Source organism: Zosterops lateralis (assembly GCF_965231275.1).
Source record: "Zosterops lateralis genome assembly, chromosome: 34".
Taxonomy (NCBI): Eukaryota; Metazoa; Chordata; class Aves; order Passeriformes; family Zosteropidae; genus Zosterops; species Zosterops lateralis.
The window spans coordinates 1,672,206-1,816,384 of NC_139794.1; the positions used below are offsets into that span (position 1 = coordinate 1,672,206).

General features: G+C 48.9%; 1 protein-coding gene across 1 annotated transcript; it reads right to left on the reverse strand.

The window, feature by feature from the left end:
- Positions 1 to 3,272: 3,272 nt before the first annotated feature.
- LOC310921430 (low affinity immunoglobulin gamma Fc region receptor III-like) lies at positions 3,273 to 72,133 on the reverse strand (the record flags this gene model as incomplete). Its single annotated transcript, XM_083881559.1, is given in 7 exon segments — positions 3,273 to 3,382; positions 3,469 to 3,548; positions 3,637 to 3,658; positions 4,040 to 4,123; positions 71,328 to 71,591; positions 71,828 to 72,098; positions 72,101 to 72,133. Coding segments are annotated over 7 exon segments (864 nt in total).
- Positions 72,134 to 144,179: the final 72,046 nt, after the last annotated feature.

A 144,179-nucleotide genomic window follows, 5' to 3' on the forward strand; every position in this document is an offset into this window, starting at 1 on the left:
CCCCCTCCCCACCGGTCTCTGCCTCACCAGAGCCCATCCCTGGGGTGTCAGGCCCGTGCCTGGGGCACTCACTCCACAGGAGCAGCGCCACCATCCCGGCCATCCTCGTGTCCCCAGGCGTGTGGACTGGCTGTCCCTTGCTGCTGTGGCCACCGGGCCCCTGTGTGGCAGCTCTTCTGTGGAATGGGAAGGAAGCGAGGTCAGGTCTCTCCCTCCTGTGTCAGTGGCACCTGGTGGGGGCAGGCAGGACACAAGCTGGGGACAGGCTTTGGGCAGGTTGGGGACAGGCTGGGGACAGGCTGTGGGCAGGCTGGGGACAGGCTTTGGACAGGCTTTGGGCAGGCTGGGGACAGGCTGGGGGCAAGGCTGGGTGGCACACGGTGGGACGGGGGGTTCTCAGGAGTGGGACCTCAGGGGGTTTGGGGAGCCAGGGGTGGGTGCCCAGGGGAAGAGGGGGGTCCCAGGGATGGGGTCTCTGGGGAATGGAGGTTCTGAGGAGGGGGAGTCACTGGATATGGGGGTGCAATGGGAATGGGAGTCCCAGAGCTCAGGGGACTCATGGATGACAGTCCCAGAGGAACGGTGGCTCCAGGGATTTGGGTGATGGGATGGGTGTGGCAGGGATGATGGGGCCTGGGAGAGTGAAGGCCCTGAGGGAAAGGGGCTTGTAGGGATGGAATGAATGGGAGAGGGTTCCTTGGAAATGGGTTCCTGGGCCAGGGAGATCAAGGAGAATGGCAGTCCCAGGACGAGGGGACAGGGAGGGGGAGCATAAGGAATGGGAGTACCATGGGAGGTCAGTGGCTGGTCTGGCCCATGGGTCACAGCTCCTTCCCTGGGTGCCTCAGATTTTCGGGTGACACAGAGCCCAGCGCTGCCCCTCTAAGTGCTGGTGGCCTGATGATCACCCCAGGTGGATTCTGAGGGCCTCTGGCTCTGTGTTCCCCCACTGCCAAGGAGCTTTTTCCTCTTCATTTCCATTTCCCTCCTTTTTCCTCTCAATTTCATAACCCTCAAGTTTGTGCCTTGATAATCCTGGGTAGCACCTGAGCAGGGAACGGATTGGGAGAACCCCAGGGTGGGGGAAGCAGGGCTGAGGCATCTGCAGAGGGGGGTGGGAGGCTGTGGGGGATGGGAGTGTCTGGCTATGCCCCCCCAACACTTTCACTTTCTCTCTCCTGCAGCAGAAAGAAGAGGCTGTTTGTGCTGAGTGCCACACAGGGGAGCAGGTTCTATCCTGGGGGGCAGCTGGCCACCTGCTCCAGCCGCTCCCACCTCGGCCGCTGCTCCAGCTCTGCCTTCCTGGCCGGCCAGCATGAGGCACCAGCCACATGGCACAGGCACTGAATCGTGTCCAGCACCAGCAAAAACCAACAGAAAACCTTCCCAGAAGGCAAAATAGCTCCATATGGGCAGAGGTGGGAGCACCTCTCTCCAAAAATGTGTCTAGTGTTGCCATTATCCCAAAATTCCTGGGGGAAGGAGGAGCTGTAAAAGCCTTGAGGCTGTGGCTCTGCTCCTCTCCTCCTCTCCCTCTCCCTGCGGCTGCTGTGTTGGGACCAGGAGCGGCCCAGGAAGAGCAGGAACTCCAAATGTGGGCTGGAGCCCCCTGAGGGGCCCTGGCAGTGGCAGCACCAATCACCTGCTTTCCTCACCATCCCAGGGGAATTCAACATTCCCAAAGCTGCTATGCCAGGGCTGAGGGAGAAAAAGCAAGGGAAAGGCTGAGGGTTTCAAGAACTGTACCATAAACCAGGAGTGGTGCTGTTGTGGCTCAAGGATTAGCTGGGAATTTGGTGCTGTCATCCCTCCCTTTGGGATCAGGGAGAACAGTGGCATGTGTTGTGCAGGGCATGTGCCTGGCCCCAGAACGCTGCTGTGCTGCCACTCAGCACTACAGCACTACAGCACTACAACCTGCTGCCCTTGGCCACTTCTGCCCACTGCTGGTGGTGGTGCCAGGACTGGTTGGTGCCCGTGAGTTTGCAAAAGGAGTGATTTCCCCTCCTCCCTCCCGGCCTAGGCTGCCATTGCCCCTGAGGGGTTTGAGCTGGCACCGGGGCGCCCCCTGCTGGACGGGCGTGCTTCCTCCAGCGCCCCCTGCTGGCCGGGCGTGCTTCCTCCAGCGCCCCCTGCTGGCTGGGAGTGCTTCCTCCAGCGCCCCCTGCTGGCCGGGCGTGCTCCCTGCAGCGCCCCCTGCTGGCTGTGATTGCTTCCTCCAGCGCCCCCTGGTGGACCTGGTCATAACTGCACCAAAGACGAAGAAACAGCCCTGAGCAGGTGGGAAAGTTCTGGTTTTGTCTTGTTGTTTGTTCTGTTTCCTTTGCAAACCCCTTTAGTAAAGAGCTGTTATTACACTTTCCTACAATATTTCCCAGGAAATCCCTTAATTTTTGAAATTATGTAAAAATTTTTAGGCATGGCTCTTCTTTCCATTCCGGGAAGGTTCCTGCTTTCCTTGGCAGCTGTTTCTCTTCAAAACCAAGACAGTTGCCAAACCATGGCTTCCAGTGTAGATGGGCCAGACACTCCAGGAGAAGACAGGGTCAGACACAGGGCCACCTCATGCTCTACCTTTTAAGCCCTTGGACTACGAAGGGCCCTTCCCCTAAGTTGGACTTCTGGTCACTTGGTCACTCAGGAGCTGGGTTTGGCAGAGTGTCTCACTGTCCCCTGTGTGCCATGCCTGACAGACTGATTGACAGACAGGGCCCTGTCTCACCAAAAGCAAGGCCTGACTCACCCCAGCCACACACCGGTGTTCCAAAATGTCTCAAGACATCGAAATTTTTCTCTCTCTGACACCCCATCCTGTGCCTTGGCCTGATCCCAACTGCGCTGCGAAACGGGGAGGTGTCACAACCCCCACAGGTCCCTCGTGAAATCATCATGTGGGGAACACAACACAGGAGGGGTTTGAGACAGGGGAGAAGAGAATCCAGAGCCTCCTGAAGGCCGCTTTGGTCATCAGAGCAATGAAGGTCCAGGGTCCTGCCAGGTTCCTCTGGTGACGGAAATGTGCCAGGGGAAAGGTCCAGGGGCTTTCCCTGGAAATTGTTCCTTTTGTGACCCTTTGGATTTTGAACTTTGTTGCTGTTGCTGTTGGTTTTGTTCTCTCGTTGCTATTTGCAGGAAATTGTTCTTGTCTCAGCCCTTTGGAATCTTTGCCTTTTGTGCCACCACTGGCAGGGGAAGAGGCAGTTTTTAGAGGCAGCTCACACATGTGGGGGTGCCCATGGGTGAGGGCCCCTGTGCCCTCCAGCCCCCCAGTGTCACAGCAAATTGTCATAGATGTCACTGGGCTCCTGTGGGTGCCCATGGGGTCTTGGCAGCTCTGTGTAGGCTGCCTGGGGTTCCTGTGTGATGGTGACACAGGGAGGACCTGCAGGAGACACCAGTTGGGGGCTCCAAGGTGGAGAGTGACACCGGTGGGTGACGTGTCACTGTCCCCCCCACCACTGTACTCACACTGTGCCTGTTTGGCTCTGACGACGTGGGCATACAGAACCTCCCCCTCATCCAAGGGGGCTGGGGGCTCTGGGGGGGCCCTGTGGGGATAAAAGGGATGTGTGGCAGGGAATGGAGAGTTGTGGGATGGGGGTAAAAGGGAGGCCACAGCTGGAGACCTCCACTCACCTTTTCTGGTGCTTCCTGGAGGCTGCAGAGGAAAGAGGGGAGAGGTGATGGTGGGGTTTCCCTGGGGCCCTGACACCTCTCAGAATTCCTGAACTCCCATGGGACCCTCAATTCCCATGAGGGACCCCCAAGCATCCCTGAGGCCCCCAGAATTTATGAGCCTCCCAGGTGCCCCCAGCCAACTCAGCCTCAAGAACCCAAACCTCAGCAGGGAGAGAGAATGCCCAAATGCCCCCAGGACCCGTGAAAGAATCCCCAAAATCCCTGCAGGGCTCTCCAGCACCTCCGCAAACCCTACAGGACCCTCAGACAAGGTCACAGTTCTGGAGCTTTGGGTGCCGCCCTATGGTTCCAAAACTCTAGGGGGCTTCCCTGCAACCACTGTCCCCTCATTGTCACCCACCCAGGCGGTGCCACCAGTGCCAGCCCACAATGACAGCCACAAGGAGGACCAGGACCAAAAGGGACCCACCAACCCCTGCAGCCACTGCAAGAAACAGAGAGGGAAACATCAGGATCACCCATCACCACAGAAATCCTGTACTCCCTGGTGACCCTGAGTGACCCCACCTCTGTTCCAGTGTCCCTGCGGTGTCACCTCCAGGGCCAGCTTGGGGCTGAGTGCCTGGAACACGCGGTGCCCATCCTGTCCCAGCTGATTGGTGGCCACGCACTGGTAGGTGCCTGAATGTCCCACATCGACGTCCCTAAGCTCCAGGAGGGGACCCCAGGCCACCTCCTGCCCATTGTGCAGCCAGGTGAAGGTGACAGGGGCTGAGCCCACCTGCACTGAGCAGTGCAGGGTCACGGGGTCACCTGGGCACACCTGGTGTGACAGAGGACCAGGGGTGATGGTGGCATCGGCCACGGGCACTGCAGGGACAGAGACAGGGCTAAGGCCACAGGGAGGGGCTGGCACCCAAAAGAGGGAAATGAATGGGGGGATGAGGGTATCCTGGAGGATGCTGTGGGTGGGACCACCCCCACCCGGACAGTCCTGCTCACCCAGTGACATTCAGGGGGACACTCTTGACCACGCTGTCCCCATCGCTGACCTGGCAGTGATAGTGACCGCTGTCATTGTTCACAACGTGGCGCAGCTCCAGGCGGGGGCCAGTGCCCAACGGTGCCCCTGAGTCACCCCGGTGCCAGGTGAAGGACAGGGGACCTGTCCCTGCAGCCACCGTGCAGCTCAGCACTAGACGGTCACCCAGTGCCACCTGTCCCCCGGGGGGCTTTGCCACCAGGGACACCCCTGAGAGTGGAATCCCTGCAGGGGGACAGAGGTGGCATGGGGAAGCCAGGATTGTTGGGGGACATGGGAGGGAAAGGAGGGAGGATTGGAGGGGAGCACAGAGGACCCCAGTGAGCAGAAGTGGACCCTGGGAGGCGTGTTGGGACCTGGGACAAAGAAGAGACCCCATGGAAATATGGAGAGATCCAGGCAGGGATGAAGGACCACAAGAGAGACTGAGGAGACTCAGGGAATGATGTGGGGTTTAGAGAGGGCCCAGTGCACCCAGGGAGGGAAAGGGACCAGAGGGCACAGCAGGGACTTTGGAAGGGGTGCGGGATGCCAGCGTGGGATGGGGGGGATATAGAGAGGGATGAGGGATCTGGAGAGGGAACTGGGCAGTCATGGGGGAAGCCCACAGGGACATGGGAAATTTTGGGTGAGCCAGGGAGGGGTAAAGGGAGGGATGAAGGATGCAGGCAGTGGTGGGGAAACCCTTGGAGTATGTCAGGGTTCCCTGTCCCCATCCCTGCACTCACTGCGCACTGTCACTGTCACCAGCCCTGACTCCCTCCACTGTGGCGTTACAGCCCCCATCCAGCCTCTGCAGCGGTAGCGGCCACTGTGGTGCAGCTGCAGAGGGGACAGGGACAGCTCGGTCCCTTCCTGGGGCCCCCCCAGATCCTTCTCTTCATGGTAGAAGTGCACACTGGTGAGCGGTCTGTCCAGCCAGCTGCGGCAGCGCAGTGTCACCGTGTCCCCCTCCAGCAGTGCCCGTGCTGGCACCTGCAGCACCACCCAGTCTGGGGGACAGACAGGTCCTGTCACACCAGGGGCGTCTGGAGGGTTCTGATGGCACTGGGAGGTACCAGGGACCACCCATTAAAAGGAGGAGTCCCCTCACACTGGGATGCCCTGGGATGTCCCGGTGGCAGGGGTTGGGTTCTAGTCACACCCAGAGGTGACCCATGGAGCAGAGACCTCCCAGAGCCATCAGAGTCCCCACAGGTGGCAGGGTGGGGACACCCAAAACCCCCTCACCATTTAAGACTCTCACGGGGGGGCTGAGCCCGATGCCAGGTCTGTCACACCTGTAGGTGCCACTCTCGGTGACAACAAACTTATCCCGGAACTCATTCCCCCAGCGCCATCCATCCTTGTGCCAGATGGTGGCACCGGTGGTCCCCGAGCCCTGGCAGGTCAGTGTCACCCGGTCCCACTGCACCGCTGGTGTCCGGGGGGGCTCCACCAGGAGCTGGGTGGTCTGGGCACCTGTGGGTGACAGGGGACACCAGCCTGCCATGGCCACAGCGTGGGGCTGGGAACAGCAGGGCAGGGATATGACATCACCTGACGACTCATCAGCGAGGCCGAGGGTCTGGGCTGGAAGGGAGAAGGGACAGGGCTGGATGGGCGTGACACCGCAAGGACAGCAGCACCCAGGGCTCGGGCTGTGGCATTGTCCCCAAGCTTTCCCCGTGGGGACACTAAAATGGCACAGACCTCTCATGGCCTGGGACACCGTGGGTACCACAGGCTGAGGCTGGCCATGGGGACACTGTTGATTCCCCAGAAATGGGGGTGCCACGACCACCCCGTGCTGGCACAGGTCACCCCCACCAGCCCCATGGCCTCTGTCCCCATGGCCAACCTGCAGAGTGCTTGTCCCCTCGTCCCCTTGTCCCTGTATCCCAGTCCCCTTGTCCCTGTCACCATGGCTGCCCCAGCCCCATGATGCCTCCCCAAATCCCTGTTCCCATGTCATTGTCCATCCAGTAATAGGCCTCTCCTATCCCCAAAGCCACCCCATAACCTCGGTCACCTCTTGCACTGGCTCTACTGGCCTTGGGGACCTCAGGGGACCCCACAGCCTCCCTGTGCCCCCTCCCCACTGGTCTCTGCCGCACCAGGGCCCGTCCCTTGGGTGTCAGGCCCGTGCCCGGGGCACTCACCCCACAGGAGCAGCGCCACCTTCCTGGCCATCCCCGTGTCCCCAGCCATGTGGACTGGCTGTCACTCGCTGCTGTGGCCACCGGTCCCCTGGGTGGGGCTCTTTGGACAAAGAGGAAGGAAGCAAGGTCAGGTCTCGTCATCACATGTTGATGGCCCTTGGTGGGGGCAGGGTGGGGACAGGATGGGGGCAGGATGGGGACCTTGTGAGACACGGGGGTGATGGTGGGACAGAGTAGGGACCTGGTGTTGTCAGAATGTTGAGCTGAGGCAGTGCAGGGAGCCATGGATGGGAGTCCAGGGGAATTGAGGTGTCCAGGGGTATTTGGATTCTGAGGAGGAGGGGTCACTGGCATGGAGTCCCATGGAAATGTGGGTCCCAGGGGGTGGGAGTAGTCAGGGATGATTGTCCCAGAACAACGAGGCCTCCAGGGATTTGCGATCAAAGGATGGGGGCCAAGGGATAGGGATGCCAGGGGAAAGGGGGGCCCCATGAGAATGGGGATCCTGGGGGAATAATGGTTCCAGGGCAAAGCAGGTCCCAGGGGCTGGAATTACCAGGATGGGAATCTTTGGGAATGGAGATCTTGGGGAATGGCAGTCCTGGGATAGGGGCGCCAGGGAGCGGGACAGAAGGAATGGGAGTCCTATGATTGGGGCCCCACGGGAATGGGGATTCCAGGGATGGGCATGGGCTGGGTGAGACCATGGGTCACAGCTTCTTCCCTGGGTGCCTGGGAATTTGGGGTGACACAGAGCCCAGCGCTGCCCCCTGAGGTGCTGGTGGCCTGGTGATCACCTCAAGGGGATTCCAAGGGGCTCTGGATCTGTGTTCCACCACACCCAAGGAACTTCTTCCTCTCCTCATTTCCATTTCCTTCCTTTTTTCCCCTCCATTTCACAACCACCCAGTTCTTGCCTTGATTATCCTGGGGAGCACCTGAGCAGGGAACAGGTTGGGGGAACCCCAGGATGGGGTGAGGTGTCTGCAGGGGGGTTGGGAGGCTGTCGGGAATGGGGGTGTCTGGCTGTGCCCCCCCAACACTTTCACTTTCTCTCTCTTGCAACAGAAGGAAGAGGCTGTTTGTGCTGAGGGTCACATGTGGGGGTGAGTTCTGTCCTGGGGGGCACATCCAGGGGGGTTCTGTCCTGGAGGGATCCTGTCCCAGGGGAGACACACGCTGGCCAAGGGGGTCCTGTCCTGGGATATGGCATCTCTCTGGGAGGGCTCCAGACTACTCCATTCTTGCTGATCCCCTGCAGGATCTGAGCCAGCAAAAGCAGCTTGGGAATGGAGCTCCAGGGAGGAAGGAGCTCCCCAACTCCTCCTCCTTGAAGCCGGTGGCTATCCAAGTGTGGGGCCCAGCCATGGCCCAGGCCCACTGCACAGGGATGGGCATTGGCCAGCCCTGCTCTGGCCAGACCCAGCTGGCAGCCCGGACATGAGGGTCCCCCCAGACCCCCTTGGCTTTGATTCTGGCAGCTTTAGAGCTGCTGCAAAGGTGAGATTTCTGTGGTCGAAAAAGGCCTGGGTGTGGTTTGCTCAGCCCTGTGCAAGAAGCACAAAAGCCAATGGGAGCCAAGCAGTGGCTCTGTGAGGGCCTTTGATGGTTTTCAGAGCAGGGCTGGCTGGAAGCTCCCCCACCCTGCAGGGGCAGCTGTGAGGGAACCAGTCCGGAAATGCAGCAATTGATCATTTTGTCCCTGACAAAAGCAAGAGGCTGAGAGAGCCCCAGAAGTTCTGCAAATCCCACACCCATCTGCTCGACTACCTGACCTGGACCCTCCTCCTTGAACAAAACCTGCAGCCCTTTGGAACCTCCCGGAAAGAATATTTGGCTTCTGCATGTGGACACCAGAAGAGAGGGAAAAGTGTGGAATTATTGACCAGGGGCTCCACCCGTGGTTTTGGGGAAGTGGGGGGTCCCAGCAGGATCAGGGAGTGCCCAGGCAGAGGAATTCAGGGCAGGGGTGAGTGCATTTACCAGGGAAGCAGATCCTGGGGACACACGGCCATTTCCACGGATTCCTGTGCACTGTTCCAAGGATGGACAGAGAGCTTCTGGGAGCAGATGCCATGGGAAGTAAATCAAGTTTCAGAGTGGGAAGGAGAAAAGCCTATGGGCTGGGTTGCTGCCCAGCAGGCAGGGAACAATCCCATGGACCTGTTGGACACTAAAGGAGATTCCACACTCTGTGTTATCCACAACTACACGCTGCTGTGGGATCCACTAATGGGCTCCTAAAGGGAACCAAAAGGTCTCATTTCTCTGTGATTTTTTTGTGGTTTTATTGTGAATGTCTTGTTGGGAGCACAATGATTAAAAGGATTCCATCAACCAGACCATTTTATACATGGTTAATTTGATTTTTGCTGAGTTTTTTTTTTTTTTTTTTTTTTTTTTTTTCTTTCCTTGGGAAAAGAAATGGTTTGGGAAAAGATTTTTGCCTTTTTTTCATGGATGTATAGTATTTATCAACCAATTGGGCATCAGGGAATTCAACCAAATTTAGCCTGGCATTTACCATCATCAGGGCAAGGTTTTATCAGGAGCTCCCTTAAGTTTGGGCAGACCAGAGGTCAGAAGTCCCCATTGGGGACAGTGGGAATTCTCAGGGCCCCCCAGGACAGAGGTCCCCAGGATGTGCCACCTTTGGGACAGGAATCCCCAAAGATGTGGCACCCCCTGAACGAGGAACTCCCTGGGACAAGAGCCTGGGACAAGACTCAGGTGTCACCACAGCAGAGGAGCAATTTTCCCTCAGGGCAGGACCCCTCTGGATGTGCCCCCCAGGACAGAACCCAGTTCCTCACCTCAACATAAACAGCCTCTTCCTTCTGCTGCAGGAAAGAGAAAGTGAAAATCTTTCATTCCCCCACAGTCCCCCAACCACTGCCTGCAGCCCCCACCCCCCTTTTCCCCTTCCAGGGATCCCCCCACCGTTACCTGCTCAGGTGTTCCCTGGGATGGCTGAACCAGGAAATGGGGGGATGGGAAAACACCCAGGAGTGTGTGGGGCACAGACCCAGAGCCCCAACCCTGGGGTGCCCCCCTGGCCATGAGCAGCCTGTGGGGGCTGTGCTGGGCTCTGAGTCACCCCAAAGTCTGAGGCACCCAGGGAAGGATCTGTGACCCCTGGGCCCACCAAGCCACTGCTTATCCCTGGGACCTTCATTCCCCTGAGAACTCAACCATGGGACCCCCACTCCCTTGGTCTCTCCTCCCTGGGACCCCCATCCCAGACTCCCATTGCCCAGGACCACCATTGCCCTGATCCCATCCCATGGGCTGCTTCTTCCCCCAGAACCCCTCTTCTGAGGGGCAGAGTTAAGGCAGCACCCAGGGCCCCTGAGCTCGGGAAGTCCACAGTGACCTTGGCTGCGGGTCCTGGGGGTTGTGGGGAGAATTTGGAGGTCTTGGTTGGGCTCCAGGGGCATCCCTGGGTGGACTTTGAAAAACATTGGGGTGACCCTTGGAGCTCCAGGAGGGTTTGGGGAACCCTTGGAGGGCTGTGCAGGGATGTTGGTGTATCTTTCCAGGGTTCTGGGGGATTTTGGGTGCTGCCCCTCTGTGTTGGGCTTGGGCTTCTGGGGCTCAGAGGATCAGGGACACTGGGTGGAGTTGGGGGGACTGCAGAAGTTCTGGGGGGTTCAGGGTTTCCTGGAGTGTCCGGGGGGAATCAGTGGTCTGGTGGGGATTTTGGGCTCCTGGTGGGTTTTGGGGGTCATGTGGGTGGTTGGAGGTGCCAAGGTCTCAGGGAGGTTTAGGGGTTCCAGGGTCCCCATGGTCACCCCCTCCCCTTTTCCTTGCAGCCACCAGGAAGCCCCAGGACAGGTGAGTGGGCGGGCTTCAGATGGGACTCCCCTTTTCCCCTCCCCAGACACCCCTCAGATCCCCCTTATCCCTGCAGGACCCCCCTGGAGGAGGGGGCAGGGCTGGACCCTCACACTGCGGGCACTGAGTGGGCAGTGGGTGAGTGCAGGGGGGGACAGGGACACGTCACCCAGGGGTGTCACCCCCAAGCCAGGTCCCCACAACCGTTGTCATTCTCAGGGCCCCCCCTGGTTACCCTCTGGCCCTGCCCCACCTTGGGATCCTGTCAGGGTCCGCAAACATATGCGGGGAACCTGATGGTTCGTTTTGGAGATCTCAAAGCGCAAAAGACACAACAGGGGACAAACCAGTTTGCTTAAACAAAAAAAATGCACTTTTATTTAGTGCCCACAATGCGATAGTAGGGAGAGAAAATAGAGAATAGTGAGAAAGATAGAGAAAGAGGGGAAGGGGGATTATAGCTACCACGTGGAGAGTCGGAGGTCCTCAAGACGTAGAGATGCCCATAGACGCGATCTTCTCCAGTGGGGTGTACACAAAGGGTGCACGGGATCCGCAGAGTCTTTATAGGGTGGTCAGGAAAAGGACCAAGGCGAGTGGAATGGAGCCAAAGAGGGCACTGGGCCAGTGCAGGCACCTGCGTCAAAGTTGGGTGCTCAGGAACAAGCAGCAAGCTGTACCCTTCTAGCACGGTCAGTATAACCAGCTCAGTCCACTGTAATGAGCTGCTATTGTTCTTGCATTCCATTCTTGTGGAGATGCGTATCAGTCCTCGGCAGGTGCCCCACCTCAGCCAGGCCAGGGGCTCTCCCCAGTCTCTCCGGGGGTCTTGGTCTTCAACCATCGGAGACAGTTGTGAGGCATAACACATCCTCGGACAGACTCTGACACCACCCCGTGACTCACGACTGACGACGAAGGTGTTCTTCCATCAGCAGGTTCCGTAATCTCGTGAAGTCTTCAGGACTCATCCACATTGGCAGCATATCCCAGAAAAACAGAGACAATAGAGAGGGTGTAGAAGAGAGAGAGAGAGAGACAGAGACAGAGAGAGACAGAGACAGAGAGAAAGAAGGAAAAATACAGAAAGGGAATAGAAGCAAAAATGAAACAAAAATTAAAGAAATTGATTTAACAATTTTTAACAATTTTTTTCAAAATAATCAACATAAATCACCAAATAATTAATATAACAATTTTTCAAAATATTAACTCAAATTACTAAATAATTAATATAATACCATCAATTAAAATCAACAATTACAATTTTCAATCAAATACTTAATTTAAAACAATTTTCTTTCACAAAATTCTTTAAATTTTTAAAATGATAATAATTTCTAAACAAACAAAAACAAAAAAGAAAACAAAACAAAACAAACCTTAATTTTTAATTAACATGACTAAGACAAAGCAACATTAATCAAATCAAACTGCTGTTACAGGCTTAACTTTCGCTGTCTGGGTAGTGCATTTTACGTCAATAACTTTAGGAGTGTCTTTTGCAAAAGGGATGTTAACTAAAACAAGGCCAATCAAAACCAAAATCAAAAGGAGGACGTAGCTGGGACTTTATAAGAAAAGTCACATCCTGTAATTGTGGTAAAATCACAAACACAAAAATTTGAGTGATTTTTAGTATCTACTATTGCATTTTCTACAACTACAACATCTCAGACAGTCCTAAAGCATGCACACCCATTGCCTATATACACGAGCACTGTTCCAGGAGCTTCGTTAGGATGTACTTCAAAATGACAAATATTTTGCTCAGTGTCCAAACAAATGTCCTGAGCTATGATTGCATTACTTTCACAAATGAAACCTTGCTGCTCCCTAACAACACAAGATTCTAAATTGACAGTTTGCCATTTCTCACCAGTTTGACGGGCCCATTCTCTATGCTCGGAAGGATAGAGAATAGCTCCATCATGGTTTATACCTAATGCAAAGATAGGGAATATCAAATGTACTGAAGCATTACCTATTGTTAACACAAAGGCTGTAACTGTGTTAGTATTGGGGTTGTAGGTAAAGTTCACTAATTTCCACCAGGATTGGAATTCTCTTTGAAAAGAATTTGCATTGTCCCAAATTATTTTCCAAATTTCAGTAGGAAGAATTCCTTCTTCTTCTTGCCTTATAATTGAGGCAACAACCATCTGCATCCAAAGCTGTGCCTGGATGCAGCTTAAGGGCTAAAGAAACATGGTTTTGTGTAGCACCAGGTGTATCAATTACCAATTTGCTATCATTCACATTTATCTTTTCCCAATTTGGTAATATGTTTAATAGCAATCACTGAAGTGTCCTCAAAGCCAATAAGGACAATTATAATAATTGTTATAATTTGGTCAAATCTTTGATTGTGGCAACCAATTTGTTCATTAATATTTCTGAATCAATGCTATTTAAAATTTCTGTTTAAAATATTTATCATGGTTTATACAGCCTTCATGTCCCTCGGAGTTCTCCTGTGGAAAGTAAGCACAACAGAATCTGCCACGAGGAGGCAGGAGGTTAGAATGATGAAAATTGCCCATCCTGTATTTATTCGATGCTCTTTCCCTAGAGCATCAAAGGCTGCCCATGTATATTTATTCAGAGGGGTTTTCTGCACTAGTGGTACTTCCCCTACAGTAGGGAGGTCCACCAAAACAGACTGTCCAGGGTGACGTGCTGGATTGTTGGAATCACTTGGTCCCCATAGTGAGGGAATTATGCTTGAAGCTGTCAGGCAAAAGGCAGAAGGATCAGTAAACCAAGGATTTGCTGGCTGTTCGGGGGAAAAGGGAGGGGTAATGGCTGAGGCAGGTTTGTCTTGGATGCTATCCAAGTTTTCTGCTTCTTGTAGTGCTAGATTTTTCACAGCTCCTTCAGTTATTGAGAAGATGTTACAATAATGTTCAATCTGAGCAGACCACTGTCTTACTGAGGTCCTCTCAGCCACCCCGGCAGGTGGGGGGGTCCCAGTAGTGACTGACTTAACCTTGAAGGGGCCTCTCAAAACAATTGGTTGTTGTTGTGCAATTTTCTCCACTTCTATGAGAGCTAAGCTAACCACAAACAAGCCTTTTTCCCAGGTAGTGTACCTCTTTTCAGCATCTTTAAAGCCACAAGAGCAAGAGCTGACAGATCTGATTGGGCCTTCAGGACCCCTTTGCCATATATACAATGACAATCCTGAGGTGGCAAATCCCCATTCTATGTGAAAAGGATCTGTAGGATGAATAGGGCCAAGGGCTTGGTGAGCAGCTGCTTCAAAAAGCAGCAATTTTATTTTAACCAATTTATCATAAGGCAATTTGTCCATTACTTCTCGAGGTAGTCCCCTTTTCAGCCCTAGCAACCACAACTGCTGCTGGTTAGGGATTTGTCTTTCCTTTTCTGGTTTTTCATTAGGAGAAGCAATGTGCCTGACTTCTCTGGGTTTTTCGGGTTTGTCCTCTGAGTGCTTCACTGGTCCATATTTTCCACTGTTATGACTGCTGTTAGATTGTGTGCTAGGAGTAGCAAAAGGCGAGAAGTCAGTGGAGTCAGTGGAACCAGTTTGATCACTTGTGTGTCCAAGAAATCTTTCAAGCCTGTCTACCGGAGTGATAGACGCTATTGTTTTTTGAAGAAGAATTGCTGTTGGTTTAAGAGATTCTGGCAAACCTCGAATTAGAGGGGTCATTATTTCAGGTTTGACAGGTAGTTGCATGGGTGATTCATAGCCATAAATCAATTTTCTTTCATGTATCATTTGCAAGCATGCAGCTTTGTGTATGTTTTCCAGGAGTTGGTCCGGGGTGCTGACTATTGCCAGAGGGTCGCCCCTTTCAAGGGGGCTTAGTCCCCCTGCCCAGTAAGCTGCACGCTGTGTCAGGGACCATGGGGCACGTGTATTCCCTGTTGTTAAGAAAACTCCATGTCCCCAATAGCCACTTACTTCTTGTTCACTTAATTTAATTTGGTCACCACCAGTAAGTGAAACTCTAAAGACATATTTCGTCTCTGATTCGCTAGAAAGTCGGGAGTATTCTTTCTTTAATTTAGCTAATTCAGTGGCTGTGTTGGGTGTTTGTTTGGTGGTTATATGGGGGTCATGAACCTCTGCATTTATATAACTAAATTCTGTTTTGACAAGAGGTCTCAAATTGGAGCAACAGAGTTCCCCACAATTTTGCATGTGTACTAATTCTTTCTGAGGGTATATCTGTTTAATGCTGTATGTCTCCTTTCCTCCTGTTTCCTTTGGTGAATCTACAAGTTTTGAATTTTTGCTCCGCTCTTCTGCAAGGGAAATCTCCAGCAAATATTTCTGATTTCTTTCCTGTTCTAATTGTTTTTGCAAAGCTTCTACCAAATCTTGCAGGGATTCTATTACTTCTCCCTCTCGATTTCTTTCCTGTTCCAATTGTTTTTGCAGGGATTCTATTTCTGCTCTCTCTTCACTTACCCGTTTAAAATGGGTTTCTATGGCTGCCGAAAGGCAGGCCCCCAAAACTGAGCAAAGAATGGTTTTATTTCTGCCCAGTTTATACTTAGCATCATGTTGCAAAGAATATATTCTATCTACAATGTTTTCACACTTAAACCAATTATCTTGTGCCCACTCTTCTCCGGCTGGAGAAGGTCTAGCACCATGCTTTGTTAGCAAAGCAAAAAGAATATCCTTATCTTTTGTACTAGAATTTTCACTCATTTTTTGTGAAGGGACAAAAACCACTCTCAGGGAGGTATTCTTAAAGTTACAAACAATGGCACAGCTAATACTGTGTTTCCCTTTGCTTCCCTGGAATGGGAGAGGAGACCCAGCTGCTTGGGAGGCACTTCTTCACAAAAAACGCCTGTTGTCTCCTCAACTACACCAAGCAGCTTAAAACACAGAGTCCCATCTTTTGCACAGTGAGATCGTTTCTGAAATATCCTGATGACAGGGAGTGCTTATTCGCCTGGGTGTATACAGTTAGCGGGAATTTTCCCTCGCCCCCCTTGCTTTCTAACAGCGCTCACCGAAGTGGCGTGCTAGGTACGGCTGAGACGAGGGTCCTTCCCCTTCTACAAACTATATAAAACCCGCAACTCCACAGTCTATCAAGATCCTGTCCGTGACGCCAATTTAATGTCAGGGTCCGCAAACATATGCGGGGAACCTGATGGTTCGTTTTGGAGATCTCAAAGCGCAAAAGACACAACAGGGGACAAACCAGTTTGCTTAAACAAAAAAAATGCACTTTTATTTAGTGCCCACAATGCGATAGTAGGGAGAGAAAATAGAGAATAGTGAGAAAGATAGAGAAAGAGGGGAAGGGGGATTATAGCTACCACGTGGAGAGTCGGAGGTCCTCAAGACGTAGAGATGCCCATAGACGCGATCTTCTCCAGTGGGGTGTACACAAAGGGTGCACGGGATCCGCAGAGTCTTTATAGGGTGGTCAGGAAAAGGACCAAGGCGAGTGGAATGGAGCCAAAGAGGGCACTGGGCCAGTGCAGGCACCTGCGTCAAAGTTGGGTGCTCAGGAACAAGCAGCAAGCTGTGCCCTTCTAGCACGGTCAGTATAACCAGCTCAGTCCACTGTAATGAGCTGCTATTGTTCTTGCATTCCATTCTTGTGGAGATGCGTATCAGTCCTCGGCAGGTGCCCCACCTCAGCCAGGCCAGGGGCTCTCCCCAGTCTCTCCGGGGGTCTTGGTCTTCAACCATCGGAGACAGTTGTGAGGCATAACACATCCTCGGACAGACTCTGACAGATCCACAAGTGGATCACACGGAGCTGCTGGGACCCCATGAGGCACAGCAGGACTCTCATGACAGCTTTGAGAGTGTGCTGTGACACTGGGGGACACTGACAGCAGTGGGGGAATCGATTCCTCTCTGAGGTCCCTTCTTCATCTTCACAGCACCCCATGGGGCTTCTCATTCACTTTCTCAGTGCCTGGCAGGCACGCAAACCTTTTCCCTCTTGTACCCAAAATTCAGCTTTTTGATTAAACTGGAAAAAATGAAAAAATGCTTGGGTTTGTGTGTTTTTTTTTTTTTTTTTTTTTTTTTTTTTTTTTTTTTTTTTTTTTTTTTTTTTTTTTTGTTCAGCTCAGTCTGTTCATTTTGGGAAGAAGGAGGATCCTGGTCAGGTTGTTGAGCACAGGTTGTTGATGTGTATGGGATTTGTGATAGTTCTGGGACTATCTCAGTCCCTTGCTGAGAGGGACAAAATTATCAGTTGCTGTATTTTCAGACTGGTTCACACACAGGTGCTCCTGCAGGGGTGTTCCCACCCTGCTGTCGCAGCCCGGTGGTCGTCTGGGTGCCACGACCTTCCCTCAGTGAAGCATCTTTAGAGAGATATCCTTTTAGCTAAGGAGCATAGGAACACCAGCACGATCAGCTTACGTGTGAGCGTTGCCAAGGCAAGAGAGCTAAGTAGCTCCAGTGATCAACTCAACGGAGCAAGCTGCTAGGGCAGCCTAGCCAGGCAGCTCCCTTCAGGCAGCACAGGAAGAGAGAACAGGAGACAGTCTTCTGCTTTCCTAGAGCTTCCTTTATTCCCTGGAGCAGACGACTGAAAGACCCCTATGTTCTAGGGTATCAGGGTTTATAGGGAGTCAGGCAAGCAACGTTTGCTGCTCGGGCCAATAGGTGAAGGAATTAGGGAAACAGCCAATTTTAGGGAAAAGGATCCAATGGAGAAAAGGATCAAAAATCAACAAATGAGGAAACAGAAAAAGCAGGAACTAGAGTGCTCATTGGGACTGTGATATTTTTACTCACAATGAGCAGAGTGTGTCTCCCAGGGAGACCTCTGGGGAGAAGATCTGTTTCATCACACACTGCACTCTCTCCACTGGAGAGTAGACTTCCCTGTGGGGAAGTTTAGGGGCCACCACACCCAGCCCTGCTATGAAAACCATCCAAGGCCCTCACAGAGCCACTGCTTGGGCTGCCATTGGCTTTTGTGCTTCTTGCACAGGGCTGAGCAAACCACAGCCAGGCGTTTTTTTGCCCACAAATTTCTCACCTTTGCCCCAGCTCTAAAGCTGCCAGAATCAAAGCCAAGGGGGCAGGGGGGACTCTCATGTCCTGGCTGCCAGCTGGGTCTGGCCAGAGCAGGGCTGGCCAATGCCCATCCCTGTGCATGGGGCTGGGCCATGGCTGGGCCCCACACTTGGATGGCCACTGGCTTCAAGGAGGAGGAGTTGGGGAGCTCCTTCTGCCTGGGGCTCCATTCCCAAGCTGCTCTTTCCGGCTCAGATGCTGCAGGGGATGAGCAAGAATGGAGAAGTCTGAAACAAGTTTTCTCCCAAAATACCAGAAACCCAGTGTCCAATCCCTCAGGACAGAAACCCAATGGGGGATAATGGGGATTAGGAAAGAGCAGGAAAAAGCCCCCAACAGCTTCAGTCACTACAGATTTGGGGTGTCTCAGCCTCACAGCTGCAATTTGGAGCCGAATCAGCCTTTTTTCCAAAGGGAAAAATCTGTAGTTTTCCATTGCAGTGCTGGGGCAGAGGGGGCAGGACGGTCATTGGATGTTGTGGACAGAGCGGAGACGTCTGGGAGTGTCCTGAGCATTTCAGCTGGAGCGTCTTTTCTGTCCCCTGGTTCACAGCTCTGAGACCCTTCAAGGGATGGAGATTTGGGGTCGTTCTGGGAAGTTGTGGGGGTGTCTGAGCCCTCCCCAGCTGACACCAACCTCCTGTAACCCCCCCACTGTAAACCCTCGGGGGATCTCACCTGCAGCAGGGTCTTTTGGGGCTGTGTAATCCCAGGCCAGGGACTGAGCTGTGGAATTGCCTCTGTCTCCACAGCAGCTCTGCCAAAGCCCAGTGATGCCCTTTGGGCTCCCTGAAATCCCCGCTCTGAAATCCACCTGCAGCCCCTCGTGCCCCTCCTTCCTCCCTGTGCTCGCTGTCAGCAGGGTTGTTCCTCTCCCAGCCTCGGGCGCCTCTCAGCTGCTGCAATTCCAGCTCTGCCATCCCTTGGATTTGTCCTTTCCATGTTTGGGCTCTTCCAGCCCCTCTCTGCTGCCCAGGATATTCCAGGAGGGAGGGAGGGAAGGAGGGAAGGAGGGAAGGAGGGAAGGAGGGAAGGAGTGAGGGAGGGAAGGAGGGAAGGAGGGAAGGAGTGAGGGAGGGAAGGAGGGAAGGAGGGAAGGAGGGAAGGAGGGAAGGAGGGAAGGAGGGAAGGAGGGAAGGAGGGAAGGAAGGAAGGAAGGAAGGAAGGAAGGAAGGAAGGAAGGAAGGAAGGAAGGAAGGAAGGAAGGAAGGAAGGAAGGAAGGAAGGAAGGAAGGAAGGAAGGAAGGAAGGAAGGAAGGAAGGAAGGAAGGAAGGAAGGAAGGAAGGAAGGAAGGAAGGAAGGAAGGAAGGAAGGAAGGAAGGAAGGGGTTGTTCCTTCTGCAAGCTCAGGCAGGCAGTGGCTGATCTCAGCACTGCCAGCAGCACCTTCTTAGCAGAGACGTTCCTGTGGGTGATTTTCTTGTTCCCTTGGGTGGGAGGGAAGAGGGATGAGGACCCTCATTGTGGCTCTGCACACTGGGCTGGGCTGGTGCCAGCTAGGGGGACCACCAGGAATACTTGGAAGCTGAGGGAGGTGGATGCATTGGGAGGTGTGGGGTGTTGATGCATGGGTTTCATGGGACATGGGTGTGTGGGGGCGGTGGGACAGGGAGATGTGGGAGATGTGGGATATGGGTGCCTGAGAGTTACTGGACAGGGATACAGGACAGCTGGGGAGAGGAGGGCTGTGAAAGCCCCTCCCCTGAAGGCCCTTGTGGTGGCTGCTGTCCATGACCTCGAGCACCACTTGGGGCTGGTGGGGCTGTTCTCCTCATCCTGGTCCCGTCTGGTGCCTTTGTAGATCTGGAGGAAGGAGCCCTGGCCCAGGCTCCCCCTGGGGCTGAGACGGGAATGCTGCTGGGGGGTCCCTGTTCCCCTGTCCCACCCCATCCATGGCCCCAGCCCCTTGTCCCCGTGTCAGGCTGTGGGGATTGATCTTGTGGAACATCCTCTGAGGGAGGCTGTGGTGCTGGGGGACAGGAGGGACCCAGGGGGATAGGGGACACTGTTGTGCATGAGAGGGGAGCAGGGCAGAGTGACCAAACTGGTGACCTCAAAGCCCTCCTGTGATGTCACAGCCTGCTCTATGATGTAAGAGTCTCCTTATGATGTCACACTGCTACCCCGTGATGTCATAACCCACCTTATGAGGTCACACACCTACCCTATGATGTCACTGCTTGCTCTGTGATATCATACACAGCTGCCCTTTGATGTCACAAACCACTCTGCATATGATGTCACAATCTGCTTGGTAATGACATATGCTGCTCTGTGATGTCGTAACCTGTGCTGTGATGTCCCACCCTTCTCTGTGGTTTCAAAACCTACTCTGTGTTGGCACACATTTCCCTTCCATTCTATCAGTCTGCTGCAGGAATCCTTGGAACTGATAATCTCAGGAGAGGGGATTTCAGGGAGCCCAAAGGACATCACTGAGCTCTGGCAGAGCTGCTGTGGAGACAGAGGGAATTCCACAGCTCAGTCTGTGGCCTGGGGACTCCCAGGACCCTTCTGCTGTGAGGCTGCTCAGGGTGCAAGAACAACTTCTCTTGGGAAAGGCAGACATACCCTGAGATTTTGGCTTGGGGGTGAGGCCCTGGGCTCGGCTCTTCTCTCTCTCTTGCTCCTGGCACTGGAGGTGGGACAGTGCTGCTGTTGCTCTGGGGACAATTTGGTGCCACTGCAGAGTTCCACCCTTCGCTGCTTCTTCTACCACGAGTGAGGCTTTGCTCATAAGAGCAGCCCTTGAACTGGGACCTTTTCAACTCCTGATCTCACTGGAAAGGACCCTCACCATACACTCAGGTGCCTCAGGGGAGAACCTGGCACCCAGAGCCCCTCAGAGCCCTTCCCAGAGGGTGCATCTCCTGGATGCATGTAGCAGCTGTTTGCAGGAGCCTGGCTGTGGCTGCCCAGCTCTGCTGTTCTCTGCTGCTGCTTTGGGCTTTTTGCTACACTTGAACCTGGCACCCCTTGTCCCACCTAAGCTCCATAGCTCCTGCTAAAGCTTCAGAGTTTTGGCTACGCTCCCTTTGCCACCATGGGGTGTTCCTCCCCCCAACGTGCCAGCTGCCACTCGAAGGGTTCCTGCTGCAGCCCATTTTGCCATCCAGAGTGGCACCGTTCCCGCCTGCCCCCCAGCCCCGTCCGTGAGGGAAGGAAGCTTCTCTCTCTCTCCCGCCGGCTCAGTCTCCATTAACCATGGAGAGAGACAGCCGAGCTGGCGCCACAGCGCCCCCTGCAGTCGCAGGGGAATCATCGCACCCGCCCTGCCCGGCCGGGAGCCACCAGCGCCCCTGCTGGCTGTGCCTGGGACTGCACCGCAGGGGAAGTGCCTGCAGCCCAGAGAGAGCTGGGACTGGGTTTGTGTTTTCTTTGTGTTTGCTGGCGGTGTTGTTGTTTGTTTGTCTTGTTATATATATTCTAGTAAGGAACTGTTATTCCTGTTCCCATATCTTTGCCTTAATTAAGGCCCAGTAATTTCAAAGTCATAATATTTTGGAGGGAAGGTCATCATATTTCCCATGCCAAGGGAGGTTCCAGTCTTCCTTGGCAGACACCTTTGGAGCAGGATACCAACCCTTTGGCAGCAGAGAGCATGGCACAGTTTGCCTTTGTGATAAATAGGTGTGATTCCTGCTGATAAAAACTGAAACAGTAATCAATATTTTAAAAATAATAGTAGTTAAAATGTAAGTCTGAGGAGAGAGAAGGGGAAGGTCCCACCCTTGTCTCCAGATGTTCAGTGAACAGTAGGAAAACAGGAAGGAACTGAGATAAGAGTACCTAAAATTATCTGTGAGACAGGAAAACTTGGGGAAACTCCAGAAAAGTGTTAATAAAATGATATTTATTGCCTGGGAGACAGGAGAGTTCGGGGGGAATCCAGGAAAACTGCTAATTATATGAAATTTATGGCTTTAATGTACGAATTTGGTATTCACTGACGTATTATAAGCTTAATATGCATGTGTAAGCTAAAAGGTTACTCAAAGGACATGGAGGAAGATGATGAGCCTTACTCCCTACGATCCCCAAAGGTGGGGAGACCCCCTAAAAAGGGGATGGTGGAGCACGTGCAGTAAAGGAGGAAATGGGTGGTGATGTAGATCTTATGAATCAAAAATGGGAGGGAGTGGGGGTTGATACACATTATAAAAGGGATCAAACAGGTTATTTTGTTTTGTACGGGAGACAGGAGATCAAATCCTGCACCGTACCCTGTGGTCCATTTGCTCTTGTATTAGAACCAATATATTATTTACTATTAGCAAATTATTGTAACTTTTAAGCTGCACAAATTAAAATTGCTGATATATTTAATTTTGTTGGGAGTTTTTTTTGGATTGGAAAAATTAGGCAGCACATACATTTAGAACACCTTGACCTGGAGGGGTGTCCAAAACTCTGGAACTGACTGGAAACCCAGCCCCACACTGTGCCATGGATTCATTCCAAATACTCTGGAAACATGGAAGGCTCCACCAGAACACCCACAGGGCCTTGATGACATCATCATGTGGGGAACATGGCAGAGGAGAGGTTTGGGAAAGGGGAGAAGAGAATCCAGAGCCTCCTGAAGGCCACTTTGGCCAACAAAGAAATGAAGGTCCTGGGCCCTGCCAGGTCCCTCTGATAGAGGAAACATGCTGGGGGCAGGGTCCTGGGTTTGCTCATTTTCAGGGGCTTTCACCGGAAATTGTTCCTTTTGTGACCCTTTGGATTCTGAACCTTGTTGCAGTTGCTGTTGCTTTTGTTCTCTCATTGCTGTTTGCAGGAAATCATTCTCTCAGCTCTGTGGGATCTTTGCCTTTTGTGCCTCCCCAGGCAGGGGGAATGGCTGCGGCCCCTGATGTTTAGTGACAGCCCAGAATTGTAGTATACCATTCCTAAAGCCCAACAGAATGGAACAAAGAAACACCATTTCTGCCAGTTTAACAAAAAAAATCTGCATTTTGGTGCCAATAAGAGGGAAATGAATCCTGTGTTCCCCTGGCAGTGGTGGGAGAGATCAGGAGCCATGAGTGTACTCAGGGTGCTGAGAGGGGGATTGCAGAGCCACTGGGAGTACAGGGGTACTGAGAGACAGAATGGGAAGCACCTGGATCTACTGGGAGCAACAGAAGGGCACTGGACGGGGAAATAGGAACTCAGATGGGGGTTAGGGAGCCCCTCCAGGTACTGGGAAGAGGAAAGGGGAGCCCCTAGGGGTACTGGAAGAGGAAATAGGGAGCACAGGGTGCCCTGTGTAGCCTCCCGCTGACTCATGAGCAATTGCCATGGAAGGATGGGAAACCACTGGAGGCACGGAGGGAGCACCCCAAGTGTCACCCAGTGCCTCCCATTCCCCAGAGTGTCACAACTTTTGTTGTAGATTCTCATAGATGTCACTGGGTTCCCATGGTTGCCCGTGTGGCCCCAGCAGCTCTGAGCAGGTCACCTCAGGATCCTCCATGTTGGGTGCCAGGGGGTCTGGGAGGGCCCTGTAGGAATAAGGGAGTGTGTGTGGAAGGGGATAGGAGGTCCTGGGGGTTTGGGTAAAAGGGAGACTGTGGCTAGAACATGCACTCACCTTTGCTGGTGCTTTCTGACATCTGAAAGGAAAACTGGAGGGGTGACTTTGGAGTCCCAGGGGCCTCCATCCACTCGTGGGCATCCTGAACCACCACCAGGCCCTCAATTTCCCACAGGTCTCCCCAGTATCCCTGATGCGCCCCAGAAACCCTGAACCACCCCAGTGCTCTGGATCCCCTGAGTGCCCAGAAGCCCAAGCCTGGCACGTGGGAGTACCCTCCAAATTCCTGCAGGATCACTGAAAGAACCCTCAATATCCCTGCAAGACCCTCCAAAATCTCCCCAAATCCTTGAGGACACTGAGCAAAGGTCCTGAGCACTCAGCCCTGCCCAACTCAGGGGCTCTGGGTGTCACCCATTATCCTCACATACCAGGTGGCCTCCCACTCCCCCAGGGCCCCATTGCCCCCATTGTCACCCACCCAGGCGGTGCCACCAGTGCCAACCCACAATGACAGCCACAAGCAGGACCAGGACCAAAAGGGACCCACCAACCCCTGCAGCTACTGCAAGAAACAGAGAGGGAAACATCAGGATCACCCATCACCACAGAAATCCTGTACTCCCTGGTGACCCTGAGTGACCCCACCTCTGTTCCAGTGTCCCTGCGGTGTCACCTCCAGGGCCAGCTTGGGGCTGAGTGCCTGGAACATGCGGTGCCCGTCCTGTCCCAGCTGGTTGGTGGCCACACACTGGTAGGTGCCCGAATGTCCCACATCGACGTCCCCAAGCTCCAGGAGGGGACCCCGGGCCACCTCCTGCCCATTGTGCAGCCAGGTGAAGGTGACAGGGGCTGAGCCCACCTGCACTGAGCAGCGCAGGGTCACGGGATCACCTGTGTGCACCTGGTGTGACAGAGGACCAGGGGTGATGGTGGCATTGGCCACGGGCACTGTGGAGACAGAGACAGGGCTGGGGATGGGGGGAGGGCCTGGCACCCAGTGTGGAGGCCAGGGAATGAGGGAGTCTGTGTGGTGGCACCTGGAGACAGAGGGTCTCCTTCAGCCAGGACAGTGACCCTGTGGGGGTGGGGGCCATCATGTGCTGTGGGATGAGGGCATGTGATGGATGAGGGGTGAGGGATGAGGATGGCAGGAGGGTGAACGGAGGGCTGCTGTGTCCAAGGGTGGTGATGGCCCTCACCTAGTGGAGGGCATGGAATGGCATGAGTGGGATGTGATGGGTCTGATGAGGCATGTCAAGGGGTCAGCACACCAATCCCAAGGGTCTCACTCCCCTGGCAGGGTCACACTCAGGACGGTGACACTCAATGTGGGGTTCTTGGCCATGCTGTCCCCATCCCTGGCCTGCACTGATTTGGGTGCTGTCCTTGACCCCAACATGCCGCAGCTCCACGTGGGGGCCAGTGCCAAGCGATGTCCCCAGGTCCCTTAATATGCCAGGAGAAGGACAGTTGACCTATCCCTGCAGCCACCTCACATTGTCGCACCAGACAGTCACCCAGTGCCACCTGTCCCCCAGGGGGTTGCACCCACTAGGACGCCCCTGACAGTGGGACCCTGCAGGGGGACACAAGAGGGATTGGGGCCATGGGAGGAGTGGGAGACACCAGGGAACCGAGAAGGACTCAGGGAGGGGAAGAATCAGAGGGGGGTGGGGTGATCCCAGTGAGGAAGAAGGGTCCCAGAGATAGGAGAGAGGCTTGGAAAGGGGTGGAAGGGACCCCAGGGAAACATGTGAAATTCAGCCAGGGGATATATGGAGAGGGCTGAAGGGAACCACAGGGAAGGTTTGGGGGACCCAGACAGGGATGGTGGGACCTGTGGACAATGGAGGGAGCTCAGTGAGGGAGAGGTGCACCCAGGGAAGGGTGAGGGGACCTGGTGAGGGATGCAGGCACCAAGGAAGGTGATGAGAGGACTCGGGGAGAGACCTGGGAAGGCAGGGTGGCACGCAGAGGGTTGAGCAAGGATGGGAGACTTGGGAGGACTGTGGCGGCTCCCCATGCTCATCCCCGCACTAACTGCGCACCGTGACGAGGAGCCAGGCACTGCTCTTCCACACAGCCCTCCCCTTGGAGCACACCTGGCAGCTGTATTTCCCCGAGTGGGAGACCCCCACGGCAGGCACCAGGAGCTGTGGGGACCCCTGCGGGCCCCCCACCAGCTGCCCGTCCCGGTAGAAGAGGTGCAGGAGGTGGGCTGGGGGCTGCAGGGGCTGGAGGTGCTGAGGCAGCTAAGAATGAGGGGGGACCCCTCGGTGGGTGCAGGGGGACCCTCCAACACGGGGACGGTGAAGAGCTCTGGGAAGGAGAGGGGAGGTGAGGACTGTGACTCTGAGTCCCCTGGGAAGCAGCTTTGGGGGTTTCAGGGTATTGGAGTTCCAGCCATGGGGGTGCTCACCGTGCACTGTCACTATCACTGCTATTGACAGTGACAGACTGAATCTCATCAAGGCCTTGCAGCGGTAGCGGCTGCTGTAGTGCAGCTGCAGGGGGGACAGCGATAGCTCGGTTCCCCTTGAGGAACCCTTCCAGATCCTTCTCATCCTGGTAAAATTGCACCCTGCTGGCCAACATGTCCTGCCTGGCCCGACAGCGCAGTGTCACCGTGTCCCCCTCCAGCAGTGTCCGTGCTGGCACCTGCAGCATGAGACGGCCTGTGGGACAGGAGGGTTCCACCACACTGAGAGGCTCCAGACGGTCCAAGGTGGGTGCCTGTGGCACTGGAGACATCTGGGTGGAGTCTCCCTTGTGCAGGAGGATCCCAGAGACATCAAAAGTGACCCTGTGGCACAGGTGTCACCAGAGATTTCCCATCCCACTGGGATGCACTGGTATGTCCAGGAGTGCAGGGGACAGACTTTTACCACATAAGCAGTGTGAGGCCACCCACGGCATGGAGCCCACCCACACCTATCAGGGGCCACCCTGATCATTTAGGATGCCCCCTCACCATTTAAGACACTAATGGGGGGCTGAGCCCACTGATGGGTCTGTCACATTGGTAGGTGCCACTCTTGGTGACTCTGAAGTTGTTGGGTCCCTTCAGCCACCAGCTCTGCCCATCCTTGTACCAGGTGTTGGCACTGGTGGTCCCCGAGCCTTGGCAGGTCGGTATCACCCGGTCCCACAGCATGGCCAGCATCCAGGGGGGCTCCACCAGGAGCTGGGTGGTCTGGGCATCTGCTGGTGACAGGGAACACCAGCCTGCCAGGGCCAGTTCAAGGCTGGAGACAGCAGGGTGAGGACATGGCATCCACTGAGGATTCACCAGTGAGGCCAAGGGTCTGGGCTGGAAGGGAGAAGGGACAGGGCTGGGTGGGGGTGGCCCTGCAGGGACAGCAGCACCTGGGGAACAAGGTATGGTGTCTGTCCCCAGACTGTCCCTAATGGAACACTGGTGTAGCACGGAGGTCTTGAGGACAGGGACACCTTGGTCACCCTGGGCTGAGGCAGGACACTCTGGACACCCCATGTTTGCACAGGTCACTTCCACCATCCTCACAGCTCCTGTCCCCATAGCCACATCCCCATGGCCCTGTGCCTGTGAACCCATTCCAGTGGCACCTGTCCCCATGCCCCATCGACGTGGTACATGGCCCTTGTCACTTGTCCCTGCATGCCTGTTCCCATGTCCCTGTCCCCACTGTTGCCTCAATCCCAAGGTTACTTTTGCGACATCTCTATCCCCACATCTCTGTCCCCCTGTTCCTGTCCTTACATCACAGTTCTCTCTTCCTGTCCCCCTGTCCCCACCCCATGACTGGTTACACTGGGCTCCATGCCCATGCACTGGCTCTGCTGGCCTTGGGGGCCTCAGGGAACCCCACAGCCTCCTTGTGCCCCCTCCCCACCAGTCTCTGCCTCACCAGGGCCCATCCCTGGGGTGTCAGGCTCATGCCAGGGTCACTCACCCCACAGGAGCAGCGCCACCTTCCCGGCCATCCCCGTGTCCCCAGAAGAGGGGTTCTGGAGGAAGAAGCAGCCCATGGGATGGGATCAGGGCAATGGTGGTCCTGGGCAATGGGAGTGCTGTCATGGGGGTCCCAGGGAGGAGAGACCAAGGGAGTGGGGGTTAGCCATGGTGTTAGACCAAAAGTTTATAGCGGCTCTGTTCTGAAGGACTGAGTGTCTCAGGCTCTTTACGTCTTGAGTGAGTGCTGATATGACCTCTGTAGTAACATTTGCCTGCTTTATAGCCCAACATGCAAGTGTATTAAGTGACACCAATGCATGAGCTGTGCAACTCTAGGGGTTATAGATGCAAAAATACGAGCTGCAGGACCGCATAACTCTACTTTGTTATTACAATTCTTATCAAGGGCCTGTAAAGATCGTCGTCGCTGCTAACATCAGTTACTAAATCAGATATAATGTTGGATGTGATGTTAAGTTGTTTACTTGTCTAACAAGCCAATCTCCTTAACTGCGTTAAGGCTTGTGACCCAAGGCTTGTGACCCTGCTACACCTGGGACAAGGATGGAGGCAATGATCACTCCTGGGGGATCCCACAAGTTTACCTTGTTACTGCAGTTAGGACTCAACTGGTACATGGCTTATACAACAGCTGACAATTCCAAAGTTTGTAAAGAATCCCCCTCTTCAGCAGGCAATATTACTTCTTGCCACTCATTTCCCTGCTGCCATGTAATAGCAGCTTTTTGTGACTTTTTCCCAGCATCTGTGAAAACTGTGATTGCTTTTGGGATGGGCTGTTTACTCCGCAGAGGTTTGCTCAGCCACTGTTGTTCTCCCACCCATCGCAAGGGTGGGGCCACTTTACCGTTGTCACAACTGTGGTCCCTCCTCCCAGCAGAGCAAGGCCCACCTCCTCATGATTTTCAATGTACCATTGCAGTATATCTCGAGCTATTGGCAACAGAATAGTGCCTGGTTCATTCCTCGTAATCTGTCGTGCATGCTGTCTGCCTTTATGGATAAGAACTGCCAACATTTCTGATTTTTGAAAAACAGTTTTACATTGTTGCATGGGTGGCTGTAACCATTCTAATACCCGAATGTCTTTCTCCTCTCCCCTATTCTCCCCCTTTTTCTTTAATTGCTCAACAAGGGCTCCAAGAAGATAGCGTTTCCCGAGCCATATAGCCAAATCAATAGGCAGGAGAGGGTCACAGCGAGAAGTACTGCCTTGCTGAATGATTTCAGCAAACCAAGAGCAATGCTCTCGTTGTGCTGTTGTCTCATTTTGCCAGTGAGAAACGTAACTTTTCCACGCTTCCCTTGCACATTCTTGTTTTCCAATTAAACAAGTGCAAAATGGATTGGAAGGCGTGGCAAGTGATAAACACAAACTATCCTGACCAGATTGATTAACCCAAGTGACCCACATGTTTTGCCTTTCATCTATTTTTGGTAGCTCTGTGAGCCCAGCCGTGACAACACATATCCCAATCAGCAGGATCCACCTGATGCATATGAGGTATCCCCACCCCATATTTGCAGGTTGTCTGCAACATGCGAGTAGCCTTTTGTGCCAACAGGCGACACACCTCTCTTTCTATTAAAAATACCAATTCCAGCCTATCTCTTTGACCTAAATCTTGAACAAGGTTTACTGCTTCTGGCACAGTACTGCACCCTGTATAATTTTTTATGGCTGTCTGCCAATTATAACAATGCCAATAAAAGGAGCAGCGTGGGCACCATGGCTGTGCAAGCTGCTGTTGAAAAACCCACCACTGTCTGCAACAAGCCCCACAATATATTTTTACTCAAGCACCACAGTTAGGCTTGTCACAGTGCAGAGAGTTAGAACTCTTAATTAATTGTAGTCGGGTGCGTTGTAGTTTATGCAACAATGTTAGTACATCAGTTTTATTTTCTACTATTAGAGGATTAGGCCACTGGCTGGAGCCGAGCTATCACAGGTTGAAGGATTAGGAGCAGGCGATGCTGCTCTCGTTCTGCTGGACTGCTGGGTGCTGTCATTCCCTGCTTGCGTCCAGTGGCTGGGAATCCACACAGGACCTGTGGGTGTAAGCACACTTCAGCAGGCCCAGTGTTAAGAATGCTGATCCTCCTGTAGAGCCAAAACCATAGTCCCCTCTTTGTGTTTCCGAGCAATGTTCCGGAGCCAAGGTCGAAAATGATAACAAGTGAGCTATCTGGGTGCCAGCTGGAATAAGCACCGGAGGATACAGTGTCTGTGCTAAAATACAAATCTCGCCTGTAAAATCAGCATCAATAAATCCCACAGTAATGTCTAATCCTTTTTAAAAAGTAGAAGATCGTCCCAAAAGTAAAGCAGGAACCGACTGTCCCTGATAGGTTACTGGTCCCTTTACTCCAGTGGAAACTGGCACAGGGCGATTGTCCTTAATAGATATGTCCACTGTGGCTGCCAAGTCCAGGCCGAGGCTTCCGGAGGTGGCGGGGTGCAGGTCGCTGGCTGCTGTACAGCTGCTATCTGTGTCCCAGCGCGGTGGCTGGATGGCGCACTGGTCTTGCTGTTTCCCGATTTCCTCTGACAGGCTCCTTTTTTGGTCTCTTTTGCCTCGCTTCGGCTGACTTGCTGTAACAGCAGCTTGGAGTGGAGCAAAAGCAGCAAAAACTTGAGCCTGACTACTTTCTGCCTGTCTCTGAAATGTTTCACTTAGCCCTTTAATAGCTTCGACAATAAATGCTTGAGGCCCAGAGGGTACAAATGCTGCTTTCTCTAGAGCTTCTTCTACAGACCAATTAGCTCCCAAGGTGTTAACTAGGTTTTTTGTAGCTTGATTACTATTTTGGAGTATACACTGTTTTAACATAGCTCCTTGCATATAGAGTGGCACTCTAGCTTTTTCTATTCCTTCTACTAGTCGATCTACAATTTTGCCTAATGGTTCTTCTCTACTCTGTTTTATTCCCATATATATAGGGGTTCCATGTGGATCTTTTACCTTATCCATAGCAGCTCTAGCGAGCTTCATGACCTCTCAACATTTTTCTGGTTCTAACAGAGCCTGTGCCTCTGTCCTTATCCAATTGCCTGTTCCCAGCAATTCATCTAAGGTAACCCCTTGTAGAGGATCCCCAGGTTGTCGCTGTGTGGCAACTGACTCCTGTGTTAGGGCTTGCCAGTGGGCTTGAAATAGCAAAAGTTGGTGGGGTGTAAACACAAACTTAGAAATACCCCGACAATCTGCTGGCAACAGCAAATATGTACTCCAGATATAATCCAGCATTTGCTGAGCAGGCTCACTGTTTACCCCATATTGGCTAACAGTGGAGCGCAATTGGGAAAGTAATTTCCAATCAAGGGAAGTCAATTGGGCAGTGACACCTCCTCCTGGTGCAGGATTATTTATTACCGGGCATGCCATCGAGCTCCCTGCTTCTATCATCTGTGCATCCCCTCGTTCTACTCCTTCTCTAGCTAGGGCACTCCATGCCTCCCTCCGATTCTTGGCCACTACCTCTGTCAAATCTGATTCAACTTTCGGAATAGTTTCATCGCTCGCCCCAGTCCATGGTAATGGACATGAATCTGTCAGCTGACCCGCAGCGACTGGAGGCATTGGGGGAGCCGATGGTACAGAGTCTGCAGCCACCATGTCCCCTTTGGTGGCACCTATTTGCTCTGGAGGCAGATGTACTGTTGTACATCCAGGAGGCAAGGGAAAGTCTGACTCTGATGAATATGTCAGATTCTTTCCCTGGGCTGCTACTGCCTGCTGAGCTGCTCGTTTTTCTACTTGGTGTTGCAGCAGAGCATTATGTACTGCTCGCCACTGTTTCCCTAACTTCTTAGCTGTTTTATCATCATCTAAACTTGCCTCTCATATCTTATCCCCAAATTTTTGCCATTCAGAACGCTTATGTACTGTATGGGGGTTCATAAAGCACCCCTTAGCATACCCATATGCTAGCAAGCCTGGCAACTCCTTTTTAATATCTATACCCTGGACTTGCCATTTTTCTAGCATACAGGCAAATAAATTATATGCTGCTTGCCTTTCCATATTAGTCAGCGCTGTGCAGCTCCCAGAGGTCTTCGGCAGCACGTATCAGCCGGCCCCACCGATGTGAGCACTGGGGCGCAGAAGCGTAATTGCCTCTTTCGCCGTTTCTCAGCCGGTCTCACTGATGTGAGCACCGGGGCGCAGAATTTCTTCTTTTGCCGTCCCTCTGCTTGCAGGACTGAACTCTACTCCTCCAACCGTGGTGCCGTATCACGTTTCGGGGTCACCATTTCTTGGATGGAGGGAGACTGACTCAACCGATGTTGATCAATCAGGCTCGATTTTATTTGTTTTCTCGTTTACATTTATATTCTAAATAATTAGTTCATACATATTGCAAAAGCCAAGCTCCTGATTGGTAGTGACTACACAATAGCTTACTTCATGTTATATCAGCATATTGCAACAGTTGTACCGCCTTGTAGCATTTAGTTCCTCTTTTCTGATGATCTCAGTTTCTCTCCCTCATCCTCATGCTGGCCTTGTCCTAGCTTCTAGTTACAATATTAGTCTGAGAGCTATTGTGTCCCTTATCCTCTACCCATTCCACAGCTATCCTCTCCACATTATTGAATTATAAATAAATATATAAATAATAAATGATAAATGATAATAATAAAGAATAAATATAGAAAAATATATAAATATATTAAAATAAATATATAAAACCTCATTATAAATAATGAATAAGAAATAAATAAGTAATTTCAATTATTAATTTTTTAATTATACCAAATAACCTAAATATTAAATTATTTAAATAAAATTTTAATTATTTAGAATTGGAATTATAAATTTAATGTAAATATAATATAGAACCATTTTTAAACTTCCCCCAAAATAAAAAACCCACCAAATTCCCCAAAACACCCCAAAATCCCCCAATAATTAAATAATAAAAATAATTTAATAATTGAATGGTATTTAAATGATTTTATCGTTATTTTATTTATCAATTTTAATTATTAATTGTAATTATGGGGGACCAATAGGGGGGAACATGGGCCGTCCCACCAGCTGAGATTTGGGGCAAAAATGGGGATTGGGGACAAAAGGAAAAAAAAAGGGTTGGAAAAAGTGAAAAAAAAGTTAAATTTAAAAATTATTAGAAAAAAAAGAGAAAAATTCCAATAAAATGAAACAATGTCGAAATGAAACAACGAAAAAAACCCCCAAAATTCCCCAAAACACCCAAAACCTCCCCCAAATAATTAAATAATAATATAATTGTTAAATTCTTTAAAAATTAAATTATTTAATTTTTAAGTGGTAATTCAAATATTTAATTGTTATTTTATTTATCAATTATAATAATTAATGATAATAATGGGGGACCAATGGGGGGGAACATGGGCCGTCCCACCAGCTGAGATTTGGGGAAAAAATGGGGATTTTGAGGAAAAAAGGAGGAGAAATGGAGGGAAAAATAAAAAAATAACAATTAAAAAAAAAGCCAAAAATATTACATTTAAAAGTTAAAAAAATAAAACGATAAAATTAAACTACATCAAAAGAAAATCATGAAAAAATCCCCAAAATTCTCCCAAAACACCCAAAACCTCCCCCAATAATGAAATAATAATAATCATAATTTATTTGTTACATTATTTAATTATTAAATGGTAATTAAATTATTTGTCATTTTAATTATTGGTTATAATAAATAATTATAATAATGTGGGCCAAATGGGGGAAAACATGGGCTGTCTCACCAGCTGAGATTTGGGGCAAAAAATGGGGGTTTTGGGAAAAAAAGGAGGAGAAAAGAAAAAAAAAAAAGGGTTGGAAAAGGTGAAAAAATGTTAAATTTAAAGATTAATAAAAATTTTTAAAAAAATTATCAATAAAATGAAATGACCTCAAAAGAAAGTCCCGAAAAAAATTCCCCAAAATTCCCCAAAACATCCCCAAACCTCCCCCCAATAATTAAATAATAAATAGAATAATTTAATTATTAAATTATTGAAAAATCTAATTATTCAATTCCTAAATGGTAATTCAATTATTTGTTATTTTATTTATCAATTGTAATAATTAATGATAATAATGGGGGACCAATAGGGGGGGAACATGGGCCGTCCCACCAGCTGAGATTTGGGGGGAAAAATGGGGATTTTGGGGAAAAAATGGGGGAGAAAAGGAAAAAAATGTTAAATTTAAAAATTAATTTAAAAAATACAGGAGAAAAATTCCAATAAAATGAAACAACATAAAAAGGAAACAACGAAAAAAAACCCCAAAAATTTCTAAAACACCCAAAACCTCCCCTTGCTGCCCGATCCCCAGAGAAAACACAAACCAACAGAGTGTCAGTTTATGCGGTGCTTTATTTAGGGGCCCCGAGGACCTTGAGGACTCGCGTCTCAAAGTCAGGGTCCCAAGTTGGTTACAAAAGATGCTCATCTTTTATACCTTTGTTACAAGTCTTACTTCATCAGCCTACGTGCAATCTCCTACGTATTTTACTTTAAACATTCACATTCATCTTACAGGTAACCTTTCTAAAGGCTATAAATTTTGCACACTTGCTCTAGCTAAAATAAAGGTTAATTCTCTAAGCTTAACTTCCACCATAGAAACATTTTATTGGTAACCATGTAATCATATTTCACAAGTAATTTGTATACCTATGTACTACATGCTCTACTAAGTCCTTTAAACGTTGTTCCTTGCATCAGCAGATTCTCAGGCCTCATTTCTCAGGTTTCATTCTCATGGGCCTACACAGGGACCAACTCCTTAGCCTAACTACTGCTAACGGAGGCCTTATGGCAACAACTCCCCCCTTTTGAGCATTCTTCAACCAGTTGCAAGGATGCTCAATTCTCTTCTTCATGCAGCAGTCTCTATATAAGATGATGGTGGAGTAATTCTTGTCATAACTTCATTTCGGGTCATGGCCTTCATGACTCTTCTCGTATGCATCCTTTCCCTAAAGATCATTCCTAAGAAACAACGATATGCTACAAAAATAATCACAACCAAGATTATAATCATTATTACATATTGAATGACAGAGGATATCCAACCAGAAACCTGGATCCCTAAAGAGCTAAATATTGCTCCAATCCAATTGTGTTCAGCATCTTCTTTGGTTTCCTGTATCTTAGACTCTATATCATCCAATTGACTTATGTCTTTTTCTACTTCCTTTGTAACGTTTGGGATATGGATACAGCAATGATCTGTTCTATCATGTAGGTACCCCCAGACACCATTTTCCTTTAATAACAACATATCCAATGCCATTCGATTCTGTATAGCCATCCTACTAGTTGCTTGTAGCTGCAAATTCAAATCCTTAAACCCCTTTTTAGTGGCTGATGCTAATCTCTCAGTTTGTCCCAAAAGCCGGTAGAGCATTTCCCTATTTCTATAGGTCGATATGGGAGCAAATAATGATTCTAATATCCAACCCAATTTGACCCCTCCTGATGGTTCATGCCACTCATCTTCTGGATCTATTCCCTCTATGACCTCTCTTTTATTCCTCCTTCCTATGTCCAAATCTGTCAATCTTGATTGTTTCCAGAATGGGCATAATGTGGGCACTCCCAATGTTATTTGGGTTACCAATCCATCTATAGGTATATGTGTGGTCCACATTCCATGTCCCATGACCCATACTAAATTCCCTGGACTCCTTATAGTAGTAGTTTTGCAATTCACCTGCTTTTGTCCTTTTAATTCTCCTTTTATAGAGTGGTTGTATCCTCTACATTCACATCCCCATTTCAGCAAAATCTTCACTGGTACCAGCCCTACCTGCTCTCCTGGTGTATCACACATAATTACCTTTGTGCAATTCCATGACTCTACTTTCTCTGTCATTTTCCTATGACTTGTTTCTGCTGTCAGGACATGGGCATGTGTCTGGTTCTTTCTACCAGTCCATTGTATACACCATCCAATTTTCCCTAGATAACTATATGTTTCCAGCAAGCTTGACCCCCAGATTGCTTGCCATGTAGTCCACTCTTCCTTGCCATCCTGGCAAACCACTTCATAGTAATATTTTGTAATGGGCATTTTATGTGATTGTACCTCATCATATTCACACCATCCTACATTTTTGAATCGTCCAATCGTGATGAATTTGGAATTGGGTAAGGCTTCACAATCCCCTCTACTTCCAGGTGATGACCACTGTTTGCGGAGAGTTGTTGTTTTAACTGTCCACTCAGTACGGTTATGCAACTCTTTCCTACATTCCTTTGTCCCATTTCTGGTGATCGGAGGCATTTCAGTGATAGGAATAATTCCCCAGGGTATGGGATCCCCTGCTGCATGGGGTAAAGGTAGACAAGCAGTTATGGATGACACATTCTGGGTTTTTCCAAAGTCTCGTACCAGTCCTACTACCAGATTTTCCTGTTTAGAGTTTCTTGGTAACCCTACCTCATTATCTACCTGCCGAGTCACTCTCATCTCATCTAGGTACATCATCGTTCTTGCATGTGCCCACCAATCATCCTATGCTATCCAACACTAGTAAATGCCTTCATCTTTTCCCAGCTGCACATTCCTTACTATCAGGATAATTGATTCTCCTAATCTCCTTTCTATCTAATACTTCCCTCCAGATGTTAAATTTTTCCCAAACCACCATCCATACTCGGAAAAATGCTGGCCTTCTTTAACTTCACAAGTAAAAATCACATCCTTCCCTTTGGTCACTTGATATTCTCCATGTTGGGCCTTAATTTCAGAGCCTAAGTGGGCCCTTGCCTCCACCTTTTGTAACCCAAAATTCCCTTTCCCTCCACAAGACACTATGCACAGATATATACCTTCTGTCTCTCCTATCTTTGGATCAGTATAATTCAGCCACCTCTTCCCATAAGTTCCCAGAGTCCACCAACTTATATTCCCCAGCTGTCTTTCCCACTGCTGATGTTTATTCTGTTTCCACCACTTGACTTGGATATCCTGATAACATTCCTTTTCCAATTTGAAGGTACAATTTATTCTCAAAGGAGGTCCGTCCCACATATCCACCTGAGTTGAGACTGGAGTTACTTTTACAGCTACAGTTTCTTCACTTATTTTCCCAGTATCCCATGGTAAAACTTTCAATTTGAAACTCCCATAATCAAAACTCTCTCTTATCCAGACTACGCAACGATAAACGTCGCTGTCAGTAATTGTGACATTGGATAGTTGCAGGGTGGTATTTCCTTTTTGCTCATCCTCATCCCAAACCATAGTTATACCTGTATGAATTTGTTCTGCCCCTTGTCTCCTCCACTTTATATTGATTTCGTCGGATCCAACTTTCTGGTTGTCCGTGAACAGACAGGTCATAGACACATTCATTCCTTCCATCATCACTATTTTGGGTTCAAGTTCTGTAATAACTAAACATTCATTGGTTAAAGGTAATAAACAGATCAGCAAGAACCCAACCATCAGAATCTGTCCTTGGGCCGGAACACCATTCGAGTGGGGGTTAACGGTTGAACTTCCCAACGGGTCGGCACCTTCTTGACTCGGGTGTAATGTATCCAGTTGTCGATCCCCTCGACTTTTACTGCGGTGAAGGTAGTCATGATCACTTGTCGTGGGCCTTCCCATGTTTCTTTCAGAGAGTCTGTGTTCCAATTCTTCACATAGACCTGGTCTCCCGGCTGGATGTCATGGACAGGATTTTCCAGCGGCAGGGATCTGTTCCATTGCAGGGCTCCTTTTAGGGCAGTAAGTACCTTATTCAGAGACAATACATAATTAAAAAGCACATCATTCCCTACTACATGAGGGTCTCCCTTTAATACTGTAGCATGATATGGTCTGCCACACAGTATCTCGTATGGACTTACTCCTATCCTCTCTCGGGGTTTAATCCTAATTCTTAACAAGGCTAATGGTAGGGCATGAGGCCACTGGATTTTGGCCTCCTGACAGATTTTCTTAATCTGTCCTTTCAGGGTTTGATTTATCCTCTCTACTTGCCCGCTGGATTGAGGCCTCCATGGGGTATGCAAATTCCAGGTAACATCTAACAATCGGGCGACTGTCTGTACCACTCCTGCCACAAAATGAGGTCCCCTGTCAGAAGAGATCCCTAATGGAACCCCAAATCTCGGAATGATTTCTCTCATTAATGTTTTCACTACTTCTTTGGCCTGATTAGTTCTGCAAGGGAAGGCCTCTGGCCATCCCGAAAACGTGCAGACATACACCAGCAGATACTTGTATCTTTGTGATCGGGGCAATTCAGAAAAATCTATCTGCCAATAATCTCCTGGCTCTGCTCCTACCTGTAATTTCCCTAGTTGTATCTGCTTCCTTACTACTGGATCGTTTTTAAGGCACACTGGGCACATGGCATTCACTCGTTTAGCCATTGTTAACATCTGGTTAGAGATAATTTCCCTCTTCAGAAATTTTACCAATACCTCTGCTCCCCAGTGGCATTTATTATGTTCAGTTTCTAAAATCACCTTCATCAATTTGGTAGGGACCACTACTTGGCCAGTCCCAGTCACATACCATCCCATTGCATTCTTCTGGGCCTGGACCAGCTGTGCCAATTTCTCATCCTCAGCGGAATAACTGGGTTTTTGTCCCATATAAGGTTGTACTGGTCCTACCTTCGTTGGAATCGGTGCCATTTCAGTCCAGACCTTTCTAGCAGCTTTTCGTGCGATTAAATCAGCCAGCCGATTCCCTCGAAAAATCTTTCTCTCATCTTTCTGGTGTCCTTTCACATGCATCACAGCCACTTCCACTGGCTTATACACAGCTTCCAGTAGCAGCAGGACCTCATTCCGATGTCGAATGGATGTCCTCTGTGAACTTAACAGTCCTCTCTCTTTCCATAAAGCCCCATGTACGTGCAGAACTCCAAATGCATATTTTGAATCTGTCCATATATTTACCTTTTTCCCACTGCTCAGGACCAGGGCTCTGGTTAATGCTATAATTTCAGCCTTCTGTGCAGATGTTCCTGGGGTGAGGGCCCTAGCTTCCACCACCTGCGTGAGGGTCACCACTGCATACCTGGCATACCTGGTTCCATTCTCTACAAAGCTGGATCCATCGGTATACAGTTCCCAGTCTGGCACCTCCAGGGACACATCTCTCAGGTCCGGTCGGCTAGCGTATACCTGTTCGATGGTTTCCATACAGTCATGTGTTAATTCGCCCTCATTCTGCTCACTGCGGAGGAACTCTGCTGGATTGATGCAATTAGTCACTTTGAGCTCAACATCATCCTGTTCTCTGAGCAATGCATGGTATTGTAACAATCTGCTAGAGGACATCCAATGCCCCCCTTTTTGTTCCAAAACTGCCAGTACCATATGGGGCACAAACACCTCCATCTTTCTCCCCAGAGTCAATTTTCGGGCCTCCTGGATCAGTATCACTGTGGCTGACACTGCCCGCAAGCATGCCGGCCATCCTGCGCTCACAGTGTCCAGTTGTTTAGAGAAATACCCAACAGGCCTCTTCCACGATCCAAGGGTTTGGGTTAGTACGCCCAGGGCTAGTCGCTGCCTCTCATTGACATATAGCTGAAAGTCGTTATTTAAATCTCGTAGGCCGAGTGCAGGTGCCTCTTTCAAGGCCTGTTTCAGATCTAGGAAGGCCTTCTCCTGTGGTTTGTTCCACTGCAGTTGAGACTCCTTTAAAGCTTCATAAAGGGGTTTAGCCATTAGCCCAAAGTTTGGTATCCAGAGTCTACACCAACCCACCATTCCTAAAAAGGATCTTTGTTCTTGGTGGTTTCGGGGTGTGGGTATTGCACAGATAGCTTCAACTCTATTGATTCCCAATTTCCTTACCCCCTTTGAGATTTCACAGCCTAGGTATATCACACTCTCTTGGACTAATTGGGCCTTTTCCTTTGAAACCCGATATCCTCCTTGTCCCAGCATATTCAACAGTTCTATAGTTAGGGTTAAACAGACCTCCCGTTGTTCTGTAGCCAGAAAGATGTCGTCCACATACTGGAGGAGAACGTAAGAGAAGGGTGATTCTCTTACCTGAGTCGTCTTCCATTCCTCCAGCTCTTTGGCTAATTGATTTCCAAAAATTGTAGGAGAATTCTTAAATCCTTGGGGAAGTCGTGTCCAAGTGAGCTGCCTTTTTCGTCCGGTATCCGGATTTTCCCATTCGAAGGCAAAATATTTCGTACTTTCTAATGCCAGTGGGATGCAGAAGAAGGCATCTTTTAAATCAATAACTGTAAACCATTGGAATTTCTCTGACACAGATGTTAACAAAGTATACGGGTTGGCCACCACCGGGTGAATGTCTTTGACAATGTTATTTATTGCCCTTAGATCCTGCACTAGTCTATACTTACCATTTGTATATTTCTTTCACTGATGCTAGCAATGTATAAGGATTAGCAGCTACTAAATGAATGTCTTTTTAGTTATCTCATTTATGCCCCTTAAATCTTTCCTGGTTTAGACTCGGGTATCCTCATTACAAGTTCACCATTCTCAAAAGTAATCACTGCCTCTAGAGCTGCCAGAAAATCACATCCTAAAAGCAGAGCTGAACACCCAGGCATATATAAAAATTTATGTGTTAAAGTTTTATTTCCAAAGCTCAGATCTAGGGGTTGCAGGAATGGCCAGATCTCCTCCTTCCTTGTGGCTCCAATAATTACAGTCAAATTTTTTTTTTTTTTTTTTTTTTTTTTTTTTTCCAAATCTACCCTTCTACATAATTTAATATGAAATATTTACAAGAAAAGTGATATCTTTTCCTTCTAAGCACAGAGTGACCATCTGTTCCTTTGATCCTGGCTTCCCCTCACAGATCCATGACTCTGGCTATGCTATTCAACTGAGGCTGAACATACTGACTAAACCAGTTTGGGCACTCTCGCTTTCAATGTCCTTCTAATTTATTTATTCTTAACACTCCACAGCTTCTGCCAAAACCACCTCTATTACTGTCCCGACCGGTTCTGCCACCACGTCCTCGCCACCTCTAAAAGCTTGTCCAAACTTCTTAACTTTCCGCTTTCCAGTTCCTGTAACTTTTCCTAATGTCCTCCTGTGACTGGTCTAGAAAAATAAAGGCGAGCTGAATCCCCGCTCGCCCACCATCCTCCTGAAGACCAGTATATTTCCTGGCTGCATCCGAGCCATCCCCTCTACCACCACTGCTCTCCGCCCTGTCCCTTCTGCATCTCCCTCCCCTTCATCCCCGCCCCACAGTCAAATCCCGATCGCTGCCAGGGATAGAAGCAATGGGCAACTCCGGCAGAGGAGGACTGGAGATAGGGGACAGGAGCCGATGACATAGGCATAGGTGGGAGAGGAGGGTCGGTAGAGGGATAAATCTTTGAGCAAGTGTCAGCAGAGAAGGAGAATAGCCAGGAGAAGCATTTTGGATAGGCGCAACCAGGGGAGAGGAAACAGAATCAGGTGGGGTGAGAGTAAGTGGAGTAAAACTTAATGCTGAGGGAACGTTGGTAGGGGCAGTGGGTCTTACAAATAAATCAGCTTCCAAATCATCTCCTCCCTTTTTTTTTTTTTTTTTTTTTTTTTCAAAACCAAGTGCTCTACACAACACTTATCTTGGACACAAGCCAAACAATGATTATTTTCTAAGACTAGTGCTTGTATTCCACATTCCACTAACTATGCCAGTTTCTCTTTTAAATAAAAGAAAAGATCTATGTATGGCAATTCATCAAGTTTCGATTCTCGTTTACAATGTGGCCGCAGTTGTGATATAAGTTCTAATTGTAAAGACCCATTTTGCGGCCATCTCTGGTTTGTTTTTTGAGAGCATAAAATAAATCAAGATAAGGTATCTCATCCCATTTCTCATTATTTTGTAAAAAGCACATCAAAAGGGTTATAACATCAGGGTTAACAGATCCATTCAAAGGCCACTCTGGGCCACCAGTTTCATATAGTGTCCACCGATGATTACAATAATCAATCTTTTTACTTTTTTACTTTTATGTAACTCTTGGTGGAATCCTTCCTTTTTCCACCTTCCCAGTAAACATCCCAAGGGGGAATTCCCTGGGACCTTATCATTAGATTGTACCAAAGCCTTAAAGGTTTTAAACGGCATCATCTCTCTCTCTTTTTTTTTTTTTTTTTCTCTTTTTCTTTTTTTTTTTTTTTTTCTTTTTTTTTTTTACACCTTAAGTTGCTCACACACACACACACACACTAATACTAATACCAATACCAATACCAGTACCAATACCAATACCAAACTTGCCACTTCTCGTCGCCGCGAGGGGCAAGTGCCGAGCCTGCGAGGCTTTCGCCTCGTCTGACGGTCGGCGCCTAGGCTTCCCAGACCATAGACGTCTTTAGCCCAACCCTGCGGGAATCGCCGTCCCGTCTTATTAGGCAGGCACCCAAACCTTAAAAAAATAAAATAAAGCACCTTTCGGGCTTACCTTCTCACAGTCGTCCGTCAGGCGCGGGGTCGGGCGCGGGTCGATGACTCCCCAGAAATCACCTGGTGCCGGCGTGGAGTTGATCGGCTCGCGAACCGCCCCAGCCACCTCCGGAGGTCCTGCCGCGGTCGCCAGAAAACTGCTGCCCGATCCCCAGAGAAAACACAAACCAACAGAGTGTCAGTTTATGCGGTGCTTTATTTAGGGGCCCCGAGGACCTTGAGGACTCGCGTCTCAAAGTCAGGGTCCCAAGTTGGTTACAAAAGATGCTCATCTTTTATACCTTTGTTACAAGTCTTACTTCATCAGCCTACGTGCAATCTCCTACGTATTTTACTTTAAACATTCACATTCATCTTACAGGTAACCTTTCTAAAGGCTATAAATTTTGCACACTTGCTCTAGCTAAAATAAAGGTTAATTCTCTAAGCTTAACTTCCACCATAGAAACATTTTATTGGTAACCATGTAATCATATTTCACAAGTAATTTGTATACCTATGTACTACATGCTCTACTAAGTCCTTTAAACGTTGTTCCTTGCATCAGCAGATTCTCAGGCCTCATTTCTCAGGTTTCATTCTCATGGGCCTACACAGGGACCAACTCCTTAGCCTAACTACTGCTAACGGAGGCCTTATGGCAACACCCTAATAATGAAATAATAATAATAATAATAATAATTTATTGTTAAATTACCTAATAAACAAATTATTTCTTTCTTAAATTCTAATTAAATTATTTAAAATTTATTTTATTTATCAATTATAATAATCAATGATAATAGTGGGGAACCAATAGGGGGGAACATGGGCCGTCCCACCAGCTGAGATTTGGGGGGAAAAATGGGGATATGGGGGAAAAAAAGGAAAAAAAAGGGGTCGGAAAAGGTGAAAAAATGGTAAATTTAAAAATTATTTTAGAAAAAGGAGAAAAATTCTGAGTAAATGAAATGATGTCAAAAGGAAACAACGAAAAAACCCCAAAATATCCCCAAACACTCAAAACCTCCCCCAATAGTTATTATTATTAATAATAATTTATCAAACACGTTGTATATTAAAGCATAATGAAAAAATTAAATAAATAATAAATAAATTATAAGTAGTAATTAATAGGTACTTATAAATAATATAGAATATATGGAAATATATATATAAATATAATTAACTATAAATAATTAATAAATAATGATTATTTATTGTCAGTCAATAATACTTATTTATTTATTATAATAAAACAAATAAAGTATTCAATTATCTAAGTGATAATTTAATATCTTTTAAATAAGAATTCTAAATCTAATAAAAATCTATATCAATTATAATAATTTTAAAACTCCCCCCAAAATACAAATATAATATTAATAATAACTAATAATAAATAAAGAAAAATATAAATATATTAAAATAAATATATAAAACTTAATTATAAATAGTGAGTAAGATATAAGTAATTAATTACAATTATTAATTTATTTATTAATTATAACTAAATACCTTAAATACTAGATTATTTAAATAGTATTTTAATTATTTTATAATTAGAACTATAAATCTAATGGAAATTGATATAAAATAATTTTAAAACTTCCCCCACAATCCAAAAAAACTCAAAATTCCCTGAAACACCCCAAACCTCCCCGAATAATTAAATAATAATAATAATTCCGAATTTCTTAATTTTTATAATTATTTAAATAATTATTTTAATTATTATTAACTATAATTAAGGATAAAATAATGATAATTCTGAATATATGTATTACTTATAATTAAAGAATTTAATTATTTTATTATTTAAATAATGAGGTGTTTACCCTATATAAAAATAAAATAATAAATATATAAATATTTAATATCTATAAAATTACTATATTTAATAAATGATATTAATATATAAATATGTTAAATATTATATATTCAATATATAAATATATAAATATTATATATTCAATATATAAATATATAAATATATAAATATATTTCTATTGAATACAATATTTTATGCTTGATTTTTCATATATTTTCATTTTTTAAATATATTTTATTTATTTTATTTAATATATAGAATATATCTTATTACATATTAATATGTTTATTGTATAATATAATAATATATTACATAATATCATAATACAATATATTGTGTTATTATAGTATAAATATAGATATAAATATTGATAGAAATGTAGATATAAATATTGATAGAAATGTAGATATAAATATTGATAGAAATAGAAATAGAAATAGAAATACATTTTAGGTATTCAATATACATAAAATATTTAGAAATATTAAATAGAATATTTTAAATATATTAAATAATATCTTATTATTCAAATAATGATTTAATTATATTTAATTTGAATTATAAATATAATATATAATATATTTTATATAACGAAATAATATAATACAATATAATATAATATAATATAATATAATATAATATAATATAATATATATTATATATGATTTGAAATATAAATATAATATATATATTATATTATATGACATTATATTATGTTACATAAAGAAATTATTTATATTATATTATATTATATTATATTATATTACATAATATGATATGATATAATATAATATGATGTAATGTAATGTAATATAATATAATATGATATGATATAATGTAATATAATACAATATAATATAATATAATATAATATAATACAATAATATAGAATATATAATATATAATGATTTATAAACTCCCCCCAAAATCCAAAAAAACCCAAATAATAATTTAAAGATGCATTTGCTGCCCTGTGTGTATTGCTGCACCACGTTCTCGGGGTGGGGCCCAGGACGAGGTACAAATCCAGGATTCCACCCACCGTGCCATAGGTGAGCGCCGGGGTGGGCTGCAGGGTCACGGCTGGGAAATGGGGGAAAACGGTGAAAAAAAGGTGAAAAAAGGTGAAAATGTACCTGAAAAATTGAGGATTTCGGGGGAAAAAAATCTGAAAAAAATCAAAGATTTTGGTGGAAAAAAAATGAGGATTTTGGAAAAAATCTGAAAAAATTGAGGATTTGGGGGGAAAATATTGAGGATTTGGGGGAGAAAACCAGAAAAAATCAAGGATTTTGGGAAAAAATTGGAAAAAATTGAGGATTTGAGGAAAAATCTGAAAAATTGAAGGATTTGCTGGAAAAATCTGAAAAAATGGAAGATTTGGGGGGAAAATGAGGATTTTGGGAAAAAATCCACGGTGGAAAGAGAAAAATTGAGGATTTTGGGGGGAAATCTGAGAAAATTGAGGAATTTGGGAAAAAATTGAGGATTTTTAGGGAGAAATTGGGAAAAATTGAGGATTTTCTGGAAAATCTGAAAAAATCGTGGATTTGGGGAAAAAAAATAAGGATTTTGGGAAAAATCTGACAAAATTGAGGATTTGGGGGACAAATCGGAAAAATTGAGAATTTTGGGAAAAAATTTGAGGATTTCGGGAAGAAATTGGAAAAAATGGAGGATTTGGGGGAAAAATCTGAAAAAATCATGGAATTTGTGGAAAATCTGGAAAAATTGAAGATTTGGGGAGAAAATCATAAAAAACTGAGGATTTTGGGAAAAAATTGAAGATTTTTAGTGAAAAATCAGAAAAAATTGAAGATTTTTAGTGAGAAATCGGAAACAAAACGAGGATTTGGGGAAAAATCTGAAAAAATCAAGGATTTTGGGGAAAAACAAAAAGGCGAAGATTTGGTTTAAAAATTCTGAAAAAAATGGAGGATTTGGGGGGGGAAAAGTCTGAAAAAATCAAGAATTTTGGTGGAAGAAATCTGAAAAACTTGAGGATTTGGGGAAAAATCTGTGAAAATCGAGGAATTTTGGGAAAAAAACCTAAAAATTCAAGGATTTTGGGGGAAAAATCTTCAAAAAGTGAGGATTTGGTGGAAAAATCTGAAAAAATCGAGGATTTTGAGAAAACCCCCTAAAAAAATCAAAGATTTGGGGGAAAACTGAAAAATTTGAGGATTTCGGGGAGAAACTGCAAAAATGAAAGATTTTGGGGAGAAAAATCTGAAAAAATCAAGGATTTTGGGAAAAAATCTGAAAAATTTGAGAATTTTGGGGAAAATTCTAAAAAAATCAAGGATTCTGGGGGGGGAATCATTAAAAATTGAGAATTTTGGGGGGAAAAAAGGATTTTGGGGAGAAATTGGAAAAAATTGAGGATTTGGGGAAAAATCTGAAATACTCGAGGATTTCAGGAAAAAAAGAGAGATTTTTGGGTGGAAAAAAGGAAGATTTGGGGTAGTTTTTTACCCATGGCCTTGCTGTTGAGCAGCAGCACCCCGTGTGCATGTTCGTCTTCTTCCAGCCCCAGGTAATGGAACCCGTACGAGTTCAGCTTGTACTGCCCCAAAAATGGGAGAGAGGAAAGGGTTCGGTTATTGATCAATGGGTTATTGATTTATTGATTAGTGTTTGGAGTGTTAATTAAGGGTTGGAGCAATTGGTGATGAGTTATTGGCCGGTGGTGGGGAAGTCAAGGAGGTTTTGGGTAAAGGATGGGTTGGGTCGAGTTGGGTCGAGTTGGGTTGAGTTGGGTTGGGTTGGATTGGGTTGGGATGATTGGGTTGGGTTGAGTTGGGTTGAGTTGGGTTGAGTTGAATTGGGTTGGATTGGGTTGGGATGGGATGGATTGAGTTGGATTAGGTTGGGATGGGTTGAGTTGGGTTGGGTTGGGATGATTGGGTTGGGATGGGTTGAGTTGGGTTGGGTTTCATTGGGAGGATTGGGGTGCAATGATTGGGATGGGATGACTGGGTTGACTTGAGTTCAGATCAGTTGGATTGGCTTGGGCTGGGTTGGGAGTGGTTGGGTTGGTTTGGATTGGGTTAAGTTGGGATGAGCGGGGATGGGATGGGTTGGGCTGAGTTGGGTTGGGTTGGGCTTCATTGGGTTGGTTTGGGTTGAGTTGGGATGGGATGGGTTGGATTGGGTTTCATTGGGTTAGTTTGGGTTGAGTTGGGATGAGTGGGGATGGGATGGCTTGGGTTGGATTGAGTTGGGTTGGATTGGGTTGGGTTGGATTGGGTTGGGTTGGGTGGGGTTTCATTGGGTTCAGTTGGGTTTGGATGGGTTAGGCTTCATTGGATTGGATTAGGTTGGGATGGGTTGGGTTGGGATGAGTTGGGTTTCATTGGGTTGGGATAGGATGGTTTGGAATAAGTTGGGCTGGGTTGGGTTGGATTGGGTTGGGATGGGTTGGGTTTCATTGGGATGAGATGGGATGGGTTTCATTGGGATGGGATGGGTTGGGTTGGGATGATTGGGATGGGTTGAGTTGAATTGGGTTGAGTTAGATTGGGTTGGGTTGGGTTGGGAGTGGTTGGGCTGGGTTGGGTTGGGTTAAGTTGGGATGAGCGGGGACGGGATGGGTTGAGTTTGGTTGGGATGAGTTGAGTTGATTTGTGTTGGGTTGGCTTAATTTGAGTTGGGATGGGATGGGTTGGATTGGGTTGGGGTGAGTTGGGTTGGATCGGGTTAGGTCGGGATGAGTGGGGATGGGATGAGATATGAGATGAGATGAGATGAGATGAGATGAGATGAGATGAGATGGTTTGCGATGGGTTGGGATGGGTGGGGATGGGTGGGGATAGGTTGATTTGGGTTGGGTTGGGTTTCACTGGGTTGAATTGAGTTTCATTGGGTTGGATTGGGTTTCATTGGGTTGAGTTGGGACGAATGGGTTGGCTTGAGTTGGGTTGGGACGATTGGGATGGGTTGCATTGGGTTGATTGGGATGGGTTGAGTTGAATTGGGTTGGGATGATTTGGTTCGGTTTCATTGGGTTGTGTTGGGTTGGGTTTCATTGGATTGGGATGGGATGGGTTGGGATGGGATGGGATGGGCTGGGTGCGTAAAAAGAAATTATTTTTTCACCCCAGCACGGAACAACCTCCCCTTCCCAAACCAACCAAACCAAACCCCATCTTCTCATTTCCTTGATATTTCTCCCCAAAAAACTCCCAAAATTCGTGTCTCACCCCGGTGGCTGATCTCAAGCAAACATGCCCCAAGTTCCCCCAAAAATTCCCCAAATTTTCCCTAAAAATTTCTGATTTTTTCCCCCAAAATATTCCAAAAAATTTTGAAAAATTCCAAAAATTTTCCCCAAAATTCCCCAAATTTTGGTCTCACCCCCGGTGGCTGATCCCGGGCGAACATACCCCAGGTGTGCCAGTCCATGTCGTGCCGGAACGTTCCGTGCTCGTTCTCACCGAAGCCGAACACAGCCGGGGCTGGGAGGCGCGTGGAGATCTGCAGGAACCGATTGGCGAAAACGAACATCGGGAGCTGAGAGTCCCAGCTGGGAAAATGGGAGAGAAATGGGAAATTTGGGTAAAAAAGGGGAAATAAGGGGAGGAATGAGGGTGAAAAATGGAGAAATTGGGTAAAAATGGAGGAAAATTGGGGGGGGATTGGGCTGAGAAATTGGGGGGAAAAATGGGGAAATTGGGTAAAAATGGGAAAGAAAAATGGAAAAATCAGGGAAAAATGGGGAAAAAATTGAGAAATTGGGTAAAAATGGTGGGAAATAAGGGAGGGAATGAGGGTGAAAAATGGGGAAAGAAAAATGGCAAAATAGGAGAAAAAAAGGGGAAAGAAAAATGGGGGAAATGGGGAAAGAAAAATTGAGAAATTGGGGGGAAATGGGGAAAGAAAAATGGTGAAATTGGGGGAAAATCGTGGAAAATATGGGAGGGAATAGGGGTGAGAAATGGAGAAATTGGGGGGAAAAAAAGGGGAAGAAAAAGGGAAAATTTGGGTAAAAATGGGAAAAGAAAAATGGAGAAATTGGGTAAAAATGGGGAAAGAAAATTATGAAATTGGGGGAAAAATGGGGAAGAAAAATGGAGAAATTGGAGAAAAATGGGGAAAGAAAAATGGAGAAATTGGGTAAGAAAATGGGAAAGGAAAATGGTGAAATTGGGTAAAAAATGGGGAAAGAAAAACATTGAAATTGGGGGAAAATGAGGGAAGAAAAATGGAGAAATTGGGGGAAAAAAGGGGAAGAAAAATTGTGAAATTGGGAGAAAATGGGGAAAGAAAAATGGTGAAATTGGGTAAAAATGGGGGGAAATAAGGGAGGGGATTGGGCCAAAATTTGGCAAAATTGGGTAAAAATGGGGAAAGAAAAATTGAGAAATTGGGGGAAAAAAGGGGAAGAAAAATGCTGAAATTGGGGGAAAATAGGGAAAGAAACCGATCAGCGAAAACGAACATCGGGAGCTGAGAGTCCCAGCTGGAAAAATGGGAGAGAAATGGAGAAATTTGGGTAAAAAATGGAGAATAAAATGGGGAAAATGTGGGAAGAGAAATAGGGAAATTTCCTAAAAAAATGGGAAACAAAAACTGTGAAATTGGGGGAAAATGGGGAAAGAAAAATGGGAAAATTGGGGAAAATGGGAAAGAAAAATTGTAAAAATCGGGGGGAAAAGGGAAATAAAAATGACGAAATTGGGGGAAAATAGTGGAAAAATGGGAGGGAATGAGGGTGAAAAATCGCCAAAGAAGGAAAAAATTGGGTAAAATTTAGGGTAAAATTGGATAAAAATTGGAAAACAAAAATGGGGAAATCAGGTAAAAATGGTGGAAAAAAAGGGAGGGGATTGGGGTGAAAAATGGCAAAATTGAGTAAAAATGGCAGAAATTACGATGGGAATTGGGCCAAAAAATGGCGAAATTGGCTAAAAAAAAAAAAGAAAGAAAAATGCCAAAATTGGGGAAAAATGGCAGAAAATGAGGGAGGGGATTGGGTGAAAAAAATGACAAAATCGGTAAAAATGGGGAAAGAAAAAGGGTGCAATTGGGTTAAAAAAAGGAGAAGAAAAATGGAGAAATTGAGTAAAAATGGGAAAAGAAAAATGTGGAAATTGGGAAAAAATGGGGAATAAAAATGGGGGAAATGGGGGAAAAATAGGGAAACAAAAATGGTAAAAATGGGGAAAGAAAAATGAGAAATTGGGGGAAAATGGTCAAAAATAAGGGAGAGAATGAGGGCGAAAAATGGGGAAGAAAAATTGTGAAATTGGGTAAAAATGGGGAAAAAATTTGGGAAATTGGGTAAAAATGGAGGAAAATGAGGGAGAGGTTTGGGGTGAGAAATGGTGAAATTGGGGGAAAAGGGGGGAAGAAAAATGGTAAAAAGGGGGAAAGAAAAATTGTGAAATTGGGTAAAAAAAAAGGGAAAGAAAATGGCAAAATTGGGTAAAGAAAAATTGAGAAATTGGGGAAAAATGGGGGAAAAAATTGAGAAATCGGGTAAAAATGGTGGAAAATGAGGGAGGGGATTGGGGTGAAAAACTGAGAAATTGGGTAAAAATGGGAAAGAAAAATGGAAAAATTGAGTTAAAATGGCAGAAAATGAGGGAGAGGATTGGGCTGAAAAATGGAGAAATTGGATTAAAAAAAAGGGAAAGATAAACAGTGAAATTGGGTAAAAATGGGGAAGAAAAATGCTGAAATTGGGGGAAAATGGGGAAAGAAACCGATCGGCGAAAACAAATGTCGGGAGATGAGAGTCCCAGCTGGAAAAATTGGGGGAGAAATGGAGAAATTGGGTAAAAAAAGGGGATAAAAAGGGGGAGAAATGGAGAAACTGGGGGAAAATGGGGAAGAAAAATGGGGAAAATGGGGAAAGAAAAATGGAGAAACAAAAATTGAGAATTGGGTAAAAAAAGGGGGAATAAAACCGGTAAAAATGGGGAAAGAGAAATAGGGAAAATGGAGGAAGATAAATGGAGAAATTGGGGGGAAATGGGGAAAGAAAAATGGTGAAATTGGAGAAAAATTGGGGAAAGAAAAATGGGGAAAATGGGAAAAGAAAAAAGGAGAAATTGGGGAAAATTGATGGAAAATAAGGGACGGGATTGGTCAAAACAATTGAGAAATTGGGGGAAAAAATGGAAAGAAAAATGGTCAAATTGGGGAAAATAAAGGGAGAACAAAAATGGGGAAATTGGGTAAAAATGGCGGAAAATGAGGGAGGGGATTGGGCCAAAAATTGGCAAAATTGGGTAAAAATGGGGAAAGAAAAATGGAGAAATTGGGTAAAAAAACAGGAAAGAAAAATGGAGAAGTTGGTTAAAAATGGTGGAAAATAAGAGAGGGAATTGGGGTGAAAAATGGAGAAATTGGTTATAAATGGAGGAAAATGGGAGAGGGAAGGAGGGTGAAAAATGGGGTGAAAAATGGCAAAATTGGGTAAAAATGGGGGAAGAAAAAGGATGAAATTGGGTAAAAAAAAGAGAAAGAAAAATGTCAAAATTGGGGAAAAATGGGGGAAGACAAGGGAGGGGATTGGGCTGAAAAATTGAGAAAATGGGTAAAAAAAAGGGAAAGAAAAATGAGGGAATTGGGGGAAAATGGGAAAACAAAAATGGGGAAATTGGATAAAAACGGTGGAAAATGAGGGAGGGGATTGGGATGAAAATGGCAAAATTGGGTAAAAGTGGGAAAATAAAAATGGGGAAAGAAAAAATGGTGAAATTAGGTAAAAAATGCAAAAAAAAAAGGGAAGGAAAAATGGAGAAATTGGGGGGAAAATGGGGGAAGAAAAATGGTAAAAATGGAGAACGATAAATGCAGAAATTGGGTAAAAATGGGGAAAAATGGCAAAAGAAAATTTGCAAAATTGGGTAAAAATTGTAGAAATGAAGGAGGGGATTGGGGTGAAAAATGGAGGAATTGGGGGGGAAATGGGGGAAGAAAAATGGGGAAATTGGGGGAAAAATAGAGGAAAGGAAAATGGGGAAAATGGGTAAAAAATGGGAAAAGAAAAATGGTGAAATTGGGGGAAAATGGTAGAAAATGAGGGAGGGGATTGGGGTGAGAAATGGAGAAATTGGGGGTAAAAAAGGGAAAGAAAAATGATTAAATTGGGGGGAAATGGGGAAAGAAAAATGGAGAAATTGGGTAAAAAAAAAGAGAAAGAAAAATGGAGAATTTGGGTAAAAACTGGGGGAAAATTTGAGAATTTGTGTAAAAAATGGAAGAAAATGAAGGAGGGGATTAGGCCAAAAAATGGCGAAATTGGGTAAAAATGGGAAAATAAAAATGGGGAAAGAAAAAATAGTGAAATTAGCTAAAAATGGGGAAAAAAAGGGAAGAAAAAATGGTGAAATTGGGGAAAAAAGGGGAATAAAAATGGTAAAAATGGGGAAAGAAAAATGGAGAAATTGGGGGAAAATGGGGAAGGAAAATGGGGAAATTGGGTAAAAATGATGAAAGAAAAAAATGGTGAAATTGGATAAAAATGTGGGAAAAATTGAAAATTTGCCTAAAAATGGTGGAAAATAAGGGAGAGAATTGGGGTGAGAAATGGAGAAAATGGGGGGAAAATGGAAATAAAAATGGCAAAATTGGGAAAAAATGGGGAAATAAAAATTGAGAAATTGGGGGGAAAAAGGGGAGGAAAATTGGGGAAAATGGGTAAAAATGGAGAAAGAAAAATGGCAAGATCAGGTAAAAATGGTGGAAATGAGGGAGGAGATTGGGCCAAAAAATGGAGAAATTGGGTAAAAGAAAACGGAAAGAAAAATGGTGAAATTTGGTGAAAATGGGGGGAAAAAAAAGCAAATTGGGTAAAAATAGGGAAACAAAAAAGAGGAAATCAGGTAAAAATGGCGGAAATGAGGGGGAGGATTGAGGAGAAAAATGGAGCAATTCCCAGAGTCAGGTGGGACTCACATGACGGTCCCGGTGCTGCAGCGCCGAACATGAACCCTAAAGGGCCGGTCCTGAACGGTGACGTCATAGAGGCGGGTGGTGGGCGTGGCCTGGGGCGTGGCCGGAAGTGAGAGCGGCACCGGAACCTTGTAACGACGAGCGTTGGGGTCAAAAATCTGAAACAGAAAATATTTCAGGAGATTATAAAGGTGGAAATCAAAAAAAGAGAATTGGGGAAGGTCAGAATTTAAAAAAATTGGAATTTAAAAAGTAAGTTTAAAAATTTAAAATAAAAAGGATTGTGGGAATCGGAAGTTTCAAGATGGTCGCCTGCGAGTGGTGAGAATTTCAAAATTTCCAACTAAAAAAAAGCTCCAAAAATCCAAAATTAAGAAAAAACCTTAAAATTTTCAAAATTTAGAAAAAAATTTGAAAGTTTTAAAATGTCAAGATGGCTGCGTTTGAGTGGGTGAAAATTTCAAAATTTTCAACTTAAAAAAAACCCCCAAAAATCCAAAATTTAGAAAAAAAATTTGAAAATTTCAGATTTTCAAGATGGTCACCCCCATTGGGTCGAAAATTCAAAATTCCCAATTTAAAAAAGTCCTGAAAATTCAAAATTTAAAAAACTCCACACAACAAAAATTCAAAATTAAAAAAAAATCATAATTAAAAAAAAGAAATTTCAAATATTTCAAAATTTCAAGATGGTCGTCTTCAAGTGGGTGAAAATTTAAAAATTTCCAACTTTATAAAAACCCCGATAATTTCAAAATTAAAAAAAAAAAAAATTGAAGTTTAGGAAGAAAATTTCAGAATTTCAAGATGGCCACCTTGGACTGGGTCAAAATTTTAAAATTCACAATTAAAAAATAAATGTGAAAAATTAAAAATTCCCAAATTTCGGGATTCCTTAACTAAAAAAAAAAAAAATCCTGAAAATTCAAAATTAAATAAACAAAATTCAAAACTAAAAAAAAAAATTCTGAAAATTCCAAATTTCAAAACGACCACCTTTGACTGGGTTGAAATTTCAAAATTCCCAATTAAAGAAAAATCCTAAGAATTCAAAATTTCAAATTCACAGATTAAAAAAAAACAAAAAATTCAAAATTGAAAATTTACAGATTAAAAAACAACCCAGAAAATTCTGAATTTCAAAATTCCCAACTAAAAAAAAATCCTAAAAATTCAAAATTAAAAAAAACACCAAAAATTCAAAACTAAAAAAACCCACAAAATTTCAAAATTAAAATTTAAAAAAAATTTGAAAATTTAAAAATTTCAATATGGCTGTCCTCGACTGGGTCAAAATTTCACAATTTCCAACAAAGAAAAAATTCTGAAAATTCAAAATTTCAAAATTCCAAATTTCAAAATTCACAATTTAAAAAAAATTTTAAAAAAATCAAAATTAACAAAAATTCCAGAAATTCAGAATTTCAAGATGGCTGCCTTTGAGTGGGTGGAAATTTCAAAATTTCCAACTTAAAAAACCCCCCAAAATTTCAAAATTTAAAGAAAAAACCCAAGAATTCAAACTTTAGAAAAAAAGCGCGAAAATTTCAGAATTTCAAGATGGCCGCCTTTGACTGGGTTGAAAATTCAAAATTCCCAATTAAAAAGAAAATTCTGTAAATTCCAAATTTCAAATTTACAGATAAAAGTTCACTCAGAAAATTCAAAAATTTAAAATTCCCAACCAAAAGAACCCTGAAAAATTCCAAATTTCAAATCTACAGATGAAAAAAGGAAAAAAAGTAAAAAAATACAAAATTCCAAATTTACAGATGGAAAAAGAAAAAATTCCAAAAATTCCAAAATTCCAAAATTCAAAAATTTACAGATTTAAAAAAAATCCCCAAAAATTCAAAATTTCAAAATTCCCAACTCAAAAAATTCCCCAAAATTCAAAATTTCAGATTTACAGACAGAAAAAAAATGGAAAAAATATTCCAAAAATATAAAATTTCAAAGTGGCCCCACCTTGAACCTCCATTGAACCTCCAGGCTCAGGTCACCAATGGCCGCAGTGTCACCCAACATCCCAATTAACTCCTTAATTAATTACCCCACTAATGAGGCCCCACCTTGAACCTCCAGGCTCAGGTCACCCAACATCCCAATTAACCTCTGAGTTAATTAACAACTTAATTAACCCCTTAATTAATTGCTGCTGATGGTCACGGTGTCAGAAACATCCCAATTAACTTCCTAATTAATTACCCTGTTAATGAGCCACACCTTCAACCTCCAGGCTCAGGTCATCAATGGTTGCATCATCACCCAACATGCTAATTAACCCTAATTAATTAATTACCCTGTTAATGAGACCCCACCTAAAAGCTCCAGGCTCAGGTCACCAATGGCTGCAGAGTCACCCAACATCTCAATTAACTCCTTAATTAATTACCCTGTTAATGAGGCCCCACCTTGAACTGCAGCAGGCTCAGGTCACTCAACATCCCAATTAACTCCCTAATTAATTACCCCACTAATGAGGCTCCCCTGTGTGCAATGTCACCTCTAGGCTCAGGTCACCCAACATCCCAATTAACCTCTGAGTTAATTAATAACTTAATTAACCCCTTAATTAATTGCTGCTGATGGTCACGGTGTCACTCAACATCCCAATTAACCCCTTAATTAATTACATAATTAACCTCTGAATTAATAACTTAATTAACCTCCTAATTAATTACTGCTGATGGTCACTGTGTCACTCAACATCCCAATTAACTCCCTAATTAATTACATAATTAACCCCTTAAAGGCTTAGGTTGGCAATGACGTCACCAATGACATCACCACAAACCTGTCTCCTGGCAGCCATGACTCCCATCCAACACCCCAATTAACTCCTTAATTAATTAACTAATTAACCCCACCTTGAACTGCAGCAGGTGGTCGCTGTGGTGGGTGACCTGCAGGCTCAGGTTGGCGATGACGTCACCAATGACATCACCACAAACCTGTCTCCTGGCAGCCATGACTCCCATCCAACACCCCAATTAACTCCTTAATTAATTAACTAATTAACCCCACCTTGAACTGCAGCAGGTGGTCACTGTGGTGGGTGACCTGCAGGCTCAGGTTGGCGATGACGTCACCAATGACATCACAGCCCTCCCTGGTGACGTCAGCGGCTGCCCCGGTGTCCCGGTGCCGGTTCCCCGAGGCCACGTAACCGGTGTTGGAGCCCTCGTGGTGGCAGAAGGGGACACGGGGGTTCGAGATGCTTTCCTGGCAATTATCAGCAATTCCTTAATTAATTAATTAGTTCCTTAATTGATTCCTTAATTAATTCCTTAATTCATTATTTTTTCGGTTGTTGTTTATCCCAAAAAAGTAGGTTTTATTAAATGGAAAGTGGTGCCTGAATTTGGCGCTGCTGATGATGGATAAAATCCAATTGAGGTGGATTCCTGGTAATTACGACCAATTCTTTAATTAATTAACTCCCTAATTAATTTTTTTTTCATAATTGTTTATCCAAAAAAAGTCTTTTTTTTGTTTTTAAATGGTGGCCAAATTTGGTGCCGCCACCGATTAATAAATCCCCATCAAACCTCCTCACATGGACCTGACATGGTTTCCTGTTAATTACCAGTAATTCTTTAATTAATTAATCCCTTAATTTATTATTTTTTCCTCATAATTTATCCCAAAAAAATAATTTTTTTTAATGGGCACCCGAATTTGGAGTTGCTGCCAATCAATAAAAACCCATCGAACCTCCCAGTCCTGGATTTTCCCAGATTTTCCCTGATTTTCTGGAATTTTCCCATATTTTCCCAAAATTTTCCCCAAATTTTCCCCAAATTTTCCCAGATTTTCCCCAAATTTTCCCTGGGATTTTCCCTGGGAATTTCCCTGGGATTTTCTCAGATATTCCCCGGATATTCCCCAAATTTTCCCCAAATTTTCCCAGATTTTCCCTGGGATTTTCCCTGGGATTTTCCCTGCAATTTTCCCCGAATTTTCTCTGTGATTTTCCCTGAGATTTTCCCCAAATTTCCCAAATTTCCCCCAGATTTTCCCTGGGAATTTTCCTGGGATTTTCCGAGAATTTCTCCAAATTTTTCCATATTTTCCCATATTATCCCAAAATTTTCCCCAAATTTTCACTTATTTTCCCCAAATTTTCTCCGATTTTCCCCAAATTTTCCCAGGGATTTTCCCAGGGATTTTCCCAAAATTTCCCCAATTTTCCCCAATTTTTTTCCCAAATTCCCCGTATTTCCTCTCACATTCCAGGCACATCCCTGTTGGCGGCATCGCTTGGCCCCGGCCCCGTCCCAGGGGTGACAATTGAACACCTGGGGGAAAAACGCCATTAATTAACAATATATTAATATATTATTAAATTGTAAATTATTTATTATTAATAAATAATTCGTATTTATTTCTTTATTTTTCATTTATTCGTCTATTTATTATCAATTCTTCATCCAGCACATTTCTTTAAAATATTTTTTATTGTATCCAAAATCCCCATCTTCCGATCCAAAATTTCCGGTTTTTTAACCCCAAAATTCCCATTTTTGGCTCCATAATCCCCATTTTTGGCTCCATAATCCCCATTTTTAACCCCAAACCTCCCAATTTCCAACCCCCAAATCCCTGTTTTTAACCCCAAAACTCCCATTTCCAATCCCATAATTCTCGTTTTTAACCTCATAATTCCCATTTTTAACCCAACAATCCCCATTTTCCCGTCCAAAATTCCCAGTTTTTTAACCCCCAAATCCCTGTTTTTTAACCCCATAATCCCTGGATTTAACCCCATATTTCCCATTTTTAACCCCAAAGTCCCCATTTTCCAATCCAAAATCCCCATTTTTTAAACAATAAAATTCGCATTTTCCAACCCCAGAATTCCATTTTTTAACCCCATAACTCCCGTTATTAACCCCATAATCCCCATTTTTAACCCCATAATCCCCCTGTCCAATCCCAAAACTGCCATTTCCAATCCCATAATTCCCCCTTTTTAACACCAAACCCCCCATCTTTAACCCCATAATCGCCGGTTCCAAACCCAAAATCCGCCTTTTCTGATCCCATAATTCCCATTATTAGCCCCATAACTCCCATTTTCTTAACCAAAATTCTCAGTTTTTCAACCCCATAATCTCCATTTTCCAACCCCAAAATTCCCATTTTTTAACCCCATAACTCTCATTTTTAACCCCATAATCCCCATTTTTTAAATAATAAAATGTGCATTTTCCAACCCCAAAACTCCCATTATTAACCCCACAAACCCCGGTTCCAACCCCAAAATCACCATTTTCCGATCCAAATTTCTGGTTTTTTAACCCCAAAATTCCCATTTTCCACCCCCAAAACTCCCATTATTAACCCCATAATCCTCGGGTTGAACACCTTAATGCCCATTTTTAACCCTATAATCCCCGGTTCCAACCCAAAATCCCCATTTTTAACCCCCATTTTTAACCCCATAACTCCCATTTTTAACCCCATCAGTGCTGGACCTTTGTTTTGGGCTCACAGCTGATGTTGTGGTCGGTGCTGCGCCCTTTTCCCACCCCAAAATCACCATTTTTAACCCCATAACTCCCATTATTAATCCCAAACTCCCATTATTAACCCCATAATCCCCGGGTTTAACCCCATAATCCCCATTTCCAACCCAAAATCCCCATTTTTCCCCCCAAACCCCCGCCATTAACCCCGTCAGTGCCGGCCCTTTGTGTGGGGTCCCAGGTGATGTTGTGGGGGGCAGTTCCGGCCTTTTCCCATCCCAAAATCTCCAGTTTGAAACCCAAAACTCCCATTTTCCAACCCCAAAATTCCCAGTTTTTTAACACTGAAATGCCCATTTTCCAAACTCAAAATCCCCATTTTATGATTCAAAATTTCTGGTTTTTTAACCCCAAAATTCCCAGTTTTGGTTCCAAAATCCCCATTTTTTTAACAACAAAATCCGCATTTTCCAACCCCATAATGCCCATTATTAGCCCCATAACTCCCGTTATTAATCCCATCAGTGCCGGTTCCCAAAATTACCATTTTCCAACCCAAGATCCCCCTTTTTAACCCCAAAACTCCCATTTTTAACCCCATTTTTAAACCCATAACTCCCATCATTAACCCCGTCCGTGCCGGACTCTTGCCAGGGTGACCTTGATAAAAATAAAAGGGAGGACTGGCCAGAGAAACGTAGGTCCGATCAATGTGAGTAACACTACGTAACTCCTTTATTTCAAGAGAAATGGCGTCTTTTATACACTTCTATATAGTTTACAGTTTGGATAGCTCAGTCATTGGCACACAGCAAGAGAAAGAATGCAAACATACATTATTTTAGTTACAATTAAGGTGGCTACACATGTGCCTACTAACTACTTCACTCAGTGACCTTCAAATTCCCATTATCTTCTCCAAACACCTTAAGGTGTCTTTTTCTAGCTGCGCCACACACCTGATGGAATTTTAGCTGCACAACAGGCTTCAAGGCCTCATCAAGGCCTTAGGTCAGAACTCAGTCACAGTAGTTCAAACTCTTGATATAAATCATGACCTCCTGATTTAAGAAAATCAGCAACAAGTCCCCCTTTTTCTTTTTGAACTACCCAGACTGAGTTGAAGGCGCAACTAACTACCTTTTGCATACATTTCAACAAACAAGGCACTACTACTAATACAACTACAATAATGATGAGTACAATGGTCCCAAAACAGATCAAATCTTTGATCCAACCAGTAAAACCAAATGAACTGATCCACTTGTCAAAAGGAGAATCAACCACTACAATTTGTCCCATGTTACGCCTTAGCTGATCAAGTTGTTGATAGATTGACCGTGAGTGATCTGACAAATTCATGCAGCACATGCCTTCAAACTCCTCACAACCATGCCCTTGGGCAAGGAGCAGAAAGTCGATGGCTGCTCTGTTCTGAAGCACTGCATGGTGGACTGTTCCGACATCCGCAGCAAGTTCACTCAGAAGTTTAGATGTTATATTAATTTGTTTAGATGTCCAGCACGCTAAGGTTCGTAACTGGGTGAGAGCTTGCGCTGATGCAACTCCCAGAACAAAGATCGAAGCCACTATTACAGCTGGACGTCCCCACAGTGATACTGTGGATTTACATCCAGGATCCAATTCAATGACTTCGCGTTTGAATCGTCGGGATGTTTTTGAAAATTTCGTAATTTGATGAATGGACGGAGCAAACAGGGTTAATTTCCCAAAATAACATGGGCCTCCTGCAGCTCTCTTGGGTACTGCAGACCACGCTCGATCCCCACAGATGAGGAAAATTCCCGGTGGTAATTTTCTTGCAGCATCTTGTGGTGGTGCTACAAGTTGAGTCCAATTGTTGCAGTACTCTGCATAACTAAAATACAATGGAGATTTAGAAAACAACCAAATGTTGCCATCCTTGGACTGTCTCTCATGTCCAAACATCAGGCAATACTTGCCTGGTACAGAACCAAGAAGATCGAATTCCTGTGGCTCTGCACTTACCACTTTTAGATTTTGCGTGATGGCAACAACTTGCGCTCCCAAATCATTTCGGGGAATTTTGTGAACTTCACACCAATTTTCGGAGTGTTTGTGAGTGGACTCGATGGGCTGATTGCACCATGCGTTCCAAGCTTCTGACACGTTAGAATAGATTTTCGCTTGTGTCAGACTTTTGAACTCTGCCATGGAAAGCAATGGAACTCCAATCAAGCAGGTGCGAAACGGACTGGACGGTGTCGCTAACGACAAGCAAAATGAATCTTGTCCAGTTCGATTGGCCCATGTGACCCACATGTTCTCTCTCTGGTCTACATTGAGCACTCCAATCACTCCTTGCATCAAACCAATGGAAATGAAAAGTAGTTCAAACCACATCATTTCACTGGCACTTTTGGTTCCTTTTTCCAGTTTGTCCTAAAATTCTTAACTTAACTTATAACTTAATTTTTAGATTCTTAATTTATAACTTAAATTTTTAACTTATACTAACTTAAAATAACTTAAGTTTTACTATATACTTATATAACTATTAAATTCACACACTCTAAAACTAATTTTTATCAAACTCAGAAGAATCAGAGGGTTCAAAATTGTCCAAAGATGTTTCAGGTGAATTGATGTCCTCTTGATTGTTCTCGTTGATTGATGGTATTCGTTCTTGTTGGAGGACACGACTCGACACTCAGACAGGACCAGCTTCTGTGAATACACACATACATTCTCAACCATTAAACAACACTTGACTTTGGTCCCTGCCATTCACCCGTCTGCATATTTTTATGGTAAACACAAAGTCCTGGAATTGCCTCTTGACCTTCTGCTAAACATAAATGATTTAAACCAAACAAAACCTTATACAATCTAATAACTACATCAGTGTCATCTGTCTGTTTCTGCTTTACAAGATATTCTTTGAGGGTGTAATCTGCACTTCCAACAATAGCTTGACCTGTGGTAAGAGACTCTGGCATGGAAATGACTACCACTCCCCACTCAGTTTCCTGAACCACCTGAGCTGGCTCGATCTCCAACCCAGCATGAGAGGAAACCAATCCGAACACCACAAAAAACCTGTGGGAGAATGAGGGATCCCTGTGGTATGCTTCACTCCCCATACTCATTGACCGACATAAGCTGGACCATCGTCGGTCTTAAATTCCACAGGCACACCCATGACTGCAAAACAAGCAGACAGATGCCTTTCTACATGCAAACTCCTTTCCCTTGGCCATGCTGTTGCCTAATTAGATTTTGAGTAGCAGGGGCGTAATTCAATCTCCCAAACTCTGGGACATGAGTTACATCCATCTGCCACAACTCTAAAGCTTTCAGTCCCTTTGGGTTTTGTGCCCAGCCTCAGCCCGGATTCGGGATGACTGAGGGCAGGCATGCACTCAAAAGAATCTGAAATTGTCGGTGCAAGGCTTGTGCATTTTGATGGAATGTCTCATTGTCTCATGACTGTTGCGAGCCTTTTTAAACTTGTTTTCAGGATTTTTGGGAAGAACATGCACAGCACAGCTGATGCCTGCATCAGCTCGTACATTGCTTTCTCCCAAACTCTGTTGCACTGATGATTCTGAATGTGCATCACACAGAGGACATGATGGCCTTGATTCTATCTTCATCTCTTGCGGGAATGCTGATGTCTGCTGGTTCTTTCCCGTCTATTTCAACAATTCTGTCTCTGCCTTTCCTTATCAAGGCAGCAAAAGCGTCTGTCCTGCGCTTGACACGACTCTTTGGCTGCACTGGCAGAAACACCCATTCAATGACAATTTCTGTGGCATTAGACTAGATTTTCCACAGATTCTATTTTAATTTTCAAAACCAGACTTTTCAATTTTCAGAATTTTCAAAAATTATAGTTTTTTTATTTTTTTTTGTTCAATCATTTTTCTGTTCATTTTTCTGTTCAGGACGGTTCTCTCCCCCTTTTTCTTTTGCCATTGAAAGACAATGGCAAGAGGAGAAGTTTCAGCATTGGTCTGTAAAAGTGTTGACTGAAGAAGTTCCACAGGTTGTGCTGTCCTTGGAGTCTGTCGACCTCCTGCAAGCTTCAGTGGCGTGACTGTCAGCATCGCATGTTGTGCACCACACAGGCTTTTGGCATGATCGCTTGACGTGACCTGACTCACCACAGTGGAAGCAAACCGGTCTGTTGTGATGTGAAAACTTATTCTTTTTCTTTGATCTTTTCATGTCTGGGACCAGCAGCAGAGCTCTGAGAGCTAGTGATTGAGCCAATTGATGGACTTCAACAGGATAGGTGAGCTGCACAGAGGATGAAGCGTACAGGCCGTGCCCAGTTAACATGTTGGGCTGGATGTTGCAAAATGGACCACCCACCTGTCGATGCTTGCTGGCTTCTTCCATAGCCAAGTGCTGCCATTGTCGCTCAAAGATGAGAAGCTGCAATGGTGTGAGAAGCAAAGATGCAATGCTGGTACAGTCAGCTGGGCAAAGAAGGTTAACTGTGTAGATGTGGTGAATGATGTCTTGCGCTGCTTTGGATCTGAGTCCGTGTGTTTTGACAGTGTCTTTGGCTTTCCGGAGCAGTTTCCAATCTAAAGGTTTCCACTTGGCAGCAATGTTTTCAATGGGATCGGTTGCATCCCAGTTTCCACGTTCCACGATCGAGTTCTCTGTACATGCAGATGTTGAAACACCAGGGACTGATGACACTTCTGGTGAAGGAACAAGTGAAGAATTGGAAGGTGTTTGTTGTTCCTGTGATTTTGGCATTTTAATAAAATCAGACATAATTTGTTGCAGAACAGAATTGTAGTGTTTAAATGATTTGCACCGTTCAAGTTGTTCCACAGCGACACGCGGTGGCTGTTCTTGCGATTGCTGCCTGTCGCGGACTGCAGAAGCTGATATTCGAAAGTTCACAGTGACTGAATCTGATTCGGAATCAGAAGGGAGAGGACGCTGTGATGGACTGCGCGATCGTGCTGAAGCTGAAGCCGTGTGAGCGGTGGTTGCCAGGCGACGTGACACTGTGTCTCCCCCCATGGTGGATGGAGACTGTGCTGTGTCAGATGACGTCGCGCGCCGACGGATGACATCACGCACATCCAGGTCGCTGTGCGCTTGCGCGCGCTGAGGGCAATTCGGCCCTGCCTGCACTGCTACGTCAACTCGATCTCCGCCGCCTGCTCTGCCTTGTGGTCCGCCCCGGCTCGATGTCACTTGGCTCTGCCCATCCATGCCCCCAGCTCCACCTGAGTCTCCGCCTATCTCCCCGCCCATGGAGCAAGGCGAGCGAGACACTTCTGGTTCGCTCGCAGTTCGTGCTGACCGCGGAGGAGAGAAGGTCTCCGCTTGGGTCACCCGATCGCTGACGTCCCGAGGGGTGGGGCTGACCGACGCACGCAAACCGCGAATCGGACGATCTCCGAAACCGTAAAATTTTGCTGTTTTGGGTCTGAGGGATGGGGGAGGGTCTAGTTGTTCCTGCGCTGCACCCTCGAAAGCCTGTTCTGCCGAGAGAAGCTGCAAGGTACGAAGCACCTTTCTCAACACTGTACCAGGCTCCTGTGCGGTTTTGCCTTCCTTCCCACCAGCTATCACAGTTTTCCAAAGCAAATCACCAATCTCTGACCACTCGATGGAACTGAACAGCAGAGAAGGCTGTTGCAAGTGTCCTTTTTGCCTGGCCCACAGAGCCAATTGCTCCAACTCATTGTCGGTTACTGTTTCACCTCTCTTAGAGAGGATATTTAAAAGCAGCCGCATTGCCACGCCCAAGGCTGAATCCATCCTACAGTGTCTTTCTTTTCTCAACACGGCTTACCTTCAGCCACGGGGTGGCGCTGACGCTCTTTCGAAGTCAGACGACCACCTCGCGGTGCCAGTCTCCGCTCCTTGTTGCTCCGTCTGTCCTGTGTCGGTCCGAGCCGAATTCCGGTCCGAGCCGATCCAGTCCAAGTCAAGCAAGGAGGCTTCAGGGAAGTCCACCGTAGGACTCCCGGGTCCACCCGCGTCTAAGCTAGGACCGAAGACGGATTCCCGCGGTTTAGGCTAAAACCGTCTGGAGGATTTACCCGCAGTTAAGCTAAAATCCTCCGCCGCACGTCTGCAGCAATATTTATGTCGCAACGACAAAAAGAAAAAGCAAAACCCTCGAGGGAAAAAACCCATTTAAGGAAAAAAGGTCCCTGAGATCCAGGCGCCAGATCTTGCCAGGGAAACCTTGATAGAAAAAGGGAGGACTGACCAGAGAAAACGTAGGTCCGCTCAATGTGAGTAACACTATGTAACTCCTTTATTTTGAGAGAAATGGCGTCTTTTATACATTTCTATTAAGTTTACAGTTTGGATAGCTCAGTCGTTGGCACACAGCAAGGGAAAAAATGCAAACACTCATTATTTTAGTTACAATTAAGGTGGCTACACATGTGCCTACTAACTACTTCACTCAGTGACCTTCAAATTCCCATTATCTTCTCCAAACACCTTAAGGCGTCTTTTTCTAGCTGCGCCACACACCTGATGGAATTTTAGCTGCGCAACAGGCTTCAAGGCCTCACCAAGGCCTCAGGTCAGAACTCAGTCACAGTAGTTCAAACTCTTGATATAAATCATGACCTCCTGATTTAAGAAAATCAGCAACACCTAGGTGCCATAGGCTTTTGGAGGATGCACATTCCTGAGTACAGCCAGATCGTGAGCCCTCTCTACCTGGTTATCCGCAAGAACAATTTCCACTGGGGCCCTGAACAGCAACATGGGTTTGCCCAGATCAAGCAGGAGATTGCTCATGCAGTAGCCCTTGGCCTAGTCAGGACGGGACCAGATGTGAAGAATGTGCTTTACTCTGCAGCTGGGAACCATGGTCTGTCCTGGAACCTTTGGCAGAAGGTGCCTGGGGAGACTCAAGTCTGACCACTGGGATACTGGAGCTGAAGCTACAGAGGGTCCAAAGACAACTACACTCTCACAGAGAAGGAAATCTTGACCACCTATAAAGGAGCTGCCTCAGAGGTGATTTGTACAGAAGCACAATTCCTCCTGGCACCCCGACTACTGGTGCTGGCGTGGATGTTTAAAGGAAAGGTCCCCTCTACCCACAACGCAACTGATGCCACATGGAGCAAATGGATTGCCCTCATCATATTGAGTGCCCATATTGGAAACCCAGATCGCCCTGGGATTTTGGAGATAATTACAAACTGGCCAGAAGATGAAAACTTTGGTCTCACAGATGAAGAGGAGCAAGAACAAGTGACAAGGGCTGAAGAAGCTCCTCCATACAACCAACTGCCAGTAGAAGAAACACACTACGCTCTTTTCACTGATGGTTCCTGTTGCATCGTGGGGATGAACTGCAAGTGGAAAGCAGCCGTATGGAGCCCCACACGACAGGTCACACAAGCCACTGAAGGAGAAGGTGGATTGAGTTGACTCAATCCAACTTGCTGAACTCAAAGCCGTTCAATTGGCCCTGGACATTGCTGAAAGACAGAAGTGGCCAAGGCTCTACCTCTACACTGATTTGTGGATGGTAGCCAGTGCACTGTGGGGCTGGCTGGAAAAGTGGAAAAAGGCCAACTGGCAGCATAGGGGAAAACCAGTCTGGACTGCTGATGAATGGAAAGACATTGCTACTCAGTTAAAGAAGCTACCTGTGAAAGTCCACCATGCAGATGCCCATGTCCCCAAGAGTCAGGCTAATGAGGCACACCAAAACAGCAAGCAGGTAGATCAGGCTGCAAATATAGAGGTATCAAAGATAGGCTTAGATTGGCAAGACAAGGGAGAGTTGTTCCTGGCTCTATGGGCCCATGATGCCTCAGGTCATCAGGGTAGAAATGCCACCTATAAGTGGGCACGAGACCGAGGAGTGGATTTAACCATGGACAGTATTTCCCAACTACATGGTATGTGGCCCTCGTCCCTGTTCCTGAAACCCTGTTTCCCTGTCCCCATAGCTGCCCTGCCCCAAGGTTCCTTTTACCACATCCTTATCCCCACATCTCCACCCTCCTGTTCATGTCCCCACAGCCACCCCATGACTCTGGTCACACTGGGCTCCGTGCCCATGCACTGGCTCTGCTGGCCTTGGGGACCTCAGGGGACCCCACAGCCCCCCTGTGCCCCCTCCCCACCGGTCTCTGCCTCACCAGGGCCCATCCCTGGGGTGTCAGGCCCGTGCCTGGGGCACTCACCCCACAGGAGCAGCGCCACCTTCCCGGCCATCCTCGTGTCCCCAGCCATGTGGACTGGCTGTCCCTTGCTGCTGTGGCCACCGGGCCCCTGGGTGGCAGCTCTTCTGCGGAATGGGAAGGAAGCGAGGTCAGGTCTCACCCTCCTGTGTCACTGGCACCTGGTGCGGGCAGGCTGGACACAAGCTGGGGACAGGCTTTGGGCAGGTTGGGGACAGGTTGGGGACAGGCTTTGGGCAGGTTGGGGACAGGCTGGGGGCAAGGCTGGGTGGCACACGGTGGGACGGAGGGTTCTCAGGAGTGGGTCCTCAGGGGGTTTGGGGAGCCAGGGATGGGCGTCCAGGAGAATGGGGGGTCCCAGGGATGGAGTCTCTGGGAAATGAGGGTCCTGAGGAGGGAGGGTCACTGGATATGGGGGTGCAATGGGAATTGGGGTCCCAGGACTCGGGGAACTCATGAATGAGAGTCCCAGAGGAACGGTGGCTCCAGGGATTTGGGTGATGGGATGGGTGTGGCAGGGATGATGGTGCCAGGGGAATGGGGCCTCCTGGGAGACTGAAGGCCCTGAGGGAAGGGGGCTTGTAGAGATGGAATGAATGGGAGAGGGCTCCTTGGAAATGGGTTCCTGGGCCAGGGAGATCAAGGAGAATGGCAGTCCCAGGACAGGGGGACAGGGAGGGGAAACATAAGGAATGGGAGTGCCATGGAAGGTCAGTGGCTGGGCTGGCCCATGGGTCACAGCTCCTTCCCTGGGTGCCTCAGATTTTCGGGTGACATGGAGCCCAGCGCTGCCCCTCTAAGTGCTGGTGGCCTGGTGATCACCCCAGGTGGATTCTGAGGGCCTCTGGGTCTGTGTTCCCCCACTGCCAAGGAGCTTTTTCCTCTCTTCATTTCCATTTCCCTCCTTTTTCCTCTCAATTTCATAACCCTCAAGTTCGTGCCTTGATAATCCTGGGTAGCACCTGAGCAGGCAACGGGTTGGGAGAACCCCAGGGTGGGGGAAGCAGGGGTGAGGTGTCTGCAGGGGGGGTTGGGAGGCTGTGGGGGATGGGAGTGTCTGGCTATGCCCCCCCAACACTTTCACTTTCTCTCTCCTGCAGCAGAAAGAAGAGGCTGTTTGTGCTGAGTGCCACACAGGGGAGCAGGTTCTATCCTGGGGGTCACCTGGCCACCTGCTCCAGCCGCTCCCGCCTCGGCCGCTGCTCCAGCTCTGCCTTCCTGGCCGGCCAGCGTGAGGCACCAGCCACATGGCACAGGCACTGAATCGTGTCCAGCACCAGCAAAAACCAACAGAAAACCTTCCCAGAAGGCAAAATAGCTCCATATGGGCAGAGGTGGGGGCAGCTCTCTCCAAAAATGTGTCTAGTGTTGCCACTATCCCAAAATTCCTGGGGGAAGGAGGAGCTGTAAAAGCCTTGAGGCTGTGGCTCTGCTCCTCTCCTCTTCCTCTCCCTGTGGCTGCTGTGTCGGGACCAGGAGCGGCCCAGGAAGAGCAGGAACTCCAAATGTGGGCTGGAGCCCCGTGAGGAGCCCTGGCAGGGGCAGCTCCAAGCACCTGCTTTCCTCACCATCCCAGGGGAATTCAACATTCCCAAAGCTGCTATGCCAGGGCTGAGGGAGAAAAAGCAAGGGAAAGGCTGAGGGTTTCAAGAACTGTACCATAAACCAGGAGTGGTGCTGTTGTGGCTCAAGGATTAGCTGGGAATTTGGTGCTGTCATCCCTCCCTTTGGGATCAGGGAGAGCAGTGGCATGTGTTGTGCAGGGCATGTGCCTGGCCCCGGGACACTGCTACGCTGCCACTAAGCACTAGGATCCAACCTGCTGCCCTTGGCCACTTCTGCCCACTGCTGGTGGTGGTGCCAGGACTGGTTGGTGCCCGTGAGTTTGCAAAAGGAGTGATTTCCCCTCCTCCCTCCCGGCCGAGGCTGCCATTGCCCCTGAGGGGGTTTGAGCTGGCACTGGGGCGCCCCCTGCTGGACGGAAGTGCTTCCTGCAGCGCCCCTTGCTGGCCGGGCGTGCTTCCTCCAGCGCCCCCTGCTGGCCGGGAGTGCTTCCTGCAGCGCCCCCTGCTGGCCAGGAGTGCTTCCTCCAGCGCCCCCTGCTGGCCGGGAGTGCTTCCTGCAGCGCCCCCTGCTGGCCAGGAGTGCTTCCTCCAGCGCCCCTTGCTGGCTGTGAGTGCTTCCTCCAGCGCCCCCTGGCGGACGTGGTCATAACTGCACCAAAGACGAAAAACCAGCCCAGAGCAGGTGGGAAAGTTCTGGTTTTGTCTTGTTGTTTGTTCTGTTTGCTTTGCAAACCCCTTTAGTAAAGAGCTGTTATGCACTTTCCTACAATATTTCCTGGAAATCTCTTAATTTTTGAAATTATGAAAAAATTTTAGGCTGGGCTCTTCTTTCCATTCCAGGAAGGTTCCTGCTTTCCTTGGCAGACATTTCTCTTCAAAACCAAGACAGTTGCCAAACCATGGCTTCCAGTGTAGATGGGCCAGACACTCCAAGAGAAGACAGGGTCAAACACAGGGCCACCTCATGCTCTACCTTTTAAGCCCTTGGACTACGAAGGCCCCTTCCCCTAAGTTGGACTTCTGGTCACTTGGTCACTCAGGAGCTGGGTTTGGCAGAGTGTCTCACTGTCCCCTGTGTGCCATGCCTGACAGACTGATTGACAGACAGGGCCCTGTCTCACCAAAAGCAAGGCCTGACTCACCCCAGCCACACACCGGTGTTCCAAAATATCTCCAGACATAAAACTTTTTCTCTCTCTGACACCCCATCCTGTGCCTTGGCCTGATCCCGACTGCACTGCAAAATGGGGAGGTGCCACAACCCCCACAGGGCCCTTGTGAAATCATCATGTGGGGAACACAACACAGGAGGGGTTTGAGACAGGGGAGAAGAGAATCCAGAGCCTCCTGAAGGCCGCTTTGGTCATCAGAGCAATGAAGGTCCAGGGTCCTGCCAGGTTCCTCTGGTGACGGAAATGTGCCAGGGGAAAGGTCCAGGGGCTTTCCCTGGGAATTGTTCCTTTTGTGACCCTTTGGATTTTGAACTTTGTTGCTGCTGCTGTTGGTTTTGTTCTCTCGTTGCTGTTTGCAGGAAATTGTTCTTGTCTCAGCCCTTTGGAATCTTTGCCTTTTGTGCCACCACTGGCAGGGGAAGGGGCAGTTTTTAGAGGCAGCTCACACATGTGGGGGTGCCCATGGGTGAGGGCCCCTGTGCCCTCCAGCCCCCCAGTGTCACAGCAAATTGTCATAGATGTCACTGGGCTCCTGTGGGTGCCCATGGGGTCCTGGCAGCTCTGTGTAGGCTGCCTGGGGTTCCTGTGTGATGGTGACACAGGGAGGACCTGCAGGAGACACCAGTTGGGGGCACCAAGGTGGAGAGTGACACCGGTGGGTGACGTGTCACTGTCCCCCCCGCCACTGTACTCACACTATGCCTGTTTGGCTCTCACGACGTGGGCATACAGAACCTCCTGCTTGTCCAATGGGGGCTGGGGGCTCTGGGGGGGCCCTGTAGGGATAAAGGGGATGTGTGGCAGGGAATGGAGAGTTGTGGGATGGGGGTAAAAGGGGGGCCACAGCTGGAGACCTCCACTCACCTTTTCTGGTGCTTCCTGGAGGCTGCAGAGGAAAGAGGGGAGAGGTGATGGTGGGGTTCCCTGGGGCCCTGACACCTCTCAGAATTCCTGAACTCCCATGGGACCCTCAATTCCCATGAGGACCCCTAAGCATCCCTGAGGCCCCCAGAATTTATGAGCCTCCCAGGTGCCCCCAGCCAACTCAGCCTCAAGAACCCAAACCTCAGCAGGGAGAGAGAATGCCCAAATGCCCCCAGGACCCGTGAAAGAATCCCCAAAATCCCTGCAGGACTCTCCAGCACCTCCGCAAACCCTACAGGACCCTCAGACAAGGTGACAATTCTGGAGCTTTGAGTGCCGCCCTATGGTTCCAAAACTCTAGGGGGCTTCCCTGCAACCACTGTCCCCTCATTGTCACCCACCCCAGTGGTGCCAGCAGTGACAGCCCCCGATGACAGCCACAAGCAGGACCAGGAACAGGAGGGTCCTGCCGACCCCTGCAGCCACTGCAAGAAACAGAGAGGGAAACATCAGGATCACCCATCACCACAGAAATCCTGTACTCCCTGGTGACCCTGAGTGACCCCACCTGTGTCCCCGTGTCCCTGTGGTGTCACCTCCAGGGCCAGCTTGGGGCTGAGTGCCTGGAACACGCGGTGCCCATCCTGTCCCAGCTGGTTGGTGGCCACGCACTGGTAGGTGCCCGAATGTCCCACATCGATGTCCCCAAGTTCCAGAATGGGACCCCGGGCCACCTCCTGCCCATTGTGCAGCCAGGTGAAGGTGACAGGGGCTGAGCCCACCTGCACTGAGCAGTGCAGGGTCACGGGGTCACCTGTGTGCACCTGGTGTGACAGGGGACCAGGGGTGATGGTGGCATTGGCCACGGGCACTGCTGGGACAGAGACAGGGCTGAGGCCACAGGGAGGGGCTGGCATCCAGAAGAGGGAAAGGAATGGGGGGATGAGGGTATCCTGGAGGATGCTATGGGTGGGATCACCCCCACCCGGACAGTCCTGCTCACCCAGAACAGTGACATTCAGGGGGACACTCTTGACCACGCTGTCCCCATCGCTGACCTGGCAGTGATAGTGGCCGCTGTCATTGTTCACAACGTGGAGCAGCTCCAGGTGTGGGCCGGTGCCCAGTGGTGCCCCTGAGCCCCCCCGGTGCCAGGTGAAGGACAGGGGACCTGTCCCCGTGGTCACTTCACAGCTCAGCTCCAGGCGGTCACCCAGTGCCACCTGTCCCCCGGGGGGCTGTGCCACCAGGGACACCCCTGAGAGTGGAATCCCTGTGGGGAGACACAGGTGGCATGGGGAAGCCAGGATTGTTGGGGGACATGGGAGGGAAAGGAGGGAGGATGGGAGGGGAGCACAGAGGACCCCAGTGAGCAGAAGTGGACCCTGGGAGGTGTGTTGGGACCTGGGACAAAGAAGAGACCCCATGGAAATGTGGAGAGAACCAGGCAGGGATGGAGGATCACAAGAGAGACTGAGGAGACTCAGGGAATGATGTGGGGTTTAGAGAGGGCCCAGTGCACCCAGGGATGGAAAGGGACCAGAGGGCAGAGCAGGGACCTTGGAAGGGGTGTGGGATGCCAGGGTGGGATGGGGGGGATATAGAGAGGGATGAGGGATCTGGAGAGGGAACTGGGCAGTCATGGGGGAAGCCCACAGGGACATGGGAAATTTTGGGTGAGCCAGGGAGGGGTAAAGGGAGGGATGAAGGATGCAGGCAGTGGTGGGGAAACCCTTGGAGGATGTCAGGGTTCCCTGTCCTCATCTGTTCACTCACTGTGCACTGTCACTGTCACCAGCTCCGACTCCCTCCACTGTGGCATTACAGGCCCCACCCAGCCCCTGCAGCGGTAGCGGCCACTGTGGTGCAGCTGCAGAGGGGACAGAGACAGCTCGGTCCCTTCCTGGGGCCCCCCCAGATCCTTCTCTTCATGGTAGAAGTGCACGCTGGTGAGCGGTCTGTCCTGCCAGCTGTGGCAGCGCAGTGTCACCGTGTCCCCCTCCAGCAGTGCCTGTGCTGGTACCTGCAGCACCAGCCAGTCTGGGGGACAGAGAGGTCCTGTCACACCAGGGGCATCCGTAGGGTCCTGATGGCAGTGGGAAGCACCTGGGCCACTCATTGCAAGGGAGGAGTCCCCTCACACTGGGATGCCCTGGGATGTCCCGGTGGCAGGGATTGGGCTCTGGTACACCAGGAGGTGACCCATGGAGCAGAGACCTCCCAGAGCTATCAGAGTCCCCACAGGTGGCAGGTTGGGGACACCCAAACCCCCTCACCATTTAAGACTCTCACGGGGGGGCTGAGCCCGGTGCCAGGTCTGTCACACCTGTAGGTGCCATTCTCGGTGACAACAAACTTATCCCGGAATTCATTCCTCCAGCGCCGCCCATCCTTGTACCAGGTGGTGGCACCGGTGGTCCCCGAGCCCAGGCAGGTCAGTGTCACCCAGCCCCACAGCACCGCTGGTGTCCAGGGGGGCTCCACCAGGAGCTGGGTGGTCTGGGCACCTGTGGGTGACAGGGGACACCAGCCTGCCATGGCCACTGCATGGGGCTGGGGACAGCAGGGCAGGGATATGGCATCACCCGAGGACTCACCAGCGAGGCCAAGGGTCTGGGCTGGAAGGGAGAAGGGACAGGGCTGGGTGGGGGTGACACTGCAAGGACAGCAGCACCCAGGGCTCGGGTTGTGGCATTGTCCCCAAGCTTTCCCCATGTAGACACCAGAATGGCACAGACCTCTCATGGCCTGGGACACCTTGGCTACCACAGGCTGAGGCAGGACATGGGGACATCATTGATTCCCCAGAAATGGGGGTGCCACGACCACCCCGTGCTGGCACAGGTCACCCCCACCAGCCCCATGGCCTCTGTCCCCATGGCCAACAGGCACAGTGCTTGTCTCCTCGTCCCCTTGTCCCTTTGTCTCTTTGTCCCCATGGCCCCTTGTCCCCTTGTCCCTGTATCCCTGTGCCGCTGTCCCTGTCACCACAGCTGCCCCAGCCCCATGATGCCTCCCCAAATCCCTGTTCCCATGTAATTGTCCATCCAATAATAAACTTCTCCTGTCCCCAAAGCCACCCCATAACCTCGGTCACCTCTTGCACTGGCTCTGCTGGCCTTGGGGACCTCAGGGGACCCCACAGCCCCCCTGTGCCCCCTCCCCACCACTCTCTGCCTCAAAAAGGCCCATCCCTGGGGTGTCAGACCCGTGCCCGGGGCACTCACCCCAGAGGAGCAGCGCCACCTTCCCGGCCATCCCCGTGTCCCCAGCCATGTGGACTGGCTGTCACTCGCTGCTGTGGCCACCGGTCCCCTGGGTGGGGCTCTTTGGACAAAGAGGAAGGAAGCGAGGTCAGGTCTCGCCCCCACATGTTGATGGCCCTTGGTGGGGGCAGGGTGGGGACCTTGTGAGACACGGGGGTGATAGTGGGACAGAGTAGGGACCCGGTGTTGCCAGAATTTGGAGCTGAGGCAGTGCAGGGAGCCATGGATGGGAGTCTAGGGGAACGGGGTGTCCAGGGGTATTTGGATTCTGAGGAGGGGGAGTCACTGGGATGGGGTCCCTTGGAAATGTGGGTCCCAGGGGATCAGAGTAGTCAGGGATGAGTGTCCCAGAACAACGAGGCCTCCAGGGATTTGTTATCAAAGGATGGAGGACAAGGGATAGGGATGCCAGGGGAAAGGAGGGTCCCAGGGAATGGGGATCCTGGGGGAATATTGGTTCCAGGGCAAAGCAGGTCCCAGGGGCTGGAATTACCAGGATGGGAATCTTTGGGAATGGAGATCTTGGGGAATGGCAGTCCTGGGATAGGGGCGCCAGGGAGCGGGACAGAAGGAATGGGGGTCCCATGATTGGGGCCTCACGGGAATGGGGATTCCAGGGATGGGCATGGGCTGGGTGAGACCATGGGTCACAGCTTCTTCCCTGGGTGCCTGGGAATTTGGGGTGACACAGAGCCCAGTGCTGCCCCCTGAGGCGCTGGTGGCCTGGTGATCGCCTCAAGGGGATTCCAAGGGGCTCTGGATCTGTGTTCCACCACACCCAAGGAACTTCTTCCTCTCTTCATTTCCATTTCCTTCCTTTTTCCCCTCAATTTCACAACCCCCCAGTTCTTTGCGTTGATGATCCTGGGGAGCACCTGAGCAAGGAACAGGTTGGGGGAAGCAGGGGGGAGGGGTCTGCAGGGGGGATTGGGAGGCTGTGGGGGGTGGAGGTGTCAGGCTGTGCCCCCCTCACACTTTCACTTTCTCTCTCGTGCAGCAGAAGGAAGAGGCCGTTTGTGCTGAGGGTCACATGTGGGGGTGAGTTCTGTCCTGGGGGGCACATCCAGGGCGGTCCTGTGCTGGAGGGATCCTGTCCCAGGGGGGACACACGCTGGCCAAGGGGTCCTGTCCTGGGGGATGGCAGCTCCAGCAGGGCTCCAGACTTCTCCATTCTCACTCATCCCCTGCAGGATCTGAGCCAGCAAGAGCAGCTTGGGAATGGAGCCCAGGGCAGGAAGGAGCTCCCCAACTCCTCCTCCTTGCAGCCAGTGCCCATCCAAGTGTGGGGCCTAGCCATGGCCCAGCCCCATGCACAGGGATGGGCATTGGCCAGCCCTGCTCTGGCCAGACCCAGCTGGCAGCCAAGACATGAGGGTCCCCCCTGCCCCCTTGGCTTTGATTCTGGCAGCTTTAGAGCTGCTGCAAAGGTGAGAATTCTGTGGGCAAAAAAGGCCTGGCTGTGGTTTGCTCAGCCCTGTGCAAGAAGCACAAAAGCCAATGGCAGCCCAAGCAGTGGCTCTGTGAGGGCCTTTGATGGTCTTCAGAGCAGGGCTGGCTGGAAACCCCTCTGCAAGGGCAGCTGTGAGGGAACCAGTCCGGAAATGCAGCAGCTGATCATTTTGTCCCTGACAAAAGCAAGGCACTGAGAGAGCCCCAGAAGTTCTGCAAATCCCACACCCATCTGCTCGACTACCTGACCTGGACCCTCCTTCTTGAACAAAACCTGCAGCCCTTTGGAACCTCCCGGAAAGAATATTTGGGTTCTGCATGTGGACACCAGAAGAGAGGGAGAAGTGTGGAATTATTGAGCAGGGGCTCGACCCGTGGTTTTGGGGAAGTGGGGGGTCCCAGCAGGAGCAGGGAGTGCCCAGGCAGGGGAATTCAGGGCAGGTTGGAGTGCATTTACCAGAGAAGCAGACCCTGAGGGACACACGGCCATTTCCACGGATTCCTGTGCACTATTCCAAAGATAGACAGAGAGCTTCTGGGAGCAGATGCCATGGGAAGTAAATCAAGTTTCAGAGTGGGAAGGAGAAAAGCCTATGGGCTGGGTTGCTGCCCAGCAGGCAGGGAACAACTCCATGGACCTGTTGGACACTCAAGGAGATTCCACACTCTGTGTTATCCACAACTACACACTGCTGTGGGATCCACTGATGGGCTCCTAAAGGGAACCAAAAGGTCTCATTTCTCTGTGATTTTTTTGTGTTTTTATTGTGAATGTCTTGTTGGGAGCACAATGATTAAAAGGATTCCATCAACCAGACCATTTTACACATGGTTAATTTGATTTTTGCTGAGTTTTTTTTTTTTTTTTCCTTGGGAAAAGAAATGGTTTGGGAAAAGACTTTTGCCTTTATTTCATGGATGTATAGTATTTCTCAACCAATTGGGCAACAGGGAATTCAACCAAATTTAGCCTGGCATTTACCATCATCAGGGCAAGGTTTTATCAGGAGCCCCCTTAAGTTTGTGCAGCCCAGAGGTCACAGGCCCCCACTGGGGAGGCCGGAATGCTCAGGGGCCCCCCAGGACAGAGGTCCCCAGGATGTGCCACCTTTGGGACAGGAATCCCCAAAGATGTGGCACCCCCTGAACGAGGAATCCCCTGGGATAAAAGCCTGGGACAAGACACAGGTGTCACCACAGCAGAGGAGCAATTTTCCCTCAGGGCAGGACCCCTCTGGATGTGCCCCCCCAGGACAGAAACCACGTCCTCAGCTCAGCATAAACGGCCTCTTCCTTCTGCTGCAGGAAAGAGATAGTGAAAATCTTTCATTCCCCCACAGTCCCTCAACTGCAGCCTGCAGCCCCCACCCCCCTTTTCCCCTTCCTGGGATCCCCCCACCGTTGCCTGCTCAGGTGTTCCCTGGGATGGCTGAACCAGGAAATGGGGGGATGGGAAAACACCCAGGAGTGTGTGGGGAACAGACCCAGAGCCCCAACCCTGGGGTGCCCCCCTGGCCATGAGCACCCTGTGGGGGCTGCGCTGGGCTCTGAGTCACCCCAAAGTCTGAGGCACCCAGGGAAGGATCTGTGACCCTTGGGCTCACCCAGTCACTGCCCATCCCTGGGACCTCCATTCCCTTGAGAACCCAACCATGGGACCCCCATTCCCTTGGTCTCTCCTCCCTGGGACCCCCATGACAGCACTCCCATTGCCCAGGACCACCATTGCCCTGATCCCATCCCATGGGCTGCTTCTTCCCCCAGAACTCCTCTTCTGAGGGGCAGAGTTAAGGCAGCACCCAGGGCCCCTGAGCTCGGGAAGTCCACAGTGACCTTGGCTGCGGGTCCTGGGGGTTGTGGGGAGAATTTGGAGGTCTTGGTTGGGCTCCAGGGGCATCCCTGGGTGGACTTTGAAAAACATTGGGGTGACCCTTGGAGCTCCAGGAGGGTTTGGGGAACACTTGGAGGGCTGTGCAGGGATGTTGGTGTATCTTTCCAGGGTTCTGGGGGATTTTGGGTGCTGCCCCTCTGTGTTTGGCTTGGGCTTCTGGGGCTCAGAGGATCAGGGACACTGCGGGGAGTTGGGGGGACTGCAGAAGTTCTGGGGGTTCAGGGTTTCCTGGAGTATCCAGGGGGGAATCAGTGGTCTGGTGGGGATTTTGGGCTCCTGGTGGGTTTTGGGGGTCATGTGGGTGGTTGGAGGTGCCAAGGTCCCAGGAAGGTTTAGGGGTTCCAGGGTCCCCATGGTCACCCCCTCCCCTTTTCCTTGCAGCCACCAGGAAGCCCCAGGACAGGTGAGTGGGTGGGCTTCAGATGGGACTCCCCTTTTCCCCTCCCCACACACCCCTCAGACCCCCCTTATCCCTGCAGGACCCCCCTGGAGGAGGGGGCAGGGCTGGACCCTCACACTGCAGGCACTTATTGGGCAGTGGGTGAGTGCAGGGGGGGACAGGGACACGTCACCCAGGGGTGTCACCCCCAAGCCAGGTCCCCACAACCGTTGTCATTCTCAGGGGCCCCCCCTGGTTATCCTCTGGCCCTGCCCCACCTTGGGATCCACAAGTGACCAACACGGAGCTGCTGGGACCCCATGAGGCACAGCAGGACTCCCATGACAGCTTTGAGAGTGTGCTGTGACACTGGGGGACACTGACAGCAGTGGGGGAATCGATTCCTCTCTGAGGTCCCTTCTTCATCTTCACAGCACCCCATGGGGCTTCTCATTCACTTTCTCAGTGCCTGGCAGGCACGCAAACCTTTTCCCTCTTCTTGTACCCAAAATTCAGCTTTTTGATTAAACTGGAAAAAATGCTTGAGGCGTGGTGGTTTTGTTTTTGTTTTGTTTTGGTTTTTTTTTTTTTTTTTTTTTTTTTTTTTTTTTTTTTTTTTTTGTTCAGCTCAGTCTGTTCATTTTGGGAAGAAGGAGGATCCTGGTCAGGTTGTTGAGCACAGGTTGTTGATGTGTATGGGATTTGTGATAGTTCTGGGACTATCTCAGTCCCTTGCTGAGAGGGACAAAATTATCAGTTGCTGTATTTTCAGACTGGTTCACACACAGGTGCTCCTGCAGGGGTGTTCCCACCCTGCTGTCGCAGCCCGGTGGTCGTCTGGGTGCCACGACCTTCCCTCAGTGAAGCATCTTTAGAGAGATATCCTTTTAGCTAAGGAGCATAGGAACACCAGCACGATCAGCTTACGTGTGAGCGTTGCCAAGGCAACAGAGCTAAGTAGCTCCAGTGATCAACTCAACGGAGCAAGCTGCTAGGGCAGCCTAGCCAGGCAGCTCCCTTCAGGCGGCACAGGAAGAGAGAACAGGAGACAGTCTTCTGATCTCCTAGAGCTTCCTTTATTCCCTGGAGCAGACGACTGAAAGACCCCTATGTTCTAGGGTATCAGGGTTTATAGGGAGTCAGGCAAGCAACGTTTGCTGCTCGGGCCAATAGGTGAAGGAATTAGGGAAACAGCCAGTTTTAGGGAAAAGGACCAATGGTGAAAAGGATCAAAAATCAACCAATGAGGGAACAGAAAAAGCAGGAACTAGAGTGCTCATTGGGACTGTGATATTTTTACTCACTATGAGCAGAGTGTGTCTCCCAGGGAGACCTCTGGGGAGAAGATCTGTTTCATCACACACTGCACTCTCCCCACTGGAAAGTAGACTTCCCTGTGGGGAAGTTTAGGGGCCACCACACTCAGCCCTGCTCTGAAAACCATCCAAGGCCCTCACAGAGCCACTGCTTGGGCTGCCATTGGCTTTTGTGATTCTTGCACAGGGCTGAGCAAACCACAGTCATGCCTTTTTCACCCACAGAATTCTCACCTTTGCAGCAGCTCTAAAGCTGCCAGAATCAAAGCCAAGGGGGCAGGGGGGACCCTCATGTCCTGGCTGCCAGCTGGGTCTGGCCAGAGCAGGGCCGGCCAATGCCCATCCCTGTGCATGGGGCTGGGCCATGGCTGGGCCCCACACTTGGATGGGCACTGGCTGCAAGGAGGAGGAGTTGGGGAGCTCCTTCCTGCCCTGGGCTCCATTCCCAAGCTGCTCTTGCTGGCTCAGATGCTTCAGGGGATCAGCAAGAATGGAGAAGTCTGAAACAAGTTTTCTCCCAAAATACCAGAAACCCAGTGTCCAATCCCTCAGGACAGAAACCCAATGGGGGATAATGGGGATTAGGAAAGAGCAGGAAAAAGCCCCCAACAGCTTCAGTCACTACAGATTTGGGGTGTCTCAGCCTCACAGCTGCAATTTGGAGCCGAATCAGCCTTTTTTCCAAAGGGAAAAAGCTGCAGTTTTCCATTGCAGTGCTGGGGCAGAGGGGCAGGACGGTCATTGGATGTTGTGGACAGAGCGGAGATGGTCTGGGAGTGTCCTGAGCATTTCAGCTGGAGTGTCTTTTCTGTCCCCTGGTTCACAGCTCTGAGACCCTTCAAGGGATGGAGATTTGGGGTCGTTCTGGGAAGTTGTGGGGGTGTCTGAGCCCTCCCCAGCTGACACCAACCTCCTGTAACCCCCCCACTGTAAACCCTCGGGGGATCTCACCTGCAGCAGGGTCTTTTGGGGCTGTGTAATTCCGAGGCCAGGGACTGAGCTGTGGAATTGCCTCTGTCTCCACAGCAGCTCTGCCAAAGCCCAATGATGCCCTTTGGGCTCCCTGAAATCCCCGCTCTGCCACCTGCAGCCCCTCGTGCCCCTCCTTCCTCCCTGTGCTCGCTGTCAGCAGGGTTGTTCCTCTCCCAGCCTCGGGCGCCTCTCGGCTGCTGCAATTCCAGCTCTGCCATCCCTTGGATTTGCCCTTTCCATGTTTGGCTCTTCCAGCCCTCTCTGCTGCACAGGATATTCCAGGAGGGAGGGAGGGAGGGAGGGAGGGAGGGAGGGAGGGAAGGAAGGAAGGAAGGAAGGAAGGAAGGAAGGAAGGAAGGAAGGAAGGAAGGAAGGAAGGAAGGAAGGAAGGAAGGAAGGAAGGAAGGAAGGAAGGAAGGAAGGAAGGAAGGAAGGAAAGGAAGGAAGGAAGGAAGGAAGGAAGGAAGGAAGGAAGGAAGGAAGGAAGGAAGGAAGGAAGGGGTGTTCCTTCTGCAAGCTCAGGCAGGCAGTGGCCAATCTCAGCACTGCCAGCAGCACCTTCTTAGCAGAGACGTTCCTGTGGGTGATTTTCTTGTTCCCTTGGGTGGGAGGGAAGAGGGATGAGGACCCTCACTGTGGCTCTGCACACTGGGCTGGGCTGGTGCCAGCTAGGGGACCACCAGGAATACTTGGAAGCTGAGGGGGGTGGATATATTGGGAGGTGTGGGGTGTCGATGCATGGGTTTCATGGGACATGGGTGTGTGGGGGCTGTGGGACAGGGAGATGTGGGAGATGTGGGATATGGATGCCTGAGAGTCACTGGACAGGGATACAGGACAGCTAGGGAGAGGAGGGCTGTGAAAGCCCCTCCCCTGAAGGCCCTTGTGGTGGCTGCTATCCATGACCTCGAGCACCACTTGGGGCTGGTGGGGTCTGTCCTCCTCATCCTGGTCCCGTCTGGTGCCTTTGTAGATCTGGAGGAAGGAGCCCTGGCCCAGGCTCCCCCTGGGGCTGAGACGGTAATGCTGCTGGGGGGTCCCTGTTCCCCTGTCCCACCCCATCCATGGCCCCAGCCCCGTGTCCCCGTGTCAGGCTGTGGGGATTGATCTTGTGGAACATCCTCTGAGGGAGGCTGTGGTGCTGGGGGACAGGAGGGGACCCAGGGGGATAGGGGACACTGTTGTGCATGAGAGGGGAGCAGGGCAGAGTGACCAAACTGGTGACCTCAAAGCCCTCCTGTGATGTCACAGCCTGCTCTATGATGTAAGAGTCCCCTTATGATGTCACACTGCTACCCCATGATGTCATAACCCACCTTATGAGGTCACACACCTACCCTATGATGTCACTGCTTGCTCTGTGGTATCATACACAGCTGCCCTTTGATGTCACAAACCACTCTGCATATGATGTCACAATCTGCTTGGTGATGACATATGCTGCTCTGTGATGTCGTAACCTGTGCTGTGATGTCCCACCCTTCTCTGTGGTTTCAAAACCTACTCTGTGTTGGCACACATTTCCCTTCCATTCTATCAGTCTGCTGCAGGAATCCTTGGAACTGATAATCTCAGGAGAGGGGATTTCAGGGAGCCCAAAGGACATCACTGAGCTCTGGCAGAGCTGCTGTGGAGACAGAGGGAATTCCACAGCTCAGTCTGTGGCCTGGGGACTCCCAGGACCCTTCTGCTCTAAGGCTGCTCAGGGCGCAAGAACAACTTCTCTTGGGAAGGGCAGACATACCCTGAGATTTTGGCTTGGGGGTGAGGCCCTGGGCTCGGCTCTTCTCTCTCTCTTGCTCCTGGCACTGGAGGTGGGACAGTGCTGCTGTTGCTCTGGGGACAATTTGGTGCCACTGCAGAGTTCCACCCTTCGCTGCTTCTTCTACCACGAGTGAGGCTTTGCTCATAAGAGCAGCCCTTGAACTGGGACCTTTTCAACTCCTGATCTCACTGGAAAGGACCCTCACCATACACTCAGGTGCCTCAGGGGAGAACCTGGCACCCAGAGCCCCTCAGAGCCCTTCCCAGAGGGTGCATCTCCTGGATGCATGTAGCAGCTGTTTGCAGGAGCCTGGCTGTGGCTGCCCAGCTCTGCTGTTCTCTGCTGCTGCTTTGGGCTTTTTGCTACACTTGAACCTGGCACCCCTTGTCCCACCTAAGCTCCATAGCTCCTGCTACAGCTTCAGAGTTTTGGCTACGCTCCCTTTGCCACCATGGGGTGTTCCTCCCCCCAGCGTGCCAGCTGCCACTCGAAGGGTTTCTGCTGCAGCCCATTTTGCCATCCAGAGTGGCACCGTTCCCGCCTGCCCCCCAGCCCCGTCCGTGAGGGAAGGAAGCTTCTCTCTCTCTCCCGCCAGCTGAGTCTCCATTAACCATGGAGAGAGACAGCCGAGCTGGCGCCACAGCGCCCCCTGCAGTCGCGGGGGAATCATCGCACCCGCCCTGCCCGGCCGGGAGCCACCAGCGCCCCTGCTGGCTGTGCCCGGAACTGCACCGCAGGGGAAGCGCCTGCAGCCCAGAGAGAGCTTGGACTGGGTTTGTGTTTTCTTTGTGTTTGCTGGCGGTGTTGTTGTTTGTTTGTCTTGTTATATATATTCTAGTAAGGAAGTGTTATTCCTGTTCCCATATCTTTGCCTTAATTAAGGCCCAGTAATTTCAAAGTCATAATATTTTGGAGGGAAGGTCATCATATTTCCCATGCCAAGGGAGGTTCCAGTCTTCCTTGGCAGACACCTTTGAAGCAGGATACCAACCCTTTGGCAGCAGAGAGCATGGCACAGCTTGCCTTTGTGATAAATAGGTGTGATTCCTGCTGATAAAAACTGAAACAGTAATCAATATTTTAAAAATAATAGTAGTTAAAATGTAAGTCTGAGGAGAGAGAGGGGGAAGGTCCCACCCTTGTCTCCAGATGTTCAGTGAACAGTAGGAAAACAGGAAGGAACTGAGATAAGAGTACCTAAAATTATCTGTGAGACAGGAAAACTTGGAGAAACTCCAGAAAAGTGTTAATAAAATGATATTTATTGCCTGGGAGACAGGAGAGTTCAGGGGAAATCCAGGAAAACTGCTAATTATATGAAATTTATGGCTTTAATGTACGAATTTGGTATTCACTGACATATTATAAGCTTAATATGCATGTGTAAGCTAAAAGGTTACTCAAAGGACATGGAGGAAGATGATGAGCCTTACTCCCTACGATCCCCAAAGGTGGGGAGACCCCCTAAAAAGGGGATGGTGGAGCACGTGCAGTAAAGGAGGAAATGGGTGGTGATGTAGATCTTATGAATCAAAAATGGGAGGGAGTGGGGGTTGATACACATTATAAAAGGGATCAAACAGGTTATTTTGTTTTGTACGGGAGACAGGAGATCAAATCCTGCACCGTACCCTGTGGTCCATTTGCTCTTCTATTAGAACCAATATATTATTTACTATTAGCAAATTATTGTAGCTTTTAAGCTGCACAAATTAAAATTGCTGATATATTTAATTTTGTTGGGAGTTTTTTTTGGATTGGAAAAATTAGGCAGCACATACATTTAGAACACCTTGACCTGGAGGGGTGTCCAAAACTCTGGAACTGACTGGAAACCCAGCCCCACACTGTGCCATGGATTCATTCCAAATACTCTGGAAACATGGAAGGCTCAACCAGAACACCCACAGGGCCTTGATGACATCATCATGTGGGGAACATGGCAGAGGAGAGGTTTGGGAAAGGGGAGAAGAGAATCCAGAGCCTCCTGAAGGCCACTTTGGCCAACAAAGAAATGAAGGTCCTGGGCCCTGCCAGGTCCCTCTGATAGAGGAAACATGCTGGGGGCAGGGTCCTGGGTTTGCTTATTTTCAGGGGCTTTCCCCGGAAATTGTTCCTTTTGTGACCCTTGGATTCTGAACCTTGTTGCAGTTGCTGTTGCTTTTGTTCTCTCATTGCTGTTTGCAGGAAATCATTCTCTCAGTTCTGTGGGATCTTTGCCTTTTTTGCCTCCCCAGGCAGGGGGAATGGCTGCGGCCCCTGATGTTTAGTGACAGCCCAGAATTGTAGTATACCATTCCTAAAGCCCAACAGAATGGAACAAAGAAACACCATTTCTGCCAGTTTAACCAAAAAAATCTGCATTTTGGTGCCAATAAGAGGGAAATGAATCCTGTGTTCCCCTGGCAGTGGTGGGAGAGATCAGGAGCCATGAGTGTACTCAGGGTGCTGAGAGGGGGATTGCAGAGCCACTGGGAGTACAGGGGTACTGAGAGACAGAATGGGAAGCACCTGGATCTACTGGGAGCAACAGAAGGGCACTGGACAGGGAAATAGGAACTCAGATGGGGGTTAGGGAGCCCCTCCAGGTACTGGAAGAGGAAATAGGGAGCACAGGGTGCCCTGTGTAGCCTCCCGCTGACTCATGAGCAATTGCCATGGAAGGATGGGAAACCACTGGAGGCACGGAGGGAGCACCCCAAGTGTCACCCAGTGCCTCCCATTCCCCAGAGTGTCACAACTTTTGTTGTAGATTCTCATAGATGTCACTGGGTTCCCATGGTTGCCCGTGTGGCCCCAGCAGCTCTGAGTAGGTCACCTCAGGATCCTCCATGGTGGGACCAAGGGGTCTGGGGGGGACCCTGTGGGAATAAGGGAGTGTGTGTGGAAGGGGATGGGAGGTCCTGGGGGTTTGGGTAAAAGGGAAACTGTGGCTAGAACATGCACTCACCTTTGCTGGTGCTTTCTGACATCTGAAAGGAAAACTGGAGGGGTGACTTTGGAGTCCCAGGGGCCTCCATCCACTCGTGGGCATCCTGAACCACCACCAGGCCCTCAATTTCCCACAGGTCTCCCCAGTATCCCTGATGCACCCCAGAAACCCTGAACCACCCCAGTGCTCTGGATCCCCTGAGTGCCCAGAAGCCCAAGCCTGGCACGTGGGAGTACCCTCCAAATTCCTGCAGGATCACTGAAAGAACCCTCAACATCCCTGCAAGACCCTCCAAAATCTCCCCAAATCCTTGAGGACACTGAGCAAAGGTCCTGAGCACTCAGCCCTGCCCAACTCAGGGGCTCTGGGTGTCACCCATTATCCTCACATACCAGGTGGCTTCCCACCCCCCCAGGGCCCCATTGCCCCCATTGTCACCCACCCAGGCGGTGCCACCGGTGCCAGCCCACAATTACACCCACAAGGAGGACCAGGACCAAAAGGGACCCACCAACCCCTGCAGCTACTGCAAGAAACAGAGAGGGAAACATCAGGATCATCCATCACCACAGAAATCCTGTACTCCCTGGTGACCCTGAGTGACCCCACCTCTGTTCCAGTGTCCCTGCGGTGTCACCTCCAGGGCCAGCTTGGGGCTGAGTGCCTGGAACATGCGGTGCCCATCCTGTCCCAGCTGGTTGGTGGCCACGCACTGGTAGGTGCCTGAATGTCCCACATCGACGTCCCCAAGCTCCAGGACAGGACCCCGGGCCACCTCCTGCCCATTGTGCAGCCAGGTGAAGGTGACAGGGGCTGAGCCCACCTGCACCGAGCAGCGCAGGGTCACGGGATCACCTGTGTGCACCTGGTGTGACAGGGGACCAGGGGTGATGGTGGCATTGGCCACGGGCACTGTGGGGACAGAGACAGGGCTGAGGATGGGGGGAGGGCCTGGCACCCAGTGTGGAGGCCAGGGAATGAGGGAGTCTGTGTGGTGGCACCTGGAGACAGAGGGTCTCCTTCAGCCAGGACAGTGACCCTGTGGTGGTGGGGGCCATCATGTGCTGTGAGATGAGGGCAAGTGATGGATGAGGGGTGAGGGATGAGGATGGCAGGAGGGTGAACTGAGGGCTGCTGTGTCCAAGGGTGGTGATGGCCCTCACCTAGTGGAGGGCATGGAATGGCATGGGTGGAATGTGATGGGTCTGATGAGGCATATCAAGGGGTCAGCACACCAATCCCAAGGGTCTCACTCCCCTGGCAGGGTCACACTCAGGATGGTGACACTCAATGTGGGGTTCTTGGCCATGCTGTCCCCATCCCTGGCCTGCACTGATTTGGGTGCTGTCCTTGACCCCAACATGCCACAGCTCCACGTGGGGGCCAGTGCCAAGCGATGTCCCCAGGTCCCTTAATATGCCAGGAGAAGGACAGTTGACCTATCCCTGCAGCCACCTCACATTGCCGCACCAGACAGTCACCCAGTGCCACCTGTCCCCCAGGGGGTTGCACCCACTAGGACGCCCCTGACAGTGGGACCCTGCAGGGGGACACAAGAGGGATTGGGGCCATGGGAGGAGTGGGAGACACCAGGGAGCCGAGAAGGACTCAGGGAGGGGGAGAATCAGAGGGGGGTGAGGGGATCTCAGTGAGGAAGAAGGGTCCCAGAGATGGGGGAGAGGCTTGAAAAGGGGTGGAAGGGACCCCAGGGAAACATGTGAAATTCAGCCAGGGGATATATGGAGAGGGCTGAAGGGAACCACAGGGAAGGTTTGGGGGACCCAGACAAGGATGGTGGGACCTGTGGACAATGGAGGGAGCTCAGTGAGGGAGAGGTGCACCCAGGGAAGGGTGAGGGGACCTGGTGAGGGATGCGGGCACCAGGGAAGGTGCTGGTAGGACCCGGGGAGAGACCTGGGAAGGCAGGGTGGCACGCAGAGGGTTGAGCAAGGATGGGAGACCTGGGAGGACTGTGGGGGCTCCCCATGCTCATCCCCGCACTCACTGCGCACCGTGACGAGGAGCCGGGCACTACTCTTCCACATAGCCCTCCCCTTGGAGCACACCTGGCAGCTGTAATTCCCCGAGTGGGAGACCCCCACGGCAGGCACCAGGAGCTGTGGGGACCCCTGCGGGCCCCCCACCAACTGCCCGTCCCGGTAGAAGAGGTGTAGAAGGTGGGCTGGGGGCTGCAGGGGGCTGGAGGTGCTGAGGCAGCTAAGATTGAGGGGGGATCCCTCGGTGGGCGCAGGGGGACCCTCCAACACGGGGACGGTGAAGAGCTCTGGGAAGGAGAGGGGAGGTGAGGGCTGTGACTCTGAGTCCCCTGGGAAGCAGCTTTGGGGGTTTCAGGGTATTGGAGTTCCAGCCATGGGGGTGCTCACCGTGCACTGTCACTATCACTGCTATTGATAGTGACAGACTGAATCTCATCAAGGCCTTGCAGCGGTAGCGGCTGCTGTAGTGCAGCTGCAGGGGGGACAGGGACAGCTCGGTCTCCCTTGAGGAACCCTTCCAGATCCTTCTCATCCTGGTAAAATTGCACCCTGCTGACCAACATGTCCTGCCTGGCCCGACAGCGCAGTGTCACCGTGTCCCCCTCCAGCAGTGTCCGTGCTGGCACCTGCAGCATGAGACGGTCTGTGGGACAGGAGGGTTCCACCACACTGAGAGGCTCCAGACGGTCCAAGGTGGGTGCCTGTGGCACTGGAGACATCTGGGTGGAGACTCCCTTGCGCAGGAGGATCCCAGAGACATCAAAAGTGACCCTGTGGCACAGGTGTCACCAGAGATTTCCCATCCCACTGGGATGCACTGGTATGTCCAGGAGTGCAGGGGACAGACTTTTACCACACAAGCAGTGTGAGGCCACCCACGGCATGGAGCCCACCCACACCTATCAGGGTGGGTGATCACACCCTGATAATTTAGGATGCCCTCTCACCATTTAAGACACTAATGGGGTACTGAGCCCACTGCCGGGTCTGTCACATTGGTAGGTGCCACTGTTGGTGACTCTGAAGTTGTTGGGTCCCTTCATCCACCAGCTCTGCCCATCCTTGTACCAGGTGGTGGCACCGGTGGTCCCCCAGCCCTGGCAGGTCAGTATCACCCGGTCCCACAGCATGGCCAGCCGCCAGGGGGGCTCCACCAGGAGCTGGGTGGTCTGGGCATCTGCTGGTGACAGGGAACACCAGCCTGCCAGGGCCAGTTCAAGGCTGGAGACAGCAGGGTGAGGACATGGCATCCACTGAGGATTCACCAGTGAGGCCGAGGGTCTGGGCTGGAAGGGAGAAGGGACAGGGCTGGGTGGGGGTGGCCCTGCAGGGACAGCAGCACCTGGGGAACAAGGTATGGTGTCTGTCCCCAGACTGTCCCTAATGAAACACTGGTGTAGCACGGAGGTCTTGAGGACAGGGACACCTTGGTTACCCTGGGCTGAGGCAGGACACTCTGGACACCCCATGTTTGCACAGGTCACTTCCACCATCCTCACAGCTCCTGTCCCCATAGTCACATCCCCATGGCCCTGTGCCTGTGAACCCATTCCAGTGGCATCTGTCCCCATGCCCCATCGACGTGGTACATGGCCCTTGTCACTTGTCCCTGCATGCCTGTTCCCATGTCCCTGTCCCCATTGTTGCCTCAATCCCAAGGTTACTTTTGCGACATCTCTATCCCCACATCTCTGTCCCCCTGTTTCTGTCCTTACATCGCAGTTCTCTCTTCCTGTCCCCCTGTCCCCACCCCATGACTGGTTACACTGGGCTCCAGACCCATGCACTGGCTCTGCTGGCCTTGGGGGCCTCAGGGAACCCCACAGCCTCCTTGTGCCCCCTCCCCACCAGTCTCTGCCTCACCAGGGCCCATCCCTGGGGTGTCAGGCTCATGCCAGGGTCGCTCACCCCACAGGAGCAGCGGCACATTTCCGGCCATCCCCATGTCCCCGGCCATCCAGGCTGGCTGTCACTTGCTGCCTCTGGGTGGCAGCTCTTCGGACAAAGGGGTAGGAAGCGAGGTCAGGTCTTATCATAATGTGTAGATGGCCCTTTGTGGGGGTGGGGTGGCCACAAGCTGGGGACAGGCTGTGGGCAGGGTGGGGACAGGCTGTGGACAAGGCTGGGTGGCAAAAGATTGGACATGGGGTTCTCAGAATGGGGAGGTCAAGGGGGTTTGGGGAGCCAGGGGTGGGTGTCCAGGGGACTGGGGGGTCCTGAGGAGGGGGAGCCACCAGGGATGAGGGTGCAATGGAAATGGGGGGTGCAGGGCTGTAGGGAGTCAGGGCTGGGTTAGTCCCAGGGGAATGTGGGCTCCAGAGATTTGGGGTCGTGAGATGGGTGTGCCAGGGGACAGGTGCGGGGGGAATGTGGGATACCGTGGGATTGAGGTGTCCTGGAAGAATCAATGTCCTGGCTGAAGAGGGGTTGTAGGGGATGGAATGAATGGGAGAGGGTTCCTTGGAAATGGGGTCCTGGGCCAAGGAGATCCTGAAGAATGGCAGCTGTTCCCAGGGAGGGGAAACATAAGAAATAGTGATCCAAGGGATTGGAAGTAGCTTTGTGGGCCCATGAGTCACAACAGCTCCTTCCCTGGGTGCCTGAGAATTTGGGGTGACCCAGAGCCCAGCCTGCACCAAAGGAGCTCATGGCCTGGGGGTCACGCCGATTGGATTCTGAGAGGCTCTGGGCCTGTGATCCTGCACCCCCCTGAGGCTTTTTCCTCTCTTCATTTCCATTTCCCTCCTTTCCCCCACAATTTCACAACCACCCAGTTCTTGCCTTGATGATCCTGGGGAGCACCTGAGCAGGGAACAGGTTGGGGGAACCCCAGGATGGGGGAAGCAGGGGTGAGGTGTCTGCAGGGGGGATTGGGAGGCTGTGGGGGATGGAGGTGTCAGGCTGTGCCCCCCAACACTTTCACTTTTTCTCTCCTGCAGTTGAAGAAAGAGGCCATTTGTCCTGGGGGACACATCCAGCGGGGTCCTCTCCTGGAGGGATCCTGTCCCAGGGGAGACACACGCTGGCCAAGGGGTCCTGTGCTGGGGGATGGCAGCTCCAGCAGGACTCCAGACTTCTCCATTCTTGCTCATCCCCTGCAGTATCTGAGCCGGCAAGAGCAGCTTGGGAATGGAGCCCCAGGCAGGAAGGAGCTCCCCAACCCCTCCTTGAAGCCAGTGGATATCCAAGTGTGGGGCCCAGCCATGGCCCAGCCCCATGCACAGGGATGGGCATTGGCCAGCCCTGCTCTGGCCAGACCCAGCTGGCAGCCAGGACATGAGGGTCCCTCCTGCCTCCTTGGCTTTGATTCTGGCAGCTTTAGAGCTGCTGCAAAGGTGAGAATTCTGTGGGTGAAAAAGGCCTGGCTGTGGTTTGCTCAGCCCTGTGCAAGAAGCACAAAAGCCAATGGGAGCCCAAGCAGTGGCTCTGTGAGGGCCTTTGATGGTTTTCAGAGCAGGGCTGGCTGGAAACCCCTCTGCAGGGGCAGCTGTGAGGGAACCAGTCCGGAAATGCAGCAGCTGATCATTTTGTCCCTGACAAAAGCAAGGGGCTGACAGAGCCCCAGAAGTTCTGCAAATCCCACACCCATCTGCTCAACAACCTGACCTGGACCCTCCTCCTCCTTTCTGCCTTGCTGTGGATGGACAGTGGCCGGATGACCCGCACCCACCAAAGTCGCTCTTTCACTGCCTTCCACCCCTGGACAGGGAGAGAAATTTCAACAGAGGGTTCCTGGGCTGAGACAAGGACCAGGAGAGATCACTCATCAAATCCTCTCAGAGGCAAAACTGTGTTGCAATTAGAGCTATTAATTGAATTTATTGCTGACAAAATCAGAGTAGGATAAGGAGAAGTCAAAGAAACCCTTCCATACACCTTCCCCCGGTTATACATAACTATGTAATTGTTGCCCTGAATTTCTTGCCTGTGAAATTTTGTGCCTTTGCAGCAGCTTTCTCACGCTGCTTCACATGAACAATATTGTATTCTTAGAACTTATCTATGTGTTTACATATTTCTTCTCTAGGAGGAGGAATGTGATTGATGGTCAAGTCCACCAATGATGTTCATAAGGTGGTGACCCTTTTGGCCAATCTTTGGCCTTCTGTACAAAATGTATATAAGGATGGAGTCAGACATTAAAGTAGATTCATAGCTGCTTGACCTGCTGTGGCCTGCGTGTCTTTTGTGTGTCCGACATAGCGACATGTAATCACTGGCTTTTGCTATTATATTGGCTTTTGAAAATTTGTTTGAGAGAATGCAGTTTGTAATCACTTTTTAACTGCTTTTGAAATAGTAGATTTTGTCAGCCTTTTTACTCTAATCCCTGTGTAGATTCTATATTTTAGTGTGATAAATATATTCTAGTTTACGCTCTTGCAAAATACCAAAATAGAGAGTATGTGCTGTGCATTATAACAGTAACTGTTGTGGAGGTAGCTAATGCCTTTATTTGTGTAACTAACTGACAATGGTGAGAATAACTCAGATAATTGTGTGAAATAGCTAATATTGATGTAACATACTGGTGGGGTATCTTATGTGTATGATAAGATACCATTGAAAAGAACCAAGTAAATCAACACAGAAAGAAAGAAAGAAAGCAAAGAGGAATTTACCACTGCCTCTTAGGTTACAAAGATCTGTCAAATCACAGAACAAGGGGCCTTGTGAGGAAATAAAAAATACGTATTTCATCTGCAGCATGGCATTGTAGTGGATTCGGGTTTGCCAACTTCTGCATCCGAGTCATGGCAGCAATTAGTGTAATGGTTTGAGTGCTCACTAGAATGATTTACTTTTTTTTCTGCTGAGAGATAAGATTAGGAGAAAAGCAAAGCAGGCTCAAAACTTAAAAAGGTATAAAGACAGGTTTATTAACAAAACTACAGGAGAGGAAAAAAAATAATAAGAATCAAAATAAAACCTTGAAAACACTTTTTCTCTTCCCCACAAACTCCTTTCTTTCTCTCTGACAACATGCAGAGAAAACAAAACTTAGACTTGAGGTTAGTTACTACCTCTGAAATAGTTTTTCATCAGTTTCATCAGTTCTCCCAGAGAGAGAAATCTCTTTTGGTCTGCCGCGGAAACTTCCCCACAAGAAAGAACAGTTCTCTTGTGGCTTTTTATATCTCACAAAAGCAGCTGCCTGGGGAACCTGCATTTGTGAAGTCCCTCCCATATCACCCAGCCTTTGCACAGCTGCATAATGGGCCATGGAAACTCATGGGGTATCATTTTAAAGATGAACAGTTCAAAAACAAAGGTTTTCTTCATCTCTGAAAACAGAGGTATTTTCTCTTTCTGGAGGTATGTCCTCATCTTCATCTCATCTTCATCTCTGTTCAAGCTTATCATTAGATCACAACTACTTCAATATTTACTTAGTTGACCACAAATGCCTTTGCTCAGATCCACAATTTGAATACTCTCATCTCCCCATCCATGCCTTCCACGACTTAGAGGGATATTTGAATATATCACAGTACATTACCATGGCTAACAAAAGAACTTCAGCCTAAAACCAAGGCATCATCTCGTTCCCTTGCCATCTAAGATTCAACTCCTCCTTCACTGACTTTGATATCTTCATATTGTCTCTCTATGTGGCTTCACTCTGCCCTCCTCTCTCGCTTAAGAGACGACTAGTGCTTTGCAAGTTTCATCTGTGCAAAGAAGGAGTTACCATTCTCCCAGGTCTGCAGAGGCCATGGTGGTTCTCCTGGGCAGGGGCTGCAAGTGGTAAATTCAGGCTGTGCTGGGGCTGGGCCAGGATCTCAGGGGTTCTGGCTGCACTCAGTTCTCAGCTGCGTGGCCACTCTGCACGGCTGCAGAGCTGCCCCTGCTCTTGGCCACAGGATCTCTGGAGCTGCTGGGGCCTCTCTCTCCTCAAGGGCTCTTGGTGATGGTGGCTGGAGCTGTTCACAGAATGACAGAATTTCTAGGTTGGAAGAGACCTTCAAGATCATCGTGTCCAACTCACGCCCTAACACCTCAGCTAGATCATGGCACCAAGTGCCACATCCAGTCTTTTTGAAAAACATCCAGGGATGGTGCCTCAACAGCCTCCCTGGGCAGACAATTGTAGTACTTTATCACTCTTTCTGTGAAAAACTTTCCCCTAATATCCCTATAATTCCCCTACATTTCCCTGTTCATAGTAAAGAATCCTTCAAAAGCTGCACTGGGGGCCTTCCCCCTCTTCCTTGCCCTGGCAGCGCTGGGGACCTGGCCCAGCCCTGTGAGGCCTCCCGGGGCTGCCATGGGGGTGGCTTTAGCGGCAGGATGTCAGCAGCTGCTGGAGGCCCGATCCGGCCGGGACAGGGCATTCTCTCCTCCCCTGCCCTGCCCGGGAGCCACTGGCTCCAGCCAAGGCTACAGCAGCGGCAGGGCCTGGCCAGGCCGCACCAGGCCCGGGGGCCACAGGCTCTGGTCACACCAGGTGGTGACCCATTGAGGTCAGGCCACACAGACCCCTCAGGGCCCTGCAGGTGCCTTGCGGAGGACACCCAAACCCCCTCACCATCTAAGACTCTCCCACAGGGGCTGAGCCCGGTGCCAGGTCTGTCACACATGTAGTTGCCACTGTCAGTGACAGTGAAGTGGTCGTGTTTGTTCTGCCCCGATCGCTGCCCATCCTTGTACCAGGTGGTGACACTGGCAGGTCAGTGTCACCCAGTCCCACAGCACTGCTGGCATCCAGGGGGGCTCCACCAGAAGCTGGGTGGTCTGGGCACCTGTGAGTGACAGGGGACACCAGCCTGTCAGGGCCACTACATGGGGCTGGGAACAGCGGGGCAGGAACATGGCATCCACTGAGGACTCACGAGCAAGGCTGAGGGTCTGGGCTGGAAGGGAGAAGGGACAGGGCTGGGTGGGAGTGGCCCTTCAGGGACAGCAGCACCTGGGGATGAGGTGTGGAGTCTGTCCCCAAACTGTCCCCAGTAAAACACTGGTGTAGCATGGAGGTCTTGATGACAGGGACACTTCATTCACTCTGGGCTGAGGCAGGATATCAAGACACTTTGGACACCCCATTCTCATTTCGGTTGACACCACCATCCTCACAGCTCCTGTCCTGTAGATACATCCCAATGGCCCTGTTCCTAGGATCCCATTCCAACGGCACCTGTCCTTGGGCCCAATTGCATGGTCTGCGGCCCTTGACCCTGTTACTGGATCCCTGTTCCCCTGTCCCCACTGCTGCCCCAGCCCAAAGGTTTCTTTTGCCATGGCCTTGTCTCCATATCTCTATCCCCTTGTTTCTGTCCCCACATTCCTGTACCCCTGTTCCTGCCCCAGCAGCCACCCCATGACTCTGGTCACACTGGGCTCCAGACCCATGCACTGGCTCTGCTGGCCTTGGGGACCTTAGGGGACGCTGCAGCACCCCTGTTCCCCCTCCCCACCAGTCTCTGCCTCACCAGGGCCCATCCCTGGGGTGTCAGGCTCATGCCAGGGTCACTCATCCCACAGGAGCAGTGCCACCTTCCCGGCCATCCCCATGTCCCCAGAAGAGGGGTTCTGGGGGAAGAAGCAGCCCATGGGATGGGATCAGGGCAATGGTGGTTCTGGGCAATGGGAGTGCTGTCATGGGGGTCCCAGGGAGAAGAGACCAAGGGAGTGGGGGTCCCATGGTTGGGTTCTTAGGGGAATGGAGGTCCCAGGGATAAGCAGTGGCTTGGTGGGCACAGTGGCACAGATCCTCCCCGGGGTGCCTCAGACTTTGGGGTGACTCAGAGCCCAGCGCAGCCCCCACAGGGTGCTCATGGCCAGGGGGGCACCCCAGGGTTGGGGCTCTGGGTCTGTGCCCCACACACTCCTGGGTGTTTTCCCATCCCCCCATTTCCTGGTTCAGCCCTCCCAGGGAACACCTGAGCAGGTAACGGTGGGGGGATCCCAGGAAGGGGAAAAGGGGGGTGGGGGCTGCAGGCTGCAGTTGGGGGACTGTGGGGGAATGAAAGATTTTCACTTTCTCTTTCCTGCAGCAGAAGGAAGAGGCCATTTATGCTGAGATGAGGAAGTGGTTTCTGTCCCGGGGGGGGCACATCCAGAGGGGTCCTGCCCTGAGGGAAAATTGCTCCTCTGCTGTGGTGACACCTGGGTCTTGTCCCAGGCTTTTATCCCAGGGGATTCCTCGTTCAGGGGGTGCCACATCTTTGGGGATTCCTGTCCCAAAGGTGGCACATCCTGGGGACCTCTGTCCTGGGGGGCCCTGAGCATTCCCACTGTCCCCAATGGGGACTTCTGACCTCTGGTCTGCCCAAACTTAATGGGGCACATATTACATCCTTGCCCTGATAATGATAAGTGCCAGGCTAAATTTGGTTGAATTCCCTGTTTCCCAACTGGTTGAGAAAAATTATACATCCATGAAATAAAGGCAAAAGTCTTTTCCCAAACCATTTCTTTTCCCAAGGAAAAAAAAAAAAAAAAGTAACTCAGCAAAAATCAAACTAACAATGTATAAAATGGTCTGGTTGATGGAATCCTTTTAATCATTGTGCTCCCAACAAGTCACTCACAATAAAAGTACATAAAAATCACAGAGAAATGAGACCTTTTGGTTCCCTTTAGGAGCCCATTAGTGGATCCCACATCAGCATGTAGTTGTGAATAACACGGAGTGTGGAATCTCCCTGAGTGTCCAACAGATCCATGGGATTGTTCCCTGCCTGCTGGGCAGCAACCCAGCTCATAGGGAAGGCTTTGGTTGGGCCATATTTAGGAACTCTTCCCATTTTTCTCCTTCCCACCCTGAAACTTGATTTACTTCTTGTGGCTTCTGCTCCCAGAATGGAAGAAACTCTGTCCACCCTTGGAACAGAGCACAGGAATTCGTGGGCATGCCCATGTGCCCCTCAGGATCCAATTTTCCGGTAAATGCATTCCACCCCGTCCCGAATTCCCCTGCCTGGGCACTCCCTGCCCCTGCTGGGACACCCCTGTTTCCCTGATCCACGGGTGGAGCCCCTGCTCAATATTTCCACACTTTTCCCTCTCTTCTGGTGTCCACATCCAGAACCCAAACATTCTTTCTGGGAGGTTCCAAAGGGCTGCAGGTTTTGTTGAAGAAATAGGGTCCTGGTCTGGTTGTTGAGTAGATTATTTTGTTATTGTTGTTTTTGCAGTACTTCAGGGGCTTTCTCAGTCCCTTGCTGAGAGGGAGAAAATGATCAGCAGCTGCATTTCCGGACTGGTTCCTTCACAGCTGCCCCTGCAGGGTGGGGAATCTTCCAGCCAGCCCTGCTCTGAAGACCATCAAAGGCCCTCACAGAGCCACTGCTTGGGCTGCCATTGGCTTTTGTGCTTCTTGCACAGGGCTGAGCAAACCACAGCAAGGCCTTTTTCACCCACACATTTCTCACCTTTGCAGCAGCTCTAAAGCTGCCAGAATCAAAGCCAAGGGGGCAGGGGGACCCTCATGTCCTGGCTGCCAGCTGGGTCTGGCCAGAGCAGGGCTGGCCAATGCCCATCCCTGTGCATGGGGCTGGGCCATGGCTGGGCCCCACACTTGGATATCCACTGGCTTCAAGGAGGAGGATTTGGGGAGCTCCTTCCTGCCTGGGGCTCCATTCCCAAGCTGCTCTTGCTGGCTAGGATCCTGCAGGGGATGAATGAGAATGGAGAAGTCTGGAGTCCTCCCGGAGCTGCCATCCCCCATGACAGGACCCCCTTGGCCAGCGTGTGTCTCCCCTGGGACAGGATCCCTCCAGGACAGAACCCCCCTGGATGTGCCCCCCAGGACAGAACCCATGCCCTGTGTGACCCTCAGCACAAACGGCCTCCTCCTTCTGCTGCGGGAGAAAAAAAGTGAAAGTGTTGGGGGGCACAGCCAGACACCTCCATCCCCCACAGCCTCCCAACCCCCCTGCAGACTCCTCACCCTTGCTTCCCCCATCCTGGGGTTCTCCCAACCTGTTCCCTGCTCAGGTGCTCCCCAGGATCATCAAGGCAAGAACTGGGGCTTTGTGAAATTGTTGGGAAAAGCAGGGAAATGGAAATGAAGAGAGGAAAAAGCCCCAGGGGGGTGCAGGATCAGAGACCCAGGGCCTCTCAGAATCCAGTTGGTGTGACCCCTTGGCCATGAGCTCCTCCGGTGCAGGCTACACTTTGGGTCACCCCAAATACTGAGGCATCCAGGGAAGGAGTTATGACTCATGGGGCCACCAAGCTGCTGCCCATCCCTGGCACCCCCATCCCTTATGTACCCGCTCCCTGTGACCCCATCCTGGGACTGCCATTCTCCTTGATCTCCCTGGCCCAGGAACCCATTTCCAAGGAACCCTCTCCCATTCATTCCATCCCTACAAGCCCCCTTCCCTCAGGGCCTTCAGTCTCCCAGGAGGCCCCATTCCCCTGGCACCATCATCCCTGCCACACCCATCCCATCACCCAAATCCCTGGAGCCACCGTTCCTCTGGGACTCTCATTCATGAGTCCCTCGAGCGCTGGGACCCCAATTCCCATTGCACCCCCATATCCAGTGACCCTCCCTCCTCAGGACCCTCATTTCCCAGGGACTCCATCCCTGGGACTCCCCTCTTCCCCTGGACACCCATTCCTGGCTCCCAAACTCCCTGAGGCCCCACTCCTGAGAATATCCATGTCCCACCGTGTGCCACCCAGCCTTGTCCCTAGCCTGTCCCCACCCTGCCCAAGGCCTGTCCCCAGCCTGTCCCCACCCTGCCGCCACCAGGTGCCACCGACACAGGAGGGTGAGACCTGAACTCGCTTCCTTCCTCTTTGTCCAAAGAGCCCCACCCAGGGGCCCGGTGGCCACAGCAGCGAGTGACAGCCAGTCCACATGGCTGGGGACACGGGGATGGCTGGGAAGGTGGCGTTGCTCCTGTGGGGTGAGTGCCCTGGGCATGGGCCTGATTCCTCATGGATGGGCTCTGGTGAGGCAGAGACCGGTAGGGAGGGGGCACAGGGAGGCTGTGGGGTCCCCTGAGGTCCCCAAGGCCAGCAGAGCCAGTGCAAGGTGTGACTGGGGTTGTGGGGTGGCTTTGGGGACAGGAAAGGGGGGACATGAGTGGCTGGACAGACAATAACAGGGGCACAGGGATTTGGGGAGGCATCATGGGGCTGGGGCAGCTGTGGTGACAGGGACGGTCACAGGGATACAGGGACAAGGGGACAAGGGGACAAAGAGACAAGGAGACAAGCACTGTGCCTGTTGGACATAGGGACAGAGGCCATGGGGCTGGTGGGGGTGACCTGTGCCAGCACGGGGTGGTCATGGCACCCCCATTTCTGGGGAATCAATGGTGTCCCCATGTCCTGCCTCAGTCTGTGGTACCCACGGTGTCCCAGGCCATGAGAGGTCTGTGCCATTTTGGTGTCTACATGGGGAAAGCGTGGGGACAATGCCACAGATAAGCCCTGGGTGCTGCTGTCCTGGTGGTGTCACCCCCACCCAGCCCTGTCCCTTCTCCCTTCCAGCCCAGACCCTCAGCCTTGCTGGTGAGTCCTCAGGGGATGCCATGTCCTCACCCTGCTCTCCCCAGCCCCATGCAGTGGCTCTGGCAGGCTGGTGTCCCCTGTCACCCACAGGTGCCCAGACCACCCAGCTCCTGGTGGAGCCCCCCTGGACACCAGCAGTGCTGTGGGGCTGGGTGACACTGACCTGCCTGGGCTTGGGGACTGCTGGTGCCACCACCTGGTACATGGATGGGCAGCGATGGGTACAGGAGGGACCCGACCACTTCACTGTCATTGAGAGTGGGACCTACAGGTGTGACAGACCTGGCATCGGGCTCAGCCCCCCCGTGAGAGTCTTAAATGGTGAGGGGGTTTTGGGTGTCCCCACCCTGCCACCTGTGGGGACTCTGAAAACTCTGGGTGATCTCTGCTCCATGGGTCACCTCCGGGTGTGACCAGAGCCCAATCCCTGCCACCGGGACATCCCAGGGCATCCCAGTGTGAGGGGACACCTCCTTTGAATGGGTGGCCCCTGGTGCTTACCAGTGCCATCAGGACCCTCCAGACGCCCCTGGTGTGACAGGACCTCTCTGTCCCCCAGACTGGCTGGTGCTGCAGGTGCCAGCACAGGCACTGCTGGAGGGGGACACGGTGACACTGCGCTGCCGCAGCTGGCAGGACAGATCAGTCACCAGTGTGCGCTTCTACCATGAAGAGAAGGATCTTGAGGGGCCCCAGGAAGGGACCGAGCTGTCTCTGTCCCCTCTGCAGCTGCACCACAGTGGCCGCTACCGCTGCAGGGGCTGGGTGGGGCCTGTAACGCCACAGTGGACAGAGTCGGAGCTGGTGACAGTGACAGTGCGCAGTGAGTGCAGGGATGGGGACAGGGAACCCTGACATCCTCCAAGGGTTTCCCCACCACTGCCTGCATCCTTCACCCCTCCCTTTACCCCTCCCTGGCTCACCCAAAATTTTCCATGTCCCTCTGGGTTTCCCCCATGGCTGCCCAGTTCCCTCTCAAGATCCCTCATCCCTCTCTATATCCCTCCCATCCCTCCCTGGCATCCCGCACCCCTTCCAAGGTCCCCGCTCCACCCTCTGGTCCCTTTCCCTCCCTGGGTGCACTGGGCCCTCTCTAAATCCCACATCATTCCCTGAGTCTCCTCAGTCTCTCTTGTGATCCTCCATCCCTGCCTGGTTCTCTCCACATTTCCATGGGGTCTCTTCTTTGTCCCAGGTCCCAACACACCTCCCAGGGTCCACTTCTGCTCACTGGGGTCCTCTGTGCTCCCCTCCAATCCTCCCTCCTTTCCCTCCCATGTCCCCCAACAATCCTGACTTCCCCATGCCACCTGTGTCTCCCCACAGGGATTCCACTCTCAGGGGTGTCCCTGGTGGCACAGCCCCCCGGGGGACAGGTGGCACTGGGTGACAGCCTGGAGCTGAGCTGTGAAGTGACCACGGGGACAGGTCCCCTGTCCTTCACCTGGCACCGGGGGGGCTCAGGGGCACTGCTGGGCACCGGCCCCCGTCTGGAGCTTCCCCACGTTGGGGACCATGACAGTGGCCACTACCAGTGCCGGGTCAGTGACGGGGACAGCGTGGTCAAGAGTGTCCCCCTGAATGTCACTGTTCTGGGTGAGCGGGACCCTCAGGGTGGGGGTGTTCCCACCCACAGCATCCTCCAGGACACCCCCATCCCCCCGTTCCTGTCCCTCTTGCTGGGTGCCAGCCCCTCCCTGTGGCCTCAGCCCTGTCTCTGTCCCCACAGTGCCCGTGGCCAATGCCACCATCACCCCTGGTCCCCTGTCACACCAGGTGCACACAGGTGACCCTGTGACCCTGCACTGCTCAGTGCAGGTGGGCTCAGCCCCTGTCACCTTCACCTGGCTGCACAACGCGCAGGAGGTGGCCCGGGGTCCCATTCTGGAGCTTGGGGACATCGATGTGGGACATTCGGGCACCTACCAGTGCGTGGCCACCAACCAGCTGGGACAGGATGGGCACCGCATGTTCCGGGCACTCAGCCCTGAGCTGGCCCTGGAGGTGATCCCTGGCTCACCCTGGGTCAAAGGTGGGGTCACATGGGGTCACTGGGATGTTCAGGACCCCTGGGGTTCAGGGTGACACCAATGTGTCCTCCTCTGTCCCCAGCCGTGGCTGTGAATGTCGGCAGGACCCTCCTGTTCCTGGTCCTGCTCCTGGCTGTCATCGGGGGCTGTCACTGCTGGCACCACTGGGGTGGGTGACAGTGGGGGGGGGATGGGGGTCCTGGAGTGAGGGGAAGCCCCCAGACTGGGGGCAGAGCTGGGGCAGCACCCAGGGCCCCTGAGCTGGGGGAAACTGAGCCCACAGTGACCAAGGCTGGGGGTCCTGGGGCATTTGGGAGGAATCTGGAGGGTCTTGGTTGGGCTTCAAGGGCATCCCTGGGTTGGCTTTGTAAAACATTGGGGTGGCTCTGGGAGCTCCTGGAGTGTTGGAAATGCTCTTGGAGGGCCATGCGGGGATGTGAGGGGATCTTTCAGGCGTCCTGGGGATGTTAGGGGTGTGCCAATCTCTGCCGGGGTTGGGGTGTGGGGTCTCAGAGGGTGGGGACACTGAGGACTTTGAGGGCACTGTGGTGGTGCAGAAGTTCTGGGGGGTTCAGGGCTGCTTGGAGTGTCTGGAGGGAATCAGGGGTTTGGTGGGGATCAGGGCTTCAGTGGGAATTTATGGGGCTGGTGAGTGGTTGGAGGTGCCGAGGTCCCAGGAAGGTTTAGGGGTTCCAGGGTCCCCATGGTCACCCCCTCCCATTTTCCTTGCAGCCTCCAGGAAGGCCCAGCACAGGTGAGTGGAGGGCTCTGGCCAGGACTCCCCTTTCCCCTCCCCACACACCCCTCAGACCCCCCTTATCCCTGCAGGACCCCCCTGTGTGGGCACAGAGTGGGCAGGGGGTGAGTACAGGGGGGGACAGGGACACGTCACCCACCAGTGTCACCCCCCAGCCAGGTCTCCACAGCCGGTGTCACTTTCAGGGCCCCCCTGAGTGTCCCCTGGCCCTGCCCCACCTCGGGATCTTCAACTGACCAACAAGGAGCTGCTGAGACCCCATGAGGGACAGCAGGACCCCCATGACATCTACAAAAATGTGCTGTGACACCGGGGGACACTGACAGCCCTGGGGACATCAATTCCCCTCAGTGGTCCTTTTTTCTTCTTCACAGCATCCCACGGGCTCCTCATCCCCTCACCCAGTGCCTGGCAGGCCCCCAAACCTTTTCCCTCTTCTGGTACCCAAAATTCAGCTTTTTGATTAAACTCTGTGAGAAACAAGGCTCACTCTTAAATAGTTTTATATGTTTAATAAGGGGAAAATGGGACAGCAAACAGTGTGCTGAGTGCTTGGCCACTGCCAGAGGCACACAGTTATCTCTAACAATTCTTCTTATGTTCCTTTTCATTGTGATGGTGAATTACATATTCAAGGAGGTTATACATATTCAAACATTCTTTCAAGTTTACATGTTCTGGGAATTCTTTTGCTTGCTTTGACCCTTGACTCATTCTCTTTAAGTCCATGCCTGTGCTGGTTTTGCATTGATTGAAGAAAAGCTGTGGCAAAACCAATCAGTGATTAGCACTGAATATTGACAACCTGTGGACCTAATTGAAGAGGCAGACACGCCTCTGTGGCCACCCAGGTTGACATGAGAAGAATCTCGGGAAAAGTTCTCATTTCCCCCAGCCTGGGCAGAGGTGACCTGCTGTAGCCTTGGCAGGGCCGGGCCCAGCGACTCCTGGGCAGGGCAGGGCAGGGCAGGGCAGGGCAGGGCAGGGCAAGGCAGGGCAGGGCAGGGCAGGGCAAGGCAGGGCAGGAAGGCCCCAGGGTAGGTTTGGAAGGATTCTTTACTGTTGGGGAGGATGATTCAGGGAAACTTAATCAATATGATTGCTTAGCAACACATTCTGATAATATGAAACCTAGAATCAAATTAGTAATGAAAGCTTACTTTTAGTTGTAGGATACTGAGTCTTATAACCTTACTAAGGTTACTATATAACCTTAAGACAATGGCCTGGCCAGCTGAAGGAGAATCCCTTTTGATCCCTTTCTACTGGCTAAGGGATCCAAAGGTCAATGTAGCCAAACAGAAAAGTCTAAAGAGTAGTTTTTAGAATTTAAAATATAACACAGTATAGTAATGTAGTAGTTCTTATAGACTATATGTAGATTCTATAGGATTTTGTGTCTTGTATTGGTTGATCACTGTAAATTAGAATATTCAGCATAAAAGGAGATATAATATATTGTAACAAGGACTGTTGCCCGATCCCGAGAGAAAACACAAACCAACAGAGTGTCAGTTTATGCGGTACTTTTTTCGAGGGCCCTGGGGACCTGAGGACTAGCGTCCCAAGTCAGAGTCCCAAGTTGGTTACAAAGATGCTCATCTTTTATACCTTTGTTACAAGTCTTACTTCATCAGCCTACGTGCAGTTTCCTACATACTTTACTTTAAACATTCACATTCATCTTTTAGATAACCTTTCTAACGGTTATAAATTTTGCATGCTTGCTTTAGCTAAAACTAAAGGTTAATCTTCTAAGCTTAACTCCCACCATAGAAAACATCTTATCGATAACAATGTAACCATATTTCACGAGTAATCTGTATATCTGTATGTACTACATGCTCTACTAAATCCTTTGAACATTGTTACCTGCATCAGCAGATTCTCAGGCCTCATTTCTCAGGCTTGGTTCCCATGGGCCTGCACCAGAAACCAACTCCTTAGCCTAACTACTGCTAACAGAGGCCTTATGGCAACAGGACCTCGCTTTCTCTCTTAGTGCTCTTATCCCTGCTCTCTTTCCCCTGTGCTCTGACCCCTGCCATCTTGCTCTCTGGCTCTCTTACTCTCTTACTTCTTACTGTCTTGCTCTTTCTCCCTCTCTCTTTGGGACTGCCCTCCAGCTGAGGCTGGTGGCTGAAGGCAAAGCCCTTTTTACCCACCACCCTTGCAATAAAACCACGTGTTTCTAGAATATCTCAGGTCAGCAGAGTTCCTTCTCCCTGCTGTCCATGGATGCTGTTACACTTTACTATGAGCAGCTCCAGCCACAGTCACCAAGAGCCCTTGAGGAGGGAGAGGCCCCAGCAGCTCCAGAGATCCTGTGGCCATGTCCTGGGTTGCAGTGTAGGATGTACACAAAGTATTTATTCTATCACCATCTTCATGAACTGTTGAAACCAGGTGGGCTAGTGTTTTCCCAAGCCCCCTGCCTTTTCTGCTAATGGCCCATTAACGCCTTTGGGGTGTTTTCTGCTAATGACTTTTGGGGTGTCTCCTGCTAATGGCCCATGAGTCACAGGTAACTCCCTCCAGGGGTTATCTCTGTTAATGGGCCATCAAGGACCCATTTCACACTTCTCATGCTATTGTGAGATGCTCTGCCCAGGGGGAGGAGCCAAGCATTCTCACCTGGATATAAGCTGGGATTTGGGACAGTGCAGGGGGCACTTATCCACTGGATTCCCAGAGGACCAGAGCTACTAGACCTTTCTACAGGATCACTGCTTCAGGAAGAGCACCTCACCTGGACTGCTTCCACCATCCTGCTCAGGCTGTATTCTGACTCTGTCAGTGATCCTTTGTGTTATTGTATTTATTTTATTTTACTTTTACCTTTTTACCTTTCTTCTTATTAAATTATATCTCTGACTTGGAGCCTCACATTCATTTTGCTTTCAAACCACAACATTTTTTGGTGCCCAACGTGGGGCAGAGGCACTGAGAAAAGTCAGAACTACAGTTTTGTATTTGAGAAGACACATGTTTGCTATGATGCTCAACATGCTTACATGTGTCTTATACCTATCTCTCTATATTTTTCCACACATGGGGCACTATCTGCCAGTCTTAATGCTCCTGCGTAGACCAGGGTATGGTACTAAAATTGCCTTATTGGTCTTCTATGTCCGTTGCTTGATAAACTCCGAGGCAATGAACAGCATTCAGAATATATACCCAGTTTTGGATTCGTGTCCTGGTCTAGGATGCTACATCTGGGGCCTCAACAATCTCACTCAGCCCCTGTGGGGAGGAGTAAAGAATGATTTTTTCCAGCTTTTTAGGCACCACACAGCAGTTTTTGAAAATATTGAGTACCCTCTGGATGCCAAGGACAGTATTATGTTACTGTCATCCCTGCTTTCTCTTCTCTGCACAGCCCTTTGTTTTTTCTGCACCATACTTAGGAACAAAACACTACCTGGTGTGATACAGCGTGTTCCTAAGGAAGAGGAAGAGGGAAAGAGAAGCAAAGAAACATCATCAGCATCTACACAGACTATTGCAGAGGAGAAAGAAGCCAAAAGTGAATCAACAGTGTCTGCATCCACACAGACGGTCACAGAGGAAAAGGGAACCAAAGACAAGGCAACGGTGTCCTCATCTACACAGACCATCGCAGAGGAGAAAGAAGCCAAAAATGAATCAACAGTGTCCGTGTCTACACAGACTGCCACAGAGGAAAAGGGAACCAAAGGCAAGGCAACAGTGTCCTCATCTACACAGACCACCACAGAGGAGAAAGAAGCCAAAAGTGAGGCAACAGTGTCCACATCTATGCAGACTGTCACAGAGGAGAAAGGAACTAAAGGTGCCATCAGCATCTCCACACAAACCATTACTGAACTGGAACAACCTAAACCAATAGCAGTTGCCACCACTCAGAAAAAGAAGTCAAGGAGCAAATCAGTCCGTGTAGTGACTGACGAGGATGCAGCAGGACCTTCGCAGCCAGCAGAGGAGACAGAGATAGAGATCATCACTCGCTCTCTATCCCTGGGTGAGTTGCGTGACCTGCGAAGGGAATTCACCCGCCAGACCAACGAGTCCATCCTGACCTGGCTGCTCCACATCTGGGACGCTGCAGCCAATGACACCATTCTGGATGGAATTGAGGCCAGGCAACTGGGATCGCTGTCCCCGGATGTGGTCATTGACCAGGGGATTGGGAAAACCCAAGAACTTCTCAGCCTCTGGCAGCGACTGCTGACAAGTGTGAAAGACAGATACCTTTGTAAAGAAGACCTCCAAGTGCACCAAGGCAAATGGAGCACAATAGAACAAGGTATCCAACGCCTGAGGGAATTGGCTGTGCTGGAGATCATTTTTTCAGAAAACGAGAGATTTCCTAAAAACCCAGATGATGTCCAGTGCACATCACGAATGTGGCTGAGACTTGCACGGCTTGGACCAGAGATGCACTCACGTTACCTGGCAACACTGCAATGGAGGGAAGGTGAGGACAAGGTGGGTGTCTTGGCTAATAAATTAAGAATTTACGAGGACACTGTCATCGCCCCAGTTCGCACCCATGTCTCATCTGTGGAAACAAGACTGGCTGAGCAAGTCCGGAGCTTGATTGAAGAAGGCCATCAGAAATTAAAAGAACTTAAGGAAGAAATTTACCATATCTCACCAGAGCCGATGAGAGTCTCTGCCATTAGGAGCAGGCGTCCCCCAGCCAGGGAGAGAGGATACACACCACAGGGTAACCTCTGGTCTTTTCTTAGAGAGCATGGAGAAGATATGAAGAAGTGGGGTGGAAAACCCACTTCCGCTTTAGCAGCCCGGGTACGTGAACTGAAAAGAGGAACACCTACCACAAGAAGCCCATCCAGAAGCAATGTTGCCCCAGTCTCTCAGAACTCCAGACGGTACAGGAATGATGATATGACTGATCCTCTGGAAGGGACCTCAGAAATATACGTACAGGAGGAGAACAATGTATGCCATGACCAGGAATAGGGGTGCCCTGCCTCTAGCCAGGAAGAGGAAAGGGATAATCGGATCTACTGGACTGTGTGGATCCGATGGCCTGGCACATCTGACCCACAAGAATATACGGCGTTGGTTGACACTGGGGCCCAATGTACCATGATGCCATCAAGGTATGTAGGAACAGAATCCATCTCTATTTCTGGGGTGACAGGAGGGTCCCAGGAACTGACTGTATTAGAGGCTGAAGTGAGTTTAACTGGGAACGAGTGGCAAAAACACCCCATCGCAACTGGTCCAGAGGCCCCATGCATTCTCGGCATAGACTATCTCAGGAATGGATATTTCAAAGACCCGAAAGGATATCGTTGGGCTTTTGGAATAGCTGCAGTTGAGAAATAAAACATCAGACAGTTGAATACTTTGCCTGGTCTCTCAGATGACCCCTCTGCTGTGGGACTGCTCAGAGTCGAAGAACAACAGGTACCAACTGCCACAACAACAGTACACCGCCGCCAATACCGTACTGACAGAGACTCTGTGATTCCCATACATGAGATGATTCGTAAACTGGAGAGCCAAGGGGTGGTCAGTAAGACTCATTCACCTCTCAACAGCCCAATATGGCCTGTGCGTAAGTCCAGTGGAGAATGGAGACTGACGGTGGATTACCGTGCTTTGAATGAAGTCACGCCACCACTGAGCGCTGCTGTGCCAGACATGTTAGAGCTTCAATATGAGCTGGAGTCCAAGGCAGCAAAGTGGTATGCGACCATTGATATTGCCAATGCCTTCTTCTCCATTCCTTTGGCAGCACAGTGCAGGCCCCAGTTTGCTTTCACCTGGAGGGGCATGCAGTACACCTGGAACTGACTGCCCCAGGGGTGGAAACACAGCCCCACCATCTGCCATGGGCTGATCCAGGCTGCACTGGAGAAAGGTGAGGCTCCGGAACATCTGCAGTACATTGACGACATCATCGTATGGGGGAACGCCCCAGGAGAGGTCTTTGAGAAAGGAGAGAAGATTATCCAAATTCTGTTGAAAGCTGGTTTTGCCATTAAACGAAGTAAGGTTAAGGGACCGGCTCAAGAAATCCAGTTCCTGGGAGTCAAGTGGCAAGATGGACGTCGCCAAATCCCCACAGAGATAATAAACAAGATCACTGCCATGTCCCTACCTACCAACAAGAAGGAAACACACGCTTTCCTAGGTGCCATAGGCTTCTGGAGGATGCACATTCCTGAGTACAGTCAGATCGTGAGCCCTCTCTATCTGGTTACCCGCAAGAAGAACGATTTCCACTGGGGCCCCGAACAGCAACAAGCCTTTGTTCAGATCAAACAAGAGATTGCTCACGCAGTAGCCCTTGGCCCAGTCAGGACAGGACCAGATGTGAAGAATGTCCTTTACTCCGCAGCCGGGAACAACGGGCTGTCCTGGAGCCTGTGGCAGAAGGTGCCTGGGGAGACTCGAGGCCGACCATTGGGATTCTGGAGCCGAAGTTACAGAGGCTCCGAAGCCAACTACACTCCCACAGAGAAGGAGATCTTGGCCGCCTATGAAGGAGTTCATGTGGGACCTTTGGCTTGAGGTCCTACAGAAGGAGGGAGCCCCTGTTCTCAGAGGTGCTTTCCAAAAATTGTTCTATTATGCTAGAACTCATGGGGCTTTTTGCAGCCTTCAAAAAGCTTTTTCTACCGCAGAGTGGAAGTCCCTGAGTGACCATTTGCTTCAGTTTTTCACTGCAGATCGCAGTGTGGAGTTTTTGGAATTATTGATGATGTGGAAAAGGCTGGAGACGCTGCGAAATTCCAGCCTCCCCGTTCTGAGGTCTCAGAGGATGGCTCCAGCCTGATGCTCTCTTCTGGGCTGGGTGCCAGGGAAGATGGTTGCGGGAATTCACGAGAGTGAGACAGACTTAATTAGCACATCTAGTCTGGTGACTAGGATGCCATGGCGAGGACAAACAGAACTTTGAGGTTATGAGAAGATGGGATTAAAAACCTGCTTAAGGAAGAAGATTCAATAAACCCCCTATGATGAAGATGTTGTAAAATGCATGAGTTGTTTGTATGATCTTTTAACTTAATTATTGTAGTAGAAATCATTAACCTTACTGAAATGGTATATAAGTTCTTGGAAAATCTGAGTAAAATCGAGTTCTGATCACGAATCAGTCTTCCAGTCTCTCCATCAATTGCCAATAGATGTTGGAGTTGTTTCTTCTGTTTCCGTTCCGTGGAAGCGACACTGGAGTGCAGAGGCTTTACTGGCCCTCTCCTGCACCCCTGCAATGTCTGCAGGAGCACTTACACCTGCCCCTCACAGGCAGAGCAGTGAGGAAATCCTGCCTGCCCTCGCAGGCACAGCAGTGAGGAAATCCTGCCCGCCCTCACAGGCAGAGCAGTGAGGAAATCCTGCCTGCCCTCGCAGGCACAGCAGTGAGGAAATCCTGCCCGCCCTCACAGGCAGAGCAGTGAGGAAATCCTGCCCGCCCTCGCAGGTGCAGCAGTGAGGAAATCCTGCCTGCCCTCGCAGGTGCAGCAGTGAGGAAATCCTGCCCGCCCTCGCAGGTGCAGCAGTGAGGAAATCCTGCCTGCCCTTGCAGGTGCAGCAGTGAGGAAATCCTGCCTGCCCTCACAGGCACAGCCGCTGAGGTGGGCACAGGGTCTGCTCAGCGGACCCTGCCTGCACCAGCACCACATCGGTGCTGGAGTGTGGGAGAATTCAAGGCTTGTGGAAGCCGTGCAGGACCAGTGCCACCAGCGCCCCCAGCCCCCATGCCACGGTGGCGGCGGCAGCAGCAGAAGGTCGCCCCCTCCACTTTCCCCCCTGTCAGGGTCCGCAAACATATGCGGGGAACCTGATGGTTCGTTTTGGAGATCTCAAAGCGCAAAAGACACAACAGGGGACAAACCAGTTTGCTTAAACAAAAAAAAATGCACTTTTATTTAGTGCCCACAATGCGATAGTAGGGAGAGAAAATAGAGAATAGTGAGAAAGATAGAGAAAGAGGGGAAGGGGGATTATAGCTACCACGTGGAGAGTCGGAGGTCCTCAAGACGTAGAGATGCCCATAGACGCGATCTTCTCCAGTGGGGTGTACACAAAGGGTGCACGGGATCCGCAGAGTCTTTATAGGGTGGTCAGGAAGAGGACCAAGGTGAGTGGAACGGAGCCAAAGAGGGCACTGAGCCAGTGCAGGCACCTGCGTCAAAGTTGGGTGCTCAGGAACAAGCGGCAAGCTGTACCCTTCTAGCACGGTCAGTATAACCAGCTCAGTCCACTGTAACGAGCTGCTATTGTTCTTGCATTCCGTTCTCGTGGAGATGCATATCAGTCCTCGGCAGGCGGACCACCTCAGCCAGGCCAGGGGCTCTCCCCAGTCTCTCCGGGGGTCTTGGTCTTCAACCATCGGAGACAGTTGTGAGGCATAACACATCCTCGGACAGACTCTGACACCCCCTCAGTGCCTTCCCGATGTTGGAAGCTCCAAGAGCACGCTTGGGTTAGGGTGATGGGGTTGTCACGGCAGACTGTCCGCATTGTGGTATCTCTATGAGATACTCTGTGGAACAGGATGGTGCGGAGGCAGGATGGGGTCCATGAGGCCGCGACTCTGCTGAGGAATGCAGAGGCAGGGTGACGCTCGGGCAGCCTCCAAGCTCGACAAGCTGGTTCTTCTGGGAGCTCATCACACTCCCTAACCCCCCTGCTCCCTGTGAGGATCGCGACACCTCTCCTGTGGTTTCATCTCCCCTGTGAGGATGGTGCTTGGCAGTGCCACGGGGCCACAGGACATGCCCCCAGCACTGTGATCTCCCCCCTGATGGAGCCAGGGCAGCACAGCACAGGCAGTTCCCAACGATCTGAAGGCGGCTGCAAGTGCTGCAGTGTTCATTTTAAAGGAATTGGCACAGCTTTGCAGTGTTCACCTGCTGCAAAGGGTCCTGGGGTGCCAGGTCTCCCTCAGTTTTGGATGATATCCAAACAAAGGCAAATGCAGCGGGCGGCCATGGATCAGCATGGTGCTCCCTGCAGGGCAGGGATGGATTCCCCAGCTCTGCAGGTGCTGCAAGACAAGCTCTCACCTCTGTCTCCATGGAGCTCACGAGACAGGATTCAGAGGCCAATGATGCCTTTGTCTAATGCTGAGGCCAGCAAGAAACAAAGAAAGAGAGTGCAGAAAGGGATCACTCCTTTGTTTCTTTGTGGAAGGTGTGGACGGCTGGCTCACATGGCGAATGTTTGTAAGGCAATCCATGTGAATGGCCAGCCTCTGTCAAACAGGCAGTGGGGCACAAAGAGGAAGCGTGCTCGGACACAAGTGTCTTCCCAATCCTCACAGCCGATGGAGGTCTGTTGGGAAAATTCAGTCCCACACCCACCTCTCCCTGTCAGAGTCCCTGAAGGGACCAGAATTGTTTAATTTGTGTTTGAGTTTCTGTTCACAGGACAAAGAGTCGGTGGTGAGAAGGCAGTTGCTCTTAAGTCACTGAGCTGCCTGGATTTCACTGGACTGTTGCTCTGATCAGAGACTGTCCTGGAACAATTTGGAATGGACATTGCAATTTTCTCCTTTGCTGTTTGGCAGCTGGAATGGACTGTCTTTCAAGATCCATTCATCGCCCTTCGTGACTTGTTTGGGAGCTGTTGGACCAGGATCATCTGGAATTTTCAACCAGTCCTGGGACATTCCCGTGTTCTGCATCGAAACAGAACTCTGGGGACTGGAGGTTTTTATAACACCTCCAAAAAGCCAATCCTTGATTGTGAATCTGAATGATTGTTTGCAATCTGAATGATTGGTTTTTTGTGATTCATTTGTGTCCTGCAGGTATCACTGGCTGATGAATGTCTGATTCCTTGCACATTCTGGAATGGGTTGTTTTGCCCCATCTGCCACAAGGCGGCAAAAATATTGTTTGAAAAAACAAAGAAACAAAGAAATAAATTATGTTTGAGCTAATTGCTCAATTTCAGCCACAAAAGATGGCAATCATTTTGTGCGAGCTCATTGCTTGATTGATTAATGCAGGCAATGATGCTTGCAACTTTGATGGGTGCAGATTTTTGTAAAATTCATACTCTCAGTATTATGGGAGGAATTTGATTGGAGCTTTGCAAGCAGTGTTTTTCTGCCAAATGCTCTGGAACCATGAGCCACTGCAAGTGGCAAAAATCCTTTGGATTTTTTTTTTTGCGGCCCAAAAATAGTCAGAAGTTAGTGCAAGACCCACTGTCTTTACAGACGATTTGGGGAGGACGAGGTAGGTCATTGCTACTTGGAAGGATGGTTTTGAGGGTAAAAAAATTTTGAAGCCCCTGAGGATGGGCAGCCCATTTGGTTGTATTGGGGCTGCTGTCATGGCATTTCTAAAAGTTTTCACAGGAACATTTTCATTTAGTCACGGATTCATTTCTGTGGCTGACATTGCACACAGATGGGTTGTTCAATTTGAAGGGAGTCAGCAATGTTGTTTTGTTCCATTTGCTGAGGAACCTGTGTTGAGGCACAAAGGCCTGGTTCTTCAAAAACAAAAATGGGGAATGCAGGGGGAAACCCCACAAATTTAATTGGCAAAGGCTTTGCATGCCATGGAGCACCTTACAGGTGCCAGAATTTTATTAACCCTGCCATGTGAAAAGCAAGAAACCATGACTGAATGAAGGTCAACAGAGGAGGAAGCATAGAGAGTTCACTCTGATGTCAATGACACTGAGTGTCACTCCGATGGTCCTCTCATGGGAACAGAAATTGAATTATGTTTGTTACAGATTTCCTAAGGAAAGGAGGACATGATTTATATTTAGATCTTGAACTACCCTAACTGAGGCCTAAACTGAGGCATTGTTGAGGCCTTGAAGCCTGTGACGCAGGAAAAATTACTTGGTAAACTTGTGGCTCAATTAGAATTAGATGTTAAGTTGTTTGGGAAAAATAATGGGGTGTTGAACGTCACTGAATAGAGTTATTAATAGGCACGTGTTAGCCACCATAAAAGTAAAACAAATATTGTGTGTTTGCATTCTTTCCTCTACTGCGTGCCAATGAAAAAGCTAGTGAATCTGTAAACTATGTAGAAATGTATATAAGCCGCCATTCTTCACAAAATAAAGGAGAACATAGTGGTAACAATACTGGTCGGATCTGCGCTGCTTTATCCAATACTCTCTTATGTTAAGGACATCCCCGGCTCGAGGCAGCGGGCGCAGAGGCGCGGGGGAAGGTGCCGGCCCTGGCTGCGGGCGGGGCCAGGCCCACAGGCAAAAGGTCTACCTGCTTGTCCCGGGCCAGAAGAGGGAGGAGGGGCAATTGCCAGCTGAGAGAGAGCCTTGGCAAGGGCCTGCAGGGAGAGGAGACAGGGAAGGGCTTTGCGCTGCCGGGGCCTGGCTGAGATGGGATGTGGGCATGGACTTGTAGGCTGGCAGGGCGGTGGGGCCCTGGCCCAGAAAGTCTGGGACTGCCCCCGAATCCCTGGAACGTCCAAGGGACGGTCAGATGGGGCTTCCTGTCAAGGAGGGATGGGATGGTGTAGAGTGGGTATGGAAGTTTGGGGGGCAGGCGCAGGTTTCTGAGGGGTGAGGATTGGAAGGGGGGGATGGGGTGGTTTGGGCTTTTGGAGTGTGGCACGAGAGGGAGGGACTGCAGGGGACACTCTTGGGGATGGGTCTTGGTGCTTGTAGTAATGGACAGGACAGGAGAGGAAAGGTCTGGACTGGACCGGACCGGTCAGGACCGGACGTGACTGGACCGGACCGGACCAGTCAATACCGGACCGGTCAGGACTGGTCAGGATTGGACCAGTCAGGACCAGACAGGACTGGATCGGACCGGTTGGAACGGGAAAGGGAAGGGAAGGGAAGGGAAGGGAAGGGAAGGGAAGGGAAGGGAAGGGAAGGGAAGGGAAGGGAAGGGAAGGGAAGGGAAGGGAAGGGAAGGGAAGGGAAGGAATGCTGTTTGTTTGCAGGCTGAGGTGCTGTGTGTGCAGGGGAAGGCAGTTAGGGAGGGAGAGAGCGGGTCTGCTGGGGGCAGAGTGTTCTTTTGCTTGGCGGGCTTTGTATCTTTTTTCTAATGAGCTTTGGCCTCCGGCCTGCCAGCTCTGGGCAGAGCTGGGCAACTGTATCCACTTGCCTGCTGCACGGTGGGGGTAGGCACAGGGAGCTTGTCCGAGCTGTGTGCAGAGGAATCCTCAGGGGCCCGGGCCGGAGGTGCTGAGCAGCCCGTGGGGTGTGGTGACTTGCGGCTGGTGTTGACGCTTCCCTTGGAGCGTCTCCAGGCAGGGAATGTTGGGGGCTGCCAAGGCTGAGGTGTCACAGAGGCAGCGGAATTTGGAAGGTTGGTGCTGGGCAGCTCCTGGCCCAGGTGGCAGAGCTGTGTCAGCCCCTGGAGAGGACACACAGGCCGAGGTGAGAATGGCAGAAGGGGCTGAGCTGAGAGGGAGCCAGGGGATTGATGGAGTCCAGGCCCTGGCTGCCTGGGCATCCCTGGGAGGGGTGTTGTCACCATCAATGAAAGTGGGTGTCATGCTGCTTCTTTTACTGCTTTCAGTGTGTAAAAACAACAGAGGGGATTTCAGTATTAAGCAAAACAATTGCACTTGTGTGTTCATTTTGAGAGAATGTGGGCGGGTACAGAAACAGAGTGGTCCATCAGCAAGTACAATCCATTGATTGTGACTTGCCCATTTTTTCTGCTCTGGTTCCTGTTGAAATGCATGCTAGTTTTTTCCATCAAACACACCTCCATTCAACACCTACATTCAACACTTGACAGACATCCCACCTGAGCCAGGCCAGGACTCCTGTGTTGGGGCTTTAGAGTTCCTTTAGGGATTTCAGTCTGTGTTCTTGATGATGGTCATGAGGCAGATGAGGGATCTTCGGGCTGTCTCTTACACTGTGGAGACAGAGGGCATTAAGCAATTGAATACTTTGCCTGGATTATCAGAGAACCCATCTGCAGTAGGACTTCCGAAGGTAGAAGGGCAACAAGTACCAGTTCCCACCTTGACAGTGCACTGCTGGTTGTATTGGATGAATCGAGACGCTGTTATCCCCATCCACAAGATGATTCAACATCTGGAGACCCAAAGGGTAGTCTGCAAAACACACCCTTCAATAGCTTCAACTCACCTTTGTGCAAGTCTGATGGAGAATGGGGACTGACTGTGGGCTATCGTGGCTTGAATGAAGTGACTCCACTGCTGAGCGCTGCTGTGCTGGACATGCTGGAACTCCAGTACTAGCTGGAGTCTGAGGCAGTGAGGTGGTACACCACTACTGACATTGCCAATGCATTTTTCTCCATTCCTCTGGCAGCAGAATGCAGTACTCAGTTTGCTTTCATGTGGAGGGACATGCAGTACACCTGGAACTGACTGTTCCAAGGGTGGAAACACAGCCCCACCATCTTCCATGGACTAATCCAGGCTGCACTGGAGAAGGGTGAAGCTCCGGAACATTTACAGTATATCGATGACATAATTGTGTGGAGGAACATGGCAATGGAAGTGTTTGAGAAAGGAGAGAAGATCATCTGTATTCTTCTGGAAGCTGGCTTCATCAACAAGAGCAAGGTCAAGGAACCTGCCCGAGAGATTCAGTTCCTGGGAGTAAAGTGGCAGGATAGACAGCATCAGATTGCTACTGAGGTCATCCATAAGATCATCGTGATGTCTCCACTGACCACAAAGAAGGAAACACAAGGTTTCCTAGGTGCCATAGGCTTTTGGAGGATGCACATTCCTGAGTACAGCCAGATCGTGAGCCCTCTCTACCTGGTTATCCGCAAGAAGAACAATTTCCACTGGGGCCCTGAACAGCAACATGGGTTTGCCCAGATCAAGCAGGAGATTGCTCATGCAGTAGCCCTTGGCCTAGTCAGGACGGGACCAGATGTGAAGAATGTGCTTTACTCTGCAGCTGGGAACCATGGTCTGTCCTGGAACCTTTGGCAGAAGGTGCCTGGGGAGACTCAAGTCTGACCACTGGGATACTGGAGCTGAAGCTACAGAGGGTCCAAAGACAACTACACTCTCACAGAGAAGGAAATCTTGACCACCTATAAAGGAGCTGCCTCAGAGGTGATTTGTACAGAAGCACAATTCCTCCTGGCACCCCGGCTACTGGTGCTGGCGTGGATGTTTAAAGGAAAGGTCCCTTCTACCCACAACGCAACCGATGCCACATGGAGCAAATGGATTGCCCTCATCATATTGAGTGCCCGTATTGGAAACCCAAATCGCCCTGGGATTTTGGAGATAATTACAAACTGGCCAGAAGATGAAAACTTTGGTCTCACAGATGAAGAGGAGCAAGAACAAGTGACAAGGGCTGAAGAAGCTCCTCCATACAACCAACTGCCAGTAGAAGAAACACACTACGCTCTTTTCACTGATGGTTCCTGTTGCATCGTGGGGATGAACTGCAAGTGGAAAGCAGCCGTATGGAGCCCCACACGACAGGTCACACAAGCCACTGAAGGAGAAGGTGGATTGAGTTGACTCAATCCCACTTGCTGAACTCAAATCTGTTCAATTGGCCCTGGACATTGCTGAAAGACAGAAGTGGCCAAGGCTCTACCTCTACACTGATTTGTGGATGATAGCCAGTGCACTGTGGGGCTGGCTGGAAAAGTGGAAAAAGGCCAACTGGCAGCATAGGGGAAAACCAGTCTGGACTGCTGATGAATGGAAAGACATTGCTACTCAGGTAAAGAAGCTACCTGTGAAAATCCACCATGCAGATGCCCATGTCCCCAAGAGTCAGGCTAATGAGGCGCACCAAAACAGCAAGCAGGTAGATCAGGCTGCAAATATAGAGGTATCAAAGATAGGCTTAGATTGGCAAGACAAGGGAGAGTTGTTCCTGGCTCTATGGGCCCATGATGCCTCAGGTCATCAGGGTAGAAATGCCACCTATAAGTGGGCATGAGACCGAGGGGTGGATTTAACCATGGACAGTATTTCCCAACTACATGGTATGTGGCCCTCGTCCCTGTTCCTGAAACCCTGTTTCCCTGTCCCCACAGCTGCCCTGCCCCAAGGTTCCTTTTACCACATCCTTATCCCCATATCTCCACCCTCCTGTTCATGTCCCCACAGCCACCCCATGACTCTGGTCACACTGGGCTCCGTGCCCATGCACTGGCTCTGCTGGCCTTGAGGACCTCAGGGGACCCCACAGCCCCCCTGTGCCCCCTCCCCACCAGTCTCTGCCTCACCAGAGCCCATCCCTGGGGTGTCAGGCTCATGCCCGGGGCACTCACCCCACAGGAGCAGCGCCACCTTCCCGGCCGTCCCCGTGTCCCCAGCCATGTGGACTGGCTGTCCCTTGCTGCTGTGGCCACCGGGCCCCTGGGTGGCAGCTCTTCTGCGGAATGGGAAGGAAGCAAGGTCAGGTCTCACCCTCCTGTGTCAGTGGCACCTGGTGGGGGCAGGCTGGACACAAGCTGGGGACAGGCTTTGGGCAGGCTGGGGACAGGCTGGGGGCAAGGCTGGGTGGCACACGGTGGGACGGAGGGTTCTCAGGAGTGGGTCCTCAGGGGGTTTGGGGAGCCAGGGATGGGTGTCCAGGGGAAGAGGGGGGTCCCAGGGATGGGGTCTCTGGGAAATGAGGGTCCCGAGGAAAGGGAGTCACTGGATATGGGGGTGCAATGGGAATTGGGGTCCCAGGACTCGGGGAACTCATGAATGAGAGTCCCAGAGGAACGGTGGCTCCAGGGATTTGGGTGATGGGATGGGTGTGGCAGGGATGATGGTGCCAGGGGAATGGGGCCTCCTGGGAGACTGAAGGCCCTGAGGGAAGGGGGCTTGTAGAGATGGAATGAATGGGAGAGGGTTCCTTGGAAATGGGTTCCTGGGCCAGGGAGATCAAGGAGAATGGCAGTCCCAGGACAGGGGGAGAGGGAGGGGAAACATAAGGAATGGGAGTGCCATGGAAGGTCAGTGGCTGGGCTGGCCCATGGGTCACAGCTCCTTCCCTGGGTGCCTCAGATTTTCGGGTGACATGGAGCCCAGCGCTGCCCCTCTAAGTGCTGGTGGCCTGGTGATCACCCCAGGTGGATTCTGAGGGCCTCTGGGTCTGTGTTCCCCCACTGCCAAGGAGCTTTTTCCTCTCTTCATTTCCATTTCCCTCCTTTTTCCTCTCAATTTCATAACCCTCAAGTTCGTGCCTTGATAATCCTGGGTAGCACCTGAGCAGGGAACGGGTTGGGAGAACCCCAGGGTGGGGGAAGCAGGGGTGAGGTGTCTGCAGGGGGGGTTGGGAGGCTGTGGGGGATGGGAGTGTCTGGCTATGCCCCCCCAACACTTTCACTTTCTCTCTCCTGCAGCAGAAAGAAGAGGCCGTTTGTGCTGAGTGCCACACAGGGGAGCAGGTTCTGTCCTGTGGGTCACCTGGCCACCTGCTCCAGCCGCTCCCGCCTCGGCCGCTGCTCCAGCTCTGCCTTCCTGGCCGGCCAGCGTGAGGCACCAGCCACATGGCACAGGCACTGAATCATGTTCAGCACCAGCAAAAACCAACAGAAAACCTTCCCAGAAGGCAAAATAGCTCCATATGGGCAGAGGTGGGGGCAGCTCTCTCCAAAAATGTGTCTAGTGTTGCCACTATCCCAAAATTCCTGGGGGAATGAGGAGCTGTAAAAGCCTTGAGGCTGTGGCTCTGCTCCTCTCCTCTTCCTCTCCCTGTGGCTGCTGTGTCGGGACCAGGAGCGGCCCAGGAAGAGCAGGAACTCCAAATGTGGGCTGGAGGCCCCTGAGGGGCCCTGGCAGGGGCAGCTCCAAGCACCTGCTTTCCTCACCATCCCAGAGGAATTCAACATTCCCGAAGCTGCTATGCCAGGGCTGAGGGAGAAAAAGCAAGGGAAAGGCTGAGGGTTTCAAGAACTGTACCATAAACCAGGAGTGGTGCTGTTGTGGCTCAAGGATTAGCTGGGAATTTGGTGCTGTCATCCCTCCCTTTGGGATCAGGGAGAGCAGTGGCATGTGTTGTGCAGGGCATGTGCCTGGCCCCGGGACACTGCTACGCTGCCACTCAGCACTACGATCCAACCTGCTGCCTTGGCCACTTCTGCCCACTGCTGGTGGTGGTGCCAGGACTGGTTGGTGCCCGTGAGTTTGCAAAAGGAGTGATTTCCCCTCCTCCCTCCCGGCCGAGGCTGCCATTGCCCCTGAGGGGGTTCGATCTGGCACCGGGGCGCCCCCTGCTGGACGGAAGTGCTTCCTGCAGCGCCCCTTGCTGGCCGGGCGTGCTTCCTCCAGCGCCCCCTGGCGGACCTGGTCATAACTGCACCAAAGACGAAGAAACAGCCCTTAGCAGGTGGGAAAGTTCTGGTTTTGTCTTGTTGTTTGTTCTGTTTGCTTTGCAAACCCCTTTAGTATGGAGCTGTTATGCACTTTCCTACAATATTTCCTGGAAATCTCTTAATTTTTGAAATTATGAAAAAATTTTAGGCTGGGCTCTTCTTTCCATTCCAGGTAGGTTCCTGCTTTCCTTGGCAGATGTTTCTCTTCAAAACCAAGACAGTTGCCAAACCATGGCTTCCAGTGTAGATGGGCCAGACACTCCAGGAGAAGACGGTCAGACACAGGGCCACCTCATGGTCTACCTTTTAAGCCCTTGGACTACAAAGGCCCCTTCCCCTAAGTTGGACTTCTGGTCACTTGGTCACTCAGGAGCTGGGTTTGGCAGAGTGTCTCACTGTCCCCTGTGTGCCATGCCTGACAGACTGATTGACAGACAGGGCCCTGTCTCACCAAAAGCAAGGCCTGACTCACCCCAGCTACACACCGGTGTTCCAAAATGTCTCAAGACATCAAACGTTTCCTGTCTCTGACACCCCATCCTGTGCCTTGGCCTGATCCCGACTGCACTGCAAAAGTGGGGAGGTGCCACAACCCCCACAGGGCCCTTGTGAAATCATCATGTGGGGAACACAACACAGGAGGGGTTTGAGACAGGGGAGAAGAGAATCCAGAGCCTCCTGAAGGCCACTTTGGTCATCAGAGCAATGAAGGTCCAGGGTCCTGCCAGGTTCCTCTGGTGACGGAAATGTGCCAGGGGAAAGGTCCAGGGGCTTTCCCTGGGAATTGTTCCTTTTGTAACCCTTTGGATTTTGAACTTTGTTGCTGTTGCTGTTGGTTTTGTTCTCTCGTTGCTGTTTGCAGGAAATTGTTCTTGTCTCAGCCCTTTGGAATCTTTGCCTTTTGTGCCACCACTGGCAGGGGAAGGGGCAGTTTTTAGAGGCAGCTCACACATGTGGGGGTGCCCATGGGTGAGGGCCCCTGTGCCCTCCAGCCCCCCAGTGTCACAGCAAATTGTCATAGATGTCACTGGGCTCCTGTGGGTGCCCATGGGGTCCTGGCAGCTCTGTGTAGGCTGCCTGGGGTTCCTGTGTGATGGTGACACAGGGAGGACCTGCAGGAGACACCAGTTGGGGGCACCAAGGTGAGAGTGACACCAGCGGGTGACGTGTCACTGTCCCCCCCGCCACTGTACTCACACTGTACCGGTTTGGCTCTGACGACGCGGGCATACAGAACCTCCTGCTTGTCCAAGGGGGCTGGGGGCTCTGGGGGGGCCCTGTAGGGATAAAGGGGATGTGTGGCAGGGAATGGAGAGTTGTGGGATGGGGGTAAAAGGGAGGCCACAGCTGGAGACCTCCACTTACCTTTCCTGGTGCTTCCTGGTGGCTGCAGAGGAAAGAGGGGAGAGGTGATGGTGGGGTTTCCCTGGGGCCCTGACACCTCTCAGAATTCCTGAACTCCCATGGGACCCTCAATTCCCACGAGGACCCCCAAGCATCCCTGAGGCCCCCAGAATTTATGAGCCTCCCAGGTGCCCCCAGCCAACTCAGCCTCAAGAACCCAAACCTCAGCAGGGAGAGAGAATGCCCAAATGCCCCCAGGACCCGTGAAAGAATCCCCAAAATCCCTGCAGGACTCTCCAGCACCTCCGCAAACCCTACAGGACCCTCAGACAAGGTGACAATTCTGGAGCTTTGGGTGCCGCCCTATGGTTCCAAAACTCTAGGGGGCTTCCCTGCAACCACTGTCCCCTCATTGTCACCCACCCAGGCGGTGCCACCAGTGCCAGCCCACAATGACAGCCACAAGCAGGACCAGGACCAAAAGGGACCCACCAATCCCTGCAGCCACTGCAAGAAACAGAGAGGGAAACATCAGGATCACCCATCACCACAGAAATCCTGTACTCCCTGGTGACCCTGTGTGACCCCACCTCTGTTCCAGTGTCCCTGCGGTGTCACCTCCAGGGCCAGCTTGGGGCTGAGTGCCTGGAACACGCGGTGCCCATCCTGTCCCAGCTGGTTGGTGGCCACGCACTGGTAGGTGCCTGAATGTCCCACATTGACATCCCCAAGCTCCAGGAGGGGACCCCGGGCCACCTCCTGCCCATTGTGCAGCCAGGTGAAGGTGACAGGGGCTGAGCCCACCTGCACTGAGCAGCGCAGGGTCACGGGATCACCTGTGTGCACCTGGTGTGACAGGGGACCAGGGGTGATGGTGGCGTTGGCCACGGGCACTGTGGGGACAGAGACAGGGCTAAGGCCACAGGGAGGGGCTGGCACCCAAAAGAGGGAAATGAATGGGGGGATGAGGGTATCCTGGAGGATGCTATGGGTGGGATCACCCCCACCTGGACAGTCCTGCTCACCCAGGACGGTGACATTCAGGGGGACACTCTTGACCGCGCTGTCCCCATCGCTGACCTGGCAGTGATAGTGACCGCTGTCATTGTCCCCAACGTGTGGCAGCTCCAGGCGGGGGCCGGTGCCCAGCAGTGCCCCTGAGCGCCCCCGGTGCCAGGTGAAGGACAGGGGACCTGTCCCTGCAGCCACTGTGCAGCTCAGCACTAGACGGTCACCCAGTGCCACCTGTCCCCCGGGGGGCTGTGCCACCAGGGACACCCCTGAGAGTGGAATCCCTGTGGGGAGACACAGGTGGCATGGGGAAGCCAGGATTGTTGGGGGACATGGGAGGGAAAGGAGGGAGGATTGGAGGGGAGCACAGAGGACCCCAGTGAGCAGAAGTGCACCCTGGGAGGCGTGTTGGGACCTGGGACAAAGAAGAGACCCCATGGAAATGTGGAGAGAACCAGGCAGGGATGGAGGATCACAAGAGAGACTGAGGAGACTCAGGGAATGATGTGGGATTTAGAGAGGGCCCAGTGGACCCAGGGATGGAAAGGGACCAGAGGGTGGAGCGGGGACCTTGGAAGGGGTGTGGGATGCCAGGATGGGATGGGGGGGACATAGAGAGGGATGAGGGATCTTGAGAGGGAACTGGGCAGTCATGGGGGAAGCCCACAGGGACATGGGAAATTTTGGGTGAGCCAGGGAGGGGTAAAGGGAGGGATGAAGGATGCAGGCAGTGGTGGGGAAACCCTCGGAGGATGTCAGGGTCCCTGTCCCCATCCCTGCACTCACTGCGCACTGTCACTGTCACCAGCTCCGACTCCCTCCACTGTGATGTTACAGGCCCCACCCAGCCCCTGCAGCGGTAGTGGCCACTGTGGTGCAGCTGCAGAGGGGACAGGGACAGCTCAGTCCCTTCCTGGGCCCCCCCCAGATCCTTCTCTTCATGGTAGAAGTGCACGCTGGGGAGCGGTCTGTCCAGCCAGCTGCGGCAGCGCAGTGTCACCATGTCCCCCTCCAGCAGTGCCCGTGCTGGCACCTGCAGCACCAGCCAGTCTGGGAGACAGAGAGGTCCTGTCACACCGGAGGCGTCTGGAGGGTGCTGATGGCACCAGGAGGCACCAGGGGCCACCCATTGCAGGGGAGGAGTCCCCTCACACTGGGATGCCCTGGGATGTCCCGGTGGCAGGGGTTGGGCTCTGGTCACACCAGGAGGTGACCCATGGAGCAGAGACCTCCCAGAGTTTTCAGAGTCCCCAAAGGTGGCAGGTTGGGGACACCCAAAACCCCCTCACCATTTAAGACTCTCACGGGGGGGCTGAGCCCGGTGCCAGGTCTGTCACACCTGTAGGTGCCACTCTTGGTGACAACAAACTTATCCCGGAACTCATTCCCCCATCGCTGCCCATCCTTGTACCAGGTGGTGGCACCGGTGGTCCCCGAGCCCAGGCAGGTCAGTGTCACCCGGTCCCACAGCACCGCTGGTGTCCAGGGGGGCTCCACCAGGAGCTGGGTGGTCTGGGCACCTGTGGGTGACAGGGGACACCAGCCTGCCATGGCCACAGCATGGGGCTGGGGACAGCAGGGCAGGGATATGGCATCACCCGAGGACTCACCAGCGAGGCCAAGGGTCTGGGCTGGAAGGGAGAAGGGACAGGGCTGGGTGGGGGTGACACTGCAAGGACAGCAGCACCCAGGGCTCGGGCTGTGGCATTGTCCCCAAGCTTTCCCCATGGGGACACCAGAATGGCACAGACCTCTCATGGCCTGGGACACCTTGGCTACCACAGGCTGAGGCAGGACATGGGGACATCATTGATTCCCCAGAAATGGGGGTGCCACGACCACCCTGTGCTGGCACAGGTCTCCCCCACCAGCCCCATGGCCTCTGTCCCCATGGCCAACCTGCAGAGAGCTTGTCCCCTTGTCCACTTTGTCCCAGTATCACAGTCCCTATGTCCCTGTCACCACAGCTGCCCCAGCCCCATGATGCCTCCCCAAATCCCTGTTCCCCTGTTATTGTCTGTCCAGTAATGTCCGCCTCTCCTGTCCCCAAAGCCACCCCATAACCTCGGTCACCTCTTGCACTGGCTCTGCTGGCCTTGGGGACCTCAGGGGACCCCACAGCCCCCCTGTGCCCCCTCCCCACCACTCTCTGCCTCACCAGGACCCATCCCTTGGGTGTCAGGCCCGTGCCCGGGGCACTCACCCCAGAGGAGCAGCGCCACCTTCCCGGCCATCCCCGTGTCCCCAGCCATGTGGACTGGATGTCACTCGCTGCTGTGGCCACCGGGCCCCTGGGTGGTGGCTCTTTGGACAAAGAGGAAGGAAGCGAGGTCAGGTCTCGCCCCCACATGTTGATGGCCCTTGGTGGGGGCAGGGTGGGGACAGGATGGGGGCAGGATGGGGACCTTGTGAGACACGGGGGTGATGGTGGGACAGAGTAGGGACCCGGTGTTGCCAGAATTTTGAGCTGAGGCAGTGGAGGGAGCCATGGATGGGAGTCCAGGGGAATTGAGGTGTCCAGGGGTATTTGGATTCTGAGGAGGGGGAGTCACTGGCATGGGGTCCCATGGAAATGTGGGTCTCAGGGGGTGGGAGGAGTCAGGGATGAGTGTCCCAGAACAACGAGGCCTCCAGGGATTTGTGATCAAAGGATGGAGGCCAAGGGATAAGGATGTCAGGGGAAAGGGGGGCACCATGAGAATGGGGATCCTGGGGGAATAATCGTTCCAGGGCAAAGCAGGTCCCAGGGGCTGGAATTACCAGGATGGGAATCTTTGGGAATGGAGATTGTGGGGAATGGCAGTCCTGGTACAGGGGCACCAGGGAGGGGGACAGAAGGAATGGGGGTCCCATGATTGGGGCCCCACGGGAATGGGGATTCCAGGGATGGACATGGGCTGGGTGAGACCATGGGTAACAGCTTCTTCCCTGGGTGCCTGAGAATTTGGGGTGACACAGAGCCCAGCGCTGCCCCCTGAGGCACTGGTGGCCTGGTGATCGCCTCAAGGGGATTCCAAGGGGCTCTGGATCTGTGTTCCACCACACCCAAGGAACTTCTTCCTCTCTTCATTTCCATTTCCCTGCTTTTTCCCCTCAATTTCACAACCCCCCAGTTCTTTGCGTTGATGATCCTGGGGAGCACCTGAGCAGGGAACAGGTTGGGGGAACCCCAGGATGGGTGAAGCAGGGGTGAGGTGTCTGCAGGGGGGATTGGGAGGCTGTGGGGGATGGAGGTGTCTGGCTGTGCCCTCCCAACACTTTGACTTTTTCTCTCCTGCAGCAGAAGGAAGAGGCCGTTTGTGCTGAGGGTCACATGTGGGGGCGAGTTCTGTCCTGGGGGGCACATCCAGGGGGGTTCTGTCCTGGAGGGATCCTGTCCCAGGGGAGACACACGCTGGCCAAGGGGGTCCTGTCCTGGGATATGGCATCTCTCTGGGAGGGCTCCAGACTTCTCCATTCTTGCTGATCCCCTGCAGGATCTGAGCCAGCAAGAATAGCTTGGGAATGGAGCCCCAGGGCAGGAAGGAGCTCCCCAACTCCTCCTCCTTGCAGCCAGTGCCCATCCAAGTGTGGGGCCCAGCCATGGCCCAGCCCCACTGCGCAGGGATGGGCATTGGCCAGCCCTGCTCTGGCCAGACCCAGCTGGCAGCCAAGACATGAGGGTCCCCCCTGCCCCCTTGGCTTTGATTCTGGCAGCTTTAGAGCTGCTGCAGAGGTGAGAAATGTGTGGGTGAAAAAGGCCTGGCTGTGGTTTGCTCAGCCCTGTGCAAGAAGCACAAAAGCCAATGGCAGCCCAAGCAGTGGCTCTGTGAGGGCCTTTGATGGTCTTCAGAGCAGGGCTGACTGGAAACCCCTCTGCAGGGGCAGCTGTGAGGGAACCAGTCTGGAAATGCAGCAATTGATCATTTTGTCCATGACAAAAGCAAGGCACTGAGAGAGCCCCAGACGTTCTGCAAATCCCACACCCATCTGCTCAACAACCTGACCTGGACCCTCCTACTTAAACAAAACCTGCAGCCCTTTGGAACCTCCTGGAAAGAATATTTGGCTTCTGCATGTGGACACCAGAAGAGAGGGAGAAGTGTGGAATTATTGACCAGGGACTCCACCCGTGGTTTTGGGGAAGTGGGGGGTCCCAGCAGGATCAGGGAGTGCCCAGGCAGGGGAATTCAAGACAGGGGTGAGTGCATTTACCAGGGAAGCAGATCCTGGGGACACACGGCCATTTCCACGGATTCCTGTGCACTATTCCAAAGATAGACAGAGAGCTTCTGGGAGCAGATGCCATGGGAAGTAAATCAAGTTTCAGAGTGGGAAGGAGAAAAGCCTATGGGCTGGGTTGCTGCCCAGCAGACAGGGAACAATCCCATGGACCTGTTGGACACTCAAGGAGATTCCACACTCTGTGTTATCCACAACTACACACTGCTGTGGGATCCACTAATGGGCTCCTAAAGGGAACCAAAAGGTCTCATTTCTCTGTGATTTTTTTGTGTTTTTATTGTGAATGTCTTGTTGGGAGCACAATGATTAAAAGGATTCCATCAACCAGACCATTTTACACATGGTTAATTTGGTTTTTGCTGAGTTTCTTTTTTTTTTTTTTTTTCTTTCCTTGGGAAAAGAAATGGTTTGGGAAAAGATTTTTGCCTTTTTTTCATGGATGTATAGTATTTATCAACCAGTTGGGCATCAGGGAATTCAACCAAATTTAGCCTGGCATTTACCATCATCAGGGCAAGGTTTTATCAGGAGCCCCCTTAAGTTTGGGCAGCCCAGAGGTCACAGGCCCCCACTGGGGAGGCAGGAATGCTCAGGGGCCCTCAGGACAGAGGTCCCCAGGATGTGCCACCTTTGGGACAGGAATCCCCAAAGATGTGGCACCCCCTGAACGAGGAACTCCCTGGGACAAGAGCCTGGGACAAGACCCAGGTGTCACCACAGCAGAGGAGCAATTTTCCCTCAGGGCAGGACCCCTCTGGATGTGCCCCCCCAGGACAGAAACCACGTCCTCAGCTCAACATAAACGGCCTCTTCCTTCTGCTGCAGGAAAGAGAAAGTGAAAATCTTTCATTCCCCCACAGTCCCCCAACCACTGCCTGCAGCCCCCACCCCCCTTTTCCCCTTCCTGGGATCCCCCCACCGTTACCTGCTCAGGTGTTCCCTGGGATGGCTGAACCAGGAAATGGGGGGATGGGAAAACACCCAGGAGTGTGTGGGGCAGAGACCCAGAGCCCCAACCCTGGGGTGCCCCCCTGGCCATGAGCAGCCTGTGGGGGCTGTGCTGGGCTCTGAGTCACCCCAAAGTCTGAGGCACCCAGGGAAGGATCTGTGACCCTTGGGCTCACCCAGTCACTGCTTATCCCTGGGACCTCCATTCCCCTGAGAACCCAACCATGGGACCCCCACTCCCTTGGTCTCTCCTCCCTGGGACCCCCATGACAGCACTCCCATTGCCCAGGACCACCATTGCCCTGATCCCATCCCATGGGCTGCTTCTTTCCCCAGAACCCCTCTTCTGAGGGGCAGAGTTAAGGCAGCACCCAGGGCCCCTGAGCTCGGGAAGTCCACAGTGACCTTGGCTGCGGGTCCTGGGGGTTGTGGGGAGAATTTGGAGGTCTTGGTTGGGCTCCAGGGGCATCCCTGGGTGGACTTTGAAAAACATTGGGGTGACCCTTGGAGCTCCAGGAGGGTTTGGGGAACCCTTGGAGGGTTGTGCAGGGATGTTGGTGTATCTTTCCAGGGTTCTGGGGGATTTTGGGTGCTGCCCCTCTGTGTTTGGCTTGGGCTTCTGGGGCTCATAGGATCAGGGACACTGGGGGGAGTTGGGGGGACTGAAGAATTTCTGGGGGGTTCAGGGTTTCCTGGAGTGTCCAGGGGGGAATCAGTGGTCTGGTGGGGATTTTGGGCTCCTGGTGGGTTTTGGGGGTCATGTGGGTGGTTGGAGGTGCCAAGGTCCCAGGAAGGTTTAGGGGTTCCAGGGTCCCCATGGTCACCCCCTCCCCTTTTCCTTGCAGCCACCAGGAAGCCCCAGGACAGGTGAGTGGGCGGGCTTCAGATGGGACTCCCCTTTCCCCTCCCCACACACCCCTCAGACCCCCCTTATCCCTGCAGGACCCCCCTGGAGGAGGGGTCAGGGCTGGACCCCCACATCATGGGCACAGAGTGGGCAGGGGGTGAGTGCAGGGGGGGACAGGGACACGTCACCCACCAGTGTCACCCCCCAGCCAGGTCCCCACAGCCGGTGTCACTCTCAGGGCTCCCCCTGGTTACCCTCTGGCCCTGCCCCACCTTGGGATCCACAAGTGACCAACACGGAGCTGCTGGGACCCCATGAGGCACAGCAGGACTCCCATGACAGCTTTGAGAGTGTGCTGTGACACTGGGGGACACTGACAGCAGTGGGGGAATCGATTCCTCTCTGAGGTCCCTTCTTCATCTTCACAGCACCCCATGGGGCTTTTCATTCACTTTCTCAGTGCCTGGCAGGCACGCAAACCTTTTCCCTCTTCTTGTACCCAAAATTCAGCTTTTTGATTAAACTGGAAAAAATGCTTGGGGTGTTTTTTTTTTTTTTTTTTTTTTTTTTTTTTTTTTTTCAGCTCAGTCTGTTTATTTTGGGAAGAAGGAGGATCCTGGTCAGGTTGTTGAGCACAGGTTGTTGATGTGTGTGGGATTTGTGGTAGTTCTGGGACTATCTCAGTCCCTTGCTGAGAGGGACAAAATTATCAGTTGCTGTGTTTTCAGACTGGTTCACACACAGGTGCTCCTGCAGGGGTGTTCCCACCCTGCTGTCGCAGCCCGGTGGTCGTCTGGGTGCCACGACCTTCCCTCAGTGAAGCATCTTTAGAGAGATATCCTTTTAGCTAAGGAGCATAGGAACACCAGCGCGATCAGCTTACGTGTGAGCGTTGCCAAGGCAACAGAGCTAAGTAGCTCCAGTGATCAACTCAACGGAGCAAGCTGCTAGGGCAGCCTAGCCAGGCAGCTCCCTTCAGGCAGCACAGGAAGAGAGAACAGGAGACAGTCTTCTGATCTCCTAGAGCTTCCTTTATTCCCTGGAGCAGACAGCGGAAAGACCCCTATGTTCTAGGGTATCAGGGTTTATAGGGAGTCAGGCAAGCAACGTTTGCTGCTCGGGCCAATAGGTGAAGGAATTAGGGAAACGGCCAATTTTAGGGAAAAGAATCCAATGGTGGAAAGGATCAAAAATCAACCAATGAGGGAACAGAAAAAGCAGGAACTAGAGTGCTCATTGGGACTGTGATATTTTTACTCACTATGAGCAGAGTGTGTCTCCCAGGGAGACCTCTGGGGAGAAGATCTGTTTCATCACACACTGCACTCTCTCCACTGGAGAGTAGACTTCCCTGTGGAGAAGTTTAGGGGCCACCACACCCAGCCCTGCTCTGAAAACCATCCAAGGCCCTCACAGAGCCACTGCTTGGGCTCCCATTGGCTTTTGTGCTTCTTGCACAGGGCTGAGCAAACCACAGCCAGGCCTTTTTCACCCACAGAATTCTCACCTTTGCAGCAGCTCTAAAGCTGCCAGAATCAAAGCCAAGGGGGCAGGGGGGACCCTCATGTCCTGGCTGCCAGCTGGGTCTGGCCAGAGCAGGGCCGGCCAATGCCCATCCCTGTGCAGTGGGGCTGGGCCATGGCTGGGCCCCACACTTGGTTGGCCACTGGCTTCAAGGAGGAGGAGTTGGGGATCTCCTTCCTGCCTGGGGCTCCATTCCCAAGCTGCTCTTGCTGGCTCAGATCCTGCAGGGGATGAGCAAGAATGGAGAAGTCTGGAGTCCTGCTGGAGCTGCCATCTCCCAGGACAGGACCCCCTTGGCCAGCGTGTGTCCCCCTCTGGGACAGGATCCCTCCAGGACAGGACCCCCCTGGATGTGCCCCCCAGGACAGAACTCACCCCCACATGTGACACTCAGCACAAACGGCCTCTTCCTTCTGCTGCAGGAGAGAAAAAGTCAAAGTGTTGGGGGGGCACAGCCAGGCACCCCCATCCCCCACAGCCTCCCAATCCCCCCTGCAGACCCCTCCCCCCTGCTTCCCCCATCCTGGGGTTCCCCCAACCTGTTCCTTGCTCAGGTGCTCCCCAGGATCATCAAGGCAAGAACTGGGGGGTTGTGAAATTGAGGGGGAAAAGGAGGGAAATGGAAATGAAGAGAGGAAAAAGCCTCAGGGGGGTGCAGGATCACAGGCCCAGAGCCTCTCAGAATCCAATCGGCGTGACCCCCAGGCCATGAGCTCCTTTGGTGCAGGCTGGGCTCTGGGTCACCCCAAATTCTCAGGCACCCAGGGAAGGAGCTGTTGTGACTCATGGGCCCACAAAGCTGCTTCCAATCCCTTGGATCACCATTTCTTATGTTTCCCCTCCCTGGGAACAGCTGCCATTCTTCAGGATCTCCTTGGCCCAGGACCCCATTTCCAAGGAACCCTCTCCCATTCATTCCATCCCCTACAACCCCTCTTCAGCCAGGACATTGATTCTTCCAGGACACCTCAATCCCACGGTATCCCACTTCCCCCCGCACCTGTCCCCTGGCACACCCATCTCACGACCCCAAATCTCTGGAGCCCACATTCCCCTGGGACTAACCCAGCCCTGACTCCCTACAGCCCTGCACCCCCCATTTCCATTGCACCCTCATCCCTGGTGACTCCCCCTCCTCAGGACCCCCCAGTCCCCTGGACACCCACCCCTGGCTCCCCAAACCCCCTTGACCTCCCCATCCTGAGAACCCATGTCCAATCTTTTGCCACCCAGCCTTGTCCACAGCCTGTCCCCACCCTGCCCACAGCCTGTCCCCAGCTTGTGGCCACCCCACCCCCACAAAGGGCCATCTACACATTATGATAAGACCTGACCTCGCTTCCTACCCCTTTGTCCGAAGAGCTGCCACCCAGAGGCAGCAAGTGACAGCCAGCCTGGATGGCCGGGGACATGAGGATGGCCGGAAAGGTGGCGCTGCTCCTGTGGGGTGAGCGACCCTGGCATGAGCCTGACACCCCAGGGATGGGCCCTGGTGAGGCAGAGACTGGTGGGGAGGGGGCACAAGGAGGCTGTGGGGTTCCCTGAGGCCCCCAAGGCCAGCAGAGCCAGTGCATGGGCATGGAGCCCAGTGTAACCAGTCATGGGGTGGGGACAGGGGGACAGGAAGAGAGAACTGTGATGTAAGGACAGGAACAGGGGGACAGAGATGTGGGGATAGAGATGTCGCAAAAGTAACCTTGGGATTGAGGCAACAGTGGGGACAGGGACATGGGAACAGGCATGCAGGGACAAGTGACAAGGGCCATGTACCACGTCGATGGGGCATGGGGACAGGTGCCACTGGAATGGGTTCACAGGCACAGGGCCATGGGGATGTGACTATGGGGACAGGAGCTGTGAGGATGGTGGAAGTGACCTGTGCAAACATGGGGTGTCCAGAGTGTCCTGCCTCAGCCCAGGGTGACCAAGGTGTCCCTGTCCTCAAGACCTCCGTGCTACACCAGTGTTCCATTAGGGACAGTCTGGGGACAGACACCATACCTTGTTCCCCAGGTGCTGCTGTCCCTGCAGGGCCACCCCCACCCAGCCCTGTCCCTTCTCCCTTCCAGCCCAGACCCTCGGCCTCACTGGTGAATCCTCAGTGGATGCCATGTCCTCACCCTGCTGTCTCCAGCCTTGAACTGGCCCTGGCAGGCTGGTGTTCCCTGTCACCAGCAGATGCCCAGACCACCCAGCTCCTGGTGGAGCCCCCCTGGCGGCTGGCCATGCTGTGGGACCGGGTGATACTGACCTGCCAGGGCTGGGGGACCACCGGTGCCACCACCTGGTACAAGGATGGGCAGAGCTGGTGGCTGAAGGGACCCAACAACTTCAGAGTCACCAAGAGTGGCACCTACCAATGTGACAGACCTGGCAGTGGGCTCAGCCCCCCATTAGTGTCTTAAATGGTGAGGGGGCATCCTAAATGATCAGGGTGGCCCCTGATAGGTGTGGGTGGGCTCCATGCCGTGGGTGGCCTCACACTGCTTGTGTGGTAAAAGTCTGTCCCCTGCACTCCTGGACATACCAGTGCATCCCAGTGGGATGGGAAATCTCTGGTGACACCTGTGCCACAGGGTCACTTTTGATGTCTCTGGGATCCTCCTGCGCAAGGGAGTCTCCACCCAGATGTCTCCAGTGCCACAGGCACCCACCTTGGACCGTCTGGAGCCTCTCAGTGTGGTGGAACCCTCCTGTCCCACAGACCGTCTCATGCTGCAGGTGCCAGCACGGACACTGCTGGAGGGGGACACGGTGACACTGCGCTGTCGGGCCAGGCAGGACATGTTGGTCAGCAGGGTGCGATTTTACCAGGATGAGAAGGATCTGGAAGGGTTCCACGAGGGGGACCGAGCTGTCCCTGTCCCCCCTGCAGCTGCACTACAGCAGCCGCTACCGCTGCAAGGCCTTGATGAGATTCAGTCTGTCACTGTCAATAGCAGTGATAGTGACAGTGCACGGTGAGCACCCCCATGGCTGGAACTCCAATACCCTGAAACCCCCAAAGCTGCTTCCCAGGGGACTCAGAGTCACAGTCCTCACCTCCCCTCTCCTTCCCAGAGCTCTTCACCGTGCCCGTGTTGGAGGGTCTCCCTGCGCCCACCGAGGGGTCCCCCCTCAATCTTAGCTGCCTCAGCACCTCCAGCCCCTGCAGCCCCCAGCCCACCTCCTGCACCTCTTCTACCAGGACGGGCAGTTGGTGGGGGGCCCGCAGGGGTCCCCACAGCTCCTGGTGCCTGCCGTGGGGGTCTCCCACTCGGGGAATTACATAGCTGCCAGGTGTGCTCCAAGGGGAGGGCTATGTGGAAGAGTAGTGCCCGGCTCCTCGTCACGGTGCGCAGTGAGTGCGGGGATGAGCATGGGGAGCCCCCACAGTCCTCCCAGGTCTCCCATCCTTGCTCAACCCTCTGCGTGCCACCCTGCCTTCCCAGGTCTCTCCCCGGGTCCTACCAGCACCTTCCTTGGTGCCCGCATCCCTCACCAGGTCCCCTCACCCTTCCCTGGGTGCACCTCTCCCTCACTGAGCTCCCTCCATTGTCCATAGGTCTCACCATCCCTGTCTGGGTCCCCAAAACCTTCCCTGTGGTTCCCTTCAGCCCTCTCCATATATCCCCTGGCTGAATTTCACATGTTTCCCTGGGGTCCCTTCCACCCCTTTTCAAGCCTCTCCCCCATCTCTGGGACCCTTCTTCCTCACTGGGATCCCCCCACCCCCCTCTGATTCTCCCCCTCCCTGAGTCCTTTTCGGCTCCCTGGTGTCTCCCACTCCTCCCATGGCCCCAATCCCTCTTGTGTCCCCCTGCAGGGTCCCACTGTCAGGGGCGTCCTAGTGGGTGCAACCCCCTGGGGGACAGGTGGCACTGGGTTTAATTCATTAATTCATTAATTCCCTCCCCAATTAACTCCCATCTTGACAATATCAGAAACCGTCAATTCATGAGCTTATTACCTCTGTTATTCCACTATTACTTATTTAGTTAGTCCATTAATCAACTCCCCAATTAATATCCATAATTCCACTATTAATTAATTAACTCATTAATTACCTCCCCAATGATGGGGTGACCCCCACCAGACTCATTGCCCCAGACGCCGCGTTGTTGTCCCCGTTGGAAGGTTCCGTAGTCGCTCCCGTTGGCCGCGATCGCCGCGTCCTGGAAACACCAAAATTCACCCAAAATTCACCCAAATTCCACTTTTTCCACCCAAAAAATTTGGGAATAAAAAATGTGGGAATTTCCCGACCAGGACGATGATGAATTTCTGGCCCTGGGAGTTGAGGAGCCCCCGGAGGTTCGGGAGGTCCCCAAAGGTCGTTTGGTCAAAGGTGAAGTCGCGGTTTCCGTCCGTGGATTCCATGTCGGCCAATTGCATGTCCTGGAATTGAATAAATTAATTTTAAATTATTTTAAAATTTAATTATTAATTGTTTTAATTTTGCATTTGAATTTTAAATTATTATTTTAATTTTTTTTAAAAAAATCAAATTATTATTTTTTATTTCAGGGTGTTTTATAATTTTTAATTTTTAATTTTTAATTTTTAATTTTTAATTTTTAATTTTTAAGTTAAGGGGTTTTTCTGCCATGAAAAATGCAAAGTTTGGGAAAATTAGAAGGTTTTTTAAAATTTATTTTAAATTATTATTATTATTTTTTAATTTGATGATTCTTTTTAATTTAGGGAGTTTATTTATTTTTGAAATTTAATGTAATTTTTTTAACTCAAATTTTAAAGTTAATGTAGGTTAAATTGAAAATTTTAATTATTTTAATATTTATTTTTAATTTAAATTTCATTTATTTTTTAAACTCAAATTTTAAAGTTAATATAATTTAAATTGAAAATTTTAAATTATTTTAAAATTTATTTTTATTTTAAATTTATCTAATTTTTATTTGTTTGTTTGTTTTATTTAGTTAAATATCTTATTGATTGATTGATTGATTGAAATTTATTTTTAATTTTTATTTTTTGCCATGAAAAACGTCTGGTTCGAGAAAATTTAATGCTTTTTTAAAATTTAATTTTAAATTAATTTAATTTTTGATATAAATTTTACTGTTTATTTTTAATTGAAATTAATTTACTTTTTAGTTATTTGTTTTATGTTGTTACATATATTTTGTATTATTTATTTATTTATTTACATATTTAAATTTTATTTAAATTTATTTTTAAAAAAAATTTTGCATGAAAAACGTCGAGTTCCGGAAAATTTAAAGATTTTTTATAATTTAATTTTAAATGAATTTTAAATGAATTTAATTTTTAGTTTCAAAATTAAAAAAAAAAATTGAAAATTTAGGGGGGTTTGGGATGCTGGGTTTGGGGAAATCTAAGGGTTTTTAAAACATTCTTTAATATTTTTAACTTTAATTTAATTTTTTAAATGAAACTGGGGTTGAGGGCAGTGAATTTTTGGGATTTGGGGAATTTGATGTTTGGGAGACCCTTTGGAATGAAGGGAAATTAATTGGGAGTAATTTGGGAAATAATTAATGAGGGGAAATTAAAATGGGGAAATCACAGGTGGAAAAATGGGGAAGATTTAAAATAATTGGGGGTTTTTATGTTGAATATTGATTATATAATTATTATTTGATAGATTTAATTTATATTAAATAAATATTAATTATAATAAATGTATTAATTTATATTGGATATTGTGTCTGTGTACTATAATATATATAATGTATTAAAATATAATAAAATATATATGTTATAATAAATAATACGTAAAATATAATGTAATGTATAATATAGTATCATGTAATGTAATACAACGTAATATCTTATAATATAACATAATATAAAATAATACAATATAATTATAATATAATATAATATAATATAATATAATATAATAAATATAACATAACATAATATAATAATAAAATTGAAATTAAATGAAAATAATAATAATATATAATATACTATAATATATTTTAATATACTACTAGTAATAATAATTATATTTATATTATTATAAAATATAGCAATCACAATAATATTAGTAATAATAATATATAAGAATATGTAATATACTGTATTACTACTAATAATAGTAATAATAATATTTGTATTAATATAAAAATAGTGATAATAATAATAGTAATAACAATAAAAATATAATTATTTTCACTTTACTATTAAAATATATTAATAATATACAATAATATATAATAATAGATAATAAACTATAATATATTATAATATGGTATTACTAATAATGGTAATAATAATGATATTTATAATATTATAAAAATGTAGTAATGTTAATAATAATAATAATATATTAGAGTATATATTACACTATAATCTATTATTATATACTACTGCTAAGTGTAACAATAATATTTATAGTTCCATAAAATGTAATAATAACGGTAATAATAGTTATAATAATAAAAATAAAATAGTAATAATTATAACGATGATAATAATAATACTATTACTATAAACATACAGTAACGATAATAATAGTAATAACAATAACAATATTTATATTACTATATAATGATAATAATAACAATAATAATATTTATACTACTATAAAATACAGTAATAATAATAATATCAATAATAATAACAATAACAATAATAGCGATAATAATCAGACTGAGGCGGGGCAGGCCGAGGTTCCTGTTCCTGTCCCCGTTGGCCCTGAGCTCCCCGCGGTTCCCGCAGCGGCCGCGGCTGAGCTGGAACCCCAGGGCCCAATGGGGGGGCAGGGCTGGGGGACCAATGGACTGGGGAATAAAAAATCAGTTCATTTATTGAAATTCCAACATTTCAACCCGAATTCAGGGGGTTTAAACAGATAAACTGGGAATTAAACCAGAAAATTATTTAATTTCCTGGAATTCCCTTGATTTCAACCCGAATCTTGGAGATCTGTCCAGATAAACTGGGAATTTAAACTAAAAATGACACAGTTTACTGAAATTCCCTGATTTCAACCCAAATCTGGGAGGTTTAAACAGATAAACTGGGAATTCAACTAGAAAATTATTTAATTTCCTGAAATTCTCTGATTTCAACCCAAATTTGGGAGGTGGCAGCACAAAAACTGGGAATTTGACCCAAAAATTATTTAATTTCCTGAAATTCTCTGATTTTAACCCAAATCCAGGACGTTTAACCAGATAAACTGGGGATTTAACCCAAAAATACTTTAATTTCCTGAATTTCCCTGATTTTACCCCAAATTGGGGAGGTGGCAGCACAAAAACTGAGATTTTGACCCAAAAAAGATTCAAATTCCTCAAATTCCCTGATTTCAACCCAAATCTGGGAGATTTAAACAGATAAACTGGGAATTGAAACCAAAAATTAGTTAATTTACTGAAATTCCCAGGTTTCAACCCAAATCCTGGAGGTCTGACCAGGAAAACTGGGAATTTAAACCAAAAATGAGACAATTTACTGAAATTCTCCAATTTCAACCCAAATCTGGGAGGTCTAAACAGATAAACTGGGAATTGAAACCAAAAATCAGTTAATTTACTGAATTTCCCTGATTTCAACCCAAAATTGGGAGGTTTAAACAGATAAACTGGGGATTTAACCCAAAAACTGACACAATTTACTGAAATTCTCTGATTTCAACCCCAATCTGGGAGGTCTAACCAGATAAAAAACCCAAATTCTGAAGGTCTATTCAGATCAACTGGGGACTTAAACCAAAAACTGACACAATTTACTGAAATTCCCTGATTTCAACTCAAATTCAAAAGGTGGCAGCACAAAAACTTGGGATTTGACCCAAAAATGATACAATTTGCTGAAATTCTCTGATTTCAACCCAAATGTGGGAGGTGGGAACTGGGAATTCGAACCAAATTTCCCAAAAATCCCCGGAATTCTCCCCAAAACTGAGGTCCCCAAAAATTCCCTGATTTCATCCCAAATTTGGGAATTGGACCTCAAAATCACCCAAATTTCCCAAAATTCGCTCATTTCACCCCAGATTTGTGAGGTGGGAATTCGGAATTTGACCCAAAATCCCCCAAAATCCCCCAAAATCCCCCAAAATTCCCCCCAAATCCTGGAGGTTTTTGCTTCCCCAAATTCGCCAATTTTGCCCCAAATTTGCACCAAAAGAAGCTGGAAATTTCACCCCAAAATTCGTTAATTTTGGCCCAAAATCAGTAATTCGACCCCAAAACCACCAAAATTTCCCAAAATCCCCAGAATTCCCCCCAAATCCAGAAGGTTTTTGCTTCCCCAAATTCGCCGATTTTGCCCCAAATTCTCAAAGCGGTCCCAAATAAATTCAAAATTTGACCCCAAAATTCGTAATTTTTGCCCGAAATTTGTTAATTTTGACCCGAATTCAGGAATTTGACCCTCAACCGCCTCAAATTCCCAAATTTCCCGGATTTCACCCCAAATTTGGGAGGTGGGAACTCAGATTTGGACCCAAATTTTCCCAAAATTCGCTGATTTCACCCCAAACTCGGGAGGTTTTTTTTCCCTCCAAATTCACAAAGCGACACCAAAATAAACTTGAAATTTGCCACCAAATTTGTTATTTTTGCCCCAAAATGGATAATTTGACCCCAAAACCACCAAAATTTCCCAAATTTTGCTGATTTCACCCCAAATTTTACCCCAAACTCAGAATTGGACCCAAAATTTCCCTGAATTCACTGATTTCGCTCCGAATTTTAACCAAAAGAAACTGGAAATTTCACCCCAAATGGCCCAAAATTCCTTAATTTCGCCCCAATTTTTTTAATTTTGACCCGAATTTGCCCCAAATCCCCGGATTTCACCCCAAATCTCCTCCCGTGGAGATTTTCCTGCAGCACCTGCTCGGGGGAGTCGCCCAGGAAGAGGAAAAGGTCCAGGATCCCCCCGATGGAGCGAAGGCTCAGAGAGGCCTCTGGGAGAGAAAAATACACAAATTTCACCCAAAATCTGAAGGGGATTTGAAAAATTAAAATTTAGGGGTTTTTTGGAGGGTTTTGGGGTTTTTTTTGGTGAAAAATGGGGGGTTTTCGTCAAAAAATGGGGAGGTTTGACCAAAAAATAGGGATTTTTCTTCACCAAAAAATGGGGATTTTATCCCAAAAAAATGGGAACTTTTCACCAAAAAAAGGGAGATTTTTCACAAAAAATTTGGAGATTTTTCACCCAAAAAATGGGGAATTTTGACCAAAAAATGGGGATTTTTGAACAAAAAAAAAAGAGGATTTTTTATTAAAAAAAAGGGAGTTTTGGCCAAAAAAATGGGAATTTTCTGACCCAGAAATGGGAAAATTTCACCCAAAACCGCCCAAAAATTTAAGGAGAATTAAAAAATTTCCCAAAATTTAAAATTTGGGATTTTTTTGAAGCTTTGGGGGTGTTTCCCAGGAAAAAATGGGGAATTTTTAGAGAAAAGTGTTAATATTTTTTTAGTCATTTGTAGACTCAGTGTCGCCTCTGGGAGATAAAAATGAGGAAATTTCACCCAAAAATTCGAGGGGATTTGAAAAATTAAAATTTGGGGTTTTGTTGGAGGGTTTGGGGTTTTTTTCCCAGTGAGAAAATGGGGATTTTTAACCAAAAAATGGGGATTTTTGACTAAGAAATGGGGAATTTTATCCCAAAAAAATGCGGATTTTTTTTTTTTTTTCAAAAACTGGGGAGTTTTGACCAAAAAATGGGAATTTTTCACAAAAAATAGGGAATTTTTTTTCCCAAAACTGGGGATTTTTCATAAAAATAATGGGGATTTTTCACAAAAAAATGGAGATTTTTGACCAGAAAAATGAGGATTTATGACCAAAAAAATGGGGATTTTTTTACAAAAAATGGGGATTTTTTCCCCCAAAAATGGGGATTTTTTTAGTCATTTTTAGGCTCTGCCGACCCAAAAATGGGAAAATTTCCACCAAAATCGCCCCAAAATTTAAAGGGAATTTTTAAAAATCCCGAATTTTTAAAATTTAAAAATTACTTAAATTATAAAATTACTAAATTAAAAAAATACTAAAAAATGGTGATTTTTTTTTTAGTCATTCATAGCCCTGAAAAGGCTCAAAAAATATGAAAATTTCACCCAAAATCGCCCAAAAATTTAAAGAGAAATTGAAATTTTCCAAAATTTAAAAATTTGGGATTTTTTGAGGGTTTTGAGGGGTTTTTTTTGGTGAAAAAATGGGGGGGTTTTTTAATAAAAAAAAGGGGATTTTTTAAAAAAAATTGAGATTTTTTTCACCAAAAAATGGGGATTTTTTAAAAGAAAAATGGGGATTTTTGAAGTAATTTTTAGACTCTGTGTTGCCTCTGGGAGACAAAAATGTGAAAATTTTACCCAAATTTTTGAGGGGATTCGAGAATTTAAAATTTGGGATTTTTTTCAGGGTTTTTGGGTTTTTTTTAGTAAAAAAAATGGGGATTTTTTACCAAAAAAATGGGGGGTTTTAACCAAAATATACGGAGATTTTTAACAAAAAAAGAAGGGGGATTTTTTAGAGAAAAATGGGGATTTTTTAACAAAAAAATGGGGGTTTTTTACCAAAAAAATGGGGATTTTTCCCCCCCCCCAAAATCGGATTTTTTTACAAAAAAATGGGATTTTTGACCAAAAAATGGGGATTTTTTACAGAAAAATAGGGATTTTTTTAGTAATTTTTAGGCTCACAGACACCTCTGGGAAACAAAAATGGGGAAATTTTACCCAAAATAGAGAAAATTAAAAATTTGGGAATTTTTTTTGAGGAGTTGGTTTTTTTTTTCTGTGAAAAAAATGGGGATTTTTGGACAAAAAAATGGGGATTTTTTAGAGAAAAAGGGGGATTTTTTTAGTAGTTTTTTTCCACAAAAATGGAAAAAATTCACGCAAAATCGCCCCAAAATTCAAAGGGAATTTAAAAATTTCCCAAAATTTAAATTTTGGGAGTTTTTTGCAGGTTTTTGGTGTTCTAAAATTTAAATTTTATAATTTTAATAAAAAAAAATTAATCGTTTTATAATGATCAATTTAAAAATATTTTTAATTTTACGATTCTTTATTAAAAACCACGAGATTTTGCAATAAATAAATAACTAATTATTATTTTAATTATTAAATATAATTAAATATTAGTTATATTTAATTTTTAAATTAATATTTTATGTTTTTTTAAAATTAATTGTTGGGAAAGTGAATGAAAACGAATCTCCAGTTTAATATTTTAATTTAATTTAATTTAATCCTTTAATAATAATCCATCTTTAATTACAAAATAATTTCAATTGCATAATTATTTACAAAAGTAATAATTTTATCATTTTACATTTTAATTTCACAATTATCTATTCTTTTAAATGACAATTTTACATTAAAATTTAAATTTACATTTAAAATTCTATTTTAAAAAATCTGTTTAAGTCTTAATTTTATATTTTAATTTAAATTCTACTTTTAAATGACTTTTAGTTTTAAATTAGTTACAAAAATAGGATTTTATCATTTTTAATTTAAGTTAAAATGGAAACTAAAATTAATATTTTACATTCATTTCAATTTTATTATTATTAATAAAAATAAAAAATTTATAATTTTTACACTTTAAATAATAAATTAAAATTAACGTTAATTTGAAATTACTTTCTAAAATATTACAATTTATAATTTTATATTTTAATTTTATTTTGAAACTAATTTTTATTTCATATTCATAAAAATAAGAATTCTATAATTTCATATTTTAATTTTCATTTATATTTTAATTTTAAATTAATTTTAAGTCAGTAATTATTTATCGAAAACAATTTGAAAATTTCATATTCTACTTTTAATTTTAATTTTACATTCATTTCAATTCGACAATTATTTATTAAACCAAATAAATGTCAAATTTTATATTTTAACTAAAATTTAAATTTGTGTCAATTTCATGACCATGAAATAGAGTATAAAAAAAAGTATTAAAAAATCATTAGAAATGTGACAGAAATTCAGTATATTTTATTGTTTATTAATTTAATTAATTCATATAATTATATATATAAATTATATAAATTTTTCAATTTAATATTTTTAAATAATAATAATAATTTTAATTAATTTTGAATTTTCTTTCAGTCTCAGCGATGGCGTTGCTGTTGCTGAGGAGGATCCCAAAGGAGGCCCCGGATTTGTCCTCCAGGCACAGGAGGAAGGGCTGGGCCCGGCCCCGTTCACCCCGAGCTGGGAAAAATCAATAAAATATCTCACGGTTTATAAAAATATTAAAATCGATTTATAAGAAAACCCCAAATTTTGCCCAAAAATTGCAGAATTTCCCCCAAAGTGACTGAACAGGGCCCGGGTTCTCCACCAGGGGGTGCTGCTCCCCCTGCCCATAGAGGTGCCAATTGGAAATTGGATTTCATTCAATATTTAATATTTAATAGTCCATATTTAATTTTTAGTAATTAATGCTTAATATTTCATATTTAATAGTTAATAGTTTAAAATTGATATTTGATATTAATATTTACTTTTTAAAATTCCCAAATCCCATCAAACTTCACCCAAAAATTCCAAATAATCCAGGAAAACACCCCCCATATTTTAACAAGAATTTCACCCATTAAAAACTTCATTTTTCTTAAATTTTCCACATCCCAACACCCCAAATTTGCCCAAAAATGGGAGAAATTTTGCCCCAAAATTTCAGAATTTGCCCCAAATTGACTGAACAGGGCCCAGGTTCTCAACTGGGGGGCGCTGCTTCCCCAGCCCAGAGAGGCTCTAATTGGAATTTTAAAATAATATTTATTTAATATTTCATATTTAATATGAAACAATAAATTTAGAATTTAGAATTTTAAATTCCCAATTCCCATCCGGCTTCACCAACAAATTCCAAACAATCCAGGGGAAACAAAAAACCCCCTTATTTTAACAAGAATTTCACTCATCAAATTTTGGAAATGTTTTAAAAACTCAAATTTTAAAATTAAAACCAAAAAAAATCTAAAATTAATTCTAAATTTTGAATTTTATACCTTAAATTTTAACTTTCAATCCTTAAACTTGGAACATCATAATTAACACTTCAGTTCAAATCAAATATTAAAAATTAAATGCTAAATATTAAGTGCTAAAAATAAAATATTAGTATCAAATATTAAATCCCACGTTTCAAATTTAAATTTAAATTTGAAAATTAATTTTAAATCTCAAACATTTAACTTCTAAATGTTGACTTTTAACCTTTAAATATTGAAGTTCAAAATTAACATTTGATCTCAAATTTCCAATTTCCAAATTTTCGAACCAACCCCTCATTCCAAGGTTCCAATTGAAAATTTAATTCAATATCTAATATGTAACAATTAATATATATTATTTAATAATTAATAATTAATATCTAATTGTTAATAGTTAAAATTTGATATTTGATATTTAATTAAAATTTTAATATTTACGGTTTAATATTTAAAATTCCCAAATGCCATCAGTCTTCAAGAATTATTATTTTAACAAGAATTTCACCCAATTTGGGATTTGGGATTTTTTCAGCCCCCAAAGACCCAAATTTGCCAAAAAATGGGAGAAATTTTGCCCAAAAATTGCAGAAATTTCCCCCAAACTGACTGAACTGTGCCCAGGTTCTCCACTGGGGGGCGCTGTTTCGTCTGGCCATTAAATTTCATTTAATTTAACTAATTTAATGAAATCTAATTAATTAAAATAATTAAATTTTGCCCCAAAATCCCCGAATTTCGCCCACACCGTGTCATTGTGTTGGGGGTGGACACTGAACAGGGCCCAGGTTCTCCACTGGGGGTGCCGCTCCCCCAGCCCATAGAGGTTCCAATTGGAAATTTAATTTCATTTAATATTTAGTAATTAATATTTAATATGAAATTTTAAATGTTAAATTTAAATATCGTATTTAAGCTTTCCAAATTTCTAAAATTAATTCTAAATTATGAATTTTAAACCTTCATTGTAAATTTTATATTTCCAAACCACCCAAACAACACGAACCAACCCCTCATTCCAATGGGGATTTCACCTATTTAAAACTCAAAATTTGGGATTTTTTCAACCACCAAAGACCCAAATTTTGCCCAAGAATTTCAGAATTTCCCCCAAAGTGACTGAACAGGGCCCAGGTTCTCCACTGGGGGGCGCTGCTCCCCCAACCCATTGAGGCTCCAATTGGAAATTAGATTTAATTCAATATTTAATATTTAACATTCAATATTTAGTTTTTAGTAATTAATATTTCATAGCAAATAGTTAACTGTTAATCGTTAATCATTATTAGTTAAAATTTGATATTTTATATTTGATTTAAAATTTAGTATTTAATATTTAAAATTCCCAATCCCATCAATCTTCACCAACAAATTCCAAACAATCCAGGGAAAAAACCCCACTCTTATTTTAACGAGAATTTCACCCATTAAAACCCAATTTTTTAAAAAATTTTCCACATCCCAACACCCCAAATCTTCCCAAAAATGGGAGAAATTTTGCCCAAAAATTGCTGAATTTCCCCCAAATCACGTCAGTGGGGTGAACAGTGCCCAGGTTGTCCACTGGGGGACGCTGCTCCCCCAGCCCATTTTTAATGAATTTAACTTAATGTATTTAATGAATTTAATGAATTCTAAATAATTCTAATGAATTAAATTAATTTAATTTTGCCCCAAATTGCTGAATTTCCCCCAAACCGTGTCATTGGCTCCGGGGTGGAGACTGAACAGGGCCCAGGTTCTCCACCAGGGGACGCTGCTCCCCCAGCCCGTATTTATTGAATTTAATGAATTTATTGAAATCTAATTAATTAAAATAATTTAATTTTGCCCCAAAATGGGAGAATTTCTTCCAAACCGTGTTGGAGGTGGAGAGTGAATAGGATTCAGGTTCTCCACTAGGGGGCGCTGCTCCCCCAGCCCATTGAGGTTGGAAATTTGATTTCATATAGTATTTAATATTTAATACTCAATATTTAGTATTTAATATTTAATAGTTAATAATTATTGGCTAATTGTAAATAGTTAAAAGTTGATATTTGATATTTAATTTCATATTTAATATTTAAAATTCCCAAATCCCATCAGTCTTCAAAAAAAAAAAACCAGGAAAAAAACCCCCAACCTTATTTTGACCAGAATTTCACTCATTAAAATCTCAAAATTTGGGATTTTTTCAGCTCCCAACGACCCAAATTTTGCCCAAAGCTGTGTGAATTCCCCCCAGACCGTGTCGTTGTGTCCCGGGTGGCGGCTGAAGAGGCTCCAGGTCCCCCAGTCCAGGCGGTGCCGGAGCCTCCCCCAGCGATGCTCCCCCAGCCCATATTTAATGAATATAATTTAATGAATTTAATGAAATCTAATTAATTAAAATAATTTAATTTTGCCCAAAATCGTGTGAATTTCCCCCAAATCATGTCATTGTGTTTGAGGCGGCACCTGAGCATGATGCTGGTCCTCCACTGGGGGGCGCTGCTCCCCCAGCCCATATTTAATCAATTTAATGAAATCTAATTAATTTAATGAAATCTAATTCATTAAATTCGTTTAATTTGCCCAAAAATGTGACAATTTTCCCCAAACAGAGTCAGTGGGTTGGGGCTGGAGGCTGAACATGACCCAACTTCTCCACTCGGGGGCGCTGTTTCCTCTGCGCATAAAATTTAATTAAATGTAAGTAATTTAATGATTTCTAAGTAATTAAATTAATTTAATTTGCCCCAAACTCCCGGAATCCCCCCAGACCGTGTCGTTGTGTCCCAGGCGGTGGCTGAAGAGGCTCCAGGTGCCCCAGTCCCGGCGGTGCCGGAGCCGCCCCCGGCGCTGCTCCCCCGGCCCAAAGAGGTTCCCGCTGGGGACTCGGGTGGGAACTGCAGGAACTGATCGGAGAAGAGCAAAGGGCCCATGGGCGTGTCCAGGCTGGGGGAAAGAAATTAAAATGAAAACTAAAATTAAAATTAAAATTGAAATTGAAATTTAAAATTGAAATTAAAATTATAATTTTAAAATTGTATTTAAAGTTAAATTGAATTGGTCCAAAAAGATGGTGGTGTCGAAACTGAGAAAAAATCTCAAAACTGAAATTAAATTTTGAAATTTAAATTGAAATTAAATTTAATATTTCAAAATTGAAATTCAATTTAAATTCGATTTTTAATATTTAAATTTAAATTAAAAAGTTAAATTAAATTTAAATTGAATTGGTCTGACAATATCAAAGGGCCATGGTCATGCCCAGGCTGGGGGAAATATATTTAAAATTAAAATTAAAATTAAAACTAAAACAAAATTAATAAAATTAAAATATAAATAAAAAAAAATAATTTTTAAAATTCAAAATAAATTTCAATTGAATTGGTCTGAAAAGATCAATGGGCCGATGGTGGTGCCGAAGGTGGAAAAATTGAAATTGAATTAAAATTAAAATTGAAAATAAAATTAAAATCAAAATTGAAATTAAAATTTTGAAATTATTTTAAATTCAAATTAAAACATGAAATTTAATGAAAAATTTAAATTAAATGTAAATGGAATTCATCTGAAAATAACAACGAGGTGATGATGGTGTTGAAACTGAGAAAAAATTAAAAATTAAAATTAAATCAAAATTGAAATTAAAATTTTGAACTTAAATTTAAATTCAAATTAAAAATTTAAATTCAATAAGAATTTAAATTAAATTCCAATGGACTTGGTCCAAAAGTATCAACATTTAATTTAATTTAATTTATTCCTTTAATTTATTTCAATTTAATTTAATTTTTTTTAACTGAATCACAGGAATTTTTTGGGGTGACTTTGGCGAATCTTCTCACTGGACGGTTCTAAATTTATTTTACTGTATTTTATTCTTTAAATTTTATTTTATTTTATTTTATTTTATTCCTTAATAATTTATTTTTATTTAATTCCTTAAATTTAATTTCTTTTAATTTAATTTAACTTATTTAACTTATTTAATTTCAATTTTAAATTTTAAAATAAAAATTTTCAATTTTTAAATTTTAAAATTTTAATCCCTTAAGTGAATTAATTTAATTTCTTTTAATTTAATTTAATTTATTTGAACTGAATCTCAGGAATTCTGTGTCTGGTTCTCACAGGACGGTTCTCAATTTATTTTAGTTTATTCTATATTATATTATATTATATTATATTATATTATATTATATTATATTATATTATATTATACTATACTATACTATATTATATTATTACTTAAATTTAATTTTATTTTATTTTATTTTATTTTAAATTTTTTCTACTGATTTTCTGGAATTTTCGGTGTGACTTTGGGTCATGTTC